Below are 144,179 nucleotides of genomic sequence, written 5' to 3' on the forward strand. Positions count from 1 at the left end.
AAGGGTAATGCTAAGCTGACTGTTTGGACTTTGTTTGAGAACTTAAAAGAATGCTTAATAGTTGTAGTTCAGTGGTTCATTTAGGATAAACTATAGTTGAAGCCCAAAACCCATTTAATATTCAATTTGGAGCATTATGTCATATCTCTATGTTTTTCTTTTGTGAATGCATTGTTTAATGATTGATTTATTTTGTGTAGTGCTAGGTCATGGATTCAATAGAGCCTACACAACCTCATGTTGCGACTGCAAGACCAACTATGAGACCTCCTCGTCCGCCACAGGTGATATCTTTTTCTAATCCTAATAAGAGAAAATCACCATCAACGGTTTGGGACCACTTTGAGAAGTTTATAGATGAGGAAGGTAGACCTAAGGCAAAATGTATATATTGTAGCAAGGAGTACATGGCTGATAACAAAATTTATGGGACATTTAATTTAAAAAACCATACACCCAATTGTCCTGAATATCTTTTTAATGAAATGCATGATGGACAAGATCCATTATCCAAGAATGTAGAGGAGGGAAATCTAGTGCCTAGTACTTTTACAAATGTTGTCGGTAGAAAAGTTCTTGCTAAGATGATCATATTAGATGAGCTTTCATTTAGGTTTGTAGAGAATCAAGGGTTCAGAAGGTTTTGTAATGTCTCCCAACCTAATTTTAATATCCCATCTTGCTTCACAGTAGCTAAAGACGTGAGTCGGATTTATTTTAAAGAGAAGGATAAGTTGAGAAATGCCTTGAGAGGCCGTAGGCTTTGTCTTACCACTGACATATGGACTTCAATACAAAATTTTAATTACATGTGTCTTACTTGTCATTTTATAGATGATGATTGGAAGCTACATAAAAGAATTTTGAATTTTTGTAGGCGTAAATGTACTTTTAGTCCCTACATTTTGATGTTTTTCCATTTTAGTCCCTACATTTTAATTTTACCACTTTTAGTCCCTAAACCAATTAACGTGTGTTATTTTCGTCATTTTCGTCAGTCAACCGACGGAAATAGCTAAGATGGCAGCTGGAGGCATTAAAATAATATTAAATTTGCTACATCAGCATCTATTTTTTTTTTTAAAATTTTTTTCAATTTTAACTAAATAAAAAAAAAAAAATTAAAAACAATAAGAACACAAAAACAAACCTAGAACCAAACACAAACTCAAATTTAAAAACACAAAAAACAAACAAAAATGAAGGAATTCAAAATCCCAAAATGGCATAATACACAAGCACAAATCCAAAAAAATCATATAAAACTAACACCAACTCTCCACAGTTACAAACCAAAAACCAATCACAAACACCCAAAAAAAAAAGCACTGTCAAAAGAAGAAAACAAAACAAACATGGAAGACCCAAGCAGAGCCGAAGCCGAACGCTTACTCGGAATCTCCGACAAGCTCCTTCAAACCCGAGATCTCACCGATTCACGTGACTTCGCGATCTTAGCCCAAGAAACCAAGCCGCTCTTGGACGGCTCAGATCAGATCTTGGCTGTCACCGACGTCCTCTTGGCCGCCGAGAAGCGCATAAACAACCACCACAACTGGTACTCGATTCTCCAACTTGATCGCCGACCGGACGATCAGGAACTCATCAAGAAACAGTACCGCAGGCTCGCGCTGCTCCTCCACCTAGACAAGAACAAGTTCCCTCTCACAGATCAAGCCTTCAAGCTCGTCGCCGACACCTGGGCCGTCCTAAACGACACGGCGAAGAAAGCCCTATAGGACAACGAGCTTACCCTGTTTTCGAAAGTCAATCTCACCTCGGTTTTGTAGGCGAAATTGCCAGTTCGCCGTAACAACGAGTAAATACTTCATTTTTGTTTGTTTTTTGTGTTTTTAAATTTGAGTTTGTGTTTGGTTCTAGGTTTGTTTTTGTGTTCTTTGTGTTCTCTTTGTTTTTAATTCAATTTTTTCTTTTTTTATTTAATTAAAATTAAAAAATTATTTTAAAAAAAATTAGATGCTAATGTGGCATTTTTAATATTATTTTAATGCCTCCGACTGCCACCTCAGCTATTTCCATCAATTAACTGACGGAAAAGACAAAAATAACACGCGTTAATTGGTTTAGGGACTAAAAGTGGTAAACTTAAAATGTAGGGACTAAAATGGAAAAACGTCAAAATGTAGGGACTAGAAGTGTATTTACGCCAATTTTGTATTGTTGATAACCATAAGGGGAAAACCATTGGCAAAATGGTTGAATCTTGTTTAGAAGAGTGGAATATTGAGGGGATTTTCACCTTGACGGTGAATAATGCTTCCTCAAATGACGTAGCCATTAGTTACTTGAAAGAAGTTACTAATATGTGGAAAGGTACTGTTTTTGGGAATGAATTTGTTCACGGGAGGTGTTGTGCTCACATCTTGAATCTTATTGTGACCGATGGCTTAAAACATCATAATAAGTCAATTGATAGGGTGCATCATGCGGTTAAATATGTGAAAGCTTCTCCAAATAGGTTACAAACCTTCAAGAGGTGTGTGGAGAAAGTGAAAATAAAGTCAAAGGCTACTCTATGTTTGGATGTGGCCACTAGATGGAACTTCACCTATAAAATGTTGGAAAATGCTGAAAATTTTGTACATGCATTCAAGCGGATGGAATATGAAAATCTTGATTATATTCTACATTTTTGGGATGGGGACTATGATAGGAGACCTCCAAATGAGGGTGATTGGGAGACTTGTAGAAAATTTGTGAAGTTTTTTAAACTTTTTTATAATGCCACAAAGAGGTTTTCGGGTTCCTTGTATGTGACATCAATGCTTTCTTTGATGAGATATATATGATTAAAAGAAAGATAGATCTATTTTTTAGGAGTGAGGGCCATTTTTTGTACTCAATGGCAAAAACAATGAAAGAGAAGTTTGACAAGTATTGGGGGAGCGAGGAGGATTCATCAAAGTTTGACAAGTTTGACAAGTATTGGCAAAAAATAGTCTTTCACATCTCTCTCTCTTTAAAAATATAAAGGTTTTTTTAATTTTTTTTAGGGACTTAAAAATATAAAGGTTGAATTGGACACATAACAAGTCAACAAAAGTCATCTCATAATAAACAAAGTCATTCCATTCCATTGGTATTCGGAGATGGAGGAGGTGAGCGCAGTGGCAGGGAGGCATTCCATCTCATAATAAACAAAGTCGACATCAACAATAACAGCAACAACACTGTCCTTCTTGTTGGTCCCTTGGAATCTCCCTCTCTTGTTGGCCATTCTCGCCGGTGCTCTCTCCTAGTTCTTCAAGCTCTTCACCACCTGGTTTGTTTGAACAATCTCTCTCTCTCTAGAGTTTGATGGATTCTCTTATAATTTGCAATTGGTACCGGGTTGTGAATCAAATTGCATAAATTTATATTGTAATTTTTTAATAAAAATGTCACATCATTAAAAAAAAATGTCAAATTATTGTTCCGTTAGCCACATAGTTAACACCACTAATGGCAGTTAGTAAAAAAACTGATATAACTCAGTTTTAAAACTTGAGAGACCAATTATGCTCGTTTCAAATTTAAGAGATCAATTGCTTGAGGGACTAACATTATAGTTTCGCCTACAATAGTTACAATAAAACCAGTGTAGATTCATGTAAAAATAATGTTGCACAAATTACTTTATCATTTCAATAAATTATGAAAACAATTGTGTAGTTTTTTTTTATATGGGTCTAACATTGTTCAAGGATAAATGGATAATATTATCTATCCTTGAACAAGTGGTTGATCCAATTAGCAAATCAGCAAAGATTGAGCAAAGATTTGTGTAGAAAGTTAGACTTATCAGTGAAGGCTTTCTCCTTCTCCTGGGCTTTTAGAGAGGCATATCTAACTCGTTGGGCCTTGACTTTTGATTTTGTTGGACCCTCTATCCTTCATTCATGCCTGTGAGTCTGTGACTGTGAGGATAGTCTTCTGTTGTGCCCTTTGTCGTTGTTTCAATAAAGTTTATCATTCATTGATAAAATAAATAAATAAGTTTACCATTCAAGCACAAAAAATAATTTTAAAAAGAAATGATAATATTATCTGTGTCTCCAAAAGATATAAGTGTACGGCCCATTAGCAAAAAAGTGCATTGGTGTACTATGCCCAAGAAAAAGTGTCGAAAAATCTGAAAAAACAAAACAAAAAAAGTAGAGAATGGCCAAGTAGATTTGGAGAGACTTTTTATTCATAAGAAGTTATTGGAAAATTTAATCCCCTATAAGAATAACTTTATTGTGTAAAACAAAACATCATCATTCGGCAAATATTGGAGCTTATGTTAAAACAATCCCTTCAACTATTAGTTTGCCGCTTACCCCAATTTCTAATGAACTAATCATGCTTATGACTCATATGTCATATCTACTAGGAATGGTAATGAGACAAGGAAAGATCAGATTATGGATGTTTTATCTTTGCCTCCATCTCGTAAGGTCATTATTCTATCGGATGACAAACTACGAACTTTCTTAGTGTTACTTTGTTAGATTTCCCCAATCACGCATAATCATTGTATAAGATTAAATAAAATTTTAATCATCTCTATCCTTCTAGATATTATATTCTATCATAGTGATATTTTTATTGAACTCATAAATTGAATTCAAATCTTCATAACTATAACTTTACCATCCTACATGAAACTATAGTTTGTGGTTGCAAGGCTTGGGAAGATAATCTCCATAAAAATTGTCAAACCTTTTAAAATTTCCAATAGACTACTCTAAAAATAGCTAGGTAAAGGTATCATAATTTTTTTTTTACTCCAAAAAATTAGCTAGGTAAAGGGCCAAAAGTCATAGCACTATACAAATTTATAATCCTTAACCATCTATAAACATTGAACCATTGGTACTGCAACCGTAATCATAGCCATCACTTCAAAACACAATTGGCTTTCGAAATAAAATCCGTTGCCACTTACAATCATAATTAACTCAAGGATAAAGATCCTAGCTACCAAAATATGGGTCATTAGTTTAATTTGAATATAATTCAAACCATGGCATTTTACACAATTTATAACATTACAATTTATCTTCTACAGAAAATTTTAAGCCATTAACTTCAAATCATCCCACCAATATTTTCGGGTGGCCTAGTTGGTAAGATACTGGGCCAACAAGTTTCAGGACTTGGGTTCGAGCCTTAAACAACTAGCTGCGTCATGTATGTTAATGCTCTTATATCCCATTTTCATTCGAAATTGTCGACCTAAAAAATAAGTGTGTTTCACACACAGATTAGGAGTATGGGGTCTCTCTCGGGAGCGAGTAGAGTACTTCTATTGTCACGTCTAGATAGGGAAACCACATTGGTCGCCTCTCTCTACCCTTTTTTCTTTTACCAAAAAAAAAAAACTTCAAATCACCTATAAAAAAATCACATTTATAATTCAAAACCTTAAACCCTAGAATGTTAAACATTTTTGAGTCCAAAAAAAGAAAGGAACAAGAACAAGAACTTCTGAATCGCAAAACATATCCCAAAACAGTTATTGCTTCTCTGATAATTAAACCTACGATAATCCCTTTAGATCAAACCTAGAGCCACTTTATTGTCATGCTCCAATCCCACTGTATGAGCTAGATACATGACAATGGCCAGACACCCATAAAAATTCATCATAAGAGTGTAAGGCCACATTAAAATTCAATATTTATTTTCATAAAAGCAAATCAAGTGGCAAATAAAATTCCAGTGACATTTCTTTCTATTTTATTTTGTCTTTTTTATAAATAAAAAAACAGTTCCTGTAGTCGACAGTATATCAACAACCAGTTTCCGATAGTTCAACAGCTAAAAGAAAATTCCTAGAAAATTGCAAAAAGTTAACAAATTTCAAATATTCCAACGTAATTCACACTATGAGACAAAGTCCATTACCTTTTTTAAGGGGAAAATAGCAATGACCTCCTATGCGATTTTTCGTTATTACACTTATCTTCCCTTTAATTTAAAATCAGACTCACCGTACTTGAAATGCAAACTATTTACAATAACATCCCTTAGATTATTAAAAAAAAGGCTTTAAAAAATATAGAATTTCATATTTTATCCTCCACTTAAACTATTGTCCAATTCACTTAAATATATAATTCCATATTTTTTCATACATTTAAGAGAGGCCATTTTTCCTATTTTTAAGTGCAATTTTGTGAAACATTAATTGCATTTGATATATTTACCAAAAAATTTTTTTAAAGAAAAAGATAGTGACCCTATCACTTCCTCACTGGAGGCTTTCCCTGTTTCTCTTTCTCCTTGGGTTTTAGAGAGGCAAAGCCTAATCCCCTTGCCCATGATCTAGCTCGATGGGCCTTGACTTTTCATTTTGATGGCCCGTTTGATGTTAATTTGGACCCTCCATAGCCCATCCTTCATTCGTGCCATGGTCCTTTGCTGTGCCCGTTGTTTCAACAAAGTTTTTTTTTTTTTTTTTTGAGAATAATGTTTCAATAAAGTTTTATTATTCATTAACAAAATAAATAAATAAATAAATTTATCATTCAAGAAAAAAAAAAAAAAGAAAAAAGGATAATATTATCTGTGTCCCCAAAAGATATAAGTGTACGGCCCTTTAGCAAAAAATGAAAAAAAAAAAAAATTCACATTTATAACTCTTCTAAGAAAAAAAGGTTGTGGATTATAAATATGAATTTATCATCAAAGTGTGCAAGGCCATATTAAATTCAATATTTATTTTCATAAAAGCAATTCAAGTGACAAATAAAATTCCATTGACATCTCTTTTTATTTTTTATTTATGTACATATAAAAAATAAATAAAAAAAGTTCCTATTGTGGACAGTTTATCAACAATCAATTTCCAATGGTTGAACAGCTAAACGAAAATTCCTAGAAAATTGCAACTAACAGCAAAGTTAACAAATTTCAAATATTCTAACATTCACTCTATGAGACTAAGAGCACTTACAGCAGTGGTGGTATATTGGTATATTGGTATTTTTTAGCTCATCAAACACCAAAAAGCATGCTCCAGCAGTGGAGCTAAATCTATTTTTTTTTAGCTCTAATGAACAGTGCACATCTATAGATAGATGTGCACTGTTCATGAGAGCTAAACAAAAAAAATATTATTTTATTGTAGTTGGTGTTGTGAATGTTTTTTGAGTTGTGAGATATATTATTTTATTGTGATGCTTATATTATTTTATTGTGTTGAAAGTTAAAATAGATCCACTGCTGCAGCATGTATGTAGATATGTATATGTAAAATAGATAAAGTAACTTTTGGTGGAGCTAAAAAGCTAATTTTTTAGCTCCACTGCTGTGGATGCTCTAAGGCCATTCCTTTTATTTAAAGAGGAAAAATTGCACTAACCTCCAATGCGTTTTTTCGTTATTACACTTATCTCTTATCTAGAAATAAGATACTCTTCTCTCATGAAATGCAAATTATTTACAATAAAGCCCCTTAGATGATTGGAAAAAAGGCTTTAAAAAATATAGAATTTCCTATTTTTGCGTCCACCTAAACTGTTTCCACACCATATCAAATTGGAAATTAAGTTTTTTAAATTTTATTTTGTTTTATTCATTCATTCAAGCATAGTTATTAAATCCGGCCTAGGCATTGACCCGGTCTATGAATCGGAAAACTAAGTCATTTGTTCAACCATTGGGTTATTGGGTTAAATTATAAAAATAAATATATATAATAATAAGTTTGAGAAATCATAACATAAATATACAAATTAAAAACAAATAGGCATATGCCTAAATTAAATTTGCAATTATAATTCAAAATCCAGGTTTCATAATAACAAGGTAATCCTTTGATAGGAAGTGAGTCTTGGAGGTAGGTAGACAAAAAAAGAAGTACATTTTTTTTAATTCTTTAAGTTTTCTCATTTTTAAATTACCATATTATAACACATTAAATAATTAAAAGATCAATAAAGTGGAAATTTAGATGTAATTTTATAAATTTTACAAAGCCAAATAGGTTATATAAACCCATCGGGCTACTTGGGTCGTCACAAACCAACTGAGTTTGATTAGGTCATATGATTAAATGGTCCATTTAAATACTCAGACTGATTTAGGTGCCAAGTTACTGGTTTTTCAGTTCAACTAGCGGAGTCAGTCTAGGTTTAATAACTATGCACTCAAGGAAGGCTGAGTAGTACAAATTTTCCCATATTTTTTAGGTCTTATTTTGTGAAACATTAATTGTAGTTGATGCATTTACCAAAAGGTTTTTTTAAGATAGCCAAAAACCTTGTAAGTTGTAGGTCAATTGACACCTCCAAGTGTTTCCAAACAAAGACATCCACGATTTAAGTCCCCTAAATCCATCAACTATTGAATTATAATGAAAAAAAAAAACCCAAATCCCATGCTAAATGTACAACTCTGCCTAGCTTTTTTTTGATTAATAAATATGATATAATTGGTATTCGTTTTTTATAATTTCTCTCCAATATAGCCACAAATCGAATCTCATATATCTAATTTGACAAAAACAAAAACGTTTACCACTAATTAAGTCAATTAACTGCAACCCCAACTCTACCTCACTAAAAAATGTTTGAAGCTGTTTCTCACCCAAAGAAGGGAAAAAAAATTGAAGCTACACATGAGATTTTTTTCAAAACAACGCCCATTTGCAAACAATTTCGTTAGTTAGCATTGTTTCTAAATTATTTAGAAAACTAACATCTCGAGTGTGTTAGACTCGAGGTCACTGTAGCAACTCGAGTATCAAAGACTCGATTTCTATGAAAATCAATGTGAAAATCGAGTCTCTAAGACTCGAGTTACACAAATTCACCGAAGAAGGCAAATCACAAAGAAGAAGACAGATCACAAAGAAGAAAGTAACAACAAACCCAGATCAATCAAAAACGAACCCACTTCTTTGCTTTCTGAACTTCCGTGGTCAAGCTCCTTGGCTCTTCCTCTGACCAACATCGCCACCATCGGTGGTAGTCCCATCTCCAGCTCATCTCTCTCAATCCGAACCAAAACCATTTTTGTGATTTGTGGATTTGTTCCTAAAGTGGGCGTGGTTTTTGCTATGGGTGGGTGTTTGTGAGTTTGTTTCTGGGTCTATTTCAAGGTTCTTGAGGTTGTTCTAGATTTGGTCTTTGTGGGTTTGTTATTTGGTCTAGAGAAAGGGTCTGGCCTCTGGAGAATGAAGAACGAAAGAAAAAGCAAGGAATTGGATACTTTTCCACTCAATTTACTACAATGAATTCGACTTTTACAAATTCGATGTGTTAGTTTCTTAAATAGTATGCAAACAATGCTAAATAACAAAATTGTAAGAAAAATTATGTTATTTTGAAAAACAAATCCCTACAGATGAAATGATGAAACTAAGGCCAATATTTTAACCCAAAAAATAAAAAACGTAAGGCCAATACAGTGAAAAACAAATTGCTTATAAACGGCTCACTTCATAAGGCCTCCTCCCTCAATCTAAATACCCCGAAAGTAAACACAGAGAGAGCAAAGAGAGAGGGAAATGGCTTACCATCTCTGCTCTTCACCTTCCTCTCTCTTCCACGACCGTCAACCTCTCTGCAACTCTCTTTCCTCTCCACCAAAACTTGGTTCCAAAACCTCCACTTTCACCTACTCTTTCAAGCCCACTCTTCTCCCATCTCAACCAAAAACCTTACTTCAAATAACCCATGTTTCTATACAAGACCCAATCCCACAAGAAACCCAAAACTTAAACCCCACAAAGGGCAATGATTCTCAGTACCCAGATGGGAAATCTGGGTCCTCCTCCAAAAACTATATCTGGATCAATCCCAAAAGCTCCAGAGCTTCACAGCTTCGCAAGAATTCCTATGATGCAAGGTATGCTTCTCTTGTGAAAATGGCCAAGTCTTTGAATTCATGTAGTCCAAATGAGGAAGATTTTGTTGAAGTTCTTAGGGGTTTAGGTGATAGAATTTTAAAACAAGATGCTGTGACTGTTATTAATAATATGGTGAATCCAGAAACTGCATACCTTGCACTTAGGTACTTTCAACAAAGGTTGAAACTAAGTAGGGAGGTGATACTTTATAATGTGACTTTGAAGGTGTTTAGAAAGTGTAGGGATTTTGAAAGAGCGGAGAAGCTGTTTGATGAAATGCTTGAGAGAGGAGTTAAGCCTGTTAACACTACGTTTTCGACTATGATTACTTGTGCTAGGCTATGTTCTTTTCCACATAAGGTTGTCGAGTGGTTTGAGAAGATGCCCAGTTTTAGGTGTGTTCCTGATGGTGTTACGTATTTGGCTATGATAGATGCCTATGGACGAGCTGGGAATGTTATATGGCTTTGAGCTTGTACGACAGAGCTAGAACTCAAAAATGGCGTATTGATCCAGTGACATTCTCAACATTGATTAAAATTTATGGAACGTTGGGAAATTTTGACGGGTGCTTGAATGTTTATGAAGAGATGAAAGCTCTTGGTGTGAAGCCTAACTTGGTTATATATAACACTTTGATTGATGCAATTGGAAGAGCTAGGAGGCCTTGGCAAGCTAAGATCATTTACAGAGAGATGAAAAAAAATGGATTTTTGCTGAATTTCGGGACATATGCATCTCTTTTACGGGCTTATGGTAGAGCTCGATATGGTGAAGATGCGCTTAGTGTGTATAAGGAGATGAAGGAGAAGGGGGTGGAGTTGACTGTAGTTCTCTACAACACACTTTTGCCAATGTGTGCTGATCTTGGCTATGTTGATGAGGCTGTTGAGATTGTTGAAGATATGAAAAAGTTCTGGACCTGCAAGCCTGACAGTTGGTCTTTTTCATCCTTGATTACCGTATATTCCTGAAGTGGTAAAGTCTCAGAGGCTGAGGTGACATTGAATGAAATGTTTGAAGCAGGTTATGAGCCAAACATCTTTGTTCTGACATCACTCACACAATGTTATGGGAAAGCTCAACGTACTGATGATGTTGTGAGGACATTCCATCGACTCTTGGAGTTGGGAATTACTCCAGATGAACTCTTCTGCTGTTGTCTTTTGAATGTCATGGCCTAAACACCAAAGGAAGAACTTAGTAAGCTTACTGATTTTTTAAACCTATATTTCTGCCAAAGCTTGCCCATCAATCCTTCTTGAGCAGAAAGCTTATTTGGAGAAAGTTTTTGAGATTCCTTTTGAAGGGAGGTGTTGGAAGAAGCTTGTTAATTTGGACACTCTTTATGCCTATTGTGGTGGACCTGTCCCTACTGAAGAAACCCGACAATTAGACCGTTTTTCGAGGATTCGTAAGTGACTTTCTTTCATTCATCATGCTCCTTTGCTTTAGCTTGGACCTATGCACTTTCTAACGTACACGTTGGTTTTTGAGATGGAGCTGTCGAAGAACAATCAAGCAGCAAAGAACAAGGAGGAGGAGATCAGGAAGGCCGCAACGGCCATGCGAACCCAAGGTGGGGGATCGTCAACCCAATCCCAAGGTGGGGGCTCGTCGACTCAAGCTACTCACGCCTCCAAGAATAGGAGGTATACTTCTGATGTTCAATCGTCGGGTAAGGGCGCTGGTGGTTCGAATACTCGTCCGGAGGTACGCGAAGGAGCTGCTGGCCCTCCTCATCATGGAGTGGGGAAGGGTCTCATGACCTTTCAAGGACCCATCGTTCCTCCTCCCCTTCCTTTGTTGGTGAAGGACAAGGAGTACGCCATAGATACCGCCCACTCCATCGTTCGAGACGTTGACTTGGACGAGTGCTCTGAGCATGAGACCGACCCTTTGGGTGACTCTGGTCTTCACGACATAATGAGGGTAAGCTCATTTATTCGTCCCTTAGCTATTTAGTCTTCCGTTTGTATTGATCGTCCCTTTTTGTTAAACGTCTCCTTACCTTGATCGTTCCTTCTTACTCAGGGCTTGGTGAGGATGCACGCTTTGCAAGTCCATTGCGCGTCCAGGGAAGCGTTGATCAAACGCCTGAACGAACACATTGGGTACGAAGCAGATGCCAAGTAGTAATTCAAGGAATCTTCTCGCATCCTTTTCCAGGAGGTGGTTGATCTGAAAGCCAAACTGAGTGGGATGACTCACAAGGTTGACGAACTGGCGAAGGAGAACTCTCTTCTGAAGTCTGAGGTGGGTGCGCTTCATGAGCATATGGGAAAGGTGAAGGAGGAGGCCATTAAGGAGTATCAGGGAACTCAACCCTTCTTCAATGATATTTGATTGTTCCAAACTTCAACCCCATTATCTTTTCTTTTCTTTAATCTCTTTTGTTATGTAAGTTCTTCTTAAACCCTCTTCTACACTAGACTTAAGTTCTCCCTACCATATCAAGTGGTATCAAAGCAAGAGATCCTACATTTCGGCCACAAATTTCATATTTTAGTCAAAAGGTTGCAATTTTAAGCAATGATTGGTCATGGGAGAGGTTGTGGGATTAGAGGAAACCAAGGCCAGCAAGCATACATGGCTAAGTGAGATAAGAAGTATGATGAAAGATTTTTCATGAGTTGTATAAGTTCTTTTAACAACAGGAACCAGCGAGAACTTCAGATATCATTGAAGTAGGGTTGGGTTCCCTAATACTCCTTAATGGCCTCCTCCTTCACCTTTCCCATATGCTCATGGAGCGCAACCACCTCAGACTTCAGAAGAGAGTTCTCCTTCACCAGTTCGTCAACCTTGTGAGTTATCCCGCTCGGTTTGGCTTTCAGATCAACCACTTCTTGGAAAAGGATGCGAGAAGATTCCTTGAATTTCTGCTTGGCATTTTCTTCATACCCTATGCGTTTGATCAACGCTTCCCTGGACGCGCAACGGACTTGCAAAGCGCGCATCCTCACCAAGCCCTGAATAAGAAGTAACAATCAAGGTAAGGAGACGATCAACAAAAAGGGATGATCAATACAAACGGACGACTAAATAGCTAATGGACGAATAAATGAGCTTACCCTCATCATGTCGTGAAGACCAGAGTCACCCAAAGGGTCGGTCTCATGCTCAGAGCACTCGTACAAGTCAGCGTCCCGGACGATGGAGCGGGCGATGTCTACGGCGTACTCCTTGTCCTTCACCAACAAGGGAAGGGGAGGAGGAACGATGGGTCCCTGGAAGGTCATGAGACCCTTCCCCACTCCATGACGAGAAGGGTCAGCAGCTCCTTCGCGTACCTCTAGACGAGTATTCGAACCACCAGCGCCCTTACCCGATGATTGAACGTCAAAAGTATACCTCCTCTTCTTGGAGGCGTGAGCGGCTTGAGTCGACGAGCCATCACCTTAGGATTGGGCCGACGATCCCCCACCTTGGGTTTGCATGGCCGCTGTAGCCTTCCTGATCTCCTCCTCTTTGTTCTTCGCTGCTTAATTGTTCTTCGACAACTCCATCTCTAAAACTGACACGTACGTTAGAAAGTGCATGGGTCCAAGCTAAAGCAAAGGAGCATGATGAATGAAAGAAAGTCACTTACGAATCCTCGAAAAACGGTCTAATTGTCGGGTTTCTTCAGTAGGGACAGGTCCACCACAATAGGCATAAAGAGTGTCCAAATTAAGAAAGCTTCTTCCAACACCTCCCTTCAAAAGGAATCTCAAAAACTTTCTCCAAATAAGCTTTCTGCTCAGGAAGGATCGACGGGAAAGCTCCTCGGCTTTTCATTTAAATACTCAGACTGATTTAGGTGCCAGGTTACTGGTTTTTCAGTCCAACTGGCGGAGTTGGTCTGGGTTTAATAACTATGCACTCAAGGGAGGCCGAGTAGTACAAATTTTCCCATATTTTTTAGGTCTTATTTTGTGAAACATTAATTGTAGTTGATGCATTTAAGTTAGCCAAAAATCTTGTAAGTTGTAGGTCAATTGACACCTCCAAGGGCGAAAATGGGCAATTAACCATAATTTCTCAACAATATAGTTAGTAGGTACTGTTTTGAAAGTATATATTTTACTGACATCTCGACTCTTAGAGAGTTAATTTTGGGCTTATAAATCGAGTCTCAAAAATTCGGTTTCCATGATCTGATTTGGTCTGATGTGGCGCTTTTCCATGTGGCGTCCACCTAGAAATCTAGTCTTAGAGACTCGATTTATATATCGACTCTTAAATACTTGATTTGTATGTGACGTGTACAACATGTGGAAGCTAGCTGATATGATCTGTGGAGCCACCTGGAAACTGAGTCTCTGAGACTCGATTTCTAATAGGGTTTTTTTCAAAAATAAACCAAGTCTAACGCCTCTCTCACTCTCGCACAGACCTCTCACGCCTATCTTCACTCTCTGTCACTCTCTGTCACTCTCCCTCTCACGCCTCTCTCCACTCTCTGTCACTCACCCTCTCACTCTCCTTCTCACGCCTCTCTCACACCCTCTCCACCTTCTTACACTCGCGCCTCTCCACCCTCACACACCCTCTCACTCTTGCGCCTCTCTCACTCTCACTCGCCCTCTCCATTCTCACTCACTCAGTCTCCACTCTCAAGCACCCTCTCCACTCTCACTTAGTTCTCTCAGGTATGATTTTCTTAATTGTGTGATTTTTTCATGTGGGTTTATGGTTTTTGTTCCAAAATTATGATTGATTTGATTGTTTCGTGTGGTACTCTGTTTGGTTCCCAAGAAAATGCAAGAATTTTTTTTTTTATTTGTTAATTTAACATGAGGAATTTTCTATTTGTTAATTTTCCATTTGGTACTCTGATTGATTTGATTGTGCTGAGATTGTCGTGTTTGAGAAAATTTAACATGAGGAAACTAAGAGGCCTGAGGAAGGAGGAAACTTTGCCACACATTGAATCCAAATCAGTCTGAGGTATCCAAGTCTGTAATAAGTTAATAACAGTAACAAATAGAAAGAGAAATAAATTTGACTGTTGATTGGTTTAGATCTTACTTTAAAACAGGTTTGAACATGCAAATTGTATCACATTTCAGTGTGAGATTTTAGCAGTCTCTACTCATAGGGCTAGATTTGTAGACAATTATGTGTGCGTTTGATTATTTGGGTTGTGGACCTATCTGATTTAAGTATTTATGAATATTGAATGAAAAACAAATTATATTTGCCTATGCACATGCTTAGTAAGAAATCAGAACACAGAAAGGTTTACACTTTTTTTTTTGAGCTTATTCAAGATCAAATATTTGTTAGAGTAAATTGATGCATTTTAAAATGTGTTAACAAGCACAAAAACTGCATGAAGTTCATTGTGTGTGCGTGTGTGGATTTGCAATGGAAAGAATGAAGCAATTTGAAAATAGGTAGTAATTACAAATGAATTCCACCAAAAACTAATTGCCAGAAAAAAAAAAAGCAATTTCCTAAATAGTCTTAATCACTGAATTCCCTTTCAGCTATTATCCCTCAGTTGCCATTAAGGTCAATGAATCACACAGCTTTAGGAACCTCCAATTACAAAAATCATCAATTTTACGATTAAAAAAAACCAATTCAACTTTTAATTTCAGTTAACCTCCCCAAAGTAGAGACACACAAAAAGACAAATACATAGATAACCAGACAATAGAGATAAAACACAAATTGACTCATTAATGCATATAACAAATAAAATTCAAAAGTAAATTTTTATATTTGTATAAGAATACTAATTAAATTATGTAAAAAAGACAGTTTTAACCCACAACTGTCTTAAGTTCATCTTTTGTAGACAGTGAATGCAAGTGGTTTCACATAGAATAATAAAAGACATGCATAATTGATTCACCAATTCAACAAACCAATGCAATTGAAAGACAATTTGAAAGCAATACCTTCAACAAAAGATATCTTGAACCATTAGATTTATTAAAGCAACATACCAATTCAAACACACACACACACACACACATATATATATATATATATATATATATATGCATTGAGTCAGGCTATACAATTTTATTCAATAAAACAATAAGAAAGCACACCCAAGCTCACATATGTATATGAGTTAACTTGAATAGTTAGACCATTTGATTCATTCTAAAGCAATAAACTCTCACACACACAAAGACAAATATGGTTTCAAAGAAGGGTATTTGGCATGTCATTGAACTGGACCAAATAACAACATAACTGGTTAAAACTGTTTTCACTATGGTAAATTGTAAAAAAAAAAAAAAAATTGAAAATTGGACTCAAATATACGTGAAAATTGTTTTTGTTTTCAATAATGTCTATTACGTGCTAATTGCTTATCATTCTTGTGCAATATGACTGCAGCAAATGCTAGACAAATTGACCATGTGCAGCCTCGCCCTATTGACCAATTGGTGTTGACGTTGCAGGCCAACCATCGGTCAGAAGCTATTTGGAATGGGCAAGTAAAACACAACACTAAAGATTTAACGAATGTACATGCATTTAATTCATACAATGTACACACACTTGCTGTCATATATTAATACATTGTTTTGTTCTATGCAGGATCCAGGGTCCCTTAAATGTCGTGCTCATAGTGAAAAGTTCTCCGATCGAGAGCCAATGGTGGACGACTGAGTCATTGACATCATTAAGACACTTGGTTTGGAGGGACTCCTCAGGACCCCGGGTAGAGAGATTGACCACGGTTTGATAACGGTCTTAGTGGAGCGATGGTGGTAGGAGACTCACACCTTCCACATGCCACATGGTGAGGTCACCAGCACATTGCAAGATGTGGAGGTTCTTCTCGGGCTTCCTATTGATGGCGAGGCTATTACAGGGAGCATGCAGAAAGAATGGGATAATGTATGCGACGAATTCCTTGGCTTCCGACCTGTAAATGATCAGAGAAAGCAACTTCATGGCCAGAGGATTCTCATCCAATGACTTTTGGAAGTTGTTGCCAATCCATTGCCGCCTAATGTCATAGAGGATCAGCTACATAAGTACGCACAATGCTACATCCTAGCGCTACTAGAGGACACAATCTTCGTGGACAAATCCGGCAATAGGGTGCATCTAACGTGGGTGCAGCAGTTGGAAGACCTTCGCAACCCACGAAGTGCTTGCCTTGCATGGTTGTACCGAGAGTTGTGCAGAGCAAGCGATAAGAAAGATAATCAGATTGGTGGGTGCTTGCTGTTGGTCTAGTATTTGGCATGGGTCAGGTTCCCATATTTGTGCCCGACAGTTAAACATGGCCTGCCAGTGGGTGTTTATGGTCCTCTAGTGCGTGGTCCATTGTCCCTAAAGTAAGTCTCTACCTCATACACGTCATGTAACTTCAATTTATTTATTTATTTTAAAAGCTTCTAGGAATTATTTAAGTCAATTTTAAACAGAGGTTCAATATCTACCATTAGGTTAATATAATCTAATTTTGTGTCAAATTTCCTAAATTATATGATTAGGTTAATATATATGCTACTTATTCTTAATTTTTAGTTTTTTATTATTTTATAAGTATATAAAAGCTGCTTAGTTAACCAAGCTTCAGTTTACTAGATTAACTATCTTATTAGAAAACATACTCTAAATGCAACATAACAAAGTATGTTTGTAATGATTACTTGAAAAGCCCTCGGGTGGGCTAAGGTTATAAATACTTGACCATCCATAGAGAGTTTATATGCAAATTGTGAATACAACTTCATTACTTTAACTTGACCATCTATAGATTGATTACATTATAGTTTTAATCATATGATTTTCTCAGTGGGAAAGTTGTACAAAGTTAATGATTCCTTGTTCTGGATTGTAGGTAGTTGTGGGTCCCAAACAAGAAAAACAGACTCGCCCACATCTTCCTGGATAGGTATCGCGAGCAAATAGCTTCAATGTTGCCAGGCTAGGTATGAAAATGCCTTGTTTAACATGTTTAGGAACAAGATATAGGTTTGGTGAACTTTGAAATATAAACATTGTTGTCTAATGTGTTGCGTACTTGTTTTTTGGTTGTTGTAGGTGGTGTGGCAGCCGTTTGAAGTTGAATTCGAGGACCTTTCACCGTGGTGCATTGCAAGGAGGGCCGTGTGGACGGCAACGGTGCCGCTTGTATGTTTCCGCCTAGTAGAGAAACATACACCGGATTGTGTCGTTCGTCAATTCAGGATGATCCAAGAAATTTCTCGTAATGTTGACACCAATACAGTGCTTCATGGCATTGATTTGAGGGGGAAGGTCAGTGTTGATTGGATGCGGAAACATGCTGCGCATATTACGGAGTGGGGTAATCGCCTTCAACAACGTTGTGAAGCAGTGCTTGGTGATATGCCTCCACAACACAAGTACTTCAATTGGTACAAAAGGGTAACTCGGAGGTTCATCAATGTTTTCGGTGCTAGATTGATTCTAATGGTAACTTTTCCATGTGTTCTACATCTTACCGTATTCTTTAGCATGAAACCACTGTTTAGAGAACGTGATATATGTGGTCTAATGTCTTCTCAGCATCAAACGTCCCTTTTAAAGCTATTGTCTGCTTAAGATTCCTTATAGAGAACTTTGTTGATTTAAAAAATTAATTTGAGATGCTCTAAGGTCATCTTTCCTAACCACTATTAGAGTTATGGTATACATTCTTATATCAATTTTTATTATTTTTAAATTTCTGTTCATTTGAATTTTTAATTAGTATTTTTTTCTACTTTATGCGCTAGTTACATCTTTAATAGAAAAGATAATTTAAATTTAGTCAAAGGTAACACTTGGTCTCCCTATAATTTGCAATTATTACTAGCAAAACCAATTCAGAACCAACGTTTATTTTATTATCGATTGGCATTGTTGATTTGGTATTGCATTACTAATATACCTGGTTTTTTCATGTTAGATTGAAGGATACGCCCGTTTGTTAAGGCGTCACCCAATGGGCACGGAGGACCACAAGGACATTATTGATGTGTTGAAGGCAGTGCAGGAGATTGGCTATGTACAACCTCCTATCCCTGAGGCCCCAAATGAGGAGGCAGCTACTTCTACGTTTGCGCCTACTCAGAGCCCAAGCACGAGCAGAGCTTTTGTCGGACGTGGCTCTCGTCCGCCTGTTGCTACCCCGAGAGTTGTCCCTACCCCTGATCCCCACCCATCCACCCCACATCCATCCCCTAGCCCCACCATCCCTTCACCCATCCCACATCCATCCCCTAGCCCCACCACCATCCCTTCACCCACCCCACATCCATGTCCTGGGTCTAACATCCGTCCACCCACCCCCACGGTCATTTCCTGAGCTGTCACCCATTCCATCCTTTGACCTGGGTCTTGATCCAACCCCTCCTGACATGCACATGCAGCCACCCTCCCACAGTACGTCCACTGGCCCTTCTTCACCCACCCCACATCCATTCCCTAGCCCCACAATCCCTTCACCCACCCCACATCCATGTCCTGGGTCTAACATCCGTCCACCCACCCCACGGTCATTTCTTGAGCTGTCACATATTCCATACTTTGACTAGGGTCTTGATCCAACCCCTCCTGACATGCACAGGCAGCCACCCTCCCACAGTACGTCCACTGGCCCTTCTTCGGGCATCGACCCACCCCATGTTCAAGCTGAGCAGGCTGTTGGGTTACCTGCAGAGCCAGCAGGTCGGCCGAAACGCATATCAAAGGCACCTCCTTGTGGGACAGGGGGGCACAGACATGGACACAAAGTTGGGCCCGAGGCATCTGACGAAGGACATACAAGACCTCCTCCTCATTATACGAGACAGCGTAAGGTTCAAAAAAGGTAATTAGACAAAAGAGAGACAAAGATTTCTCTATTAGATAGGCACATATTTCATAAATTTGTCTTATGTTTATTATGGTTTTCTGTTGGAAACTTCATACTCTCATACTGTAACACTCAAATATTTTTTTAAAGCAATTTTTTTTCCAAAGAGAATAATATCTAAATTGGACTTTATTTTTTTATCAGTGTGGTTAATTATTTTGTGGAGGACTTATGAATACTTAAGTGATTTATGAAGCTAGATGAAATATGGGAGGAACCTTAAGGGTGGAGTGGTAATTAAACACAAGATTTTTTTGGGGGGCAAACTTGTAATTAAGCCCCATCCAATAAGTCAGCCCTCCACCCCCTCCTTCCTCATTTTTCACGTTGATCTCTCTCTGCTTCTCTCATTCTTCTTGTGCTGCCGGCCTCTCACTTCCTCTCACCCGTATCTCACTCCCTCTTCATCTCTCATGATTAGCCACCACAAGATCGTCCCTCTAGCCACCATGTACTCCTTTACTTGTGCCATTTCTCAACCAGAATTTAAGGTAAAAATCTCTAAGACCCTTCTTCTAATGTCATGGGTATCTATCTTATTTTGTTTGTATTGATGTTGTGGGTTTTGTTTTGGGGGATGTTTTATTGAGGTGTTGGGACATTTAAGAGTTTACTTGGGGGCTATTAATTTAATGAGATGAATTGGATGTTATGTTTGGCAACCATGTGAGTTGGGTTCTTGGGAAATCATAGGGGATCTTGGTTTATGTTGAGGATTAAATTGATTTTTGAAAGTGAGTTCCTTGCATTTTGGGAAAGATTTTGGCATATGTGAAGGCTGATGGTATTGATTACGAAATTGTTTAAATTGATATGTACTTTATGCTTGTTGCATGCTAAGTGTTTGATATATTGCTTATATGAGTTATGGGGTTGAATTTCTCGCTTGCGTTGTGATGATTTTTATATGAGGTTATGGGTTGCATTCTTAGTTGTTAATGTGTGCTAACACATATATAGCTTTAAGGTTAATCGAGTCTCAAATCTTTTGGAATAGTATTAAGATTATAGTAACTTTCTTTTGAGACTCCAAATCTGTCCCTGACAGATTTGAGTCAGCTGTAATAGGTGATTTTTAATAAATTATAGAAAAATCATTTTGAGCTGAATTTTTGATGGTACGTACGACACATATAAGAGCTTATCCCTATTTAATTTCAAGTTAATCGGATGACTTTCATGGACCAAACGATTTTTACAAAAATGGCTGGCCTGCTTTGTATTAAATCTGATAGTGCGATGAAAACGTTGAGATTTTGTGGAATTTAATTCCAATCTTTGTTGATTGGATTGGCTTGTAAATTCATGCGCTTTCTTCGACATTTGTTCTACTTGGTAAATTTTAATAATGGTTTGGTTTAATCATTTAGTGCTCAAAAGGGGAACTCATGAGATATGCTACCTCTATTTTGAATTGATGTGTTTTATGTTATGTTCATATGTGCACATTGCTTGCAGTGGAGACTTAAATTGCCTTGGTTTTGTGCTATGGCACTATGAGTTTGTATGCCTATTTGGTTTCCGTTTGGGAATGAGTACTTGTCTTGGGACGATCAAGCTAGGCTTTAAGGCTTTAGGTTTGGTTTTTGAGGGAATCCTTTCCGATTTATGGAGACAAAATTTGATAGCGTAATGTTGTAGTAGGCCTTGTTATTAATAGGCTTGATACTTGTGCTTCTAGGTTCCAAGGTACTTGGTGATGGTACTAGTAATTTGATTGGTTGAATGTGGTGCCCGGTTGAGGTAAATTTTGATTGGACTGCTGAGGTAAGTAGTTTTCTTTATCGGATTTTTAAAAGATAACCATGTTGTATAAATGTTGTTTTTGGGTTAGACATGCTTTTGGAAACCACCTATAGAAACTATATTTTCCTAAAAACTATTGTGTCATAACCTTAATATATTTATGATTATATATGAAAATGCATCATATTTGGTATCGCATTTGGGAAAATGCATGAATTGTTGATATGGAAAAATGAGCATCTTTTATTTAATCTTTGATAAGGAAATCATGGATTTTATGGTATATTAGAAAATTAAAGATGCTTATCTTGTCTTGTTATGTGGGAAATTGATAGAAAATCTTTTTGACAAGAATGTAGTTGAAAACCTTACAAACTTTGTAGAAGTTAGATTATTTTAAGGTTTTTCCAAAACTACCTGGATATAAACTGTATTTGAAAGGAAATGTATACTGTGAGTTTTAAGTGGTTTTAACACCATGCCATGTGTGATTTCCCGGTGATCACCCGATTTGGTTTCCGTAGACTTTGTGACAACGAAATCAAATCCAGGTCAGTGCCCTTTCACGATGGACGACGCATTCTTCCTTACTGCCCATGGGGGAAGAGGCTCCTTGATTGTGTGTGGGTGAGGCTGCTGCCCATGGAGCCAAGAGACCACATGCAAGAGGGGTCCTATTTGACGCGCTCTCTCTGCTGCCCATGAGGGGAGAGAAAAACCTTGAGGGTATGGGTGAGGCTGTTGTCAATGGGGCCAAGAGTCTGCATACCAAAGAGGACAATATCATACCAGTTGTGAATGGGTGGATCCTCTGACCGGTCTATGTGCTAATATGGTATACTGATAGGCCAAAAATGTATTGACCCCTTGTGATGAATTAGTTGATTAATTAGCCAAGTTAACATGTAAAGCGCGTGGTAGCACAAAAAAATCACCAATTAAATTAAGTATGCAGCAGAAAATAAATGACACGGTGATTTGTTTACGAATGGGAAAAACCTACACGGCAAAAAACCCCACCGAGTGAATTTAAGGTCACCACTCCCGAAATTCCACTATTATCACAACAAGCGATTACAAGTAAAGGAATCTCAAGTACCTCACCAACCTACAGTTGAACCCTTACCCTAATACCCAATTGGACTTGTTTTGTAGTGACAATTTCTTCTTTCAATGCACGGCTCCCAAGTACGTGACTAACCAATTGTGAGGATCCCAGTACGCGACTTCAATCACCAAGTAGAGAAGATTTGTTGGTTGCAAAGTTCTTCAATTCATCCACACGATGAAGATCAAGAAGATGCTTGGTTACAAAACCCTATGCTGCAAAGACACAACAACTTCTTCACAAGAGAGATGAACTAGGGCAAGAACTTTGTCTCAAGTCACAATTTGCATGAACAAGGATTTCTCAATGCTTGTGCAACTTGCATACTATTGACGGCCCTTAAAGCAATCCTTTTATATGTCTAGGGTTAGGAGAAAAGAAGGTCCAAAGACGCATCCACGAATTGGAATCAAAACAAAACTCAGAATCTGTTTTTCTTAAATCTTGACAGATAGAGGTATTGAGAAGCTGTCGAGCCACAAGGCTAGAACAGCTCTTTAAACCTCGACATATGCTAGTTGTCGAGTTTTAATGACTATGCACTTTTCAGCTTATTTCTTAGATAGACTTGATGACTTCAACACTTGATCTTGAAACACAGTTTCTTGAAGTATAAAACTCATACTAATTCTACCAAATTACAAGTAAAGTGCGTTTTGTCAAAAGATTAGCCAATTACACAAAATTATGACATGTTCTAAACAGATGAAGCACATATGTTCTAACATATACTTGTGATAAAATTATTGTATGTTAGATTTTATGGCTTTGAAAATTATATTATTAGTGCTCACAGATTATAATATATAGTTTCATGGTATTATTTTGAGAAACTGTGTTTCATCATTTAATCATTCTTGTTACATTATTATTGAAAAAGATCTTGCAGTATTCAGTTAGCAATTTCCCAAACTAAAACATGTTTTGCAAACTATTTATAATCATGAAACTTATTTCTCCCTCATCCCCATTAATTATACTACTTTCTGGGCTTTAGCTCATCTCAATCTCCAACAGTTTTTCAAATAAATTAGCTACACATTGGGCATGGAGCTTCATTTATTGGTGGTGATTGGAGTGCCATATTAAATTGGGAGACTTGGGCCATTAATGATTGATGACTCAATCTTGCAAAGTTTAACGAGACCATAATTAATTCTATTAGAGGTTGGATACTTGAGGTTTGTTAGCTTTAGGCATTGCAGGCCTAACTCCAATGTTTATGTTGTGTATTCTAGAAGGGATTGTGGTTTTGTGTTATCCATTTGGAGTTTTGGTATATATTCATGTATTATTTGGAGGCATATGATTTAAGTTATTGTTTGTAAATGTGTTATAGAGTTCTGACTTGTAATATAGAGATTTAAGTATAGTTACTTCTTCTTATCATGGGTTGAGGAGAAGAAGAAGAAAAAAAACTCCTACATTCTCGCTCTTAATGGTTCTTCTCTCACGCTTTGGACCTTTTTGGGTTTGGTGCGTGACACAAACTCTCTTCCAGAATCACTACTAATATTAATTTATTATGTTTGCTTAAATCTGATTTGCTGTTTGTTACAAAGTGTTGTAATGCGTGATATCTACCTGCCTAGCTTATTCATTTATGTTAGTTTAAATTCTTATATGTTGGTTCTGCAACTCTGTTCAGCTGAAAGTAAATCAACCAATGATACAAGCAGAGACCAAGCTGCAGCTCCAATTGTCCCATCCTCAACCACTAGTAATGCAGAAAGTAATTCATCCACTTCCAAGCTTGAAGAAGAGCTTAAAGTTGCTTCTCGTCTGCGAAAATTCTCATTTAATGATCTTAAGTTGGCAACAAGAAATTTTAAACCTGAAAGTCTTCTAGGTGAAGGAGGTTTTGGTTGTGTTCGAGGGGTGGATTGAAGAAAATGGAACTGCTCCGGTGAAACCTGGCACAGGGCTTACTGTTGCTGTAAAAACTCTCAACCATGATGGGCTTCAGGGTCATAAAGAGTGGCTGGTTTTTAACTTTCCTAATTACTTTTCTTTTATGAAATTTCAATAACAATTTTCTCCTCTCTTTCGTTGCCCAAATTTATTGATGTTTTTCTTATTATATTTCATCTATTTTCCTCATCTTGTGTAATAGGCTAAAGTAAATTTTCTTGGTGATCTGGTTCATCCTAATCTGGTCAAGCTTATTGGTTACTGCATTGAAGATGATCAAAGGCTGCTAGTATATGAGTTCATGCCTTGAGGGAGCTTGGAAAACCATCTATTTAGAAGTATGTAATTGCTAGAATATGAGTTCATTTGTTACTATTTTCTTTTTAGACATTATGGGCATATCATATAATTAATGGTGATATTGATTTAGAAACAAATTTATAAGTTTGAAGGCAAGTTCACTACTACAAAAATGACATCAAAGCCTTCTGTCAAGTTGCAACAAATTTTTATTGAACAAAAAAAGAGTACAAGTAGTAGCATTGTTGTAGTAGTAATACTTATAGCCTTCATTTATTCTTTCCAGCAATATTCAAGCAACAGGGTTATGAAGTGAAAGAGCTTCTTGAAAAGGACTGAGAGCCTTTTATAAATTGCAGAGGCACATTAAAAGTAGATTCTCACCAAAAATTGTTCTCTCTCTTGACTTATGGATGTCAGCACAAGCGATCCTATGGTTTTTGTTGATGCAATCTTAATGTTTTAGGTTTGGTGGGTGAATGGTGATGAGCTATCCCTTCTTCTAGCTCCAGAGCAGACAAAATTTTACAGTGGGGATTGCTATGTAGTGCAGTTTACATATCCTGGAAATGAAAGATATGAGAATATATTTTATGCCTGGATTGGTCGCAGTAGTGTAATGGTAAGCATGGTGTATCATCTATGCATAGGTGTTTTTTCTTCAACTGAAGCTTTTCTGTTATGACTGGCGTTTTTGGCTTGTGTAACATATATAACTCTACATTCATTTATTTATACTGAAATGAAAATAATGAGAAGAGCTCCTGTTTCTCTTGCAAACATTTCCTATTTAATTTGCAAGCTATATTTCTTGCTCGGACTTTAAAGACTTAGCACTTTATTTCCTGTCATTTTTCTTGGTAAATCTCTATAACATACTGGTTATTTAGCTTCTTATAACTCCTATATTAACTTTTAAATAATATTTTTTCTTTGTATGCTTGCAGGAAGATAGAAGGGATGACATATCCAATATGAATGCAATTGTTGATTCAACCAAAGGGGATCCAGTTTTGGTTAGTTCTATTTTGCAGCCTTATGTGCATGATCTGTTGAATCGCCTATACAACTATGATACTAGTAGCTTATTAAGTGGATAACCTGATGCTACACCTGAAATAAAAGATCTGCAAGTATTACTAATATCTCCTTGATGATGCTACCTTGTTTATAAGTTTATAACACCATCTCCTTGTCCTGCATAAAATTATTGACTTCTGGACTTTCCAGCATTACTTGGACAAAGATTACTCTAATTTAGCTCACACGTTTTGAGTTCAGGCTCAAGCTGTAGGATATATTTTCTCTATCAATGCTATGGTTGCACCATCACCAAGTTGTATGTTATTCTTACTCCTGAAGTGAATCCAAAACTTGCATCATGAGGAAGAAGTAATGGTTTTGAATCTTCAAGATTTATTTCATGAGGAAGTCAAGCAAAATTTTAATCTTTAATATTAGGGATTGTCACCATTTTTTGTGACAACACATACATCATAGATAAGTGATTGAGCAATGCTACAACTGCTACAAGTCCTGTGCAAACTGATATGGCATATGCATATATTAGCTATTAAAAAACTAAATTGCCAAGTCAGGTGTTTATTCTCTTTAGTTATAAAATCCCCCCCCCCCCCCCCCCCCCAAAAAAAAAAAAAACCTTGAACAGAAAAATCTTCAAAAATCCCCCACAATTTGCACAATCTTATTCCAGAGTTCCTCCTCCAATCTTGCCAGCATCAATACTGAATCTTTGCTCTCCGGCACTTAGATCTAGAAAATTTGATTGTCAATAGAAACAATTAATACTAGATGTTACAACTCCATTCTCATCAACAGCTAATCTAGCATGCAAAACAAAAAAGAAGGTAAGCAACCTGAGAGTGCTCAATACTCCTTAACCCAAACGTGGAAGGTAAAGAGACATACAAGCTGTGTTTTAATTCAATATAGGAAACATCATAAAATGATTTATCAGTTATGGAGGGTTAATAAACAATAGATTTTACTTTGTGTCATTGATAAGTATGTGAAGCTTCCTGGCTTATTGTCAGATATGCACGGCAGAAATTGACAACCTCCCACAATGTGCAAGCTCTAGACAGATTAGTGTAATTAAAAGGGAAAGTTCCTACTCGATGATGCAGGGATCAGAGAAAAGGTTGAAGGTTGGTGCCAGTAGTGAGAACAGATGATATGGACAGTCAAGTTCTCTAAATATAGGTACTGGAGAAAAGAGATTCAAGATTGGTGCCAAAAATGAGAATAGAGGTGGAAATCTGGATCAGATTGTGCAAATTGGGATTATCTAAGATTTGGCTGTTTTGGGATTTTTGAAAAAAATAAAAACAAAAAACTTTGGCTGTTTAAGCTTTTAAAACTAAAATGAATAAAATCTGACATGGCAATTTAGTTTTTTAATAGCTGATGTGGCATGCTACATTAGTTTGTAAAGGACTTGTAGTAAAATTTGTAGTGGCTGTGTATACAAGGCAGGAATCCCTAATCTTGTGCTTGTGGCTAAGTGAGGCCAAGATCTTTTTCTTTTTTTCCTTTTATTTACATAAAGATTTACCTACACAAAATCACCTAAGCTTTATGTCATTAAAGCATAATCTTGTTAGCCATTCCACTATTTCTGGAGTAAAATTTCTCTGTAAAGCATTGATCAATATGTTGTCACTTTTAATGCAACACTTCTTTTGATCTTCTGCTAGTCCTTAGGCTGCAAGGAATACCCAGAGATTCTGTAGTCATGACGAACTTGGAACTGTTTTGAAGATTTAGGACAATTGTACCCTTCATTCTTGTTTACATTGCCAATAACACATGATGAGAGAATTGAAAAGATTGAATTTTAAAACAGGTTGGGATAGGGATGACTGTTGCAAAATTCCTATTTTCCTCCACCTCCCCTCTTAGAAGTTAAATGAAGCATAGGGAATTAATTTACATAAAAATTACTTCTGACAATAAATAATTTCAGATAGCAACAGATTTACATAGACTGGTCTCTACATGTAGCTTAGGCAAGAATATTATGTCTCTTTTTCCCATTGTTCCTTTTTGTATCTTCTTTTCAATAACACATCATAACTATGAGGGCCACATGAACAATGGTTAAAATTCCTTTCCATGTGATCCTTATGGGTGATAAACGACAAAACAACTTGATTCACTCAACTAACCATAGAGAGTGTAATCCTCAGGGCTGCATTTTTTCTGGGCCTTCAGTATGTACTTGCCTATTGGTGTCTTGAGTTTCTTGCTTTGCCTACACACACACACACACACATAAGCTAAAAAAAATTAATTGGCCTTGAATTTATGCTGATGACAGTTTGCTTCTAAAGGGTGTAGAGGATAGTGACCAGGAATTGCGGATACCTTTAATTTGGTGCTTGCTAATTGGTTGAAAGCATAGCTTTCCTTCTCATGCAGTCATAAATTCACTTCTTATATAATTTACCTTTACACATTTTCCAATCCAGTTGGAGCTTTAGCATGGTTAATATCCACTGCAGGTTCTCAATTTTGTCCCGAAACTTGTGGATAATGAAACTGGAGGATGCTCAAGTGCTGAAGCAAAAAACAAGATGGGAGATATTAATGAATGTGCAAGAGAGAATCCCAAGGCTCCTTCAGATGAGGGTGTCTGTAAATTGTGCGGTGTGAATAAGGATGATAAGAAAGTGTTGTTGTGTGATAAGTGTGATTCGGGGTATCATACATATTGCTTAAATCCTCCACTTGCCAAAATTCCTCATGGAAACTGGTATTGTCCTTCTTGTGTTACTGGTAATTGTTTCAGTCAAGGACCTTCACAAAGTACTGAGGTCATTAGCAGGTTCCGGAAAAAGAGATGTCAAAGAGAGTTCAATCACAGATTTCCAAAAGCTCTGGCCCATTTGGTAACCACAATGGCGATGAAGGAGTACTGGGAATACACCGTAGAGGAGGTTTGTCCATTGGTCCCTTTATATATTTTTACTGCCTCAACTTGATTTTTGATAGGCCCTATTGCATTTGTAAGTTACATATTGAATGTATGCCATCTAAGTAGTGCCTATTTGATCATTGCTTTTTCTATTGAAAGCTTCGATTTTTTGAACTCTTAACCCAATACAGGTAACCAGTATAGTTACTGGGTCTTTTTCTGTGTGTATGTTGCATATACATTCTGCCATTTCTCTTTTAGACAAAAGTAGAATGATGATACAGTACGTGGTCCTCAGTAATAATATAAGTTTAAGAGCAAAGAGAGATTGATGGTTTAATATCTGATCTTCAGAAACTATATAGTGATTATTTCTCTATTTTCATTTTGTGGAATTGAGCTTCCAATGTCAGCACATGGTGGATGTTTCTGGTCTAATATATGTTAGATTTAGTCTGAAGGTTTTGTTTACTACAAGCTGCATTATATTTGTAATTGGTTATGTGTGTTAGGTTTATCTAAGTTGTTATTGTTCATATTTATCATGTTAAACTTATTCTGCTCCTATCTTGGTTGCAGAGGATTCTTCTTCTAAAGTTCTTGTGTGATGAGGTGCTGAACTCTGCTAAAATTCGGGAACACCTAGAACAGTGCGCCTCTATGTCTGCTGATTTGCAGCAGAAACTGCATTCACTATCTTCAGAATGGAGAAACCTGAAGTTCAGAGAAGAAGTTGTAGCAGACCAAGTGGGGAAAGTGAACCAAAGCACACTTAATGGTGTTGGAAAATCTGTAACGGAAGAAGTTGCTATAGTGCGTACAAGTTATCATAAATTGATGGGGCAACTACTTAGTGGAAGCAGTTGCATGTCGCCCTTCTCCACTAATATGAATACTTTGGAAGATGGATTATGGTGGCCTGTGCCAAATGATTCCAGTAAACAACCATGTTGGTTATATTCAAAAAGCAGTTCAGAGAAACATTCTACCAGTAGTGGTAGTCAAATTGTCAAGATGCATGATGTTGAATTTCAAAAAAATCAACTATCTTTTGGTAAGAATGGTTTAGGCCGGCTAGAATGGGTGCCTAATCCGTTTGCATTTCCATAGCCTAGCCGCCAAACTTAGATTATTGGTTCTAGACTTCTTCTCAAAAATAAAAAAGTTATAGACTACTTTGGTTCATTTTATTTTTTTTTTAATAAATTCTAATTTAAATCCTATGATTTAAGGTGGTTTGGTTTCAAAATAAATCTTACAATTTAAAATTTTTTAAACTAAACTATTTAATTCCAGAAGTTTCAAATTACACATTGAAAGTTTAAGATAGATAGGTACAACAAGTTCAATTTCATAGTTTTGTTAGTTTCAAATACACTTCTGAAAAAAAAAACCAGTGTAACTCGAGTATTAAACACTCGATTTCCATTATGAAAAAAAGCCAGTGGAACTCGAGTATTAGACACTCGATTTATATTCAAGGTCTGTTTGGATAGAACTTATTGCTGAAAACTGAAAACTAAAAATACTGTAGCAAAATAATTTTTAAATGTGTAAAAAATTACTGTTTACTCTTTTTTTACTGTTCATATGCCTTAGTACACTGTTCATGTCCCATGAACAGTGCACTAAGCGCTGGTCTTTTTAAAAAAAAAAAAAAAAAAACGCGGAAAGCTTTAGACGCAGACGCAGACGTGGTATCCAAACCCTCTCTCAGTACTCAAGTTTACTAGCAGTGAGTACACCAAGCAGAGAGTTCAAAAATATTTTACGGCCAACTACCACTTGATTTGAAGTTTTGTATGAGAGAGAGAGAGAGAGACCTGCTTGATTTTTTGGTGTGGGAAACGGTAGACCTCAGGAAAATAGGTAATGTGGACTAAAGAGCAGCTGCCCTAACCACGTGGATTTAACTGGACCACACCTTGCAAATCGAGTCTCAAAGACTCGATTTTTCTTTTTACAAACCGAGTCTCTAAGACTCGATATCTAGCTAGAGTCCACGTGGATGCAAGTGACAACATAAATGGAGTATTTAATTGTTCACATATAAATCAAGTTTCTAAAACTCAATTTCCAAGTGGCCGCCATGTGGAAAAACATCACATCAGATCTGATCAGATCATGAAAATCAAGTCTCAGATACTCAATTTATAGGTTCAAAATTGACTTTCTAAGAGTCGAGATGTTAGTAAAATATATACTTTCGTAACAGTACCTACTAACTACATGATTTAAGTCCCCTAAATCCATCAACTATTGAATTATAACGAAAAAAGCCCAAATTCCATGCTAAATGGACAACTCTGCCTAGCTTTTTTTTGGTAAATAAATATGATATAATTGGTATTCGTTTTTTATAATTTCTCTTCAATATAGCCACAAATCGAATCTCATATATCTAATTTGACAAAAACAAAAAAGTTTACCAATAATTAAGTCAATTAACTGCAACCCCAACTCTACCTCACTCAAAAATGTTTGAAGCTGTTTCTCACCCAAAGAAGGGGAAAAAAAAAATTGAAGCTACACATGAGATTTTTTTCAAAATAACACCCATTTGCAAACAATTTCGTTAGTTAGCATTGTTTTTAAATTATTTAGAAAACTAACATCTCGAGTGTGTTAGACTCAAGTTCACTGTAGCAACTCGAGTATCAAAGACTTGATTTCTATGAAAATCAATGTGAAAATCGAGTCTCTAAGACTCGAGTTACACAAATTCACCGAAGAAGGCAAATCACAAAGAAGAAGGCAGATCACAAAGAAGAAAGTAACAACAAACCCAAATCAATCAAAAACGAACCCACTCCTCCGCTTTCTGAACTTCCGTGGCCAAGCTCCTTGGCTCTTTCTCTGACCAACATCGCCACCATCGGTGGTAGTCCCATCTCCAGCTCATCTCTCTCAATCCGAACCAAAATCATTTTTGTGATTTGTGGATTTGTTCCTAAAGTGGGCGTGGTTTTTGCTATGGGTGGGTGTTTGTGAGTTTGTTTTTGGGTCTATTTCAAGGTTCTTGAGGTTGTTCTGGATTTGGTCTTTGTGGGTTTGTTATTTGGTTTAGAGAAAGGGTTTGGCCTCTGGAGAATGAAGAACGAAAGAAAAAGCAAGGAACTGGATACTCTTCCACTCAATTTGCCACAATGAATTCGACTCTTACAAATTCGATATGTTAGTTTCTTATATAGTTTGCAAATAATGCTAACTAACAAAATTGTTAGAAAAATTATGTTATTTTGAAAAATAAAATCCCTAAAGATGAAATGAAGAAACTAAGGCCAATATTTTAACCAAAAAAAAAAACATAAGGCCAATACAGTGAAAAACAAATTGCTCATAAACGGCTCACTTGATTAGGCCTCCTCCCTCAATCTAAATACCCCCAAAGTAAACACACAGAGAGAGCAAAGAGAGAGGGAAATGGCTTACCATCTCTGCTCTTCACCTTCCTCTCTCTTCCACGACCGTCAACCTCTCTACAACTCTCTTTCCTCTCCACCAAAACTTGGTTCCAAAACCTCCACTTTCACCTACTCTTTCAAGCCCACTCTTCTCCCATCTCAACCAAAAACCTTACTTCAAATAACCCACGTTTCTATACAAGACCCAATCCCACAAGAAACCCAGAACTTAAACCCCTTAAAGGGCAATGATTCTCAGTACCCAGATGGGAAATCTGGGTCCTCCTCCAAAAACTATATCTGGATCAATCCCAAAAGCTCCAGAGCTTCACAGCTTCGCAAGAATTCCTATGATGCAAGGTATGCTTCTCTTGTGAAAATGGCTGAGTCTTTGGATTCATGTAGTCCAAATGAGGAAGATGTTGTTGAAGTTCTTAGGGGTTTAGGTGATAGAATTTTAGAACAAGATGCTGTGACTATTATTAATAATACGGTGAATCCAGAAACTGCATACCTTGCACTTAGGTACTTTCAACAAAGGTTGAAACTAAGTAGGGAGGTGATACTTTATAATGTGACTTTGAAAGTGTTTAGAAAGTGTAGGGATTTTGAAAGAGCAGAGAAGCTGTTTGATGAAATGCTTGAGAGAGGAGTTAAGCCTGTTAACACTACGTTTTCGACTATGATTACTTGTGCTAGGCTATGTTCTTTTCCACATAAGGCTGTTGAGTGGTTTGAGAAGATGCCCAGTTTTGGGTGTGTTCCTGATGGTGTTACGTATTCGGCTATGATAGATGCCTATGGACGGGCTGGTAATGTTAATATGGCTTTGAGCTTGTATGACAGAGCTAGAACTCAAAAATGGCGTATTGATCCAGTGACATTCTCAACATTGATTAAAATTTATGGAACGTCGGGAAATTTTGACGGGTGCTTGAATGTTTATGAAGAGATGAAAGCTCTTGGTGTGAAGCCTAACTTGGTTATATATAACACTTTGATTGATGCAATGGGAAGAGCTAGGAGGCCTTGGCAAGCTAAGATCATTTACAGAGAGATGAAAAAAAATGGATTTCTGCCAAATTTCGGGACATATGCATCTCTTTTACGGGCTTATGGTAGAGCTCGATATGGTGAAGATGCGCTTAGTGTGTATAAGGAGATGAAGGAGAAGGGGGTGGAGTTGACTGTAGTTCTCTACAACACACTTTTGGCAATGTGTGCTGATCTTGGCTATGTTGATGAGGCTGTTGAGATTGTTGAAGATATGAAAAAGTCCGGGACCTGCAAGCCTGACAGTTGGTCTTTTTCATCCTTGATTACCGTATATTCCTGCAGTGGTAAAGTCTCAGAGGCTGAGGTGACATTGAATGAAATGTTTGAAGCAGGTTATGAGCCAAACATCTTTGTTCTGACATCACTCATACAATGTTATGGGAAAGCTCAGCGTACTGATGATGTTGTGAGGACATTCCATCGACTCTTGGAGTTGGGAATTACTCCAGATGAACTCTTCTGCTGTTGTCTTCTGAATGTCATGACCCAAACACCAAAGGAAGAACTTAGTAAGCTTACTGATTGTCTTGAGAAGGCTGATTCCAAGCTTGGTCATGTGGTACAACTATTGGTGGGGGAGCAAGATAATGATGAAGAATTTAAAAGGGGATTGTCGGAACTCTTTGATTCCATTGGTTCTGATGTAAAGAAGGCATATTGCAATTGCTTAATTGATATCTGTGTCAAACTAGATCTGTCGCAGAGAGCATGTGAGCTACTAGACTTGGGGATTACACTTGAGATATACACAGATATTCAGTCTAGGTCTTCAACCCAATGGTCTCTATATCTAAAGGGTCTCTCTCTTGGCGCAGCCTTGACTGCATTGCATGTATGGATAAATGACTTGACCAAGGCATTGGAATCTGGGGAGGAGCTTCCTCCGTTGCTTGGAATCAATACTGGACATGGGAAGCACAAGTACTCGGATAAGGGGTTAGCAGCTGTTTTTGAGTCACATTTGAAGGAACTCAATGCTCCATTCCATGAGGCTCCAGATAAGGTTGGCTGGTTTTTGACTACAAAGGTCGCGGCCCAATCGTGGTTAGAGTCTAGAAGTTCACTTGGATTAGTTGCTGCTTAGGTGTTTCATGAACTGCTCTTCTCATTGATATGTAATGCTTAGAAGTGGTATGTGCTGCTTCTCAAATGCTTCTTTTATTTGTTTTTGATCTTATCTCTCATAGGAGATGATATTAGACGATGAAATCTATTTATACTTTAATCTCTTGTAGAGTTAATGAAGTTTTAAGAATTGTTGGATAAAATTTCCTATAGTTGTACTCTGATCCCTTAATACATTATACATCAGATCTTATAGGACCATGATTGAATAAATTCAGGAACAGCTACATGGGAACTGGGAAAGTATTGTTTTGTATTTTACTATTTTTCAAGCAAAAAGGAAAAAAGGAAAAAAAGGAAGAAGCTGTTGCTGTGACAATGGAAGATAAAGACGGAGAGGTAATAAGTGATTTGAGACTTGAAGCAACTGGTGCCTTGCCGGTGTTGTTTCCATGGACAGCTGAAAAGATGTGATTTTGAATTCTGTTCTGTTGATGCTGGATGTGTCAAATATCCTTTGACCTACATCATTGTGGACTTCATGAAAGAATATATTGAATAATTGGAAGGAAGTAGTTTACAAGCACAAGGTTATGATCTAGTAGGTAAAGCTATTGGCAAGAAGATAAACAAATTAACAAAACATTGTTGAAGAGCTTAAATGATTTAATCAGCTTAGATATTCAATTTGGCACATTTCTTATGATTAGATTTACATCTCTTGGGGTATGTGATCCTATCTTTTCTCAGGAAAATCTTGATAAAAAAATTCAGATCTTTTATAAGAATTATTACACCCTTGAATAACTCGGCAAATGACATTTTTTTGCGTGACCATGAGGTTCATGCTCCCTTGTCTTGCGAAATGTATTGGGCTGTTCTCTTCCTAAATCCAAAGACGGGTGTGCATGGGTTAGGTTTGTTTTGGAATAGTGTCGGGGTTAGGTTGGTTTTGGAATAGTTTCAATCCCAACACGACCTTAGTACGTTACGAAATTTCTAACCCAATTCGATTCATGGTTACTCTAAAAACAAACCCAATCCAACCTATAGGTATTGAGTTGGGTTGAGACTATTTTACTTGATCAAATAAAATAAAAGGGTTTTAATCCATCTATTTAAGCTTATTCAAGAAATAAGTACGAATTATACAGTTAAGCCTAATATTTCAATTTCATCGTAATAAAGTCTCAAAATAGTGAAAATACCAAATAAATTAAACCAACCAAGCTAAACTAAATCCCAAAATCGAAACAGCTCAAAGTTAAAATTTTTAAATAATTATATTTTTTGAACTATTAATAGTGTGGGTTGGGTCCGGTTACTTGCGTTGAAAATTTGTCAACTTAAATTTGATCCTACCCAATCTTCAAAACAAAATTTTAACCCAACTGAACCCATCAACCCACAAAAAACCTAGTTGTGATGTTGGGTTGGGTTTGATCTTGTTTGTTGGGTTGGTGGATTGAATGCACACCCTTACTCATAACATGGAGATAAGATAATAAATTTGTACAAAAACTGAGTAGGAGGAAACAAATCTGTTAATGCAAAGTCACGAATTCACAATGATTTTATTGCCAAAACTCTAAAGTATAAAGTCTAAAGTCAGTTGGATAATTTTATATTGTAGATAATTGTAGCACCACAGGAGAGGATACTGGCCTTGATGCTTGAACCTAAGCTAAGCACCTTTTCTGATTTGTGACTTAACCAGGGCAATTTCCTTTGTGGCCCTAAATTCGTTGACTTCTATTCTACTAAACGCTTAAAAAAATTGACTCTAAATTCTGCTTAAAAAATAAGTTGGCCTTTGACATCTGAATAAATATTATGTTCTTTGAGAAAGGACTGCAATAAAAAACGTACAGACCTGTGACTTAGTTGACATCAATATTATCAAAATGAAAATAATGGGATCTCTTCATGTGGGCAGGGGGCTTACTTGAAAATCCTTACCCTTCACTTGGGCAACTAAGAAAGGTTATATTAATAAAGTTGAACTGATAATGAGGTAGTGATGATATTGGTTTGCACGTTTAACTGCCTCCAACTTGAGATTTGGCCATGCCAAATTATAAATTGATGATCCTAATTTGTTTGATTTCAAGCACAATGGGAAACTGTATGAATGTACTGTCCTATTCACAAAAGAAGAAGATCAAAGTTCTCATCTTTAATGGAGGAGAGAAAGAGTTCAATGCCTCAACACCAGTTGAGAAGATCACTTCTGGTCCTTACAATGGCTTTGAGCTGGTACACCATGCCCAGCCTTATTCACCATTGCCACCCATCACTAGACTAGAACCTGGGGAGGTTTATTACCTTGTACCACTCCTGACACAGCCTAATTACCCATGGATGTCTTCAAAAACAGCCAACCACAAAACTGGCAAGAGAAGGACAATAAAGATTGTAGTGACTAAGGAACAGTTTCAGTTACTGTTAAGAAGCACAAAGAAGTTCCTATCTGAAGAAATTTCAGTCAGATCTTTGGGGGCTTTCGAGTAGGAGAAGGGTGTCAGAAATGGCAGCCATCCTTAGCCACAATTCCTGAGGTATATTAGCATCCGCTTCATTTGGAATAGATCCATATGACGGTTCAAATTAGATGTTACAAATCTAAAGGCGTATCTAAGGCTTTGTTATTTAAAATTTTAAATGACACGGAACTCTGTACACTGTCAGATTCAGGAAACACAATCTTAACCGCTCTATTTCAAGTGAAATAGAGATGAGTGATAGGACAACTTCTGGTATCTTTCTTCCTTTTTCTAACTAGTTGTGCCATAACCATATCACCATGGAAATTGTATATATAGTATATAACTATATATTTCTATCAGACAATGGTGAAGAGTACAGCAGTTCAGGATTCTCAAACTTTTCAATGTATTTCTTATTTTTGTTCTAGCAATGTAAGGAAAATTTTCAGGGTAGGATGTAGAATATGTTTATGACAGTTGTATTTTCTGTCTACAATTTGCTACAGTTGTTTCAAGCTATGACAGTCATGTAAAATGTGTTTTCCTACCAAGTCAATTACAACAGTTTTATATGACTTGTGGCTTGTGTTAACTAATGACATTTTACAGTCGTTTCTTGCTATGATTGTTGTATGGATTGCTTTCCATCCTATCTAGTTACTAAAGCCATAGGACTTGTCATTATAGAGTAAACAAGTAACAGTACTATATCTCACTAGAATTCTGCAACTTAGTTTCGCAATAGATGTGTATATTACATAGTTCAAAAGAATCTCTTAATCATTTAGTATCTTGGTATTAATTTCACACTTCCATGATTTTGTGGCACCCATGATTTTATGCAGAAGAGTTGCTTTAGCAACTTCAAAGGCCAGCCAAACTCTAGCTTTGTTACCTAAATTCATGGAATGAATATTTTCTGACTCAGGGTAAGTTTAATGCCATAGTTACCATAACAGAAGACATGTTTGTTGTGGAGTATGCGGGTATGTAGCAAATGCCTTATAAAAAATTTCAGGAAAACTAAAATCCAGTGAGAGTATTTAGTTTCATAAAAGGTTATAAAATGTATGCTTTCAAGTACTTTGTTATAAGAAATGTTATAAGGATTGGGTTTCCCAATGTGTTTTGTTGATACATATAATATCTTCATGTTAGAAACTTCAGCATCTTGTCGAGACTTTCCATTTAGGCTCACATAACTTTCTTGAAAGTCTGATTTTTATTTATGTCAAATGATTTCTCATTTCCCAAATTTATCATAAAGTCGCAGTTTTCAATTATGTTTCAAATTTAACATGATTTTGCCATTGAGTCCTGGCTTAAATGGCAGTTCCTCTTTCCACAAGAGCGTATGAAAGGTGAGGTCATGAGTTCAAAAATTCATTATGTGTGTAAGTCATTAATAATTAAAAAAAAAATCAGCAACATTTCGGTCCATAAAAAAAAAGGCAGTTGGAAGTTCATTTCCTTCTTACTATTCACAAGTATGGATGCAAAACCATATTGGATACAATTTACACAATATCAAACAGAAGACAAGACAAATCAAACACATCACAAAGCCAATTCACCCCATTCCAATCAGACCTTTATTTCTTCTAACTATCTTGGTTAAACTTCGTTTGTGTATCTACATTTGAAATCACACAAAGTGGCTGATGAATCAAATGATTTCAGATTTCCTGATAATTTCAACTTTTTCCAATGTAGGGAATATTCACAATGCTTTTGTTACCCTACAGCAATTGGAAACCACAAGAAGTTTAATATTTGACAGCCAAAGTTAATGCAAAAGTCATCTATAATTCATCTAGGACTTTCAATGCATTAGGCTAAATTAGTAATATATGTACCAAGAATGCTGAGTAAACAGAGGAAAAAACCTTGTAGATGAGTTTGCATGTCTATTCTTCCTATTATCATCCACCTTTATTGATGCAGCTTCCTTTTCTCTAGCTGCTGCTTCTCTCTTTATTTTCTTGGACTCTACTTCGATCGCTGTTGTCAATGCATCAACCTTCTTTATGAGCACCTACGTGGAATTTTACCACATGCAATCAATACTTTGAGAGAGAGAGAGAGAGAGAGCATAGTTTCTTATACATTACCTTTATTTCTTCATCTTTAGTATTCAAAGTACTTTCCTTCACATCACAAAGCTTCCTTAAGTTGATGACTTCCTTTTGAAGTCTATCATACAGCAATCCTGAGACCACATCTTCATTACTTCCTTTGTTTTGTGGATCTTCATCGCCTCCACTTTTGAATTTTCTTTTCTAGTGAGGCTATTGTTTCATCATTATCTGTGCTCTCCTTTTCATTGCTATCAACAACTTTACTTCTAGATGCCCATATACTTTTTTTCAACATATTTTCTCCAGAAGCATGTTTCTTTTTCAAGTTATTTGCTTGTTTGAGCTCTAGAGTAACATTGGCTGTTTCATTTTCTACAATGGGGTTTTGCAATGGAGAGCTTCTACTAACGGTAGAAGCCCTTGGCTGGGATGTAGATCTCTTTCTTAGTCCACCATTGCTTGTTAAAAACCCAAATATGTTGCTGGACTTTTCTGTTTTTGGGGACTTGCAGAATCTGTTAGGGTTGACTGAGAAACTCGAGGAATCCTTCAAACCTTCTTCAATTATTTTAAGTCTCAGCTTTAATTTATCCTGAATTAAATTCACATTAGTACATATATTTTACTGGTTTAAGAGATCAAAAGAAAAATCAAGAGAGGAAGTTATATGTTCACCTTAAGTTGTGCTTCTGCCTTAGCTGTTCTCTCTGATATGGCTAGTTTGTCTCTCAGTCACTGCATCTCTGCCTACATTTGCAAGGTATGATTAATCAAACAGAAAATATATGTAACTATTGCCTTCATCTGTATATTTACTTGAGTTCTAACATTAACATTGCTTTTCTTGTTTATACTTCAATAATCTTTTTTGTTCTTGTTTTTAAATATCTTTGATCTTGTATGGATTTAGCTAGCTATTTAAAACTGCAGAATCAGTCCCACATTCACAATAAGGGTATGTTAAAAAGTGGAAAATGTTTAAAAAATTGGGCTTCCTATAATTTTATGGGAAGGAAAATACCTGCAGAATTCTTCTCTCTTCCAACCATTGCTTGACAGGCATTACTTTTTCATTTTCATCTTTCCACTCATTAGCCACCACAGTTGCAACTCTGTTTGCTGAAACTTTGACTCTTGCTAGTTCCCTTTCCAGTGTCCTCTTTTCCTCCTGAGAAGTTGGACAAATCCATGGTTAGAAATTTGAACAAAATCCAAAAAATCGAAATCATCAGAAGACTTAGTAAATAAATTTCCAGTGGAACACTTGAAATCACCACATATCTATGAAACATACATGCAATTCTTCTATCTGCCGCTGGTAGTCACGTATAGCATTAGCAGCAGCCCCACCTGCTAGAATAGCCTCCTCAAGTTCTTGAATGGTTTGGCTCAGCTTTTCAACCTCTAAAACCTTTTGGCGATTGGTTTTCTCAAGAATTCTGTTCTCCTCCTGCATGTGTTATGTATAAACTGGGTTAATTACTCAAACTTCATTATCTTGATTAGAATAAAAACATCTGATGCAAAATCATGCCTGGCAAATCTCTATCTGTCTCTTCAATTCGTAGTTTTGATTTTGAACCTCCTCTACTATTAAAGCCCTTTCTAGAGCACTTCTCAAAATTCTCTTTGCTTCAAGCAGGGCAGATTCTTTTGACTTAGTGAGACGTTCCAGAGCCTTTTTATCCTCCTGCATTGCTGCAATCTGAAACGGCAAGAGTGAAAGAAAAATGCATGCACTGTGAGCTATCAACAAAGTTGGTATATTGCATTGGTTTCTAAAAGCAGTTTCCTTTTAAATTTCATCACCTACCTCATTCTTGTACATCTTGATTTCAGCCTCAAGAGGAGCAATGACTGATTCTATAGGAAGAGAATCATCCTCTTTTTGGTTTGCATACACCCTTCTTAGTGTTGCTTCAGCAGCATACTGTGCTGCCAATGCATCTTTCTTCTCACTTGTTAGTTTCTTGACTTCAAGATTCTGCATTTCATCAGATTTTGACACAATGAAGTATCTCACATTTAAACACACCATAATTCCAAAAAATAGTTAGTGCCTGCTAAACCTACCTTATGGTCAAGAATATTTTCAGTAACTAGGAGTTTCTCTTCCATTTTATCAACTTCATTTCTGAGGTGGAAAAAATTAATGAAATTCAAACAGAATTTTAGTAGTGAAATTTTTTTAAAAAAATAGTTTCTTCCTACAAAACCAGAAACTTCCAATGTACTTAGTACTACAAAATTTTGGTCCTGAAACGTGAAATAATAGCACAGATTAACATATTACTCGCATTTCTGTCCTGTTAATGTGCACAAATGTGTGGAAATTGAGTGCCAATGTTTGCATATTTATTGATTACCTCTTCTACAGCCTTATCCTTCAAAGCTTCAGTGGCTCTCAATGCCTTGATTTCACCTTGAGCAGCCCCCAACTCCCTATCTTTCTCTGAACATTCAAATCATGAAATGCCTAAGCTCTTTTTTTTTTAAGAAAAAAAAGGAAATCATGCTTTGAGGTGGTTATATACTCCATAAGCTAAATAAATTGGAAATAAGCTTTGAAAGCGAGCCCTTAGAATAGGATAAAATAGTGAAAAAAAAAAAAAAAACTAAGAGAGATACAAAGAGAATAGCAAGAATCTATTAGTAATGGCAAGTTCAACTCTAAAAACTCATGGGGAAAGGAAGAAACTTGTACATGTAGTACAGGCAGCATCACACGAACCACAACACTGGTCCCTAATACGTATGAACTCTAGGATAACATAGAACTAAATCAGAAAGCAGAACTAAGATAGACCCAAAAACCTTAACATCCAATTCAATGATCCTATTGAACTCACTGTAGCAATGGACGCATTAACAAGTTTAATGTCATGCTAGGCAGTGTGTGTGTGTGTGTGTTTGTTTTGAAAAAAAGAGAGAAACCTTTGAGTAGGTTCTGGAGGCGATTGAGCTCTAACACAAGAGGGTCTGGGTGAGAAAGAGAGAGCTCATCACATGCAACTTGTTCATCATAGCTCACCATTTTTGGTTTTGGTTTCTTTTTTTCTTTTTTTGGTGCTTGGAAGTTCAAGGAATACAAAAAATCAAGTCCAAGAATAAGAACAAATAAGTGGGTTTTAAAGGGTTTTAAAGGGTGATGGAATGACAAGACTTTATCTGAGGAAGAGTCATTTATTTCAAGGAAATTGACCGCAAAGAGAGGGATGGCTTTCCCTTGCTGTGAAGCAAAAGATTGAAAGGCACATATCATGACTTATAAGCCGGCCTAGTCGGCTGTTTTGGCTCCTCTCTTCCCTCCTCTTTACAGTAACGGTTACTTCTTCCTTATCATCATTTTTATTTTGAACCTCACTATCTTAAACTAATCCATAACCTTTAGATATTCTTTCTTACAAATATGTATATGTATATATATACACATATTAGTATTTTGTTATTTAGAAAAAAATATACATATAAGTTGAGTGTAAAAAATTCATACCTTTTCAATGGTTCTAAGTGATGATGACTCTATTCTAGTGCAAGCTGCATATAAATGTTTTAAATTACAATTTTATATAGGAACAAACAAATGTGAAATGCTTAATTATCTAATCTATGTGGTGATAGTGTATTTCATGGTTAGGAATTTATATCTTTTTACATCTAACTGTAAATATGATGTCATATCATTTCAAATTTTAAATGGTGTGACATAAATGCCTTTTAAAATTTGTAATATCTAATTTGAATAATGAAATTGATTCATTTGAACTTTTGAAGTAGGAAATGATTTTTTTATTTAACTTTTATATTATATAAAAAGTAAAAGACTATTATATTTGATTATTTAAGAATGGGTATACCCATTTACATTGTCATAGAGAAGGATCAAAGGGATAGGGATGAGTTTTTTTTTTTTTTAAAAACAAACACACACACACACACACACACACACACACACACACACACACATATATATATATATATATATATAGGGGAAGGGATGAGATAAGGGATAGGGATGAGTTGGTCACATGTGTTGCAACTTGAGTTGCAAACTAATACTATGTGATTAGATAAATAAAACCCCAAATATAATTCAAACAAGAAAGATAGAATAAAAACCATTAGAATATCTAATCTTCCCATTAAAAATATAGTTTAAAATTACTACCAACTTTACTACAAAAAACTTACAAATTGATACATTAATAATATAATAGTAAAAAACATTTTAAAATAATTTTTTGGTGGTGATTCTCTTGTGATTTCATTAGCACTAACTGGAAAATATCTCCCTCCATCATCAATAGCCTTGGTTGTCTATGGAATCATCTACCTCTCGCATGACTTTCTTCAGTTTGAGGTCTCACATACCCGAAGGAAAGGAAACCAATTAGCCCATTATGTTACTTGAATTGAGGAGCTCTTGCTTTTTAGAACACACTCTCTCAAATGATGTAATCCCTTTTCATTCAAATTAATGAAATTTCATTATTTCCTATAATAACAAATATTATTAATGAAATTTCATTATTTCCTATAATAACAAATATATAATAGTAAATAAAATTTTTAGATAATTGTTTGTCTTACTTACTTTTAAAGTTGACACATTATTTTTTATTTTTTATTTTTTTTGAGCCTTAAAATTGGTAAGATTCCTATCATCAACAAAAAAAATAACAAAGAAAAAAGAATAAAATCCGTGAGATAAACATGCATTTTGTTTTTGTCCTTATCTTGATGAAAGTTGTTGATGATAGGTCTAGTTCTATTATTATTATTATCTATGTGTTAAAGACTTTAATTACATAATGTATATCCAATATCATAGAAAAATCCATTTCCTCCGCTAGAGTCCTTTGCAAATGATAAGAAGGAACTGTGTTGGGTCTGGTCATTATCTGAATTTATCGATGGAAAGCTCTTGTTTTGGAGTAACTCAATTGCTTCAGCGCTAAATCAGTATTTAAAAGGCTATGATTTTCTACTTAGTGGAAGTCACTCAAACAAATTTTTGAATAAAAACTAAGAAAATGAGGTATTTGATAACCTCTTGATTGAAAGGGACCAACTAAAAGTGGCTTGAAAGAACAACATATTCACTAGTGTAGGTGGAGCCATTCATCTTTGCTTAAAAGCATTATTGTATATACTAAAATTATATGAAGCTTCAGCAGCATTTGGGCACTTAGCCATTTGGCAAATTCTGTTTTAGGGTATATGTTGGTGTGGCTGTTTGATTGGACGACAAAGGGAAGACTTCACCACCCCTCACCAACACCAAGTAACCCTTTAAAATAGTGAAAAATAAAAAACCAAAACCAAACCCCAAATACCACCAAAATAGTCAAAAGGGTTCTTGATTATTTTAAGCTTGGGGGGTTTTATATGTTAATTATTTCTTGATTTAATTTCTGACAGTAGCTGTGAAAGTGATGTGAAAGTGGGATCAAGCTAAGCCTTGAGTTGTTCTGTTTATTTTGTGTTCCTTATTTGTTTGAGTAGGTAGATTAAAATATCTCTTTTAAGAGTATTTTTAATGATGTCATACATAGAATGTGTTAAAGAGTCCTCAAAAGTGAGTCTCCCCCAGGTGTACATTTTGTGGAATGGTTGAGATGGAGGGACCATTGATCATTTAAAAGGTTCATAGAAGGATTATAATTTAAAAAAGAAAGGCATCAGAGTATTTTTCTCTATTAGGTTTTCATAGACTCAAACTTTTGCCAACTTATTTGGCAATTGCGGCTGGTTATAGATCCCTGAACACGTTCCTTCTTCTCAAAACCTAGGACCTTCCATGTCTTGTATGGTAGATTCAAATGAATAATTTGGGAGTCAAAGTACCACAAGCAAGGGCGGAGCTACTTGTATGAGTGGGGCCATGAATTTTAAAAATATTTTAATACTATATATAAATATTGTACATTTTAATTATTAGCCTACAAAAATGGGACTCAGCACCTCCAAATAGTTGAGCTAGTTTAATAATGATTTAAAAAAAATTGTCCAACTGATCTAAAAGTTATAGAGAATGGTTTTTTTTTTCACACATTCATTTTTTATTGCAAAATTTGTTTATGTGTCTGTTAAAGTTTTGGATCATTTATGTCTTTGAATGTTTCATTAGTTCAATTGAAATTTTTTTACTCATTTTGATAGACAATTTGGTAACTTATATTAAAAATAAAAACTTTAAAAGATTCACAATGTAGGATACTAAGTTATATATGTATAGATGTATGTGTTTGTGCATGTTTATGAAAGTTTGTAATGCTAATAAATTAGTATCATAAGTTTGCGGCCAAACAAAAATTTCTGGCTACGCCGTTGACCAGAAGTCATCAAAATCGTATTTATGTTAAACTTGTTATTGAACTCTAATTTGGCCACCAAAAAACAAAAAACATTTGGAAATTATTTGCTTGTGTTTAAACCAATTATTCGCATAAGCAATTTAACAAAAGCAATTTATTCACTAAGTGTTTAAACCTATATTTGTTCATTAAACCGGTGAACTAATTTAAGAAGCTTCTTTGCAGCCATGCCTAGGTCAAATTAGTTCATAGGTCTTTTTCATTTTACATAAAACAGCAGCAACAACAACAACAACAACAGTAAAGCAACAACTATAATGTGGAAAAAGACACTCTTGAAGTAAACAACTCTTCGAATCTTAAGACGGCAAAGAATCCCAGTTAAAAGGGGGTAAACCAAACTTTACCCTTTGTAGCAATTCAATGAACAAAGAACAATGATGCAAGTAAATTTAAGTCTTAGAATCCTTTGGATCGGCCCAAAAAAATTCTCTGTCTCTGGCCAATGGGTTTCTCCAGGTCTCAGTCTCCCAAAACATTTAGAGTTGGGCTGGTGGATTTTATATCTGTCCAACTTGTGGAGGGGCTAACTTAAGCCCATGCTATATTCACTACCCAATTGGCCTGGGCTTGTTTATTCCAATTGAGTTATAAGAATAGGTAGTTGATTGTATTTAGGTCCTATGCTCCTTCCATAGTTCCATTGAAAAGCCATTGTGGGCTTTTATTGTCCACTGTCCAATCAAGCCCAATTAGAGATCCCTGCAGCTTCCTATGTGCCTAAAAAAGTTCTAGCAAGTAGCAAGTAGTAACTAGTAACTATTCAGAAAAAAGAAGAAAAAATGTAGTAACGCGTAACTATAGTACTATACTTATGATTTTCCTTATCTTATTGACTGCAATGGATTGAGATCATCATTCCAAATATAAGATTAATTTCATAGGACAAAAGAATCTATTTGGCTGCACATCTGAAGAGACTTTTGGCTATTATCTTAACCGACCAGAGTTACACTTTCTCGTTTGTAACAAAAATTCTATAATGTCATTTTTATTCCATTGGCAAACATATCCTACAAGGCTTTAATTATATTATCCCTTGACTCGAATCTGCCAATGGCATGGGACAGAGAAACTGTTTGCTTTCCAGAAACCCTTGAAGAAGTTATCCTTTTTGGCTTTTCATTAAACAAAGTGCAAAAGAAGAATCAATTTAGCCAAGATAACTCTCCATGTATTCTTCTTTGATCAACTAATTCTTTTCCTGGATTCCATAAATACAAAGGAGAAAAAAAAAGTTATTCGTTTCCTAAATTCTAATCTTCAATTAAATTGAAAAAGGACCACTTGAAAATGGACAAGGCAACCAAGCAATCAAGTAAATAAAGAATCTTTACCAAAACATTCCATTAGATCCATTGCAATGACTAATCTGCCCTTCCAAATTTCTGAATTGCAGTTGTCCCTGGGCAACCAATGTTGACAAATTAACTGGAGTAAAAACTAGGCACAAAAAGGTTTTTATTTTTATATGTTTATGAGTGAGTTTTTTGGCTAAGGAAAGGGGGATGGAGAGATTTAAACAAGTAACTTCTGTTACATGAGGCATGATCCTTGAGGACTCGAACCAAGTGTACTGCCTTTTGTCTCTCCCTTGTGTGTGTAGGTTTTGCTGCCCCCTTACAAATTGGTCTAACTTATAATAACATTAGTTTGACAATCTTTTATGGTATTACTAGTTTAACCATGTGATCCCTTTGCCATGAGCAGTATTACATGCACAATATTTTTCACAATAAATTTCACAACTGCTGAGTTGTTTAGTTGTTATTATTATCATCTTATTTACAACTTGCCACCTTAATGGTTGTGAAAAATTTCGGAGGGGGAGGTGGAATTTGTGACTCTAGACTAGAGTCTAGAGACTTAATGGTTTGGCATATCAATTTGTAAATCAAAGAATAAATTAGTTAAATTAAGGGAGGACACTTTGGGAAACCAAGTGTTCTATGAAAATAAGTAGAGGCCAAGCAAACTATAAAATTATTGAAACCATCATTTCCAGCATGGAGCCTTAGGAAGAGATATATATAGATAACCATATTCCCCAACAGAGAGCCTCAAGAAAGGATATATAATCACAATCTCTCTCTCTCTCTGCGGGATTATAGTTATAATCCAAGAAGCCATGGACATCCCAGATAAGCTTCTGCAGTACAGATATCATTTAACCATAGCAGCCATTGTTCCAGTAGTTCTTTCCTTACTATTGTATGCAGCTCCTCGGCTTCTCACCATCCTGGCCTACTTTTGGCCTCTCTTTGCATCTACAGCTTTTTTGTTGATGGCATTAATATCCTTTGGTGGTCTATCCCAGTTTTCGAATGAAGCTCATGGTGAAAAAGCAGGCGCAGGAATTCTAGATTATGTTGGAGGACAGCCAGAACATAGTTAAGAGCCTCAAAATCATGTGTAAACTTATGAGGTTCAGACATAGATTTAGTATCCATTGATGAATGACCTCATTTTCTCTGTAACAATGTCTGCAAGAAAAGAAATTTCAAATTCTCACCTTGTTTTCCCCCCCTAAATCTTAAAGTGACTTGGATGACAGTGAGTCAGTGACAATGTAAATTCTGGTATTAATACATGAAAGACAGTTTGGTTCTCTATGTACATAATACCAACTTTTATGGCCTGAGAAATTTACTTTGTGACACCATTTCTTTTATCATTTTTGTTGTATACTTTTAATGGATTGATTGGGTTGTTGTGATGGGCTCCTTGTTTTGAGAAGAATTTAATATAGGAATTAAATCATAGGAAGGATGCTGGTGGGCAAGAAGTTGGTGTTTCAAGTTTCAATCATTGATCTCAAAAAATTGTCATTTGCGACTGCAAATCAATGTTTCCTTATACGTCAAGTTCTTATGAGTTGTTTCGTGATGAAATGAGTTTACTGATTGCCTAAAGATGTCTTAAGTTTCTGTTATGCATACCCTATGCATATAATATGCTTCAAGAGAGCTTGCATTCCTGCTGGTTTGGTTACCTTGTCTATTACTCTGGAAGTTCCCCTTCTCAAACAATGATCCTTGGGCAAAAGCATGAAAGTGCTTTATCCTATGCCTGTCTTTAAGCAAACCACTTCTGTAATACAAAAGTCGCAAATGCCAAAGAAGAGACTTGAGCACTAACCTAACACCTAAGATGCACAGATACGTAATACAATATTTCTTGAAAAACCTAAGGTATGATACGTCATTACTTATTAAGCATATATATTGTTAAGCATTTACTTTTCATATATTGTTTTTTTTTTTTTTTTGAGAAAGTACTTTTCATATATTGTTAAGCATATATTAATTTAAGAGTAATAATTGATAACAAAGTGAGTTTATGGTCATTAAATGATGGTTTATATTACAACCAAGATCTAAAAGAGTAAATAAAAGATAACTTCTATCTTTTCTCTCAAAAATAATAAAAGATAACTAAATAATTGTTCTAAATTGAAACCAATATATAAAAAATATAAATAACAATTCTTACAAATTTGTGCTATCACTCATTATTGGGGTTGGGTATCACAGGTATATCCTAGACATATTGGCACTTTTGTATATAGATAACGTTAGTAAAAATAGAGTATCCATGCATCCTAACTAACACCTCCCTATTGGATATATATAACTTAAGAGAGTGTACTACGACATATATAAAGTGAGAACCCATGCAATACCTACAGAGTTCCATGGGATGCGAAACTCATGGATGATCGAAATAAAAGTTTAGAGACTTAATTTTATAAGGTTTTCTCAACTATCTTATCATAGAAATAACTAGATAGTATTAAGTGAGTTACAAGGTTCTTGGTTATAAATGCATGACTTAATGAGTTGAGTATTGAATGATTAATGATATAATATCAATATGAATTTGAGGTATGCCTAATAAGTATGCATGGAATGAAATCAAGGTGGGATTGATGATATATTAGTGTAATACAATAAGAATGATAAATTTAGATACAATATCTTAGGTGTAGTATAATGTAGATTAGGTTTCTCAATTGAATTCAAATACTTGGGAATTAGCGCATATTCAGCAAGTTTTTAGTGATGCATTCATGCAAGATTATTAATCTTTTGGGCTCAGCCCAACGCAAATGATGCCCATATAAAAATGAAAATTTTGATTGGTATGCTTGTTATTGTCTTGAGTTTCCACAATAATGGATCTGTAAATTCTGTCGATTCACTGAGTTTTTTTTAATAGATTTTGATTTTTTTTTTCCTTCCTTTCTTTACCGAATTGCAATAGTACCAGTCGACCATCTCACAGTTCTTTAGCGTTTAGTGTTTTGATTGTTGTTGAGTTTCCATATGAAGTAGTCTAATCTCCACCAGATTCATCATCTCACGGTTCTGTAAAAAATATGTACTAGTCTTGTCACCAATTCAATGGATTCAGAGTCATTCCTTCTCTAGCAAAGGTACATTTGCACTTAGTTTTCAAATATTGCTACAAAATAAAAGATCTCAACATCTTCAATAGTTGTTATACCTCATACAAAGGGGTTAACAGTATGGTGTTAGTCAATCTGAACTTAGGATGACTGAGATGACATAAGATCAGATGCTGTCAAAGCTCCGGATTGATCAACATCAAGTCTCTTAAATGTCTCTATCACAACTGAAACATCCTCATGGCTAATCTTCCCCATTTCCTCAAGCTTATATATGACAAATTCTGCAACACTGATAAGAGAAACCAACAAGAAACACATAAGAATCATAGGAAAAACTAAGCCAATTAATGAAAACATCATTTACAAGATCATAAAATTTTATAAAGAAGGGAATAGGCATGTGTGGTGAAAGAAAGAACCTAAAGTTACTGCTAGTTATTTTCTCTTCCATTAGGTTTAATGTGTCCAGCACTACACAAATGACTCTTACCTAACAGCCTTATCATGATCAAGATCTGCTGCCTCAAGATCTGAGGGTGTCAAATTTCGTTTAAGAACCCATTTCACGAATGAGCTTTGCCTTCTTTCAGTGTATAGTTCAGCAAGGTAGAGAAAGAACTGAGCTAAGCAAATGGTACTGCTTAGTATCCAGGAAATAGCAAAAATACGACCCCGTTTAGTTGAGAAGCTCTCATCCCCATAACCCAGAGTGGTGATGGTTGAACAAACACAATAGAATGCATCCATAAAATCGAATTCTTCAACTACAAGTAAGAAGACAGTTCCAACTATTATAAGCACAAAAAGAATTACCCCTGTCGTGATAAATTTATATTTAACTTTGTGAGTTTGAACCTCCTTAAGAATCTCAGCTGCACCCTTTTTGCGCATGTAAATGGTTCTAACTAGAAGGTTTTCCTGTTTTTCTACTATGTAATCTGCAGCCTGACTAAGAATCAGCCCCACAAGAACCATGCCTGTGAAGACATAAACAGTTGCAAGTAGTTTTGCTAACGTGCTATTTGGCACAAGGTCCCCATATCCAACAGTAGTCATTGTAACAACACAAAAGTAAATGGCATCAAGAATTCCATTTGTTTTTTGACCCTTGATCTGATTACTGATGAGGAAGAAACAAATGGTGCCTCCACCTAGGTAAGCAGCCAACCAGATGAACACTTGCTTGAAATTAAATTGTTGTTTCACAGGTATGGATTCAGGATGTAAAGGAGATTCAACTCCATTTTCTTCAGGGCGATTGGTCTCAGCTAAAGAAGAAGCACTACCACGTTGTTGTCTTCTTCTTTGGAGGTCATTCTTCTCATTAGGATGAGAATGATCTCTAAACTCTGAAAGCAATGATTCATTAGCATCATTATTAGCCATCAGAAAACTAAACTAAGGTTCATCTGAATGGGAAACCTGCAGAACACAATTGTAAAAGGAGCTGAAATTAGCCATGTGACATAATGTGTCTGAACTCTAACCTTACATAAAATCATTGAACATCAGTCATTTTACATTAATTTCTAGTGGCCAGTAGTTAATAACTATAATCATCATTGCTTGCCAAAAATCAATGGATTTAATGTACAAAACTTTTCACTTCCCTAGTAGCTCATAAACAGTGACACTAATTTCTTCAATATGCACTGATGAGAATGAATTATTTTGTTTCTGTTCAATTTGCCTTGCCATATTCATTGCTGAGTACTTAACTGAAATTCAGTCATTAAAAAATCAATCATGCTTCTGCCCATTCAATAGCAGTTTGGCAAATTTTTTCCTTGTAAGTGACTCCGTGCGATTTTAGCATATAAAATGCACTTGCAGTTGACAGTTGGACTTGGTGCCATCTCCGAGAGATTACTGTGCATGGGATGGAGGAATTACACATACCAAGAGGAATAGTCAAATACTCAAGAGCTCAGGACACCTTTGTTAGGACTTAGGAGAAAAAAAAAAAAAAAAACTAATAACGATTACAATTTAATTGAAAGCAATTTGGTAAAAATGGTTTGAATGGTTAGCCAACTTGTTCCAAAGGAAACAAGGAAAACAAACATTATTTATTCTAGTTTTATCATTAATTATCTACTTGAAACACAAAGGTCCTGTCTTTTAACTGAATATCCATTAATCAAACAACATGCAATTCTTACCATCATATTGGATCCTAACATGTATAACTAATCAACTTTCTCTCGTTAGATATGCAATCAAATAAAATGGCTTCTCAAAAACTATAAATTTGTTTCGAAAAATTGGAAGAAAAAAGAAGAAGTTAACAGAAGAAAGAATGAATATGAATGAATATATATGTTTTTAGAATATTATATCTCTTAAACTCGTAAAAATAAAATGTCATATGTGAAGGTTAGGCAAACTTAAGCACCATACCAATATGAACATTCACACAAACAAAAGAGAAAAAGGAAAAAACAAGAAGATGAATTAATGTTTATGGAAAGATAGAAACAGAACCCAGAGGGTATTGAAAATTGGAGATTTTGTCTTACACGAGAAAGCCGTTATTGCAAATCAATTGCTCAACTTGAAAGTGATTTGCTTGTACTTTTGCATGACCCACAGAGAACTCAGAAACATAGGACCCGAAAGAACTGCATAATCCAGGAAAGTAGTATCAAAGTGATAAAAAAAAGGAACCAAGATTCACTCTGATGCTTCCAACTGGCCAGTTTCTCACCACTAACAACAACCAAACATGGACTTTGACCTCCAATTATTAAGACCCATATGGCCAATGTCACATACCAGAAAGAATGCTCAATCTTCTTCTGTTTTTATCATTTAATAATATAAAAATAGTATGCAATAATCTAGAATGCCATAAAAGCTAACAATTGACAATTCCTTAAGACCCATATGGCTAATGTCACATACCAGAAAGCATGCTCTAATCTTCTTCTGTTCTTATCTTTTAATAATATAAAAATAGTATGCTATAATCTAGAATGCCATAAAAGCTAACAACTAACAATTACTTGTTCTATCACTTCTGTCAAAAAAAACAATTACTTGAAACTGTTTTTAAAAAAAACTTGTGTGGTGCCAAGCCCAAAATACGGGATGAATTTTTGAGTTTGGCTCCTAATTTACTTGTTCTGAGAGGTGTGGAATTTCCTACAGTAGGAAAAAGAGGAGAAGGTGTTTCAAGCCCAATCGATATTCTTTTACCCTGAATGTGTGTTTCCCAAGATGACTCAAGCTTAGTAGTGTTGAGTTTTCCTCTTTTTAATGGCTCCTCTCTTTTCTCTCATGTATCTCTTTTCCCTCACACTATCGGCCTTTATTTATAGACTTTCCTTAGTGGGGTCATCATAATGAGAGGGTGACTTTTCATGTTGGTGGGTCCCTCTAAGATATATTCTTGACTAAATGGGATTTACTCCTCGTGACTGATGCAACTCTCTTAAAATTTGTACCCATCGCCAAATAGTGCTTGACATGTGATTTCCCCCTAAGGCACTACCGTTCCCATCTGATATAGACCCTGACTTGGTACTGGACCTCGAGGTCCTCAGAATTAATATGGGCCCCAACTTGGCATTGGGCCCTATACTCTTAAAGCATATGGAGGCTAATGAATTGGGCCTATATCTAATACTTGTACAACTTGAAACTAGGGAGCTAATTTAGTTATTAATTTTTTTAAAGTGGTATCCCAACTTTGTTAAATTAATCTACTTATTGTCCCTGAGATAGTTTGAAAATAGCACGAAGATAGTTTGAAAATCCCATGTTTTAGTAGTATGGTGGATAGAAATTGGAATTTTCTAGTTTACTGTATATCTTTTCAAGTCTATTATACATTTAAACCCACTACTCACTATTCCAAAATGAACACTGATATTAAATTCTTAGTTCAACTCAAAATTGACATGTCACATGTCTCTAAAGTTGAATGATCACTTTTCAGTTGAAATTAGTTAAATACACATGAACACGCAAAATATGATTTGTATTTTGTCAGGTTGACATGGATAATTCTAAACAAAATGTGAAATCTATGACCCTTATTTCGTCTTTTCAGGTTTGGTCAGGTTAAAGAAGGAGTAAATTTTGTATTTTAACCACCAAAACCATTGCAAAAATGACTTACACCATGCCACTCAAGCCATAGGATGATAATCTTAGTGGTAGGTAGACCGATAGCAAAGAACTTTTTTAAAAAAATTCTTTAGGTTTTTGTTATCTCAAAAAAAATTCTTTGGGTTTTTTCCTCTTTAAATTACCATATTATAACATATTAAGTAGTAAAACAAGTCAATGAAGTGGGCTTATATATATGTAATTTTACAAATTTCACAAACCTAATCGGGTGATAAAAGCTCATTCAAATTACACGGGCCACTTCAAACCCAAGGTCGGCCTTAAACACTTTCAGGCCTTAGGCAAGAACTAAAATGGAGCTTTTTAAAACAAAATTTATGTATTAATTAATTAGAATTTATTTAATATTTTAAAATCTATTTTTCATGCCTTTTGAGATGCAAATTGATTAATTAAAATCTTGAATTCAAGTTCTCTAACATCTCATTTTCAATCGATAGTATAGTTAATCCACTTAATATTTCTTGAGAAATTGTTGATTCTAGAAATGATTCTATCAATTTTAATTTTGAAAAACTTCTTTCAATGTAATAGGAATTATTAAAATTCTATAAGCAATGCATGTATTTGAAAATGAATCTAACATTTTCATATAATTCAATATGTCAATTGGAGTATATTCTTTTATTTGAAAATTTTATTTTAAAACTTTTAACTCCAAAAATAAATCTAAACCATCAATATCATAATAAACATCATGTTTGAGAAAAAAAATTCAAGTTTAAGACAGTATTTTTGCAAACTATCATCATCTAGCCGAGAGAGAGAGAGGCGGAGAGCATGAGCTAAATTTTAAAGATTTGAGATTTTTGATCTGTTTTGATTTGAGATTGTTTTGTGGGTAACTTTTTGTAAGTGCACAATTTGTACCCGAATTCAAACGAGTGATGGGCTCAGGCCCAAAGAGCCTTAAACAATGAAATTTGTAGAGTATGAGTTTGAAACCTAGGTTAGGGATATTGGGAAACTGATAAACAGGCTAGAAGGCTGCAATCCACGCAAATAAAAGATGAATATGATAAAAAACTCTACTCGGGCGTAAGCCGAGGACTACTTGTATAACCTTTCTTTTTCTAAGCGAAAGATTACAATATTTTAGTTTCCAAAAGAGATCCCCCCTTCTTTCCTCTCTCGTCCTCTTATATCTGCCTTCTTCTTCCCTGTTTCATCCACGTGTAACACAGATTTTCCTCCTAGATACTTGTCTCATCCACCTCCTTCTTAAAGTCTTCAAATAATAGCTGGAAGACTGAATATTACTATTCAGATGTCATTTCTCCATTAATGCGGCCAGGGAGGTAGATGCAGGGACTTTAATGCGGTGGTAGCAGCTTTTTCCTCAGATATTTCTCACACATTCTGTTTCTAACGGGTGCTTGGATCACGTCTTTACCCAACAGATCTTCCAGAATTCTGTCTCTAAACCCTTTAGCAAGTCCCATGGCCTTTACTGGGCCCGTCCGAGGAGATACTCCTCCTCGGACAACTCCTCTACCCCTTGTAGTGCGGATTGACCTGTGGGCTTTAAAGAATCTGATTGAACAGACTTATACCAACTAACCAGGCCCAAGGTCTAAACGTGCATTTAAACATTTTTACCCCCCACACTTTTTAGACCGGATTTGTATTTTATCCGGTTTATATTCTATTTTTTTAAAGGTTAATGATGATTTTTTTGGGATAATTAATTTTGTTTAACCAAAGAATTTTTTGGGGTACTAATGTTTACAAGGATGTTTCAGTTTTTTTGTTCTTTGGTCGCAATGATGTCTAAAGCTTTTTTAGAGTTTTATCTAAAACTAAATTTTTTATTTTATTTTCTACTGCCCCTTCTTTTTCAAAATTTTGGAGGCCCTTTCCAATTAGGAACCTTAGGTAATGACCTAATTAACCTAGTGGAAGGGCCGGCCTGTTCAAGCCCACCGGATTTGACTGGGTTTAACGAAGTCTTGTGCATAAATGATCCATTTAAATACCCAGATCGGTCTAGGTGCCGGGTTGCTGGATTTTTGGTCCTACCAGCTGGGTAGCTCCATGTTTAATAACTATGACCCAGGCTGATATATAGTCCCAGGTCAGCCATATCGGCACTACTCCAAACCAAGCCCAATCTGTGGTCGTAATGACTTATTTCTCTTTACAGGCCCAATAAAAAGAAAAGGGTCCGGCTCTACATAATTCACACTAGTTCACTACACACTTTGAGAGTTGGAGTTGGACTTGAATTCAGTTTTAGTTTTATTTTTTATTTCTGTCAGAGACTCTTGAGTAGAGGGAAAAACCAGAAGTAGAACTGTAGAAGCACTCGACCTGGGGAAGAAAGAAGAAGAAAAACAAGGGTTCAAGCACTTCCCCTCCCTCTCTCACTGGTACACCACTTTCCAAGTTTTCTTACACTAACTCATGCTTCAATTACACATTTACTTTGTTTGCTTTTTTCTCTGTATATTTTCAAACCCTTTGCAGCTTAAAACCCATATTTCTCGTACCATTTGTAGTTCATAAATCTTAGCATTTCTGGGTATTAGCTCTTTACTTTGTTCTAGCAAAAAGAACCCATTTTGGTTTTACCTTTTAATTTTCTGTTTCTTATACCATTTGTTGAATTGGTGCTACTAGCTAGCTTTTGGGGCTTTGAGTAGCTTTAATTGAAGTTTATGCTTTAATAGTATTAATTTTTTAGTCTATTGTATATCCTGTGCTAGCAAGAATAGACCATTTTTGTTTTATCTTTTGGTTTTCTGTTTCTAATGCCATTTTTGAATTTGTACTGCCAGCATGCTTTTGGGGCTTTGGGTAACTATAATTGAACTGTATACTTTAGTCCAAGTGTAAGTAATGACATCATTACCTTCGAAAAATATATGGATACGGCGGCAACAGTGCCCATGCGGGGATTGGAAGTGTTATGTTTCATATGAGGGTGATGCTGAAGAAACATCCATAGCATCTCAATTGGTAAAGAATGATATGGTGCCATCGGAATCTATGGTTGCTCCTTATGTTGGAATGGTGTTTAAGAGTGATGATGATGCGTTTGAGTATTATGGCAATTTTGCTAGAAAGAATGGATTTTCAATTAGGAAAGAGAGATCAAGACTTAGCCCGCAGTTGGGTATTTATAAACGCGACTTTGTTTGTTATCGTTCTGGATTTGCACCTGCAAAGAAAAAGCCTATCGGGGAGCACCATAGGGATAGGAAATCGGTGAGATGTGGATGTGATGCAAAAATGTATTTATCGAAAGAGATAGTTGAAGGGGTTTCTCAGTGGTTTGTTGTACAGTTCAGTAATGTTCATAACCATGAACTTTTGGAAGATGACCAAGTACGCCTCCTTCCAGCATATCGTAAAATTCACGAGGCAGATCAAGAGCGCATACTGTTACTTTCTAAAGCTGGGTTTCCTATTCATCGTATAGTGAAGGTGCTGGAGTTGGAAAAGGGGATTCAAGGTGGGCATTTACCATTTTTGGAGAGGGATGTCAGAAATTTTGTTCAGAACCGTAAGAAGGTTGTTCAAGAAAATGATGCTTTGCTCACTGAAAAAAGGGAAAATGATACACTGGAACTGCTGGAGGCATGCAAGGCCACAAAAGAAACAGATGAAGACTTTGTTTATGATTTTTCTGTGGATGAGAATGATAAGGTTGAAAATATTGCTTGGTCCTATGGTGACTCAGTTCATGCATTCACCATGTTTGGTGATGTGGTTTATTTTGACACTTCTTATCGATCGATCACATATGGAATGCTTTTTGGAGCATGGCTTGGCATTGACAACCATGGTAGAACCATATTCTTTGGTTGTGTCCTGTTACAGGATGAAACATCCCGTTCCTTCTCATGGGCTTTACAGGTTTACTGCTAGTATCCTTTATAATGGTTTTAGTTATGTATTCATATATCTTCCCTTGCAATAATTATTTCCCACCTTGAATACAGACTTTTGTCCGTTTCATGAGAGGAAGATGTCCACAAACAATTCTAACTGATTTGGACCCTGGGCTTATAGATGCCATAAGAAGTGAGCTACCAAACACTAAACATGTCACTTCTATATGGAATATTATCTCCAAACTACCAAGTTGGTTCTCTCTTCTGCTTGGATCTCGCTATGCAGAATTTAAATCTGAGTTTGATGTGTTATATCATGTGGATACCGTGGATGAATTTGATCTACGATGGAACCAAATGCTTTCCATGTTTGGACTTGGTTCAGACAAACACATTGCTTTACTCTTTTCTTTCCGGGCATCTTGGGCACTATCCTATATGAGAGGTTACTTTCTTGCTCGAATGGCGACGACAGCTTATTCAAAGTCTGTAGATTCATTCTTGAAAGGGGTTTTTAGTGCACAAACATGTTTGCGTAGCTTTTTTGAGCAGGTATACTAGTTAAAAGTAATTTTCCCTATTCTCCTTGCATTTATGTTTTCCCTGTAGTCCATGCACTGATATTGCTTCTCTTGCTTAAACTCTTTCAGGTTGGTATTTCTGCTAACTTTCAAAATCATGCACATCTAGCAATGCAGTATATGCGTATAAAAACATGCATACCCATTGAAGATCATGCACGAAGCATTCTTACGCCTTTTGCCTTCAATGCTTTACAAAATGAGTTGGTGATGACCATGCAGTATGCAACATCTGAGATGGCTAATGGATCATATATTGTACGCCACTTCAAGAAGATGGATGGAGAGTATCTTGTCATATGGATACCAGAAGATGAACAGATCCATTGTTCCTGTAAGGAATTTGAGTCTTCAGGAATTTTGTGCAGACATGCTCTTAAGATACTTATAGTAAAAAACTACTTTCATCTTCCTGATAAATATTTTCTGAGTAGATGGCGCCGAGAAAGTTCTCCAGTTATTTATGAAGATAATTGTACTCAAAATGGTGAGGATGAATGGTTTCAAGAATATCATTGCCTTACTGAAACTCTATTCTCAGAATCATCTATTACAAAGGAGCGCTCTGATTATGTTCGTATTGAACTCACTAAAGAGCTCACAAGGCTCCTTAATGAGGTCAGAAACCTCCCAGAGATTGATGGAGTTGCTATGGATTTGACACTTTCCCCGACTTGTTAATTTGAAGTGAAGGGTTCCATGCATGCTAGCAAATGCAGCTTTATTTTCATCTAATGGAGAGCAAAGACAAGTGAAAGAAAGTATGAGCAAAAGTTGAAGAAGGTGAAAAAGGGGGGACAAAATGTTAATGGATTCTCATTGACCACTTTCAATCAGAAGAGGTAACATTTTGAGAAGGATTAACCAAGTGTATATTGCAATATTTATTGTTGTTCAATAGCCAGCTGTGACTGTGGCTTCCTGGATGAATAATTAGGCTGAAAAGAATGCAGATGGGGTCAATAGATATACCTAGGAAGGTGTACTTTGTAACATGTCACAATGTTCTTTTAGTAATGAAGCAGAAGCATAGTTTCTATCTTATACTGTTCTTAACTTGAAACAGGTGCATTTCAATAAGTGTTTGCTTGATTTATTAAGGTGTAAGAATGATTTTTCGTTAATACTGCAGCCATGCTGTCTTTTGCATAAGACACTTTTGACATAAAATACCTTTTCATCAATTTATCCCTTTTGACAAATAAATTGGTCGTGATGGCACAACCTACTCCAAAGCATCTATATATATATAAATACCTTGACTCATGTCTTGCCATCCAAGCCTTGTATTGTATTTCTTACACATCATGTATTGGGCATACCAATGAGGTTTTATCCAGAAGCTTATTTAACCATCTATTTTAGTTTCAAACATCTAATACTTTTTTTTATGCTATAAAAAGTAGCTGCGTGTAAATGTTTTGAGTCCGTTTTCCTCTAAATTGGTGATGTCATTAATTATTTGATGATCATGCTGTTTAAACCTATGTTGATGGACTGTGTATTAAATGAATGTGAGAACACTTTGATCTAAATTCTCTTTTACTTATATATATATATATATATATATATATATATATATATATATATATATAACAGCATATGTGCCTAAGTTTCTCTGTAAATTGGATTCATTACTAAAATTATCACCACAATAGAATTTAGAAACTATCTCATCTTTACACCTGTCCTTGTAACACGACAACAACATCGCCTTAGACCCAAAATGTTGGTATTTGCTATATATCCTTGACAGATTAATTCGAATCAACCACATGTATTCTTTCTTCCGTTCTATCCTATCCAAAACATACTCTATGTACCTTAATTAACATGTCCCTTTTTATTACTTCTGCTAATATTATTTTAGGTCTTTCTCTACCTCTTTTTGTTCCCTCAACTTAAATCCACTTTTTTCTCATTGGTGCATCTATTGCTCTCCTTTGCAATATCATACAGTTTCTCAACACCTTTAAAACATAACATAATGGATTCAACTTGGACATATAAGAATACATGAAGGGTTCAATTCCGAAGTCTCTTGTATCCTTGGATATTGCCAATAACTAATTAGATTTTACAGCAACTGAGGTACTTAGCAGCAAAAAAAAAGGGGTATCTTGTTTCCTTGGATACACTAGTCCTTGATGCTTACCTTAACTTTTTTTTTTCTACTATTGACTAACTATAGATTCATCTGGTGCTCTTGTATTCTTTGCAATGGTTTGCAATGGTTATATAATCTTCAAGATGCAGGTTACCCAGTAATAAAATAATTACGTTCTGTTGTCTATGAATGGAGTGATAGTCCTTTGTTTGAGGATACTGTGAGTGAATTACATCCAACAGACTTTTTATCATTGAATGTACTTGCCCTCATCTGTTGAACATCCAGAACAGTAGTACATTGAACAATTTCTGATCTCTAGTGGACCTCTCAATAGGATTCAAACCCAGATGAAGTTCTGACCATTTGTCAGAGAAAAAAGAACGAATGGGTCTTGTAGGATTCCCAAGAAATTCTTCGATTTCTTTTGGCCATGCATAAAAGAATCTTAAAATGATTGGTTTGTAGATTCGTGTTGGAAATTTACAGTCCAAGTCCATGCACAACTGCTAATGGTTTGAATGATAAAGTTTCTCATGTCTGAATGATGTATTTGTTAAAGATATTGGGTTTATGCTGATGTAAGTATGTAATGGCCCAAGAGGCCCAGTTATGTTGTAAGCCCATCTAGAGCTAACCCTAGCTTCTAGTCTCTGAACCTTGTTAAGAGTTCACTGTAATCGTTGACTTGAGTATACACTAAAGATGTAGCCACTAAGGCTTTGTCCTGATTCTTGTGGAAATAGGCTGTTGGTCAAACCATGTAATCCCTCGTTTTCTTCTCTCTGTTTTGCTTCTGCTTCTTTATATTATTTTATTCTCATCTTTAACAATTATTTTTTCTGGAGCAGTTGGACCAGGCAGTAAATTTCCTTGTTTGAGGTACTACCTGCAATGTTAGGGTGATGCATCTTAATTGATCCTTCCAAGTTGGTTTCAATTTAAGAGATAATGGGGGTAGATGTAAAATCAGGTGAGGTGTTTGAAAGAGAGTTTCCATTATTTATTGATAATTTTTCACAGTTGAACCCAGGAGTGCATGATTGAGGTTCCCCTTCTATTCCTTGAGGGAGAAATTATCTCATACATTGGATATATGTATCCTCCCTCTCACAATGCGTAGGTCCCACATGATCATAGGGTCCACATTGTAAGAGGGAGGATGCATGAGATAATTATTGTCCTTAAGGAGTGCTTTAATTAGTTTTCTGCTGTCTCAGTCTTTTTAATAGTAAATATGTCTCTGCAAGGATCACAAATTGATAGGGTAGGTTAGTATGCACAATATGTGTTTTTTTGATAGGTAGTATGCACAATATATGTGAAGTTACCAATGCCATTAATTTGATCTAATTTGTCCAATGGTTGACTTTTCTACTTACCTGAAATGATTTTGAGGCTCTAATTAATTTAAATGACTTCAGGTTGGATGATCTGGATCCACATTCACTACCCTCATTTGGATAAGGACAGTAACATTGTACTGATCTTCATACTATCCAAACCCCTTGTTTCTTACATAAAAATTTTGTGTTCTCTTAAAATGGTTGTTGAGCTGCACCATACTAGAGTCATTGACAATTATTTAGCACCAACATTCTTGTCCCTACTTGCAGGCAGATATCCATGTTGCAGTGTTGCTCATCAATCTGGGCTCCTTCCAGATCTCTCTTTCCATAAATGAAAGGCAGTGGCAGGTAACAATTTATTGATTCACTCAACTTGAATCTGAACTCAATAGAGGGTCCCTTTTGGGAGAAGCCCTGTCCATGATATTTGTTATTAAATATAAATTTTAAAAGAATGAAAATGATAGTTGCAAACTTCTAGCCACATGAGTGTGGACACATGAATGGTCGGTTTCCTGTACTGTACAATACAGGACATGACAAAAATGACAAATATCAATTTGCCAAGAAAGATAGTTGTCAAGTAAATATCAACCCTCAATTATAAGTGTTCCTATGTGAAATTTTGTCCTGTAACCTTTTCATGAAATAGTTAAATGATATTTACTTTTTGGAACCATCTTAATCACCTAGGCGGACCTACAGCTTTTTTTGTGGAGGGATGGGCTTGACCTGGGGTTCATGTCTGGTTGCACCTCTACGAATCCTAAAAGTTATGAATGTGTGTCTGTATTAGTGGTCTCATTTGGATGTATTTGGCTGCAAGTAAATGGAGGCTTGTGGAAAGTTTAGTCACAAAGAAATGCAAGGATGTGGTTTCTTTTATTTGTCTAATGGGGGTGCATTAAACGAGAGACTATATGCTTAAAAGTTAAAAGCTGATTAAAGGTATTCTTTTCTTTTTCTTTTCTTCTTTATCCTTCAAGAAAGTTATGTAGGAGTTAAAATCTGAGTATTCTTTTATTGGTTTCAATAGAATAATTTCTATGGAATGTCCTTTACTCTTCACTTTGGAGAGAGAGAATAAAAATTTTATGTTAACCCATTAACCCACATATTCACCTTGGGGAAAAGAGGTGGATTTATCTCTTTGATAAATTAATACTTGTTTCAAAAGCTGTTACAAAATATCGATCTTAATTATTTTACTACTATTCTAATGCTAACAAGTTTCCAAAATGCTTAAAAAACAGCACTGTAATAAAATAAAAAATACAAATTTATAAAGTAGTCAATTAATAATAAAAAAATGACAATTACTTTTGCACACCTTGAATTTGGTATTAAGATTCTCTCAATTTGTTTTTGAAATGGAGTAATTTGAAACAGAGAAGGATCATTTCATGGAAACATTTTTTGCATTAAGAATACTCTCTGGTTTTTTATGGGGTGCAATCACATAAACTTTCTTTGAAAGATAGTAAAGTAGTTCTACTGTCAATCTTTTCTCCAAACTCTAATTTAATAATTAGAGGAAATGGGATTTAAATCTTAAATATTTTAGTTCGAGATGCTAAGAGGTACTAGTTGAGCTACAAAGATCTTGGCATTCCTCTAATTCGTTGTGCATAGTAGTGCATTAATAGGCACTAAGAACTCAAATGGCATAAGAATGAGATAGAGGTGAGATAATGGGTCAATGAAGATTACCAATAAATAAAAAATAATTCACTACCATGACCTCATTGATAACTTAAATGACATAAGAGTGAGATGGAGATGAAATAATGGGTCAATGAAGATTAATAATAATAAAAAAATAATAATTCACTAGCATGACCTGTAGAGGTTGGGCCTTAAGCAAGTGTCTTCCACCAAAAGCGACTTCTCACCAAAAGCGACGAGTTGCGGGCTCAAATTTGGTACCTAATCTCTCCAATAAAAATTGGGGGTAGGTTACCTAATCAACTCTCCCAGATGTCACCAAAGTGGGAGTTTTGTGCATGAGTACAACTAACGTTATTTCATAAATAATTATCTATGTTATGAAAAAAAAAAAAAAAGTAAAAGAGACTCCATAAACAATTATCCTTGCTAGTGCTGTAGTATATACTTGATTTATATTTGATTGTTTCTGCTATAATAAGTTTAGAGACATGAAATTATTAATAATATGTTAAAAATTTTCCCAATATTATTCATAACTTTTGACGCATAATAAAAGTAGTGTTAATAAATAAATCCATGTGTAATTGATTGTACTCTAATTATGAGGAAATTGTGAAATAAGTTGTCCCAAGGAGTGCTCCCTGTAACAATTGCTATCTCTGACACATGCAATACACAAATTTTCACTGCTATTAAGGCTACATCTTATTGCTACGTATTAAACCACTGTCAACGGTGGATTTATGTGAAAGTTGTAATGTTCCATTATATACTTTTAAAAGGGTTAGTCTTGTAGTGTACATCCTTGATGTCTTTTTCGATTCTTTTTTTAATAAATTTTTTACTTATCACAAAAAAAGAGGTGATATATTATCATAACTTGTCGCCTTAACAAGATGTGATGCGAAAAATATGATAAAAAAAAAAGTTGTTCAATTAACATTTTTCTATGATTTAATGTATTAATATATTCTTCAGTAACTAAAAATGTTCTGCGTGCTCTTGTCGTTTCTAGTATTTTCCACAAAACTCCGGCCAGTAGTAGTCCACCAAAATATTTTGTTGTCTTTAAGGGTAGGCTCAAGGCTGGACTGGGAATATCTTCCACTTCAAACTCTTTTTTTTTTATTAATTTATTATTATTTTCCTGATCCTTCAAATTCATCTTCGAGTCATACTATTAATTTGTTGTCTTGTATAATGAATCTCGTAACCAACAAACTAGTGGTTTTTCAGTTTTTTAATTTTCATGAAATTAAAATTATTTTGCAGCTTTGTCTAATTTGGTGAAGTAAAAGAACAAGAAGAAAGTAGCATAATTTATTCAGACTCATGGCATTTGCAAGCCTAAATTACATTACAACAAAGGAGAACTTAACAAGAAGCAAAGCTCTGTATGCATACATAATATGAAAAAGGGCTTGAAGAAAAACCATTAGAGCTTATAGGAATCTTAAAAGAAACCAAAGCTATATGCCAATGACATTGAAAAAGGACTTTAGATATATAGAGAAGAGAACTCAGTGATTTTGAAAGTGACCAAATCATTTTGGCAGTATGATATATCTCTAAAAATATATATCAGACTGCAATTAGATGTTGTTGAGCTTCAATCCTGATTTCTTCCTTCATTTTCCTTATGAATTCTTCAAATTTTTTGTTTAATTCATCTGTACTAGGAAATTCCTCATTTACTGCAGCTGCTGCAAGTTCTTCTTCACCATCTGTTCTCAACACAACCCCATTCTCTTCTTCCTCTATCCCTTCATCTTCTGCAGTAAAAGCTTCACTCTCTCTTTCTTCTTTCTCTGTATTTGAAGACCCATCTTCTTGTTCTTCCACTCTTTCAGCTTCAGCTACTTTTTCTCTCTCAGCTACAGGGGCAACATTCTCCAGAGATCCAATATCATTCTCAGTACATGAAGAGCTGCAAGAAACTGCGCTTTTGGCTAGAATAGCAAGTATTCCATTACAAAGGAGAAACATGTACTTCGTTTCAAGGGTGTGGGTGAATAGGGAGAAAAAGAATGTGGAGAAGTAGACATTGTAGAAATAAGGAAAGAAGCAGAAGCCTGAGGTATAGCAAATAAACAAAGTAATTAGAGAAACTGAGAAAACAAACAGCAAAGTCCTTTTCAAGAACCGGAACTTGTTGAATTTGCAAACAGTTTGGAATTTCTGGTCCTCAATTTGCTCCATCTATGCTTGTTCTTTTTTCTGTAAAGCAAAAGTTAAAGCTCTAGGTAGAGAAGAATCTTATAAGGATGGAATTGAAAGAGGTGTCTTTGTTTGTCTTTTGGGTTCTTGAAATTTGTATGTTGGTTGGGCATTCATGCCCCTCTCTATTTATAGGAGTCCTAAAAACTTCTACAGATTCATGGGCTATTGAATTTACATAAGAATGAGAGTGGGAATAAAACTTTTTACAAATTTTCATTTGCTAAAATAGTAAGATGTGATTGGAACAGTATGAAACTTTAACATAGCTTCTATTTTCTTATTAATACACATGATCATGTTAACGGATACTTTAGGACATCTGTTAATTGATTATTTTAGAAAAATTTTAATAGCAATTACATGAAAAATATAAAAAGTTGTGGAAAAAATTAGTATTTTTTTTTTTCATTTTTCATAAAAAATTTTAAAAATATATTTTAAACCAATGCTCTTGAAATATCGGTTAACATTTCCCGTACACTAATTACAACTACTAATATGATGGTGGTAAAAAAAAGTTACAAAAACTTCTATTTCACTAGATTTATTGTTAACAGAAATACCTGCTTTTTTTTTTTTTTTTGATAACATACATGCTTGATTGTGGGAAATGAATTGGAACTTTCTAAGCAATCATGACCATGAGACCCAAGTCAGTAACTTTCCGCTTATATGACTCTTTTGAAAGAATCAAAGCTTAAAGAAATGGAAAGATGCCGTTGTAATCTTATAGAGGATTTTCTTTGAAGGTTCTAGCGTTCACAAAACTACACAAAACGATATACAACGTATATAACACGGCTTGAAGTCAAGAGTCAACTTCATATGTTTTTTTATTGAATATAACAAAAAAAAAAAAAACTTCATATGTTTTTCCCATGAAGCTCAATATCTGCGTACATTGTGGAAATATATGGACCCAATATTTCATTATTCAAGGTCATGGTCCACCTTCTGAATTAGTAATCACTACAGGGAAGCAAATTTTTATTTTTATTTTTATTTTTTATTTTTCTAATTACTCCATATAATTAGCTATATTAAAAACTACTTATTAACTCGTGCAATATACAAGAATAGCTACTGAATGAGTTTCAAGAAAAAAAAGAAAAAAGAAAAAAAAAAGACATTATTTTTTAGTTGGAGTAGTTAGCAAAAGTGCATGAAATTAAAAAAAAAAAAAAAAAAAAAAATATATATATATATATATATATATATATATATATATATATATTGAAAGAAATAGCACAAAGTTTTATTAGTTAAGTAGAAGAAAGCATTGTTGTTTTATTTATTAATTTTTTGTGGGAAGAAATAAGAGACAGAATGTTGTATCTCTAGTTTAACTTGTGTTGTATATATAGGTATATATGAGATATGTTGTAAAATATATGCAACAAAATGCCTATTGGTTGAAAAGTGTTTACGAAAAGGTGTCTATTGAAATGTCTTAACTCTTCAAATTGAATATACTAAAAAGTGCCAATTAACCAAAAATGTAGCTATTGAATAAAAATGTAGCTATTGACCAAAAATGTATCTTTTGTGAAGTCAAGAGTAAACTTAATTTGTATTTCCCATGATGGTCAATATCTGCGTACATTGTGGAAAAATATGGACCCAATAGTACACTATTCAAGGTCATGGTCCACCTTCTGAATTAGTGACCACTAAGCAATTTAAAAAAAAAATAAAAAAAATTATTACTAATTACTCCATATAGTTTAACCATATTAAAAACTAGTTATTAACCCATGCGATACACAAAAATAGCTTTTGAATGAGTTTCAAGGAAAATAAAAGACATTATTTTTTAGTTGTAGTAGTAAGCAAAAATGCACGAAATTTAAAAAAAAAATGATATTGAAGGAAATAGCACAAAATTTTATTAGTTAGACGAAAGCACCATTTTGGTCCCTACATTTTGGAGTCACATTCAATTTAATCCCTACATTTTTGTAACAATCAATTCGGTCCCTGTTGTTTTCAATTTGGTCCATGTCGTTAACTCACTAACAAAAATACCTACATGGCAAATGGAGTGAACAGTTGACATACTTGACGCTGATGTGGCATTAAAATAATAATAATAAAAAATGCTCCATCAACATTTAATTTATCAATTTTAATGAAATAAAAAAAGAAATAAAATTAAAAACCAAAAACTAAAAACATGAACCCAAATGATTTTGAACGTGAACCTAGATTTAGAACCTATTCAAATCTCAATAGTCCACAAAAGCCCTCTGAAATTCAGCGAAAACAGTTCAAATACATAGAACATTTGAGATTTTCTCATGAAACACTTGGAAAAACAAAATCCAACAAAAATTTTCCAAAGGATTTTTTCTCAATGTGTAAATGATTCCAAGGACAAAGTTAGGAACATGAAAAGAAAAGTGCTAGAAAATATTGAAGGGATTTTTTTTTTGCGTTCTTTGATTTATGAAATTTTCGTTAATGAACTGAAGTTAATGAACAGTTTTGCAGTAGCGTTGAGAAAGTAAGTGGAGATGTTGTGACTTGTGAGTTTGGGTTTTCGGCTTTATGGCTATGGTTTTGGGCTTCGTGGAATGGAACGAAAGTTGTGAGGTAATGAATAGAGATATTGTGAGTTTGGTTTTTTGTTGTGGTTAAGATCTGGGTTTAGTTTATGTAGATGTGTGCTTCTAGATCTAGGTTCACATTCAAAATCATCTGGGTTCATATTTTTAGTTTTTGGTTTTTAATTTTTTTTTCTTTTTTTATTTCATTAAAATTGATAAATTAATTTTTGTTTATGCAAATGCTGATAGGGCATTTTTTATTACTATTTTAATGCCACGTCAGCGTCAAGTTTGCCAACTGTTCACACCATTTGTCACATAGGTATTTTCTGTTGGTGAGTTAACAACAAGGACTAAATTTATTACAAGTTGAAAATAATAGGGGTCAAATTAATTGTACAAAAATGTAGGGACCAAATTGACTATAACCCCAAAATGTAGGGATCGAGATGGTGTTTTCGCTTATTAGTTAAGCAGAAAAAAGCAATGTTGTTTTATTTATTAATTTTTTGTGGGAAGGACTAAGAGATAGAATGTTGCGTCTTTAGTTTAGTTTGTGTTTTATATATATGTATATTCGAGATAGGTTATAATATATATACAAAAAAATTGCTTATTGGCTGAAAATGTACCTATTGATCAAATATGTCTATTGAATGAAAAAAATTACCAAAAAGTGTTTATTGAAAGTTCACAACCCTTCATATTGGATATACTAAAAAGTGTCTATTGGCCGAAAATGTGCATAAATGATTTGAGATCTACTACATCCACGATTTATCATAATATTTTCACAACAAATTATATGTGGTTAGTTGTTATTAGTTCAAATTTGAATCTAACACTAAAATTACATTTTTGCTCTAACAATAACAACCAGTAACAATTTACCATTTAAAATTCATTGTAAAAATATTGTAGATATGCCATTTATATGTCTAGTGACCGAAAATGTGCCTGTTATGAAGTCAAGAATAAATTTCATGCCTTTCCCATGAAAGTCAATGTCTGCGTACATTGTGGAAAAATACGGACCCAATAATACATTATTCAAGGTCATGGTCCACCTTCTGAATTAGTGACCACTACAGGGAAGCAGTTTTTTAAAAAAAACTTTTTTCTATACTACTATTTAAGCAGCTGCACCTATTTGGAGTGAATTTTTTTTGTTCCAAAATACCCCTACACCCCTAGGTTTAAGTAAACACAGAACTAAATGATAGTTTGTTAAAGAATTTTTATTTTGTCTAAAATACCCCTACAGCCTATGTTTAAGTAGGAGCAAAACTTGGTAAAAATGGTTCTTTAACTTCCACGTAAAACACTATCTACAAAATAGGAGCACACTTCCAGTACACCTACGTTAGTTTTCAAACTCAAATTACTTCTTCTTCAGTTATGCAATTCTCACAATTCTGTGTTTTCAAACTCCTTTCACCTACCTCTTTGCTTCAGATGACAACAACAACAACTACATAGATTTGAGGTAAGCTTTTTCTTATCTTTTTTTATTTTTCTTTTCTTTTATTATATCATTATCTTACCTTCTCTTCTCTTTTTTTTTTTTTTGCTTGAAGTTGCAAACAAAAAAAATTAAACCAACGTTGATGGTTTTTTTCTTTTTTGCTTGAAGTTACAAAAAAAAAAAAAAAAAATAGGAAACCAACTTTGATGGTTTTTTTTTTTTTTTTTGGCTTGAAGTTGCAAAGAAAAAGGAAACCAACATTGATGGTTATCTTATCTTTTCTTATATTTTTTTTACTTTTCTTTTCTTTTATTATATCATTATCTTATCTTATCTTCTCTTTTTTTTTTTGCTTGAAGTTGCAAACAAAAAAAATTAAACCAACGTTGATGGTTTTTTTTTTGCTTGAAGTTGCAAAAAAAAAGAAAAGGAAACCAACATTGATGGTTTCTTTTTTGCTTGAAGTTGCAAAAAAATAGGAAACCAACGTTGATGGATTTTATAGGAAATCAAGGTTGATGGATTTTATTTTTCTTTTCTCTTATTTGGACAGTTTGATCGGTGTTTAAGTATTTTCTCTAATTAATGACTATTTTTTAAACAATAGGAATGATATATATTGATTATTTTTTTTTCTTTGTGGTTATCAGGTTTGGCTCATTATTTTAGTGTATGTATTCTAAATGGTGCCCTCTCTTCCTCTTATTATTTTTGTTTGTTGTTTTTTCTTACATTTAAACCTTACTCTCTCTTTTTTTTTGTATTTTTTTTAGGGTGACATATCAACAATTTGGTTAGATTGCGTAGCAGACACATTGGATGAATTCGGGTGAATGAAATGGTAGTCACTCTATGAAATAGTTGTTAAAAAACATTTTTTGTAATATAAATATCCTACCTTATGAAATTTAATATTGTTCTTTTTTGTGCCTTCATTGCACATTTGATGACTTTGTAAGCAATTGTCATATATGCAAATTTGCTAAAGCAAGAATGATACTGGATAACTAATCTATAAAGATAAAAATTTAAAAATTGTGGTGAAAATTGCCAATATCAATTTGCATCAACGTTTTTTATTTTTGAGGGTGGTCAGTCCTTTAACATTGCTTTCCTTTTTTTTTTTGCAACTTCAAACAAAAAAAAAAAATCCATCACCATTGGTTTCCTATTTTTTTGCAACTTCAAGCAAAAAAAAAAAAAAAACCATCAACGTTGATTTCCTTTTTTTTTTTTTTTTTTTTTCAACTTCAAGCAAAAAAAAAAAAAAGAAAAAAAGAAAAAGACCGTCACCGTTGGTTTCCTATTTTTTTGCAACTTCAAGCAAAAAAAAAAAAAAACCATCAACGTTGGTTTCCTTTTTTTTTTTTTTTTTGCAACTTTAAGCCAAAAAAAAAAAATCCTTATTTTTTAGGTATTTTAATAATATGCCAGCACTGTTTACATTAAAATTTTCTTTTAAAATGTTTTAAGTATTTTTATTCCTAAAATTTTGCCTATTATCTAGATACTAAAGTAAGAATAATACTGGAGAACTTATTTTTATAGATAAAATTTTAAAATTGTGCTGAATATTGCTTCTAAATAATCGACTAACTTTTAATAAATTTGCATCAACGTTTTTTTTTTTTTTTTGAGGGTGGTGAGTCCTTCAACGTTGGTTTCCTATTTTACTACAACTTCAAGAAAATGAAAAAAAAAAAAAACCCTATATTTTAGGTATATCCATCAACATTGGTTTCCTATTTTTTTGCAACTTCAAGCAAAAAAAAAATCAATGTTGATTTCCTTTTTTTTTTTGCAACTTCAAGCACACAAAAAAAAAAAAATCCCTATTTTTTAGGTATTTTAATAATATGCCAGCACTGTTTTACATTAAAATTTTTTTTTTAAAAATGTTTTAAGTATTTTTTTTCCTAAAATTTTGCCTATTATTTACATACTAAAGCAAGAATGATGCTGGAGAACTTATCTTTAAAGATAAAATTTTAAAATTGTGTTGAATATTGCTTCTAAATAATAGACTAACTTTTAATAAATTTGCATCAACGTTTTGTTTTGTTTTTTTTTTTTTTGAGGGTGGTGAGTCCTTCAACGTTGGTTTCCTATTTTACTACAACTTCAAGCAAAAAAAAAAAAAATCCCTATATTTTAGGTATTTTAATAATATGCCAGCAATGTTTTACATTAAAAATTTTTTATTAAAAATGTTCAAGTATTTTTATTCCTAAAATTATGCCTATTATTTAGAAGTAATTTTTTCCATGATTTTTTACTTTTGTATTCAAAGAAAAGAGGAAGAAATCCATAAAAGCCCACGTTTTATAGATTTTCAACCAATTCATAACATGAAGCCTTTTCTATACAAAAATAATAATAATAATAATAATAATAATAAAAATAATATCCTTCAATAGCTGGAGGAGGGAAATTTCAACCAATTCAGCTTTTTTTTTTTTTTTTTTTAAACATTATATTATGGCTAAAATATTGTGTTTACATATTTTAGTGTCGGACCATTGCAACTCAAAAATAAGGGTGCAATATTAACATAGCACATGCTTCCACTTTTACTAAATTTTATTAGAATTGCACATATTACTACAATTCTTACATGTCATTGGCCAAGTGCCTTGCATTTATAATTTACTCCAATAGGTGAAATAAAGGTTCCTTAAACAAACACTGCAAGTTGAGGAAGTCCAGTAAGATTGCAAAGGAACAGATGAATGGTTGGAGAAAGTTGGATTGTGAGGTTGAGATCCTTCTCTATTGAGACAATGTTTGTTTCAGAAGTACTTCATTCACTCATGTAGCGGAAGAGATTCTAGAGAATGCATCAATTTTCTTCTTTTTTTTAATAATCTTAGTCTCTACATCCAGTCAAACCAAAAGGTCCAAAACACATGATTTATATAATAAATAAATAAATAAATAACGCTAAAAGTAGTATTTTTAATTGACAAGTTTTTTTTTTGTTCTTCCGGTCATCCACCGAATCTAATTGAACATTTTAAAACCGGAATTGCTTATACATTCTTCACAATTGTTTTAAAAACTGGTTTACATTGAATTGGTGAATGAAAAATGAAATGGTCAAATCTAAGAGAATGTTTAAATATTTATGGAGCAAATGTATAGTTTGTTTATTGGTTGTTAGTTTGTTTAAAAAATAAAACAAATATGTTATTGTGATTTGTGAGCATCTTAACAATTTCTTTGTGTTCAAAACAGTTGGTAACTTTTTTTTTCTCTTTATTTCAAGTTTACTTATTCACAATTTTGTTGGATTGCATAAAAGTTGAATTGGTTGAGTACACGACTTCAAGAAAGATTTGAAGTAATTATCTAAAAATTAACAATGTAAAACAAAGACCCTACTTATGTCCGTATCTATCGATGAATGTCAAATATTCCTATTCTATTTAAGAAATAATTTCTACATAATATGTTCCTTATTAATTGTTTTGTTAAATTAGTATTCCGAGTGATTTTTTTTTTCCAGAAAAATATCTGCAGGGACATTGGGCCCAGTAATTTATAAAGGGTGGTCCAAGAATATCTTTTGGGCTAAAAGTCCAATCCGAGGACATCAAGTGATCTACGGGTATGTGAATGTTACCTCATAAAGAAAATACTAAGTAAAAAAGCGATAGTGTCTGAATAAATATGTCCGAGGAAGATTGTGTCCTCGGATAATGAAGCCGAGGTAATAGAAGGGAAGGTTTAATATTCCCAGGCTATGTTATAGAAATTCCTATGGTTTAGGGAAGACACGGTACACGTGGAGGATAATAGAAAGGGCGGTGGAATATCTAAGATAAAGCTGCTACCACCGCCCCCGCATTAAAGACTCTGCAACTGATATGCTGGCTACATTAATGGAGAAATAGGACCTGAGCATGAGGTTTGAAACTTGGCCCCTGTCTCCAGAAGACTTCAAGGAAAATGGATGGGACAAGTATTTAAACCAACGTTATAACCATGAGGTGGAAGATGAGAAGGGAAGAAGGAGGAAGTATAAATGAGAGAAGGGACCTTCGAAAAAAGGGGAGGCTTTCTTTGGAGAGAAAAGAAAGAATAGTACATGATAAATCTGACTGTCCACAATTGTAATCTATCTTGAGAAGCAGTATTATAAACTATCCTCGGATTGTGTCCGAGGAGGAATTTTTATTCATATTCATATAAAAAACTCCCTATTTGTGCCATTGGGCCCAAAGCCCATTTTTCTTTGTTGTTTAAACCACTTTTAGAATCTAGATTTTAAGCCCACTCTCTACAAATTTATTGTAAAAAGGCATTTCAAGCCCTTTCCCTTCTGATTGTGGGTCAGAAGCTCGAATTGTGTCCTTACGATTGGCGCCGTCTGTGGGAAGTCTAGTTTTTGAAGAGGTTTAACATCATGGTGGGCTCAAGACCACAACACCGTGCGGAGTCTGTGGGGTCCCAGGATGAGGATCACTCCTTGCATCTTGAGCACGAAGAGAACCAGGAGGGTAGTGTACATACTACGCACACTACCAGAAGTAGGAGTCATTCACGAGGGGGAAGCAGAGTTTCTCACGAGGAAAATACCAAAGCCATGCAGAAAGAAATTGGCAGCCTAAAAAGGAAGTTGCGTCACAAAAGGCGAAGGCGAACTCCTTCTATCTCCGATCCCTCTTCAGAGGGTTTCGGGGATGACAATTACAGGCAGAGATCCAGAAGTTACCCAGATGAATCTTTCTCTTACAAGGAAGACAACCTGCATGGGCAGCACGGTAAAAACTATTCCTCTAGGGACTTGGGAAATGATGCTATGGGTATGGCATTGCATCAAATCTCCAGGTCACTCTTCACACGCAAGTTGGAAGAAGGGAGGCTACCTCGGTGCTTCACACAACCGGCCTTCACTATTTATAATGGCCGAATGGATCCTGTGGAGCATGTAAGCCATTTCAGCCAAAGGATGGCAGTACATTCCAAGAATGAGACTTTGATATGCAAGATTTTTCCCTCTAGCCTGGGACCCGTGGCCATGAGGTGGTTTGATGGCTTACGGGCAGGCTCTATCAATTCTTTCAAGGAACTTACTAGGGCATTTGGCTCTTGTTTCATCACATGCAGTAGAGTTCTTCGGCCTTTGGATTCATTATTATCCATGGCCATGAGGGAAGGGAAAACCCTGAGAACGTATTCAAACAGGTATTAGGAGATGTTTAATGAGATTGACGGAGACTTCGATGATGTGGCGATAAGGACCTTCAAGGTCGGCCTACCAACAGAGCATGACTTGAGGAAATCTTTGACGAAAAAGCCTGTCAGGAGCGTGCGTCGGCTCATGGATCGCATCGATGAGTACAAAAGGGTTGAGGAAGATCAGCAGCAAGGAAAGGGTAAGGCAAAGGTTATCCCTCAGGAGATGAGGGATTTCAGGTCGGACAAATACAACAACAGGCCTGGGAGAGATTTTTTCAGACAAACTGGTCCTACCGTCCCACAGGTGGTCAATACCATTTTCAAGGAACTAGTGCAACAGCTATTGGAGAAAATTAGGCATGAGTCATACTTCAAATGGCCCAATAAGATGGTAGGGGACCCTTTGAGACACAACCAAAACCTCCATTGCCAATATCACCAGGAGAGAGGTCATACCACTGAGGATTGTCGGACTTTGTGGAACCATTTGGAGCAATTGGTTAAAGAGGGAAAGTTGAAACAATTCTTGTATTAGCCTAATGGGCAGGGGAACCACTTAGGAGCAGCGAACCATAGTGGCACTTCATCAAGGCCTCCTCTGGGTATAATCAATGTTATTTTCGCTGCACCGGGAAGGACTGGCTCAACTCCTTCTAGAGTGATGTCTGTGGCTCGGACCCTGGCCGAGGAATCAAGGGATCAGCCGAAGAGGTTTAAGGCGAATGCCCTACCAGTTTTGGGTTTCTCGGAAGAAGACAAAATCGGGACTATCCAACCACATGATGATGCCTTGGTTGTTACCTTAAGGATAGGGAATTACGATGTGAGGAGAGTGATGGTCGATCAAGGTAGTGGTGCAGATATCATGTACCCTGACCTGTTTAAAGGGTTAAATTTAAAGCTTGAAGATTTTACAGCTCATGACTCACCCTTGATAAGCTTTGAGGGAAAGACTGTCATATCAAAGGGGCAAATTAGGCTGCCTATACAATCAGGCCCAGAAGTGGTAAATGTAAATTTCATCATGGTAGACGCCTATTCTCCCTATACAGCTATTGTGGCAAGACCTTGGTTGCATGCTTTGGGTGCCGTTTCCTCAACCTTGCATGTCAAGGTTAAATTTCATTTTGGAGATCAGGTGGTGGAGCTGCTTGGGAGTCAGTCTGTGGCTCAACAGTGTATCACAGCTGCAATTCTGCGTCAGCCTGAATCGGAGTCCTCGGCCTCGGCTAACGGAAAGTCATAGCAATCAAAGTCTCTGGCCACAACCGAGATACCCTCGGTAGAAGAACTTGCATGTGAAGAACTGGAAAAAGTTCTTATAGACGATGACCCTGAGAAATTCTTTCAGGTGGGGGTTCAATTGCCACAGGAGGAGAAGACAGAGCTGATTTTGTTTTTAAAGAGAAATATGAATGTATTTTAAACCAATACTCTTAAAATATCGGTTAACATTTCCCATACACTAATTACAACTACTTATATGATGGTTGTAAAAAAAAGTTACAAAAACTTCTATTTCACTAGATTTATTGTTTACAGAAATACCTGTTTTTTTTTTTTTTTTGATAACATACATGCTTGATTGTAGGAAATGAATTGGAACTTTCTAAGCAATGACCATGAGACCCAAGTCAGTAACCAGGGACGGAGCCAGGACTTGGAGTTAGGGGGGGCGACTTTGCTGCTAGCTGTGTGCAGTGGCTCCGACTCTTGAGTCTATTTTTTTACTACTAAGGATTTTTGTTAAAATTTTTTTAAATGGCCAAGTAGTTTGTTCTGGGTAAAATATATTGATTGGACTTAATTTTTTTAGTTTTATTATATTGGTAATTTTTATTGTTGAGCTAATTTTTTTGAGTTTTTATATTTTGTTTTAGATTTAATCTATTAATTTTTTATGTCCTTTAAAAGGTGAAAAATGCTAAAACTACAAAATTTTTACAAATTGCTAATGTGATTAGTGGTTATTGATATATAAAAAGTTATGCAAGTGTACGAACTAATAAGAATTTGCTACCTTAATAGTTTGTATAAACATTGTAAAAACGTTTTTGGCTATAAGATTACTCTCAAAAGAATTAATGGCATTATTAAGGGGGGCAAAGTGTAATTTTATTGAACAAAATTGTTAAACTTAATACCTATTAATATAATAATATTTTTACAAAAAAAATTAGGGGGGAGGCCATTGCCCCCCAAGTCCAATAACAGCTCCGCCCATGTCAGTAACTTTCCGCTTATATGACACTTTTGAAAGAATCAAAGGTTAAAGAAATGGAAAGATACCGTTGTAACTTGTAATCTTACAGAGGATTTTCTTTGAAGGTTCTAGCGTTCACAAAACTACACAAAACGATATAGTACGTATGTAACACGGTATGAAGTCACGAGTCAACTTCGTACGTTTTCCCCATGAAGGTGAATATCTGCGTACATTGTGGAAAAATATGGACCCAATAATACATTATTCAAGGTCATGGTCCACCTTCTGAATTAGTAAGCACTACAGGGAAGCAATTTTTAATTTTTACTTTTTTTTATTACTAATTACTCCATATAATTTAGCCATATTAAAAACTACTTACTAACATGTGCGATATAGAAGAATAGCTACTGAATGGGTTTCAAGAAAAAAACAAATACATTATTTTTTAGTTGGAGTAGTTAGCAAAAGTGCATGAAATTAGAAAACAAAAAAAATGATATTGAAAGAAATAGCACAAAGTTTTCTTAGTTAAGTAGAAGAAAGTAATGTTATTTTATTTATTAATTTTTTGTGGGAAGGAATAAGAGACAAAATGTTGAATCTCTAGTTTAGCTTGTGTTGTATATATAAGTATATATGAGATAGGTTGTAATATATATGCAACAAAATGCCTATTGACCGAAAATGTATTTATTGCGTGTCTATTAAATGAAAAAGTATTTACAAAAAGGTGTCTATTGAAATGCTATAACTCTTCGTATTGAATATACCAAAAAGTGTCAATTAACCAAAAATGTACCTATTCAATAAAAATATTTCTAATGACCGAAAATGTGTCTTTTGTGAAGTCAAGAGTAAACTTAATTTGTATTTCTCATGAAGTTCAATATCTGCGTACATTGTGGAAAAATATGGACCCAATAATACACTATTCAAGGTCATGGTCCACCTTCTGAATTAGTGACCACTAAGCAATTTTTTTTTTTTTTAAATTACTTTTTTTATTACTAATTACTCCATATAGTTTAGTCATATTAAAAACTAATTATTAACCTGTGCGATACACAAGAATAGCTTGTGAACGAGTTTCAAGGGAAAAAAAAAGGACATTATTTTTTAGTTGTAGTAGTAAGCAAAAATGCTTGAAATTAAAAAAAAAAATGATATTAAAGGAAATAGCACAAAGTCTTATTAGTTAGGCGAAAATACTATTTTGGAATCACAATCAATTTAGTCCTTGCATTTTTGTAACAATCAATTTGGTCCATGTTATTTTCAATTTGTAATTAATTTGATCATTGCTGTTAACTCATTAATGAAAAATATGTACATGGCAAATTGAGTGAGCATTTAGTATACTTGACACTAATGTGGCATTAAAATAATAATAAAAAATGCTCCATCAACATTTAAATAAACAAAAATTAATTTATCAATTTTAATGAAATAAAAAAAGAAATAAAATTAAAAACCAAAAACTAAAAACATGAACCCAAATGTTTGAACGTGAACCTAGATATAGAACCTATTCAAATCTCAATCATCCACAAAACCCCTCTGAAATTCAGCGAAAACAGTTCAAAAACATAGAACATTTGAGATTTTCTCATGAAACACTTGGAAAAACAAAATCCAACAAAAATTTTTCAAAAGGATTTTTTTCTCAATGTGTAAATGATTCTAAGGACAAAGTTAGGAACATGAAAAGGAAAGTGATAGAAAATATTGAAGGGATTTTTTTTTTTTTGCGTTCTTTTATTTATGAAATTTTCGTTAATGAACTGAAGTTAATGAACAGTTTTGCAGTAGCGTTGAGAAAGTGAGTGGAGATGTTGTGACTTGTGAATTTGGGTTTTCGGCTTTATGGCTATGGTTTTGGGCTTCGTGGAATGGAACGATAGTTGTGAGGTAATGAATAGAGATATTGTGAGTTTGGTCTTTTGTTGTGGTTAAGATCTTGGTTTAGTTTATGTAGATGTTTGTTTCTAGATCTAGGTTCACATTCAAAATCATCTGGGTTCATATTTTTAGTTTTTGGTTTTTAATTTTTTTTCTCTTTTTATTTCATTAAAATTGATAAATTAATTTTTGTTTATTTAAATGTTGATGGAGCATTTTTTATTATTATTTTAATGCCACATTAGTGTCAAGTATACTAAATGCTCACTCAATTTGCCATGTAGGTATTTTTCATTAGTGAGTTAACAGCAATTATTTTTTTTTTCTCTTTTTATTTTTAGTTTTTGTTTATTCAAATGCTGATACGACATTTTTTATTACTATTTTAATGCCACATCAGCGTCAAGTTTTTCAACTGTTCACACCATTTGTCACATAGGTATTTTCTATTGGCGAGTTAACGGCAAGGACTTAATTTATTACAAGTTGAAAATAATAGGGGCCAAATTAATTGTACAAAAATGTAGGGACCAAATTGACTATAACCCCAAAATGAAGGGATCAAGATGGTGTTTTCGCTTATTAGTTAAGCAGAAGAAAAGAATGTTGTTTTATTTATTAATTTTTTATGGGAAGAACTAAGAGATAGAATGTTGCGTCTTTAGTTTAGTTTGTGTTTTATATATATGTATATTCGAGATAGGTTATAATATATATACAAAAAAATTGCTTATTGGCTGAAAATGTACCTATTGATCAAATATGTGTCTATTGAATGAAAAAAATTACCAAAAAGTGTTTATTGAAAGTTCACAACCCTTCATATTGGATATACCAAAAAGTGTCTATTGGCCGAAAATGTGCATAAATGAAAATGAGATGTACTATATCCACGATATTTTCATAATATTTTCACAACAAATTATATGTGGCTAATTGTTATTAGTTTAAATTTGAATCTAACACTAAAATTACATTTTTGCCCCAAAAATAACAACCAGTAACAATCTATCATTTAAAATTTGTTATAAAAATATTGTAGATATGTCAGGTCTAGTGACCGAAAATGTGCGTGTTATGAAGTCAAGAATAAATTTCATGTCTTTCCCATGAAAGTCAATGTCTGCGTACATTGTGGAAAATTACGGTCCCAATAATACATTATTCAAGGTCATGGTCCACCTTCTGAATTAGTGACCACTACAGGGAAGCAGTTTTTTTAAAAAAAACTTTTTTTATTACTAATTACTTCGTCTATACTACTATTTAAGGAGCTTCTTTTATTTAGATCAATTTTTTTTTATTCCAAAATATCCCTACACTCCTAGGTTTATGTAGAGACAAAACTAAAGGATAGTTTGGAAAAAATACATGTCTAACTTATACTAAAATATTGCCTATAAAATAGGAACACTCTTCCACTAACTCACTTCTTCAAAGCAACTATACGTTTATTGTTTTTTTTTTTAAATAAAAAAATAAGTTAAACACCCCACGTTTATCCCAAAAACATCTAAATATATATATTAAAAAAAAACTAAAGGACAATCCATATTTTTTTTGTTCTAAAATACCTTTACATTTCTATGTTTAAGTAGAGACAAAACTAAAGGACAATTCGATAAAAATACAACCCTAACTTCCACTAAAACATTTCCTAAAAAATATGACCACTTTCCTATTAATTTTCAAATTTATTTATCCACTTATAAATTATATTCTCAAAATAAAAATTATATATATAATAAAAAACATTAACTTTTTTTTTGCTACTACCACTAAAAAAAAAAAAAAATCTCATCTCACGCGCGAAGCGCGTGTGATAAGGCTAGTATAATTTAGCCATATTAAAAACTAGTTGCTAACTTGTGCTATGCACAAGAATAGTTACTGAATGAGTTTAGGGGGGAAAAAAAGGCATTATTTTTTAGTTGGAGTAGTAAGCCAAAATGCATGATTTTTTTTTTTAAATGATAGTGAAAGAAATAGCATAAAATTTTATTAATTAGGCAAAAGAAAACAATGTTTTTTTTATTAATTTTTTGTGGGAAGGAATAAGAGACAAAATGTTGCCTCTCTAGCTTAGTTTGTATTGTATATATAGGTAAATTTGAGGGATTCATATCTTATAGAGTTCTTAGGGTACTCTACCAAGTAGAGTTTTTTAAATCTCCACCATTCTTTTAAAAATAAATGGCTAAAATTTTGCCACATCATTAATCCATTAATAAATCCCTAAATTTATCTTTCAAAAAGAAAAAAAAAAAAATTGACCCCTATTAACGTTAAACTACCAAGCTGCAAAAACTCAAAATTCATCAGCACTTAAGCACTCTTATTTGAATCCAGATTCATCAAAGTTTATCTCTTCAGAATTAAATCTTATGTGGATAGTTGTTAAGCAGTTGTTGCTTTGATCAACGTGGCTCTCAAGAATCTACCTTTAAATAAATAAATATATATATGTATGTATGTATGTATGTATGTATGTATGTATGTATGGTTACAGTTCCAACTCTTGATTTCAAGAGAAGGGAAAATGAATCAAAAGCCCCCACATATGGGTTTCTTTGCTCTTTTGTCAAACAGCCATGGATGATTTGATTTTACTTATATGGTTTGTTTGCTCTTCCAATAAACATACGTGGATGATTCGATTTTGCCCTTGATTCAGGTAGGCCTGTAGGAGAGCTTTTGTGATTGATGGTTTAAATAAAATAAAATTAAAAAAGAAAAAAGAAGAAGGAGATTTGATTAGAGTTGTTTAGTAATCCTACATTGATAGGAGTACCTTTCTTCTTCTTCTTTTTTTTTTTTTTTTTTGAAAGAAAAATTTAAAAATGTATTAATGGATTGATGATGTGGTATAATCTCAACCACTTATTTTTAAAAGAATTTTGGAGATTTAAAAAACTCTACTTGAGAGTATCCTAAAAACTCTAGAAGATCTGATTTCATCTTTGAGATAGGTTGTAATATATGTGCCCAAAAATGCCTATTGACCGAAAATGTACCTATTGAATGAAAATGCGTCTATAGGGCAAAAATGTGTCTATTGAATAAAAAAGTACTTACCAAAATGTGTCTATTGAAAAGTCATAAACCCTTCATATTGGATCTGCCAAAAGATGTCTATTGACCGAAAATGTGTCTATTGGCCAAAAAGGTATCTATTGAATGAAAATGTGCCTATTTAATGAAAAATGTGTCTATTGATTGAAAAACTGTCTATTGAATGAAAATATGCTTATTGACCAAAAAAGTGTCAATTGAAAAATGAAAAGTCACAATTGTTTAGTGTTCTAAATGCATACATGGTGTTAATTTATGTAGTCATATGGCGCAATAAAGAGTGGTTAATAAAAAATCAAATGTTTTAGTTTTATATTATACTAATCTTTAACTCGTGCGATGCATAGAAAAAGCTACCAGATGCATCTCTAGTTTAGTTTAGTTTTTTTTTTTTTTTTTTTTAATTTTTGAAATTTTAGTAACAAAACTCTCTAGTTTAGTTTGTGTTGTAGTTATAGGAATATATAGTTAAAAATATAGTATGGAATGAATAAGAAATTAACTCCTAATATGTCCACTTGAAAATGTTATTAAAAGTAGTAAAAATTCTTAAGTCCACATAGGAAAGTAAATAAAAAATATGAGTTTAAACACTCATGGGCTGGATATTGAGTTGAGTTTTAGCAAATGTGGACTAGGCCCTCTTGTCCAAATAATTATATTTTATTGTTTTATTTTTTGAATCAAGTAGTCTGTGCATAGCAGTTATTTTTAAACAGTGTGTTTGATCAGTTATTTTTGAACCATGTGTCTTTACTAACGTATATATATTCACAGTTCATCATTCATAAAAACTGCCTTTTTAAGAAAAACTCTCTTATAGAAACTAGCCTTTGAGCAAGCGCTTACGTGTGTGCTTAGAGACTCTTTCCCATACTGTAGATCATTTTATCCTTAAAGGTAGATGTTCGTTTCAAAACATCACAAATTATGTGAAGGTTGAAATCTTAAAGCAGAATTTGGTTTTTCTTAATTTATTTTTGTGATATATGTGAAAGGGGTTTAGCGTTGGTTCCGCTATTGAGAAATTTGATTTTGTGTATTCGTGTTTCTTCGAATCTGGCAAATACTATAATTTTGCAATGGTTAGTAAACGTAGACACGTAGTATCAGTTTTCCTTCTATATTGGCTTTACTGTGACGTAAGGTAATTTACTTTGTTATTAAATTACAAACATTGTTACAGTGTCGTATTAGATTGGTTCATTGAATGTGTTTATAAAGTCATATAAACAAATATGTGGTATAGAATCTAGTTTTGTTTATGTGATTCGTTTAAAACAAATTGGTTGCCAATTTGATCCGGGTAAAAAGTTAATGGTTTTGTTAATCTGTTTTTAACTCTTTTGCAAGAGGAAGCAATTTCATTAAATCTTGGGTAGAGTGACTTTTATAATTTGATGATATCTTGTTAAACACAAGACATGATCGGTATCATTCATCCTCCACACATTTGGTCTATAAGTTCTTAATTATCTTATAAATTTCTTCTTATATATATATACAATATTTATTTATTATTATTGCCTATTACATCTTTTTGTGTTATTGCTTATAATTTGATTTGTATGTTGTTATCAAAAAAATAAATTGTTAAAATATATACAACATATACAAGATAAGTTGTAATATATATACCAAAAGGTGCCTATTGAAACTTGAAAGGTCATAATCCTTCAAATTAGATATACCAAAAGGTGTTTATATATTGAAAGGTCATAACCATTTATATTGAATATACCAAAAGATATCTATTGAAAGGTTATAACCCTTCATATTGGATATTGATTAAAGGTGCCTATTTTTATTTATTTATTTATTTTTTAGAGTTTCAACTTATGACGTCCACTCCTGATGATAGCTCTTTATCATCAGACCAATACACCAATCAATTTTTGGTGTAGGCGGGGATTAAACCCTAGATCTCTTATACAACCATCAGAGATTTTACCAATTGAGCAAACTGGAACCCACGATTAAAGGTGCCTATTGAACGAAAAAGGAGCCTATAAATGAAAATGCACAGCTATTTGGTATTTTTAAATATATACGTGGCATAAATTTATGTAGCCACGTGACATAATGAGGAGTGGTCGACCAAAAATTCAAAAATTTTATTTTTATATTATATATAGATATAGACTAGTCGCTCACTCATGCGATGCACGGGAATAACTGCTAAATGAGTTTCAGGGGAAAAAAACCATTATTTTTTAGTTTGAGTAGTAAGCAAAAATGCATAAAGTTAAAAAAAAAATGATATTGAAATAAATAGTTCAAATTTTTATCTATTAGGCAGGAGAAAGCAATGTTGTTTTATTTATTAGTTTTTGTGGGGAAAAATAAGAGATAGAATATTGCATCTCTAGTTTAGTTTGTGTTGTATATATAGGTATATACAAGATAAGTTGTAAGATATATACCAAAAGAAGCCTATTAAAATATCATAATCTTTCAAATTAGATATATTAAAAATGTGCCTATTGAAATGTCACAACCCTTCATATTAGATATACCAATAGATGCTTATTGACATGTCATAATCTTCATATTGGATATACCAAAAAATACCTATTGAAAGGTCATAACCCTTCATATGACATATATATTAAAGGTACTTATTGAATGAAAAGATGCCTATTGATCGAAAATGTGTCTATTAACTAAAAATATGCCTATTGCATGAAAATGTTCGTATTGACTGAAAATGTACTTATTGAATGAAAAAAAAAAAAAAAAAAGACTATTGGCCAAAAAATTGCATATTGAAATGAAAATATGTTTATTGAAGGGTCATAATTCTTTGGGGATAAATAGTAGTTCATATTCATTTGGTAATTTCTTCTCAACTTCTTCTATTTCATCTTTCTTAAAAATAAAAAAAGCTTATGAGTTTTATTTCTTTAAAATTCCTATTTTTAGAACGTAATAAACTTTGTTGTGTGTTTCTACAAATAAGGAGTGGTCTCCAATATAACCAAGATAATCTATATTGATTCATTCATAAACACAACAGGTATATAATAGCCATTTGTATTACATGAGTATCCAAGCACTTGAATACAATATAAAATAAAATATAACCATGACCAAGAAACTCATCTATCCTTAACATGTTAAAACAAATATAATATACAATAATCAAAAGACAATCTGCCTTTTTTTTTTAATCGACAATCTGCCTGTATATTCGTAACAATCACACAAAAAAAAGTGTTAAAAGTTGTTATTTGTTAATGGTTAACAACCAAGGAAATCTCCGAAGCGGTGCAAATTTCCAAAGCAGATCATCGTCGCAACAGATATCATACACAACAGTCAAACCGAAATCATAATACCATGCAAAATTCACAAATCCTCTCACAAAATCAGACGCAAGCACCAGCAATTAATTCAAATGATTTAAAACACTCGCAAAAAATTTTCCAATTGTCACAAAATTAAATTATGAAAAGGTGAAACGGTGAATAGATACTGAAACTCAGTTGGCACAATAAAAAAGCATAACTGTTCAATATTTTTAAATGTAAACGTGGCATTAATTTATTTAGCCACGTGACACAATAAGAAATGATCAACAAAAAGTCAAACGTTTCACTTTTATATTATATATAGATATAGATTTAGTTCACAAATTTTCAATTATTGCGTTTCATCTTTCAAGGTTTGGACTAAAATGAAATTTTTAGGATTTCTATCTAAAATACTTTTAATGATTTTATTTTAATCCAAATTTTAAGGAGTGAAAATATGACAATTAATAAAGTTTGTGTGATCCTGGGAGGTACTGATTGTACACACAGATTTTGTAGGAGATAAATTATATGGTCATGAAATAATGTAACAAATAATAAATTTATATTGATTTATATGAAAGCAAGTAAAATTCTCTATATGACTCTTTACAATGAAAGAAAATACAATAAACTCCTTTGATTGATCTCCACAGTGCTTTACAATCCAAAGGGCTATGAAACTTGATCTTGAATCGTACCTTGATGTCTCTAAGTTAGATGTGTGATTGGATGTATTTGATTTGAACTTAGTATGACTCCAAAATAGAGATGACTCTCTATTTTGGCATAATGTTAGTGTGGGGAGTCCAAGGGTGGTACCCCTGTGGGCTAAAGAGCTGATTGGCCTAACTTGCCCACTAACCAAGCCAAGCCCAACCAAAGTGCCCAATATCCTTGAGGAGCATACTATGCCCAAGGAGGTGCCAGAGGGGGTGCCTTAGGAGAGACAAGGGAGAAACCATCTGAATAGAAGACCAAAGAGCCGAAGAAGGCCATAGTGGTTGATACATGCAATATGGAAGCGAAGCTTTCCAATAAAGTAACCATCAGCTCCGCATTAAATACGCTGCAACCACCCAACTTGTTGCATTTATGGTAGAATGACACTTGAATAGTACTCACAACAACATGTATCTCACTAAAATACCACCAGCAAGGCAAAGAAGAGACAAGTATCTGAAGGAGAAACAACTACCCTCCAAGTGTAGGGCTAGGATTGAAGCAAGATGGCTACAAAAGGGGAAAGATCCCAAATGAACAAGAATTGGAAAAAAAGTAAAAATCAGAATCAATAGGAAATGATGATGTTTGAAAATTAGTAGGCCGTATGCTCTGAAATTTAATGGTGGATGGATGACCTGAAAAAGAAAGAAAGACTATCAAAGGTGACTAAGGTGAACCGACCAAGGACCCTTCGATGATTAAGTTAGTTTCTCTCTAGGACTTAAGTATGATTAGTGGATGAATAGTAATGCGTACCTTGATTTGGTGAAGTTTGGTATCTTTTATAGAGAGTTTGGAGTGAGTCTACTTGTTAGGTGCCTTAACATCGTGGGGGATGTGTGGACTTGGTGAGGAGAGTGGAGCAAATTTCAAGGAATTCACCTCATGTCTCGAAATAATGGATCGTGGTGCAACTATTCTTGGTTTGTAGAGAACACCTTAGAATTTACTAAGTATTCAATTGTCGTTTACAATCTCTCATCATCTAGACGATCTATCTTTCTTAGACGACCTTTCTCAAACAGCTCTCAGAATTGTATCTTTGATCCTTGAACAACCCGAGGGAACAAAAGATATAAGAAAAATCAATCTTTTCCACCTTCTTGTTGTTAGTTGTAGATGCTCATTTTTTGCGAGCCCAGCAGGGAGGAAGGCCTAAAGTCATGGGCAAAAGAAAGTATTGTGAAAATGCCATTAAGCAAGTGGCAGGAATGACGGATAGTGGGTCTAAAAAGCAAATAAATGGATCCTGAGGAAGTAAGTGGGCCTAAAAAGGCCCGGAAGAAAGTAACAACAAACCCATGGGCTGTGTGGATGTAGAAAAGTGAGAATGGGTCACGGCTACTACAGCAGGCCCAAAGTAGTGCAAGTAAAGAAAGTAAGGGACTGTGGAAAACCCATGAGCCCCAAGGGAAAAGTGAGAAATACTTGGGTCAGGGAAGCCCAAGAAGTTAGTAAAAGCCCATGGGAAGTATAAAATCGAAAAAGGGTCAAGGATGCCTAAAAGAGCAAGTGTGCTAAAGACGCTCAAATGAAAGTAGGTGGGACAATGGGAGCCCGCAAGTAGCAAAGGGCCCAGTAAGATCATTGGGCCTTTGATGAAAGAATAAACAGAAAATGTCCAAAGTGGCCCAACAGGTGTGGGTCAAGTAAACCTCACGGCAGACATAACAGAATTGTGTGGTAGGAAGCAAGTAACAAGGGCTGGGAAAAAAGGCTTGGAACGGCCCACAATCAGGCAAGGCCCAGCCCTTAGAAGATGAAAGCCATAAATGAGGAGTCAGGCGAAACAACCCACGCCAAAAGAAGCCAAAAAAATGAGCAGCAGACTGGGCAGTTTGACAATTAAACCGCGGCAGACAAATGAGCAGCAGGCAAGATTTGAATAAGCATGGAGGCAAGGCACGCGCAAGGCCCAGGCACCACCAGCCTGTACCCAGCTAATACAAGAAATGATGAGGTCATGGGTCAGAGGTAAAGGGGTATGGTCTGGCGGTGGGGAGGGGGAAAAACTCATTTTTGTGTTTCCTACTCAAGCCCTTTTGGTAGCAATGTCCTGCTGGGAAGGCATACGACCCAAAAGAGGCAAAGCTGAGTGGGAACCACTAGGTACATGCCGTGAGAGATAGAGGGAGGGAGAGTCTTCACACCGTGGCAGGTAAGAATGCCACAATGAGCAAATAAAACTGAAAAAACAGAGGTGGAGTGACATTGGCTGGGTGACTGACCAGTCAGTGATGGTCGGCAAAGAAACCCATGCCAGACAAAAACGGTTAAGGGCTAAAATGGTAAAGAGCTAAAATGGTAAAGAGCCAAAATGGTAAAGAGCCAAGCACGGCTAGACCTATATAAGAAGCTCTACAGTGCACGGCTAAGGGGGATGGCAACTTCTGTGAGAAAGTGGCTAGAATCACAAAAATAGGGGAACCAGAAAACAAAGAAAGAAAAGGATTAAAAGAAACAGAGGGAGAAAAGTAAGAAACGAAGCGAATAGAGTGATTGGCATGCACCAAATGAGTTAATCTTCCTCTCCCCTTCCAACCCATGCTCTCTGGTAACAAAAGGGAGAAACTTCATTCAACCCAAGTCACTTAGGCCCGTTCCTTCAAAGCAGCTAATTTCCTCCTCAAAGAAATTAGTCGTGTTGAAGGAGTGGTTCCCCTTCCTGACGCAAACTCCGTGGAATAGCTTGTTACGGCATGCTGACATTTGTTTCTTTAATACGCTTCTTACTCTCCATCTAACACTCATTATTTTGATACCATAGTGTAAAATGGCCACCCTTCATTAATGCCCACTGACTATTTTGCTTAAATTTCTATTATTCTTATTATATCTGCTTGCTGTAGTTAACGTGATAGTTCTACCTGCCGTAAAGACTTGATTACCAAAGAGTATTGTTTACGCACAAGCTAGACCAGGAAGATTTGCTCTCGGACCGGTCCCAACTCCTCAATCCAGAAGAAAACTTTGGGCCTAGTGTAGCAGCAGGTGGCCTAGCCCAACACTTGCAAAAAAGGCCCACACATTAGTTAAATTCAAATTTGCTTTATCTTTTTCACTACCCAAATTGTTAAGTCAAGAAGCCCAAGTGCTAGTTCACAATCCCCTCTCTAAAAAATAAATTTTCTTAGGCCTAAATCAAAAGCCCAGAGTTTCTTGATTTTTGTCGCAAACAGTTAGTATGATTTTTCTCTTTGAATGTCAATAGCCTTTGATTTGAAATTCAAAATTTGAATTTAATTTGATCTTCTTTTTAATAAGAACCTTCCATGTGAGTCATTTCTTTTGATGCTGCCACATTGCTTTCTTCATTTGTTGTTGTCATATGGCTTTATGTGACTTGTGACACATGTTAGTTTTATGTGAGTTGTGATAACTCAAAGACTTAACATGTGGCTTGATTTCATTTGTTGATTATTCATTGTTGACAAATCATCAATTACAAATTAACTTGATAAAAAATATTTGATCATGATCAATTGGACGGTTGCAAATACATTATAAAATTTTGATGTCTACACTCGTGTTGCACCCTTTTCTTTTCTTCTAAAAAAATAAAAAATTTGTGTGACTAAGGTGTGACGGACCCAAACCATAAAGAGAAATTATTGGTGAACAGAATCTCATTTTTTTTATTTTTTTTAGGGTTTCAACTTATGCCGTTTACTCCTGATAATAATTTTTTATTATTATACTAAGACACCAATCGATTTTTGGTATAGACAAAAATCGAATCTCAAATCTCTTATTTAACTATTAGAGACTTGAAAGAGTTATTTATAACCATTGAAAGTTGAGAATAAATTATGATTTACCTTATTGTGTCCGTCAATTTTTTTCTGGCACCTTTGGCTCGGCTCATTAGTTTTGTGTTGCGTAATATTTTATACGGAAAGACACTTTTTTGAATAATATTCATTTGCATCAAATCATGACTACGAGATCAAATATTTTTTAGAAAAATTCTTTAATTACTTATAACAAACTATAGATCTCAGGTTAATATATAATTACGAATTATAAAACCTAAAATTTTCTTCTCTTCTTAATAAAAAATATATATATTGAAAACTAATGCCAATATAATTATATTTTAACTGCAAAACTACAAAACAATTAATTTAACGATTAAGCGTGAACGATACATGATTCTCAAAAAAAGTCTGAACAAAGCATGGGCGTACAACTTATGACTACGAGTGTATATATATATATATATATATATATATATATATATTGCGTGAAACATAGGTCAATGGATTTCACCAATAACATCATACTTCATTAAATAATCCTTCTAATGTTGACGATCTCGATGACGATCTCCAAGCAATTATAATGAGGTGAAATGCTAGATGACAACATGTTCACAGCAATTTCTTTTGAAAAAAATAAGTTGTTATAGGGTGGTGTAAAAAAGTAGATTTAGCCTCCGTATGAATTGCACTGAAAAGAAAAAAAATTTGCGTCTTGCGTTTTTTGTATGAGTACTGTGCACTGTTTATGAGACCCACAAATACGGATTTCAGCAAATTTTTCTTTAAAATTAGGTCTCATGGCACTAGTCACACATTTAAAAATTATTTTACTACAGTGTTTTCAGTTTTAAGCAATAAGTGGTATCTAAACAGACACTTAGTAGTAGTTTTAAATTAGAACTAATAACAACTAACCATCTATGATTTATTGTAAAAATTATGAAAATGTTGTGGACGTAACACTTCTCTTATAATAATGAAACTTCCAAAATATAATAATTGTACTAATAAACATGTAGAAAGTAGGCACCAATTACATATGAATCTTCATTTTATATATATATAAAGTTGGGTTCAGGTAATACCTGGTGTAACTCTAAGTAATGTTACATTACCCAATAACTTATTATAGAATTCATATTTTAAAAATCTCACCATTGAATTATATGTTCTATATGTTCTTAACATTCATGCCATTTTTCATGTCAATTGGATGTTATTTATCATTTTATTCATAAACTCATCTTTTATGCATTATTTTAAATTACAAAAACTTGAATTTAAACAATTGATTAATGACATGACTATTAATTTTTTATCACCTTGAAATTTGGCAAGCACAAAGAATATATGAAGGTAATGTAATCTAGCGGCGGATTTATTAAAATTCGCTTTCAATTAAAAAATATTAAATGGTGTAACATTACTTAGAGTTACATCTAGTGTAACTTTAAGCAATGTTACACCACTCAATAAATTATTATTAAATTCATATTTTCAAAATCTAAATGATGAATTACATGTTTTATATGTTCTTAATATACATACCAAATTTCTGGCCATTTAGATATAATTTACTATTTGATCCATAAACTAATCTTTTATACATTATTTCAAACTACAAAAACTTGACTTTAAACAATTGATTGATGATATGGCTATTTATTTTTGATTACCTTGAAATTTCTTATGCATGGAGAATATATGAAAATAGTGTAATCTAACAATGAATTTGTCAAAATCTGCATCCAATTAAAAACTATTGATTAATGTAACTTTGCTATATATATATGAGTTGGGTTCAATTTACATCTAATGTAACACTATAAACGTTACACTTTTTTTAAACCATTGATTCCTATTAGATTCAATGGTTAAAAAATCACTAGTGTCACGTCATATCAAATATCATTAAAGTCATTAAATTACCTTTTTTTAAAAGCAACTATTAAATTATTTCCACCATTAACCGTTGTCTTCTTCTTCTTCTTCTTCTTCTCTCTCTCTCTCTTTCTCTCTCTCATATCTGCTGGACCTCCATGAACCCCTCCATTTTAAAAACTCTCTCTATCTCTCTCTGTGTGTTTTGCTTCAATCTTCATGCATCTAACTCTATTTTTACAATTTAAACACACACAAAAAATTAATATTTGAATTAACAAAATACTGAGTGAAAGAAATCAATCCCATTTTTTTTTTAAAAACTTTTCCTTAGTGTCATATGAGGCCATTTAGTTGTCTTTTCCATCATCCACCGTACAAAATGACCCAAAAAAAATCACAAAAACCCAAAATAAAAAGAAGAAAGAAAAGAAACCTGTAGATCCTAAAAGGCTAAAACCTAGAGAAGAAGAAAAATGAAAGAGAAAAATGTGAAAATAGCTTATTAACCTTTGCCCTTTCGTAGAATGGATTGATAGTTTGATACAATTCCCAATTTGTAAACTTTCTTAATTTTCATATCACACGTTTTTTAATCCTTATTTATGTTAGTTTTGAGTTATTTTTATTGTTTCGAATGTGTAATGGCCTAGAGGTCTACCTTGCCTACCTTTTTAGATTGTGGTTTTTTAATATTTTTTCTTCTCTCTCTCTCTCTCTCTCTCTCTCTCTCTCTCTCTCTCTCTCTCTCTCTCGGATAGGCTTCCAAACGTTATGTTTTGGGTTATTGTGGTATTTTTCATATATGATTTCCCTTATTATGTTTTTCTTCCCTATCAATATTTTTTGTCTCTGCATATATGGGAATCCATCCCTTAATAATTCATGCCTGAGTTTTAAAAATTGGAAGGTGATTTATAAAGCCATCTGGAGGAGAAGATTACCGAAACAATGTGAGCTTGGAGAGAGAGAGAGAGAGAGAGGCTTAATAATCATTTAATGCTCTTAACTCATTAATTTCTAAAAAATAATGACATGGAACAAATGTCTTTTTAACCATTTGATTTAGGGTCCGTTTGGATAAAACTTATTGTTGAAAATTGAAAACTGAAAAATGAAAACACTGTAGCAAAATAATTTTTAAATGTGTGAATAGTGATGCGGGACCCATTTTTAATAAAAAATTGATGAAAAAGTACATGAACAGTGTGCGCACAGTGTGCGCATTGTGCACATGTCCCCCTCTGCGGCAGAAACAAAAAAAAAAAAAAAAAAAAAAAAAAAAAAAAAAAAAAAAGCAAAACGTGAACGCGGAAATAATCTGAATCCAAACGCCCTCTTAATGGAAATCAATGGTTTAAAAAATGTATAACTTTATTCAAGTTACACCAGATGTAACTTGAACACATCATATATATATATATATATATATATATAATTTTAAAATACAAAAACTTAAATCATTTTAAAATTTTGTAAGTATAGAAGAAAATAAAAAAAAAATTGTAGTCATGAAAGATATGAGAAGAAAATATAATGAAATGGAAAGTTATTAAAATTTGCATCTAATAAAAAAATGTTAAATGGTATCAGTGGCAGGTCTAGGATTTTTTTTCTAGGGTAGTCAGCACTAGTAGAGCTAAAAATTTGTGTGGGGATGAGTAAAAAATAATATGATTAAATTTTTTTTTTCTATATATACAACTTCCATATTATATACAATAATCTGAAATAGTATTCTAAATAAAATTTAGTCTACAATACTACTATATTTTACAATAATTTTAACGAATTATTAAAAGTTTAAAGATTTGTAAGATATCATACAACAATAGAATGCATAAACTAATAGAATTAAATAACTAATCATACCCTTTTGTCAATTTAATAATAACTAATTTTATTTGTGTAATATCAATTCAATAAAAAGATATGATAAAGAAATGGGTAATTTCACTAACATACCTTGAGGTTTTGGCTAATGCTAATCAAGTCCAAGACTTTTCAAAACTAGCTAATTAATTTGGTCCTTAAAGCGGTAAAGCCAACTTAGTCCCTAAACAATTAGTTATTTTTTCTCAACTGTTTTAGGGACGAAATTAGCTTCAGGGGATCAAATTGACTAGTTTTGAAAAGTCTTGAACCTAGTTGGCATTAGTTCAAACCTTAGGGGATGTAAATGGAATTTACTCTAATGCTCCATTTGTTTCAATGGAAAACCTTGTGTAAAGATAGTTTTCCTTATTTTCCAATGTTTGGTAGCATAAAAAATATGAGTCAAAGGAAAACTATCTTGGGTCAATATAAAAAGTATGGCTTATTTTTAGAGATTATTTTCCATTAAATTTTTTTGAAAAACAACTCTATCTCATAGCAAGCTAAATAAGGGAAGTTAACAGGTTGTTTTTCAACTTATTTAAAGTTGCTACCAAATATTGGAAAATGAGATAGTTTTATAGAAAATGCTTTTTAGAAAATGACTCATTTTCTAGAAAACATCATTATTGAAACAAACAGAGCGTAAATGAAAACACTAAAACACCTAGGAATATTATTGGGAGTAAATATGAAATTAAGAAAAACACTAATTATTCACGTGGTCACTCTCTTGGAATTGGAGCAAGCACTAAAAGATTTCTTGAACTTGAACATCTATAGAGCACTTATTAAACTAATTGATCGAACAAAGAGAAAAACTAGAGCATAGAGAAAAACTAAGAAAACATGAAAGGGAGAAAGAGAAATAGAGAGAATAGGGAAAGAGTCAGAGATGTAGATACTGATCTGCTAGTTGTATCGATGGCGTAATTTGTTGCTAATGAAGAAGAAAAGTGTAGTGAAAATCAACTTCATTCCATTGTCAATGTCGAAGTCTTGAAGAGAAGGTTTTTTTTTTTTAATGAATGAGCAGAAGATAGATTTTTTCTTTCTTTCTTATAAAATTGAATATTTTAAGAGTACTGTTACTTTTAGAAAAATTTCACAACAAAATTTAGGTTGCAATTTATTAAAGGTAAATAAAAAAGTGATGTTAGTTGTGAGTTTAGATAAAAACTAGTTATAACTTATTACTTAACTTTTATTGTGAAAGTAGCACTAAAATGATCATATTCAAGTTTATTTCAATCGGGTTTAAAAAAAATCGGATTAGAGTGTTCAAAATTTTATTTTAAGAGGTCAAAAAAAATTAAAATTTTATATATAATATTCTTTTTTGAGACCAAGTCAGGGGTTTCATTTGAACCCCCTCACTTGTATGTAATGCCGGTCCTAATAGGTATAAATTTATTTAAAGTTACTCTAGGTGTGCTTTGCACTCACTCATATATAAAAATTTGTATTTTAAAGTCTGTTTGGAACACTGAAAACATTGTAGCAAAATAAATTTTAAATGTGTGAATAGTACCATGTGACCCAATTTTAAAATTAGATTTGCTAAATTTCGTACTTGTGGGTCCCGTAAACAATGCACGAGACCTATTGAATAAAAACGCAAACGCAAACGCAAACGCAAACGTATGGGTTTTCAGTAGAATCAAAACACTCACGTAGGACAATGATGGGTTTGTCCAAATTTCCATCAAATAAAAAAGTACATTGAGTGGAGTAACTTTGAGGAGGGTATTAAAAAAAAATATAGTATAATAGTGGATTTGTTTAAACTTCTATCAAATTAAAAAATTATTAAGTGGAGTAAGCATATATATATATTTATATATATATATATATATATGCTTACTCCACTTAATAATTTTTTAATTTGACAGAAGTTTAAACAAATCCACTATTATATTCCTACTGATCCAAAATTGTACGGGGGATGATTTGTTGTTCCACCATCTCTGCCACAAGATTAATAGATCATATTATGCTGGGACTGTAATTTCCAGAAATTGGAAACCTTATTTTTCACACTACCGTAGGTAAATTTTTTTTTTTTAATAAGAACCATATTTCATTAATTATTTGGACAAGAGTCTCAAGACCACCTGTAAAACACTTTAAACCAGGAAATTGGCTCTGGGATCTGGTTGGTTTTACCAATATATATAGTTTAGATCTGTCATTTGAATGTTTGTTCCAGTAATATTGCTTAAAAAAAAAAAAAGGAATATTGACTTTCATGTTGTTGCTTGCCTAAAGGAGTACATATATTCATTTTAAGAGGGGAGGAGTACCTTTAAATTTACTGAAGTTACTTTGAATTCAACACGCAAAAAAAACCTGGGATTGAGGCAGTGTGTAAAACTGGTAATTTGGACCTGCCACAAGATTATTTACGAAACAAGTCGAAGTCTTTCCCACTAAAACATTATGAGCAAGAAAATATGCTCACTTTATCATTTATTCCATGCATATAACTATCTTAAGCTAGCATCAGTTTAAGGCAGAAAATTACTACATAACATAGACTACAAATCATACTGACCATAAGGCCAAAACACATATAGAGAGAGTGGACATGAACATGATTATGGCCTGTCTTAAGCTGCTAGCATCAGTTTTAGGCAGAAAATTACTACATAACATAAACTACAAATCATACTGACCATAAGGCCAAAATCCACATAGAGAGAATGGACATGAACATGATTATGGCATATATATATATATATATATATATATAAAACTTCCTTTACTAATATTGATCAGGCCACAAGAATGCCCCCATTGCATATGCCCTCTTTTCATCAAGAGTGCCTTTGAAGCTCAACCCATATTGGTTGAGAAGAAGGTCCAGTTTCCATTCCTCCATTTTCTCATAGTCAGCTTTCTTGTAGCGAGGATAATGAAGAGGCATTTGGAACCCTGAAGCTGAAGGTTTCATTTCCTTGCAAGCTGGTTGCATCATCTCAGGCACCCCATTAGGGGTCTTCAAGCTGCTATTGACATGCATATTAGTGATTTTTGGTGACCCTAGAACATGACATGCAGAATGAAGAAGCCAAGTCAAAGCCATGTCTCTCTATCTCTCTCTCTCTCTCTCTCTCTCTACCTCTCAGACCTTATGAGAGAGAGACACAAAGTTGCTTGAGTTTTAAAACAAGATTTGCTCGACTACACTTAAATTTATATAGGCAGCAATTAGCAATAAGACCCGTGAACGACAAAACTGGGTAACTTATGCATTAATACAAGGAAAGCTTGGAATTTATACCATTTTTCAATTTAATATCTTTTCGTGTAGAACATTAATAATAATAATAATAATAATAATAATGATTGAGTTGCGTATTGAGGTACTATGACCCTATTATGAAACCTTGACGTCATTTTCAATAATGTTGAGTGGCTTGCTAATTAAGCTTTCGACAGACCTTAATAATGGCTTTGTTTTGTCATAAACCTATGCAATAATTAATGCATGGAACCTGCATTGAATGCGGCCAACGCATGGAACCTGCAATTGACGGCAGCTTGATGCATTTGGGAGGTTTAGAGTCTGTTTGGCTGGGAGTAAAAAAGTGAGAGGATGAAAAAGTAGAATGATAGAAAAGATTTTAATTTTTTTCATTTTTGTTTGATTAGGAGTGGAAAAATGGAAGGATAAAAAAAGTGAGTTTGGATAAATTTACTCATATACTCTTGTTAAAAAATGGTGTCTAATTAAAACCAAAAAAGTGAGAAATAACTAAAAAAAATAAGCAATCACCGGAATTTATTAAAAAATAAAAATCATGTTTAGAAAAAAAAATCATATCTAACAAAAACAAAAAAGAAAAAAAGAAAAAAAAAAGAATATGAGAATTTTACACTGGATTCCTACCCAGTAAATCAAAAGAAAAAAAAAAGAAAAAAAAAGAGGTAATGTCCAGGGAAAAAAAAAAGAAAAAAAGAATAAGAAGAAGAGGCAACGTCCAAGAGGAAGGGAAAAACAAAGTAAAAAAAGTGAAGAAGAGCAACGTACGAATGAAGCTCATGTGCAAGTGCACATGGACATTTTTCGTCCATTAAGCAGTTCCATTTTCTCTTTTCAATTTTCTCTTCATTGTGGAGAGAAAACTTTTTGGTGGGTTTGGGGAGAAAATATTTCGGCCTCACCATTTATTTTCCTTCATTTTCACTTAACCAAACACACTCCAAAAAAGTTTTCATTCTCATTTTATCTCTAAAGTTTTCCATCCACCTTATTTTACCTCCAAACATATACACCTTAGGACAAAAACTAAATTGAAGCATTTTATATATTTAAAATGGCATAGCCAAGAACTTTTTTCTGGGGAGGCCAAGCTAATTATTTATTGGATAGTTGGGCTTATGTCAACTCAAAATGCAAAATTTTCAAGCTAATTTGCCTAAATCATGATCCAAAATAAAATTTTCAATAAATCTTTATTTATACTTAATTCAAACTTTTTCTTTTTAACATCTTATAGCTTTTTTAAGGGGTTCAACACTATTTTCAAATATAAATAGATCATTTGATACTATAAACCATACTATTATATATTATTATTACTGTCATCTATACAGAACTATTATATATATATATATATATATATATATATATAAGTTAGGATCAAGTTACACCTAATGTAATTCTAAGCAATGTTACACCACCCAATAACTTGTTATTAAATTCATATTTTAAAAATCCTATTATTGAATTACATGTTCTATATGTGCTTAATATGCATGTCAATTTTCATGCCAATTGAATATTATTTACCATGTAATCCATAAACTCATCTCTTATGAATTATTTTAAAATATAAAAACTTGAATTCAAACAGTTGATTGATAATATTATTATTAATTTTTTTATCACTGTGAAATTTTGCAAGCATGGAGACTATATGAATATAATGTAATCCAACGGTAAATTTGTTAAAATTCACATCTAATAATAAGTTATTAAGTGGTATAATATTACTTAGAGTTACACCAAGTATAGCTTGAACCCAACTATATATATATATATATATATATATATATATATATATATAAACAATAAAATAAAGCAAGACTATTTATATGTAAAATGCTGTACAGCTGTAGAGAACTTCATTGCTAGTCTAGAAATTTACTTTAGTTGGCCAAAAGTTAACAGCACAGCATTGCTAGACGACTAGATGAGAGAGAGAGAGAGAGAGAGAGAGAGAGAGGTTTACTTGTTTTTTTAGATGCAAAATGATACTCATTAAAATTTTGCATTTTTGTTCTAGCAACATTTATTTTTTAATTGGTAATATAACAGGACTTCTTCAAGTAATTCGCCCGTTTCTTCCTTTGTCACAAGTTCTACGAAAATTATCAGTAACTTGGTTATGAAATTCTTCCCCTGGTTTGTAGACTTTTTTTTGGTTGATCAAAATACATAGCTTTATTGTTCATCTTGAGAGCTTCCCCATTACTCTATCTATAGGGAGAGTGGTGCTGTGTGACTTGGATATGCCGAGTCATCCAGCACATGAATTGCCTAATAGGACAGGCTTTCAATGCCTGGGATGTCCTTTCACTCAGGTGGCATAAAATCCTGAGAGTTGACACGAAATCCATATACTCACTAGGTGAGTCTGAATTCCTTTGCTCTTTCTTTGGTCCACTTATTTAAAAAGAAAAAGAAAAAGAAGCCACCATCCACAAAACAAACTATAATATATTTATAATATTCTTCTTTTGTTTCTAGAATCTTAATCTTTCCTTTATGGACTTGTTACCCAAATTTTCTTTAATAGAATGAAATGTATTTCACATTAAAAAAAAAATTACGTTTACATTGTACTTGCAATGTGTTGTTCTAAGAACAATAATTGGTAAATAAATTGAATTTCATTACATTCAACATATCATATAAATGATTAAAATTCTCATAATTGAAATTTACCATAAAATTAGAAAATAGTAGAGAGATTTTATCTTGATGATAATTTAAATTGATCTCATAACAAGAAGCAATTTACTATCAATTCATATACATTTTTAGATGGCAGGGTTAAGGATTGGACTACATCACTGTCTGGAGACGATACACATGTCTCGGGATACAACAACCCAACTACCTTTGCTAATTATCCTTCCAAGCCTACATCACTTGGAGGATTCTCAAATAGTACATTTTTTTCCCAGATAATATAATATATGAGATAATATATTTTTTAAAAAGTAGGAAAAAGAAGTAGAGAAGATAAAGCATTAGCTTTCTTTCTAAACTTTTTGTTCAACTCTCCCTTCATTGGCTGAGCATGAAGGCCACTAAATAGGCTAAGCAATCAGCCATTTTTAAAATTCATTTTTTATGATCATAATTGTAAGCGCACAATTAGTGCCCAGACCCAAACGCGTGATGGGTTCAGGCCCAAATGGCCTTATACAATCAAATTTGTAGAGTGTGGGCTTGAAACCTTGGTTTTACGGATATTGGAGTACAGATGGAGGGCTAGATTGCCAATTCACACCCAATCAAAGGATGAAAACAAAGAGAAATCCTCCTCGGACGTAAGCCGAGGAAGTCTTATACTGCTACTCTTTCTCTAAGTAATAATCTAAAATTGAAGGTGAAGTTTACAATAATCTCTTTCTCTCTCTCCCTCTTCTTTCTTCCCCCCCCCCCCTCCTCTTACCATGCTCTTTTCTTTTCTTTTATATCATTCTTCTTCTTCCCTTCATCTTCCACGTGTAGCACAAATCATCCTTTTAGATACTTGTCCCATCCTCCACCCTCTGAAAATCTTCCAACAATAGCTGGAAGGCTGATCACCACTGTTCAGATGTCATTTTCCCATTAATGCGGCTAGAGAGGTAGATGCAGAGTCTTTAATGCGGTGGTAGCAGCTTTTTCCCTTGATATTTTTCATATGTTCTTCCTCTCTATGACTGTGTGGAACATGCTCTTACCCCATAGACTTTCCAGAACTCTCCTTCCAATTAAGATGACGTGCCCTGTAATCTTTACTGGATTGTGCCGAGGAGATGCCTCTCCTCGGACAACACCGCCATCCTTCCCAGCAAGAGCCAGCTTGTGGGCCTCTAAGGATACTCTCGGATGGGCTCATACCACCCATATCAGGCCCAAGGCCCAGATACATGTTTTAATCATTCTACCCCTACAATAGCCCCTCAAAACTTCATTTTTGTCCCCATCCGAGGAGAGAAGTGGATTTTTGAACCGATACCGCAGCGTCCACATGCTTAGAAAATTGTACTATGTGAAAGGGTCACTTCGCCACTTTCAAACCGCTTCTGACGCCTCGAAACCTATAACGCCTACATTAATGGCTGTAAGTTACATCTTGTTCCCCACATTCGCCGGTGAGATTCGCATCCAACGGTCCGAATTCTTTCTCGATTTTGGGTGGGATAATCCCCATTCAATGCCGCCTCTCACATGCCAAAATACCTAGGAAACCGAAAATCGACTTTTCATTTCAGAAATCAATCAAGTCTCACAACTTCCTATTCTCTTTCCTTTCAAGAAGCTCACGAAGAAGTATCTGCCTCCCTTCCATAAGTTTTCAACTCTTAACTCATTTCACCTCGGCTATTGTCCTCGACCATTAATTATATCCTTTCCCTCACTTAATTTTTACTCTCACCATCACCAAATGGGTAGATTCAAGTGTCTGGTAGATACTGATGCTGGTATGGAGGGTTTTAGAGCCAAATACCATATTCCCCAAAATGTAGGCTTAAGATATTGTCCCCCCGAAGCCATAACCAACGATAGGAAAGAAGGAAAGGTTGTCATCCCCATCATCGCCTTTTTGGAGGGTGGGATGACACTTCCCATGAAAAACGTGACCAGTGAATACCTTCGTAACCATAGGCTATGCCTAGATCAATTCACGCCCAATGTGTTTAGAGTTTTAGGCTGTGTCAATGCTCTAAATGAGCAGATGGGTCTGAATCTCACATGGCACGACGTCTGCATGTGTGTTTCCACTTCTAGAAACATGCGTCAGGATAAAAGAATCAAACATGGATTGTAAATATTTGACATTGGTCAGATATTCTTGCATTCTCAGATCCTTAGCCTCTATTGTTCCCATCACTTGGCCCACGACTAACTGAGAATCTGAGGACATGTGAACTGACTTTCCCCCCATTTTCTGGACCATATCCATGCCAACTAAGACAGCCTCATACTCAGCCTCATTATTAGTGGTCGAGAACGCCAATCTCAACGATTTCTCAAAGGTAATTCCTTCAAGGGATACCAAAACAAGTCCGATACCTGACCCTCTCTGGTTCGCCGCTCCGTCAACATATACTTTCCAGACCAGAAGCCCCTTGCATGTGATCATGCCAACTGATTTTCATTCTTGTGAAACTCCTTTGCAGTTTCTTCTAATGAGGGTTCGACGAATTCTGCCACCAAATCAGCAAGGACCTGGTCCTTCACAGAGGTGCGAGGCATATATTTGATATCGAAAGCTCCCAGAATAGTTCCCCACTTGGCTATCCTCCCTGAATAATCAACATTTCGCAATATCGACTTGAAAGGAAGTTGAGTCAAAACCACAACAGTGTGGGATTGGAAGTAATGAGGAAGCTTACATGTAGCATAAACTACGGCCAAAACCGCTTTCTCCAATGGTAAATAACGCACCTCGGCTTCATTCAAAGATTTGCTTACGTAGTAAACCGGTCTCTGTACACCACTGTCGTCCCTTATTAAAACCAAACTGACAGCATGAATGGCCACAGCTATATATGCAAACAAGACTGCATCGACCTCTGGCCGAGACATGATGGGTGGTCGGGAAAGATACACTTTAAGTTGTTGAAAAGCTAAAGCACACTCCTCGGTCCATTCGAATCCTTTCCACTTATTCAGCAACCGAAAGAAAGGTCTGCACCTATCAGCGGACCGAGAGATAAACCTGCTGAGAGCAGCAGTCATCCCAGTTAACTTTTGAACTTCCTTTGGATTTCGAGGTAGTTGCAAGCCATGGATGGCCTTGACCTACGCCGGATTTACCTCTATTCCTCTATGAGTCACCATGTAGCCTAGGAACTTACCAAAGCCCACCCCAAAAGAGCACTTAGAGGCATTAAGGCACAACTTGTACTTCCTAAGCGTTTGAAAGGTGTCATCCAAATCTTTCACATGCATAGGTATTGTCTTGCTTTTCACCACCATATCATCCACATATACCTCGATAGTCTTTCCGAGCTACGACTCAAACATCCTGGTCATCGTCCTTTGGTAGGTAGTCCCTGCATTTTTCAAACCGAATGACATTACTTTATAGTGATAATTTCCCGTAGGAGTAATGAAGGCGATCTTCTCCTGGTCATCCAATGCCAAAGGTATTTGGTGATAGCCTTGGAAAGTATCTAAAAAACTCATCCGAGGATGCCCAACCATAGCATCCACCAGCTGATCGATGCAAGGCATTGGAAATGAGTCTTTGGGACAGGCTTTGTGCTTCTTTTTTACTACAACCGTGTGTGCCAACCATTCTAGGTAGAAAACTTCTTTAATAGCCCCAGCCCTTTTGAGCTTAAGCACTTCCTCTTTGACGGCCTCGGCATGTTCTTTGGAAGAACGCCGAGGTGGTTGCCTCCTGGGAATAACGGCAGGATTGACGTTCAAGTGATGGCAAATGAAACTTGGATCAACCCCCGGGGCCTCATAGGGATCCCAAGCGAATACATCAATATTTTTTTTCAAAAACATCACCAATTCCATCTTCTCTCGATGTGATAGTCGTACCCCAACCTGAAAGAACTTTTCAGGGTCATCATTTATAAGAAATCTTTCTAACTCTTCACACGTTGCCTCATCTGTTATCACCGCATCGGGCGCATCCAGAGTCGTTAATTGCTATAAGTCTTCCGCAGCCGAGGCCGAGGATCTTGGTCTAGCCTGACACAATACTGCAACCGATATGCATTGCCTTGCTACCGATTGGCTCCCAAGAATCTCTTCAATTTGTCCTCCTGACGGGAACTTTACTTTGACATGTAGAGTCAAGAAAACAGCTCCCAGAGCATGCAACCAAGGCCTGGCAATGATGGCCGTATATGGGGAATAAGCGTCAACCACTATGAAATCCACATCAACTGTTTCCAGACCTGACTGCACCGGCAAACAAATTTATCCCTTTGGTATGACGGCCTTCCCTCCAAAACTTATTAGTGGTGAATCGTAAGCCGTAAGATCTTCGAGCTTCAAATTAAGCCCCTTAAACAAATCAGGGTACATAATATCCGCACCACTGCCCTAATCGACCATCACCCTCTTCACATCATAGTTCCCTATCCTCAGAGTAACCACCAGGGCGTCATCATGCGGTTGGATGGTCCCAACTTTATCTTCGTCCGAGAAGCCCAAGATAGGTGGAGAAGCACCTTTGATTCTTTTCGTCCTAGAGCCAGATTCCTCTGCAAGAATATGTGATACGGACATCACCCTAGTAGGACAGGAACCGGTCTTGCCTGGAGCTGCAAGGATGACATTAACCGTTCCCAAGGGAGGCCGAAAAGAATTATTCCTCTGGTTGTTCGAACCCGAATTGCTTCCTTGCCCATTAGGCTGATATAAATGTTGCTTCAATTTTCCTTCATTGACCAGCTGTTCTAAATGGTTCCAAAGTGTTCGGCAGTTCTCGGTAGTATGGCCTACATCCTGATGACATTGGCAAACAAGGTTTTGATTCCGCTTCGTAGGGTCCCCAGCCATCTTACTAGGCCATTTGAAATAGGGTTCCTTGCGAATTTTCTCCAGCAATTGGTGCACTGGTTCTCGGAATATGGTGTTAACTACTTGAGGAGTGGATGAACCAGATTGCCCAGAGAAATGTCTCCTCAGCCTATTGTTATTGTACCTATCCGACCTGAAATCCCTCATCTCCTGAAGGATAACCTTCGCCTTACCCTTACCTTATTGTTGATCTTCCTCAACCCTTTTGTACTCGTCAATACGATCAATGAGCCGACGTACACTACGTACGGGCTTTTTGGTCAGAGATTTCCTTAAGTCGTGGTCGGTTGGGAGGCCTACCTTGAAAGTGCTAATCACCACCTCATCAAAATCACCGTCGATTTCATTAAACATTTCCCAGTATCTGTCAGAGTATGTTTTCAAGGTCTCACCCTCCCTCATGGCCATAGACAACAATAAGTCCAAAGGTCGAGGAACTCTGCTGCATGTGATGAATCGAGACGCAAATGCCCTAATGAGTTCTATGAAAGAATCAACAGAACCCGCCTTCAGTCTGTTAAACCATCTCATAGCCACAGGTCCCAAGCTAGAGGGGAAGACTTTGCACATTAAGGTCTCGTTCTGAGAATGTACCGTCGTCCTCTGATTGAAATGGCTCACGTGCTCAACTGGGTCTGTCCTGCCATTATAGATGGTGAAAGTGGGCTGGGTAAACCGTCGTGGAAGCTTTCCTTTCTCGATCTTGCGTGAGAAAGAGGACTTGGAGATCTGGTGCAACGCCCAGCTCATAGCGTCATTTCCCAAGCCCCTGGAAGGAAACTTTTTATGCCTACAACCCGAAAGCTCGTCCTTCTCGTACGAGAAGGTTTCGCTAGGAGGAGTCCTGGACCTTGGACTGTAACTGCTTCCCTAGGAGCCCTCAGAAGAAGGATCAGAAAGAGATGACGTCCGCCTCCGTCTGGCACGGCATAACTCTTTCTTAAGATGATTAGTCTCCTTCTACATGGCCTTAGCATCATCCTCATGGGTGGCTCTGCTTCCACCACGCGAATGGCTTCCACCGGGGTGCACCGTATGCACACTTCCCTCTCGATCCCTCTGACGCTCAAGACGTTCGAAGTGATCTTCACGCTGGGACCCCTGAGACTCTGCATGATGCGAATCTAAGCCTGCCATAATGTTCCAATTCCTTAAGCACTAGGTTTCCCACAAACGACGCCAATTCTAAGCGTACAATTAGTGCCCAGACCCAAACGCGTGATGGGTTCAGGCCCAAATGGCCTTATACAATCAAATTTGTAGAGTGTGGGCTTGAAACCTTGGTTTTACGGATATTGGAGTACAGATGGAGGGCTAGATTGCCAATTCACACCCAATCAAAGGATGAAAACAAAGAGAAATCCTCCTCAGACGTAAGCCGAGGAAGTCTTATACTGCTACTCTTTCTCTGAGTAATAATCTAAAATTGAAGGGGAAGTTTACAATAATCTCTTTCTCTCTCTCCCTCTTCTTTCTTTCCCCCCCCCCCTCCTCTTACCATGCTCTTTTCTTTTCTTTTATATCATTCTTCTTCTTCCCTTTATCTTCCACGTGTAGCACAAATCATCCTTTTAGATACTTGTCCCATCCTCCACCCTCTGAAAATCTTCCAACAATAGCTGGACGGCTGATCACCACTGTTCAGAGGTCATTTCCCCATTAATGCGACTAGAGAGGTAGATGCAGAGTCTTTAATGCGGTGGTAGCAGCTTTTTCTCTTGATATTTTTCATATGTTCTTCCTCTCTATGACTGTGTGGAACATGCTCTTACCCCATAGACTTGCCAGAACTCTCCTTCCAATTAAGATGTCATGCCCTGTAATCTTTACTGGATTGTGCCGAGGAGATGCCTCTCCTCGGACAACACCGCCATCCTTCCCAGCAAGAGCCAGCTTGTGGGCCTCTAAGGATACTCTCGGATGGGCTCATACCACCCATTTCAGGCCCAAGGCCTAGATACATGTTTTAATCATTCTACCCCCACAATAATGCTATTAAATCAATAGTCAATAAATAGTCCATAACGTGGCTGATAATAATAATATACTAATATCATAAATTTGATGTTTTGACTTCCCATTAATTTTTATTTTTATTTTTATACAAGATAGAATTTCTACTCTAGCCTAATCTAAGTGTATATGTGTGTGAAGCTCCCTCTTAGTTAGTATTTCCATATACATTGAGCCACTAAAATTCATTTAGTCAATATCATTAAGGAAAAAAATTGATGTATTTGAAATTAATATCAAACTTGAATTTCAATAATAACAAAGAAACTGATATAGCCACTAAAGGATAAATTTAATTTAATCAATTCACTTGAAAAAATAAATTTTAATATTTTTATCAAAATAATCCAACAATCCCCCACTTATTTTTATAAAAATATAGATACACAATTTCTAGGTTAAGTTAGAATGTTATGCATAATAAGGGTGCCAATGGCTTGAACCCTTATTAGCATTTCAACAATGTAGTTCCAAAGTCAATAGTGAGTTAAGTCTTGAATTATGAATTTTTATGTGAAAGCAAGGCATTACATCACACACATAATATCTCAGTACTCTATCATGAGCTTCTAAGCCAACACATTCACGGCCTTGTGCTTCGTCCCAACCTTCATGAGCAATTTAGAGAATTAGCTCTATTCTCAAAGGAAGCAGCCCCACTTCGATGTACATCTAGACTTTTGACTCTAAATAGATATTTTATCATTTCATTTATATAAAACTCAAAAGTCTAGGGAAACAACACTTTATTTTGTATAACAATATTATAATAAAATTGTGCTAATATAAGACAGATTCATCTTTTTTCAACAACATAAATGTAAGTTATTTGCTTCTTCACTGGCTTAAGCTTAATTAAATTTTTGGTAGAATCATCATTTACATGGCTAGTGGTAATCACATTTATTTATTTATTTTTTCATCACTATCTATTCAATATAGTAGCATACTTTAAAGTATTTTTTTCAAGTATAATAGAAACCACTTTATACATCATATATCTTTTTTTTTTTTTTTTTAAATTTACTCTAGCTCTTGGTGGTTACAACTTACAAGCACAAATTTTATCTCACTAAAAATTGTTTTTCTACCATTTCACAACTCATAAGTGGGTTCCAGTTAGCTCAACTGGTAAAGTCTCTGATGGTTGTATAAGAGATCTGGGGTTCAATCCCCATTTACACTAAAAACTGATTGGTGTCTTGGTTTGATGATAAAAAACTATCATCAGAAGTGGACGCCATAGGTTGAAGCTCTCTCAAAAAAAAAAAAAAAAAACTCATAAAAATATAGCAAGAGATGTAGATTTATTAGCATCTACATAGGGTTAGTAGTCTCTAACTACTAGGAACCACATTTAGGAAACAAAATATTCATAATTCACAAGTATAATGGACTTTTTTTAGCATCTACATAGGGTTAGTAGTCTCTAACTACTAGGAACCACATTTAGGAAACAAAAAATTCATAATTCACAAGTATAATGGACTTTTTTTTTGGGGGGGGGGGGTAAAACGTGGCATTATTATACCAATAGTAGTGCCTATTCATTCTCATTTTATTTTTAACGCCAATACAAGTGTCTACTTTATACAAGTGCATTGTATCTTTTTTATACAATAGGAATACCAACATGATATGGCACCATTGTTTTCATTTAACAATAGGAATGCCCTTTTTACCAAAGTCTATATTTTTTCACACTTGGGCCAAAAATAATTTTTTATTTTAATTCTCAAAAGTATTCACATAATTGAATTTATCATCAACTATTTTATAAGTCCCAAATAGTATTTCTCAAAACACTTTTTTTTATCTCTTATTCCTCAATTTCAATACCCCACTATCTGAGAAAATTTCAAAAATGTGCAACATAAAATTCTCAATTATTTAAAGGCACGTAAACTCTTCTCAAAATAAGGTTCTTTAAAAAACAAAACATCATAGTTTGTGGAATACAAATCCCCTATGCAATTTTTTGTGTCTACTTTACATTCCACTAATCAAATCTTGTCATGTATTTGTTTAATTTTTCTTATAAAATAGTGAAAGTTTAAAATGGAAAAATAATAATTAAAATATGACAAGTAGTGATTGATGGAACATAAAATAAAACACAAAATGTAGTACAAAATATTTGTATTCTTGTTTGTGGGGTTCATAAAAATTCATGAGATTTAACAATTTCACATAAACACTTAAAAAAAAATACAATAGTGTTTATAAATAGTCACTAAGGAGTACAGAGAAATATGACTTAAGCCATTCATTCTCTAAAAATGTTGAACAGGTCATATATATATATATAGGCGTTAGATGGAGCCTTATCATTAAATATTCACATTTAAATTATCCCTAGACCATCTAAAATATGTTGTAGAGTAAAAGTAGTGTTTAAATGCTATTAAGGAATTTATGGCATTCAACAGCAATTACTCTGACACACGCACACGCGCGCGCACACACACACATATATATTCAAATAATGTTTAACAAATAAAGGCTTAATGCCGTTTAGACAAAAAAGTTCTCTCTAGGCTGTCTACGGAACCCTAGAGGTAAAAAGAAAGGCTTGCCGCCAGGCAAACACATCTCTCCATTTTTTTACAGTAGAAAACCGGTACGTTCTGGTCTATTCTCTTCACTAAAACAATGGATGACATTGCCGACAAGTGTGCTAGACTACAACTATCAGACAGGGAAGAATGTGAGGTGGATCTGACGCCGCCACTAATAGAAACAGGGCTAGTGTTGGCTGGGAAGTTTTGTACGAAAAGAAGGGTGTGTAGAGAGGGAAAATTCCCGACCTATCACAAGCTGACACATCATACTACCAAGTCCACAAAATACAACCAATTACAAAGCGCCACGTACTGCTGCTAGGTTTTGCCATCACTATTTAGAAACCAATAGAAATTTGCCAAGTGTCATTGAAATAAAGGCATGAAACTGCATCAGCATGCGTAAGCGATCGTGTAAGCGATGACACAAGCAATCCAGCACGTGTAAGCGATGACATAAGCGGACCAATCAGGCTGTGACATGTGTCACCAATCAGACTCCACCAGGTGTCGCTCACCCACCCCTAAACTCCTATAAATAGAAGCCTTCCTAAGACACACAGGACAGACAGAGAGACGGAGAAAGATATCTTGAGTTCAGAAATCCAGAAGCTTTGCCGAAATCAAACCCCGAAGCCTCTAAGAATTTCAAGAACTTCAACCTCGAATACAGACAACATTCAAAGCAAAGTCATCCAAACTACTTGTCTAGATCTGAAAGTTCACTGGAATCAAGCTCAAAAGCCTCCAGGAACCTCAACACACCTTAAATCAACGAAGCTCTACGGAATCAAGCCTCTAAAACACCGAAGAACTTCCACCACAAACCTTCAAACACGAAGAACACACGAAGAACACAAAAAACAAAGAATTTCTAACAAGCTCATAGCTAGAAATTCGTTATAATTCCGTTTCAAAGATCTTCAATCTATTCCTCAGCCAAATTGAAGGATATCTTGTGTTCAAATCAAAATCACATTACCACAATTCCAATCAACAAATCTTTCAAGGAGATCGAATCAGAGGATCACTCTTTTTTAATTACAGAGAATTGTACCACATATTCATCAATACAAATTCGCATTTGTGAAACTATTTTACTTGTTTAATTTATTTCGAACTAAGAATTTAGTCGTCTACAGGGTGAATCTAGAGTCGGTGGCGAGGGTGTTAAAGTCAGTCTGGCGAACCGAAAAGAATTTTGAGGTCTGCGATATAGGAAAGAACAAGGTTCTATTCCGATTTGAGGAGGAGAAAGATCTCGACAAGGTTCTCTTACTCAGCCCCTGGTCGTTCGACAAATATCTGGTAGTCCTCCATAAGCTGGGTGCGGGGGAAGCGGTCAACAAGCTGAAGTTTCATAGGACCTCTTCCTGGGTGTAGATTCATGGACTCCCCACCATGTATCAAACGAAAGAGGCTGGGTTACGGATTGGAGGAATACTGGGGGAAGTGGAGAAGGTTGATGTGGGTAAGAAAAGCTTTTGTTTGGGTGGATGTCTCAAAATACGAGTATCAATGGACAATACTCAGCCATTGTGCAGAGATCGACGGGACCGAATAGGGGAGGCAGAGGCGACGTGGGTTGATTTCAAATATGAGAAACTACCCATATTTTGCTACTGGTGTGGAAAGGTAAATCACGACGAACGGGATTGTCTCCAGTGGATGAGCAGCAAGGAAATGCTCCGGACAGAGGACAAGCCATTTGGTCCGTGGCTTCGCACAACTCCGGATCGTCTCCAACGACCGCAGCTGGTTGTGGTGGGCGAATAGGAACAACGAAAGCTCTTGGAGAATGGGCGACGCCAGAGAAGGGGAGGATCTGTCGGAGCGAGAGTCGGTAAGGATGGTGACAGACCAAAGGCGGGACCACATGATTGATGTCGTGGAGCCCACCAAACCTAACACTGCAAGCCCAGTACAACGGCGGTCACGTGGGGATGCGCAAATCTCCCCAAATTTGACCCCAGCAAATTTCAAGGAGCAATTACATGAGATTGACGCCGCTATCACAGGTGTTGTTCCTAATATGGCAGCTCCACCATCAAAAGATCAAATCCTGGATTTTGAGGATGAAATGACGAAGAAGATGGAACCATTAAATTCAAACAATTTCTTTAAAGAGAGGGACATGCAAGCGAGCCCCATGGTTAGGCTCAAACCCGAAATGGGCTTAAAGGAGATGGGCTTGGCCTTAGAATCACCCTTTCCTCATATAAATAATGAGGGCCAGGAATTAAACCCAGCCCATAGTCTCTTTTCTCTAGGGTCATACACTACGAGGCCATCAGGTGGGACCAGGGCCAGAGAGATATCAGACATGGGTCAGAAAAAGAAAAAACATGCACGTAAGGTGGTGGGTAAGGAAAATTTCATGCAAAAGTGACCAGGGTGAAGATTATAGGGAGGATGGAGCTCAGGACATAGTGGAGATAACAAATAATAAAGAAGTATGGCCAAAGAGAAAGCTAGGTTCGCCTCTGAAAGAAATTGTAATGGAAGTGGATGTGGGCAAGAAACAGAAGTTAGAAGGGGAGGTCTTGATGCTTAGTAAACTCATGGCACAACAACTGGGATCGGTGGCGGCTATAGGACAGCCCCGCCGGGAGCAATGAGTGTCGTATGCTGGAACTGTCAGGGGCTTGGGAACCCCTACACAGTTAAAGCTCTCCAGAAGGTGGTGCTGGAGGAAGATCCCATCTTAGTCTTTCTTATTGAGACCAAGCTTGTAGTATCGGAGATGGCAGGAATTAAGAGCAAACTGCATCGGCAACAGGGTCTAGTAGTAGCTAGTGTATGGAGGGGAGGGGGTCTGGCACTTCTGTGGAGAAGCTCTACGAAGGTGGATGTCCAAACATTTTCTCCTCACCATATCGACGCTATAGTTACTGACGACCATGGTAATAGAAAGTGGAGATTTACTGGTTTCTATGGTCACCCAAAAACTAGTAAAAGGGAAGACTCATGGAAATTGTTGGAGGAATTGGAAAGAAGATATGCCCTACCATGGATCTGTATGGGGGACTTTAATGAAATCCTACACCTTGGGGAGAAGGTGGGGATAGTTTGAAGCCGGAAAGACAGATGAAGGATTTTAGGGAATCAATAAACCGCTGCAAACTCCGAGACATGGGTTATATTGGAGCGGATTACACTTGGAGTAGGAGAATGGGGGCACGAGGTTGGGTCAAGGAATGCCTGGATAGGGCTTTGGTATCACTGGACTGGTTGACTCTGATCCCGAATGTTAGATTATATCATGTGGCAACCTCGACATTGGACCATAGCATGCTGGTTCTTAAAACTCCCCGAACTGGACAGAGAGTGCCTCGAAAAGAAAAGCTGTTTAGATTCGAAGCTATGTGGCTAAGAGATGAACGTTGTAATGACGTGGTAATTGACGCATGGGAAAGAGGAACGAGTATGGGCACCCAACACCAGTTCACGCAGTGTTTGGACGAGTGTAGGAGTGCACTCTCAACTTGGAACAAAACTACGTTTAGTCATATGGGTCAGATGATCTCAGCACTACAGAAAAAACTCCAATGGCTGGAGGAGATTTTTGCAATGAAGACGAAGCTGAATAGGATGATGGTGGTTGAAGAATATATGTGGCATCAGAGGTCAAGAAATAGTTGGTTGAGGTCTAGCGATCGTAATACTTCCTTTTTTCACGCCAAGGCCTCTAACAGACACCAATAAAATACTATCCACCGAGTCAAGGATTCTAATGACATCTAGCAGGAAGATGAAGGGTTGATTAGTAGGATTTTTGTGGAGTATTTTGAAAAACTTTTTACATCCTCTCAACCGAATGTCAGTGCTGAATTCATTGATGCCATTCATACCAAAGTGACGGATAGGATGAACTCCAAGCTCTTGCAAGAATTCCAAGGCGCTGAGGCGGAGGAAGCATTGAAGCAAATGCACCTTATGAAGGCACCGGGACTAGACGGTATGCCCCCCTTATTTTACCAGCATTTTTGGCATTCCGTAAAATCTATTGTTATACAAACTGTTCTGGATTTTCTTAACCATGGTGCAGCCCCTCCAAAGTTTCATGAAACTCACATTGTTCTCATTCCCAAAATCAAAAATCCGGAGAGGGTGACAGACTATCGTCCAATTAGTTTGTGTAATGTGGCCTACAAGCTAGCTTCCAAAGTAGTGGCGAACAGGTTTAAAATGGTTTTGCATGATATAATCAGTGAGAATCAGAGCGCCTTTGTTTCAGGAAGGCTTATCACTGATAACATTTTAGTGGTGCATGAATTAATGCATCACATTAACAAGAAGAAAAAAGGCAAATGTGGAGAGATGGCTTTGAAACTAGATATGAGCAAGGCCTACGATCGGGTGGAATGGGGATGTTTACAGCAGATAATGGCCAGGATGGGTTTTCAAGAGCATTGGATTCGTCTAGTCATGAATGCATATCATCTGTTACATATGTTGTGCGCATCAATGGTAAGCCTTGTGGTCAGATTACTCCAACATGAGGATTACATCAAGGGGACCCGCTGTCTCCTTACCTATTCCTTATTTGTGCTGAAGGTTTATCTGTTCTACTGTACAAGTCAGTTCGAAAGAAGGAATTACGGGGTGTAGCGGCATCGACGAAAGGGCCCAGAATCTCACACTTATTTTTTGCCGATGACAGCCTAATTTTTGGGAGGGCCACAGTCAAGGAATGTAAGGAAATCTAGTGGGTACTACAAATATATGAAGCCTCCTCGGGCCAGCAATTGAACAGGAACAAGACTTCATTATTTTTTAGCCATAATACAGCTAACGGAATTAGAGAGATGATTAAGACGATGTTTGGCTCGCAGGTCATAAAACCACATGAATCTTACCTAGGACTCCCCTCTTTGGTAGGTAGATCGAAGAGGAACACGTTTGCCTAGTTAAAGCAAAGAGTGGCGAATACATTATCGGGATGGAAAGAAAAATTACTTTCAAAGGCGGGAAAAGAGATTTTGATAAAGGCAGTTGCCCAAGCAGTACCAGCATATACAATGAGTTGTTTTAAGTTACCTAATACACTATGTGACGAGCTAACCGGGATGGTGAGACAATTCTGGTGGGGCCAAGTGAAGGAAGAGAAGAAGCTTGCATGGATGAGTTGGGAGAAGATGTGTTAGCCAAAAGGAAAGGGTGGAATGGGATTTAGGGACCTGAAGCAATTCAACTTGATGCTATTGGCGAAGCAGGGGTGGCGACTGCAAACAAACTCAACCTCACTGTTTTATAGGGTATACAAGGCCAAGTATTTCCCGAGGAGTGATTTTCTAGAGGCCACTTTAGGAAGCCAACCATCTTTTGCTTGGAGAAGTATACTGGCAGCTTAGCCAGTGGTCAAAAGAGGTGTAAGATGGCAGGTAGGTGATGGTGAACATGTTCAGATATGGAGGGACAAGTGGCTCCACAATCCGAGCAGATATAGGGTGGTGACACCTGAAAGTCCAGACCTCCAGTTGACACGGGTTAGTGAACTAATTAGGGACCGAATGGAATGGCAGGAGCAATTAATACGCCAAATCTTCCTTCCCCAGGATGTGGATGCAATTCTAAGTATACCCTTAAGCACGCACAAAATCAGAGATCGTCGAATATGGGCAGAAAGTAAGAACGAGAAGTTTACTATAAGGAGTGCATATAAGCTGGTCCAAGAAATGTCCACGGAAGGGAACTCGCCTGAGAGTTCAGACCCGGCTGCCCTAAAACAAGTTTGGAGGGACCTTTGGAATATACGAGTGCCGAACAAGGTTAAGCATTTTGCATGGAGGGCATGCAAAGACATCCTGGCCACGAAAGAGAACTTATGGAAGAGAAGAATCACCAAGGATGATCTATGTGAAACTTGTGGGAAAGTTCCAGAATCTGTATGTCGCATTTTTTGGTTTTGTGATAGCACCAAGGAGGTGTGGTCATCAAGTAAGCTGGTTCTGCCTTTCGAAGTCAACCCATCTTGGAAATTTATAGATGTGATGTGGAAGCTACAACAGTGGTCAGACTCGTGCCCTGACTTGGTGGAGCGTACTATTATGTTGTGCTGGGGTATTTGGAAGTACCACAATGAGAGAAGACACGGTGGAGTGCACAGAAATGGATTAGCTATAGTAAGAAGCTCATTGAGGATTTTCGATGACTATCAGGCAGCGAATGAGAAACCACAGCCTATGAGAATGGTGACTTCAAAGGAAACTAAATTGTGGCCTCCACAACCGGGTAGCTACAAGGTTAATGTCGATGGTGCAGTTTTCACCAAACGGAAACAGGTGGGTATTGGGGTGGTGATACATGACTCGATGGGAGATGTGATTGCTGCTCTTAGTCAAAAGCTTGATCGCCCATTAGGTGTGGTGGAAACAGAGGCCAAAGCAATGGAGGTCGGGATCCAGTTTGCGTTGGACATGGGGGTCAAAGATGTCATCCTTTAGAGCGACTCACTCAGCGTCTACAATGCACTTAAAGGTGGGAGTGAGATGTCTTCATTTGTGCAAAATATTGTAACTGGAATGTCCCATCTTGTGCAAAACTTTAGGACCTATACTTTCTCTCATACCAAGAGGCAAGGAAATATCCCTGCACACTTAATGGCCCAACATGCAAGTGGGGTAGAAGGCTACATTGCATGGCTAGAGGAGTGTCCTCTCTTTATTAAGCATGCATGTGCTTTAGATAATGTATCTGACTCCCATTTATGAATAAAAGTTTTTGTCTTCTTATCAAAAAATAAAATAAAAATAAAGGCTTAATAACACATTACAGTCAATTATAGAGTGAAAACGGTTTAAGTCACAAATGAAAATTAAATTAATTTCAAAATTTTCAATTAAGTGACCATTAACCATTTAATTAAATATTAAAGGGTAAATTGCAAATTACACCCCTAAAGTTTAGGGTTAGCTGGATTTTACACCCCAATGATTCACAAACTTGATTTTACACCCTAAAGTTTGATTCCGTTAGCAATTCAACCCTCACAATTAGTTTTTCCCATTAACTAACACATCACCATGCTAACATGTTTTATTTTTGTCAAATCAACCCCAAAATTACGCAATTTTAATGATAACCAAGTTAAAAGTTGGTGTAGACACTCGATTTTGCACCCATGATTTTATCAAAGAGAATGATTAGAGTGACCATCCATGTACAAAAAAAAAATCATTCTTGCATTAAATGCATCATTTTGTTCTTGCATTACATGCACCAATTTGTCTTTGCATTACATGCATTAATTCATTCATTGCATATCATAAGAATGATCTTGAGATCCTAATGGTCACAACGGTGTTTCCGGTTTTCAAATCAAATCATTAAATCGAAAGATATCACATGATTAAGTTTGCACAGTCCACATGCATTGTGTCTAGGAAGAGTCGACCACACATGATTAATTTAAATTAATTCTTATTGGTCAAGCAATTAAAATTAAGAAAATAATTTTGTGATTGGTTGATATAATGGGTCAAGACAATTGTTCTTAAAAAGCCTGAATTATCCAAAAAAGAGATTAAAAAAAAATCATAGACGGAGGATGAAAATGGGTCTAGGTATAAGGATCGACCAAAAAACCCTAGAAATAGAGTCTAATTGGCACCCGAACATGAAAGTGCGTTCAGCATCCAAGGGCCAATTCGGCACTTTTGGAGTGCCGAATTGCACTTGGATGGGCTTTGGCCCAACGACCTTCGGGTGATGATAATGCACACCCTTTTTGACCTTTTCGCAAAAGGATGCGTCTGGATTCAAACCCTAGTTGTCCATACCCATTTTTTAGGGATCTCTGACCTCTATAAATAGAAACTAAACCTGATAATTCAACACTTTTTTGCGACGCTCTGAGAGGCATACGTTTTTGGCTCTCAAATCACTCATATTTCCTGATCCCTTCTCTAAGTGTTGCTGCCTAAATTAGGGTTTTTAAGTTTCAAAGAGAATTGAACAAATTTCTTTAAACCCTAAAACATCCTTTAAAGAGCAAAGTGTGCTCATGCAAGAGTGATGTCAATGGCAGCAACCATTTTCTTTATCCAGTCAACAACCAAGGTGGAATGGAAGTCATTGAGTAAGTGGATAGGGCCAAGAGTGGACCATATGGGGCTGACTATAAGGCAGTCATGCAATATGTGAAGAATTGATTCAAGTGAGTTCCTACATAAGGGGCAAGTGGAATCGGTGAGGATTTTTCTTTGTAGGAGTAGAGTTTTTGTGGGGAGGCTACCATGGCAAGCTAACCAAAGGAAGGTTGTGATGCAAGGGAGGGTGGGAGGTTTCCAAAGCCATTTCTAGGAAGGATTGGAGGGTGGAAGTGGGGGGTCGAGGGCGAGGAGGTAAGCAGAATTTGAGGTGAAAGGCCATTGGAAGAAGAAAGCCAAAAGGGTGTATCAAGCTGGTGGGAGTGGTAGGACTTGGGGATAGCAATGATAGAATCAATGATGTGAGGGGGAAAGGTAATGGATAGGGAACCAAGGTTCCAATTTCCATTGGCATCCCACACATCCCGTATTATGAGAGAATCCTCGTCTCAAAGGAGAAGGCCTTGAATCAATTGGCGAAGAGGCCCTAAACCAAGCCAGTTGTTCGACCAAAACTTAATGGTGGAGCCATCTCTAATTGACTAGCCAGTACCCTTGTCATAAATGTGGTTAACCTTGGTCAGGCTATTCCAAGTTAAGGAAAGTTTCTTGGTGGGGGGGAGGTGGGAAGGGTATTTGCCCTTTAAGGTAATGACCCAAGGATCAGAGGTGGTTGATCGAAGGGTCCATGCTCTTTTTGCAAGAAGAGCTTTATTTCGAGGAAGGCTTCTTTTAATGCCAAGGCCACCAATAGCTTTTGGAAGAGTGACAGTGTACCAATTTTTCAAATGCATTTTCTTAGTTGATGATGTGTCACCCCAGAGAAAATTTCAGTGGAGTTTATCGATTTCTTTGCAAACTTTGGAAGGAAGGAGAGTGCATTGCATGATGTGAGTGGGAAGAGCAGAGGTGATGGAGTTAATGAGGGTGAGGCAGCCAGCAAAGGAAAGAGTGTTTGCTTTCCAACTCGCAAGTCTAGCACGGAGCTTGTCAATGATGAGATTATACACCCTTTTATTGTGCCGGTTAGTGAGGATGGGGGTACCAAGATATTTTCCAAAGTCTCTTATGGAGGAAAAACCAAGCTCATTCTCAACCATCTCAATGTTGTGGGGGGCAGTGCAGGAAGAGAAGAAAATTTTTGATTTTGAGTGGTTAATTTTTTTACCAGAGGCAAGGCAAAAGGTGTCTAGGACTCTCTTAATGGTATGGCAGTTTTTTGAAGAGACAGTTGCCAAGAAGATGAGATCTTCAACAAAGAAGAGGTGGGTGAAGGTAAGACCATTTCTAGAGGCTTTAATGCCTTTCCAATTACCAATTGAAACTTCTTCTTGAATGGGCCAGGCAAGGTATTCCATACAGAGGATGAAGATGTAGGGGGAGAGGGGATCCCCTTGCCTGATGCCACGGGAAGGTTGGAAAGGTTCCAGTCGGTCACCATTGAGAAGGATTGAGAGGTTAGAAGAGGAGATGCACGACATGATGAAAGAGATCCAATTAGGTAGGAATTTAAAGAAGATAAGGGTTTTCCTGATAAAACCCCATTCCAACCTATCAAAAGCCTTCTCTAGGTCAATTTTTATGGCCATGGTACCCTTTTTGCTTTTGGAGATGGTCATCGAATGAATGATTTCTTGAGTGAGGATGATATTGTCACTGGCTTTCCAATTCGAAATGAAACTAGCTTGGAAAGGGTGTATAAGGTCGTTAAGATGGGGCTTGAGGCGACGAACAAGAATTTTTATGATGGCTTTATAGAGGGTGTTACATAAGCTGATGGGCCGGAGTTGGTGGACTGTTTCTAGTTTAGAGGTTTTAAGGATGAGACAGAGGAGTGTGGCATTCAGGTCCTCCGAAATCTTATGGGTTCTGAAAATTTGTTTTAAGAAGGAGGTGACGGATCTGCCTACAATGTTCCAATATTTTTGGAAGAACACTGGATGGAAGCCATTGAGGCCAGGAGCCTTTAGGGGCTTGAAGGAGAAAATAGCCTCTTTAATTTCAATGTCAGAGAGATCATGAAGGGGAAGAAAGCTTTCAAGTAAGGAGGGGAAATGGGGCGGGGGGGTGTGAATCCAGTGGGCACACAATGCCTCTATAGTGTAAGGGGAGGTGAAGTGCGAGAGAATCTGATCATGGATATCGGTTGGGGAGTGTGTCCAATTTTTAGCAGAGTCCTTCAGGCACCAAATTTTATTGTGGTGTCGTCTGCGAACAGTGGAGAGGTGAAAGAATTTGGTGTTGCGGGTCTCCGAGCAAGGTCCATTCGGTTCTGGATTTGATAGCCTAGAATTCTTCTTCCAATTTTAGGATGTGTTGGAATTCCAGGTTGAGATTTTTTTCCAAATTAGTGAGGAAGGGAGAGTGCTTGGAGTAAAGCGCTGTATGGATGCCGTTGAGCCGAGTAAGAAGCTTTTTCCTTTTTTGGAAAATATTTCCAAAGACGCCCTTATTCCAAATTTTGATTTTATTGGTGAAATCCTTAAGGGCAAGAGTGACATTCTCTGGGTGAGAGTCCCAAGAGTCTTTGATGATTTTAGGGAACGAAGGATCATTGAACCAGATGGTTTCTAGTCTAAAGGGTCGGTTTGAACGTGGGAGGTTTGAAGGGGAGGTATTGATAAGGATAGGGTGGTAGTCAGAAGAGGTTTTTGGGAGGTGAGGCACAGTGGTTTCTTCGAAGAGGAGATGCCAGCCAGGGTTGCACAGGACTCTATCCAAGCATTTCATGACCACTCAATTATCTCTTTTATTAGTCCAGGTGAAACGGAGACCATTAAAGCCTAAGTCCAGCAAGTTGCATTTGTTGAGAAGATTATTGAAGTGAGCAAAGCGATTGCAATTAGGGGGAGAGCAACTAAAGTTTTCATTATCATTGAGAATGTCATTAAACTCACCTGCTAAGAGCCAAGGGACAGAGTGGGAGGAAGCAAAGGAAGCTAAATCTTCCCAAAGGTGGAGGCGAGTGCTAAGGTTGGGGTTAGCGTAAATTGCAGAAAATAACCAAGCAGAATTAAGGTTAGAGGCACACACCTGAACGAAAGCGTGGATGGCCTGATCAGTCATAGAGAGGATGTCCAAGGTTGTTTGATCAGAGTTACAAAGAATCCAAATGCCACCACTGAAACCATTTGCATCGGAGCGATAGACACTGTCAAAGCTAAGGTTAGAGCTTATATCTTCAGCTCTGGCACCTGAAATTCGGGTCTTCATGATGACCGCAATGGAAGGTCGGTGAAGACGATTAAGGTTTGAGAAATTTCTTCTAAAATTTGAATTCCCCGCACCTCGGCAGTTCCAAACAAAAATCTTCATTAGGGACATGTTAAAAGGGTTGGTCTGGTGAGCCAAACTCGCTCTCCATACCTATGGGGTTTGGGTTAGGAATTCTCGAGGTTATGGGTTTAACACCAAGCGATAGGAATGACTCCTTGGTAGGGAGTTCTAGGTAAGGTCCAAGGACAGACAGAATGCAAGTATCTGGTAATGGACATCTATGATCATCAATGACCATGTACTCCTTAGGAAAAAGAGACGGATGATGGAAGTCTCTAGTGACATTAGAGTCGTCGATACCTCATGGGCTTCTGCAACGCTCAGCTCTGAAGGTCTCCTCAGAATGGTCAATGAAGCGTGTTAGGGAGAGGTAAGCATGGGGGGTACGTGTGCAATGGTGGTGGTGGTGGGGTTGGTTATCGCTGGCGAGACGATTGCGAGATCGGGGGATAGAGTGATCACGACTCTTCCCAAGGGCGTGTTCGGAGGAAGAGATAGAGCTTGGGTTCTAAAGGTCATCTCCACTTCTTCCTCCATGTGTGACCAGAATGAGCTCGGGCAGTTTCTTATCCAGTTGAGGAGGTTGTTGCCGATGGGCCTTAGGTGACCCTGTGAGAACAGAGCCCAGTTGTCTTGGGTTTGAGGGTTGAACAACAATGAGTGAGGGATCATCAGGGGGCTTGAGATGGGACTCTGTGTTGGTGGTGAGGACGACATCATGGGCAAGAGCTTGCTTGGGAGTTCCTTGGTTCAGGGTGTTTTGAGGGTCAAGTTGGCTAGGGGGTTGGACCAACGGACAAAGGTGGTTACTTTCCATAGGGTTAGTTTCAAGGGAAGAGTGGTCTGTGACCATAGGGTCCAGTGAAGGGGAGGCGGAAGAGGAAATAGTAGTGGCGCCAGTGATGTGGGGGGTGAGACGGACTTGTTCGATGAAGGATTTTGGAAATTTAGCTTGGGAAGGGGTTCAATAGGAATGATGGAGGGAGGCATGCTTGAGGTTGACAAGGCCAAGGTTTCGTTGGAATATGGGAAGGCTGAAGAGTGTGCAGAGGCATCAAAGATTCTTTCAGAGGAGTTTGAATTTTACTTTGTATGATCTGAGCTGTCAACCACTAAGGGAACAGATGGGCTTGCGGATTGGGCCTTAAGAGGCGAAGTAGGCCGAGTTTGAGCACCTAAGGGCTTAATAACATAGGTAGAGGGTGGGATGGGGTTAAAGCGTGACCTGTTAGGGTGATCTAGCTGCTGTCGTGGAAGCAAGGAAGGTCCACGTGGCTACGAAATGCTATTTGACATGTTTGGAGTATGATTCTGTGTGTCGGCGCTAGGGTTTTTTGGTTCTATTGGTTTCTTGCATTGGACCAACATCCATCTTCCAAACTCCTCGAAGTTATTTGGTTGCAGAGGGTTGTTAACAACTGAGGGGGAGGATTGAGGTTCAAGGGCTATATTGTTTGGTGAGGGGTGATTTGGGTGAATGACGGAGGGGCAGTGGGAGGCTCTGTGACCAACAAAGCCACATTCGAAGCATATGGAAGATATGCCCTTGTATTGGACAGGCTGGAGAAGGTTTCTGATACGGATTTTGGGAACAAGGGGAGCTTCGAGGTCTATTTGGACGTAGACACGAGCGTAGCGACCTCGCACATTGTCCATAGGTCTGGCATCAATCTTGAGCAACTGACCCAGCTGGTTGTCGATCCTTCTAAGAATGGTGTTGTGGTAGAGCTCTATTGGAAGCTCAGGAAGACGAGCCCAGACTGCCATGGTGGTGATTTTAGCCTCTGAGGGGCGAAAACCGGGGGACCAGTTGTGGATGGATAGGAACTGTTGGCCAATAAACCAAGGCCCTTCATTAAAGACTCTCCAATAGTATTCTTGAAGCTTGAAGCAGACAAAGAAGTAGTCGAGACCGAAGTCAATGACTTGCATGTCACCTTCTGGTTTCTAAAGAGCACGAACCTTAGAATTTAAATATTTGTATCCTAAGGATTTGCCAAAGGCTTTGACAATGAAGGTGGAGTGCCAAGGAGCTTTAGTTTGCTTTTTTTCTTCGCTAGAGAGGAGGATGATGGGGGTAAGGATCATCGTTGTCTTGGTCAATGTCAGAGTTAGCATCATCATCGTCCAGGCATGAGAAGGTTTGGAGGGGTTCCCAGTCAGTGTTGGAGAGGATAATTGTATCTTTATACAATCTAAGGGGTCGTTGAGAAGTGAAAGCATGAGAAGATGCCTTCTGCTTCTTTATACTATGGACGAGGTGGTTGGTCTCTTCTGAAGAGAGGTCTGTGGCATCGGCATTAAGAGCATGGGCTTGGGAAGTGACATTCATGGCTTTAGAGAGAGCTTTTATGACTATATTTTTCCTTGAAAGATTATTTTTCGACCATTAACCATTTAATCAAATATTAAAGGGTAAATTGCAAATTACACCCCTAAAGTTTGGAGTTAGCTGGATTTTACACCCCAATGTTTCAGAAACTTGATTTTACATCCTAAAGTTTGGTTCTGTTAGAAATTCAACCCCCACAATTAGTTTTTTTCATTAACTGACACACCACCATGCTGACATGTTTTATTTTTATCAAATCAACCCCAAAATTACGCAATTTTAGTGATAACCAAGTTAAAAGCTAGTGTAGACACTCGATTTTGCACCCATGATTTAATTAAGGAGAATGACTGGAGTGACCATCCATGTACACAAAAAAAAACATTCTTGCATTACATGCATTATTTTGTTCTTGCATTACATGCACCAATTTGTCTTTGCATTACATGCATTAATTCATTCATTGCATATCATAAAAATGATCTTGAGATTCTAACGGGCACAACGGTGTTTCCGGTTTTCAAATCAAATCATCGGATCGAAAGATATCACATGATCAAGTTTGTACAATCCACATGCATTGTGTCTAGGAAGAGTCGACCACACACGATTAATTTAAATTAATTCTGATTGGTCAAGCAATTAAAATTAATAAAATAATTTTGTGATTGGTTGATGTAATGGGTCAAGATAATTTTTCTTAAAAAGCCTAAATTATCCAAAAAAAGAGATTAAAAAAATCATAGACGGAGGATGAAAACGCGTTTAGGTACAAGGATCGGCCAAAAAACCCTAGAAAGAGAGTCCAATTGGCTCCCGAACATGAAAGTGCGTTCAACATCCAAGGGCCAAGTCGGCACTTTTGGAGTGCCAAATTGCACTTGGATGGGCTTTGACCCAACGGCCTTCGGGTGATGATAATGCACACCCTTTCCACCCTTTCGCAAAAGGATGCGTCCGAATTCAAACCCTAGTTGTCCATACCCATTTTTTAGGGATTTCTGACCTCTATAAATAGAAATTGAACCTCATAATTCAACACTTTTTTGCTACGCTCTGAGAGGCATACATTTTTGGCTCTCAAATCACTCATATTTCCTTATCCCTCCTCTGAGTGTTGTTGCCTAAATTAGGGTTTTTAGGTTTCAAAGAGAATTGAACAGATTTCTTTAAACCCTAAAACATCCTTTAAAGAACAAAGTGTGCTCATGCAAGAGGTTGTACTCTAACCCTTTTTGTTCTTATATTTCTTTAATTGTGATGATGCATGCTCTTTTATTTTTAAACATTCATATGCTGACTTATTAATGTATATTGTGAAAATATGATCTTTTTTTTATTTTTTATAATCTGTTTCTTTGTTTTAAAGATTTACATGCAATTAAAATTTTTTTCTCTTCAAAACAAAATAGATCTACATCTTTCTTGGATGTAATCTGAATTTTCTTCAAAACAAAACGGATCTACATTTTTCTTAGATGTAGATCTAAGTTTTTCTTAAAATGAAAACGGATTTTGTATCTTCTTTGGAGACAGATTTGACTTTTTAATGCATGCAGATCTTTGAAATAAAGAAGAAGATCATATATTTTTGTTTGTTTTGCTTGACTCATAAAGCATGAAATTATTTTGTGAATGAGATCCTCTTCACATAAAAAATCTTTATAAAATAAAAAATAAAAACAGCTCTAAATTTTTTAAAACCAATCAAAATACTTTTTTTTTTATTAAGCAAAAACAGATCTGAATTTTCTCTTCAAAAATCTTTTCCACAAACAAATATAGATCTGGTTTTTTTTTTTAAATCAAAATCAATTTTTTACCAATCAAAACAAATCTAAATTTTTAAACAAAGAGGATACATTCATAAATAGACTTATGTAATTATGTTTTTCACATGTTCAACATATCATGCACGACATGCATAAAATGGTACATTGGTCACAAGAGTCGAGAAGACCAGACTCTGTCTGGGTGGAATGGGTGTCTAACACCTTTCCATTCTGTAACCTAGCCTCCGGATTTAAATCTTTGGCTAAGTAGATTTAGTCTTGTCTTTATTTATTTCGGGTAGATTATAACTAGGACAAAAAGTCATGTATATTTGGTAGTTTGTAACTAGGACCTAAAGTCATGTAATTTTATATTTTTTTTAATTATGTATTTTATTATTCAATCAATGAGAAGAACAATTCAATTATGTATTTGGTATTTATTTTTTTCTTATTTTTTTGTACAAAAAAAATAAGTGACGACTCCACACCACTTACCCAAAAAGAGAGATGCCTAAATCTCTTTTTTGAGGGACACGGTCTCTCACAACGACGACTCCGTTGAGGATGTCAAGGGCTAAGCTTCATATTAGACTTGAGTGACCAAATATGTACCATTAATTTGCATGGTCTTGCATGATATAGTTGTTGTTTGTTTATTTATGTTTGATGGGATGTTGTATGATATTCTGTTGTATGTATTGTTTGTTAAAATCTTTCTCTAACTGTCATTATGTGTGCCATCCAAACAATATGTATGCACCCCTTTTCAACAATTTTGTGGTGGTAGTAACCATGGATCACCGATCTTCATTAGATTCGGGTACCCAGTGGCGAACTCACCAACTCACAACCCAAGTCACTAGATCATTTCCTGTTGACTATAATGAACAAACCATGCCATTCGGACCAAAGTAATGTTCATTACATTACAAGTTGGGAGGTGTAACGTCCTAGCTATGGGAAATAATAAAACAACAAACTCACCCTACAACGTAATGACTTAGAACCTATCCCTAGGTTGGTCCCGATTAAAAATGCATTGCATGTTCTGTGTGTTTTCTTTTGGTTGAATGATGAATGTAGATGGGGTCTTAGCTTTGATTAACCCAACCAATCCTGTCATTAGGGGAGAATTTGGTCAAGATCTGAAGGAAGGCTACAAAAAGAACACAAGTCCGACACTCAAGCTAGTAGCTCCAATTTCAAGCCCATCACTCCCATCACCATACTGAAGCCGTCAAGCAGAGAAGAGACTCCACTGCTGCAACATCACAACCCCATCTTCGACCTCCAAGGTAGTTCAAGCCACAAGAAGAGTGAAACTCCCCACACCATGGCTGAGGAAGGAGAACACCTAAACATAGAGGAACCCATGAACACTCAAAAGCTACTCAACACTATGGTAGCTAGTCAGATTCAGCTGAGGGAAGACGTGAACCGTATGATGCAATAGTTCCAGAATTTAAAGAGTAGTCAACAGGACGACAAGACTGATCATGATCCACCAACCGTAGAAAGTGAGGAGAAGATCAATGAGAGAATGAATAAGATGGAGGAGATGATTAGAAAAGCCCATAAGATGGAGGACCTTATGGACTACAATTCTCTCTCACTGATCCCCAATGCAAGATTGCCACCCAAGTTCAAGATGCCAACACTTGACAAGTTTGATGGGACTGGTTGTCCAAAATCGCATCTGAAGATGTACATGAGGGCTATGCAGCCCTTAGGTGCGACCAAGGAAGTGCTTCCTCAAATGTTCCAAAGCACCTTGACCGGAGCCGCTCTTAGACGGTTCCTCAATCTAAATGACATAAGAGCAAGAAGTTGGGAGGACATCTGCCGAGTATTCCACAAGCAATACAAGTACAATACGGAAGTTGACATCACAAGAAAAGACCTCAAGACTACCAAGTAAGAGCCAAAGGCATCCTTCTCCACTTTCATCACTAAGTGGAGAGCTAAGGCCGCACAGATGATGAATAGGCCTAGTGAGGAAGAACAATTAGCCATGGTTGTAAAGAATTTGTTACCTGTGTATCATAAGTATTTGTTTGCACAATACTTTCCTAATTTTAAAGCTTTAATTGCTACTGGAACCCAAATTGAGGATGCTTTAAATATTGGAACCATAAAAATTGATGACCCACAAAGGTTTAGAAAGAATATAGGATCAAATTCCAAGGCTGCAAAAATTTCTAATATTTATAAAAATGATCCCTATCAATTGTTTGCAACAAGGGCCTAGGCCTAAAAGAGAACTTCATGAGTTGTACATGCCTATAAGCCAAGTGTTTGACAAGCTAAAAGCAAAAGGGTTACTAAAGCCCTTAGACCCAAGACCGATTCCAAATCCTTTGCCTTCAAGGTTTGATGTTAAGAAAAGATGTGCTTACCACCAAGTCCCTGGTCATGGCACTGACCGTTGTTTCACCATTCGTCATGCAATTCAAGACTTAATAGACAACAAAGTGATTGTGCCGCCTACAAGGCCTAGCATCACTAACAATCCCTTGCCCAATCACCACTTTGGGAAAGGACCAAGAATTAATGGATAGGGCATGGGAAGGACCAAAAAATGATGATTGAAAAGGAGAATAAGAAGGATCCATCCGACCTGATTTGTGACCTACCTGCATGCTTCATGATGACATGGGAAGAGTTAATGGATAGGGCATCTATCACCGTCGTAAGATACGACATATGGAATAAAGAATCAGAACCCGAAGATTTCCATACATCCACAAGTGGGGGGAGACACTTTAAACCCCAAAACACTGACCTCAATGATCCGACAAAAATCGCCCACATCATAAGGGGGGGAGACACTTCAAACCCCCACATTTGGAGACCGACAACCCTGTGGAAGCCTTAAATAGATCTACCCAACAAACGTCTGCCAAGGAAGATGAAGTCCTCAAGCAACTACAAAAGACACAAGCCAACATATCCTTATGGGGTTTACTCATGACCTCATACAAACACTGCCAAAACCTAGTACATCTTCTCAACCAAATCCAAGTTCCTACAACCATAACCTCCCAGGATTTGAATGCTCTGATTGGGTCCATAAATAGGGAACTCACCATCTCTTATTCTGACAAGGATCTGACCAAGAAGGGGAAGCACCACAATGACCCTTTGCACATCACTATAGATTTTATGGGGAAGAGGATCCCGATGGTTTTAATAGATGATGGAAGCACTTTGAATGTGTGTCCTTTAAAGACTGCAAGTTGCCTGGGCCTCAGCATTGAAGACTTTGTGCCTACTGATCAACATGTGAGGGCAGATGACAACAATAGAAAAGAGGTCTTAGGGACCATAACATTAGAGCTTACCATATGACCAATGGTCAAAAAAGTGGATTTTTAGGTCCTTAATATAGCCTCATGCTTCAACATGCTCCTTGGGCGACCCTGGATTCATGACACAGACGCCATACCTTCTTCTCGACATTAAAAGGTTCGGTTTCTACATGAAGGAGCTATTGTGACCATCTATGGGGATACTCTGACCATGCCTAAACCTATTTATGGTATTGATTCTAAGAAAGAGTCATTGACCTTGGATGGTTTTGTGATTGAAAGGCCTATTTTTGAAAAAAGAAAGGGAGAAGTTGAGAAGATTCCAATGGACTTTGCTCCTTATGGTAACAACAATGTGGTAGCAATGATGAGAAGAATGAACTACCTTCTGGGGATGAATTTGGGGAGAACTGTAAAGAAGCCAACTATTCAGGACTCGATGATCCCTACTGCCACACCACCTTTTAGGCTAGGCTACAAGTCCACTAATGATGATTTGCTAGATATGGAAGTGAGAAAGATGGCCCGAGCCAAAGCTAAAGCAAAAGGACTCCCTTGTCCTCCCGAAGCTCTAAAGCCCTACACTCCTATGTTGAATGGGAAGTTTGTAAAAGCTGTAGAGAGTCAACGTTATTGGGGATTCTCTGAACCAAGATTTGATCCTATGACAAAGACAATGGTACCTGGATTTGAGATACTACTTGACTGCCACAACAAGGTTCTAGAATTGAAGAAAGAAGACATAACATGGGTTCCTACTGATTGGGCCAATTACATGAATCCTGATGCCATGACCACGCTTCTTGGAGATCCTATTTGTAACATAGAAGATGAGGAGTATTGGGAAGCTAGTTAGCATGCATTGAAGAGCTCGTATGAACTAAGAGCCCATAACGAAGATGAGGAAGGGGAAGTAGGCCCTAGTGATGATGAATATGAAGATGAAAGCGATGATAAAAGTAACAGTAGTAGTGACAGCAACAGCAATGATAGTGGATATGATGATAATGACAGTAGCACTGATAGTGAAGACAGCAGCAACAGAAGTTATGATAACCCGTATAGTGGTGATGATTAGGGTGAACCCTCTAGTGACAGAGAAGATGAAGATGCAGACCTATTTTATGAAGAATATGATAGTGATGTGGATTATTATGATTAAGACATTGAAGACGATGCCGAGGCTAACAGGTGGAGCGATACTGACAATGATCAATATAGACTGGTGAATGTGTTAGAGAATGCAAGAGAAGAGAATGCACAAGCCAATCGAATGTACCATGAAGAATATCTCTATAAGCACCTTTCAAATTGGAGTGATATCACTCATGTTAGCTCAAGGTTTGGTCCAAGGTATGACAAGCATGGAAGAGAAGTTCCAGAATTGGAGTCGTATTATGATTCAAAATCAAGTTCACCCATTACTGAAGAAGAGGATGATATAGATGCCAAGGTGGCCACACTAGAGCATAAGCTGATGGTCCATAGTCTTAGAATCTTGACACTTGAGAATGCTGAACATAGTAGTGAGAGAGAAGAAGAAGGCAAGGCAGAACATTTCTCTTAACCCGCTGACTTAGGCAACAGAGGCAAGCACAACCTATTTGATGAATGGATGGATAGTATAGAGCGCCTAGATGCTTTTGTGACCAACAAGCCTATAGACATGAAGATTGAAGAAGAAGCTACAAATTATATGGATGTAGATCCCGCAGTACTGATGCTGAGGAAAGAAGGAGCTCACTAAGAGCCACCTGCAATTGTGGAAGCCAAGACTGAGTTGAAGAACTAGGCATGGGAGGGAGCCGCCCACCCCATGGAGGACTCCATGAGAAAGATCAAGACCGTCAAGTTAGTCACCTTTACCAAGAAGATCAAGACCGCTGAGCCAGTCGCCCCTGCCAAAAATATCATTTTTTTTTTCCTATTAAGTCTATTTTTTATAGTATTTCTATTCCTTAAGTCTGTTTGTGATAGTTTTCCAGTTGAGTCTGCTTTAGTTGAGTCTATTAAGTCTCTTGAGTCTGTTAAGAACTCTTTTCCTTTTAATATGATTTCTGATTCTGATTATTTGTTGGCTTTAAATATTTTTATTTCTGAAATTGGTAAAGAAACTCTTAATAATAAGGAATTAAAACATGGACACCTAGAACCTATAAAAAAAAAAAAAATAAAAAAAAAGAAACCCAACCCATTAACCTAGGAACTGAGGATGAGCCCAAAATAATCCAAGTGGGCAATACCCTAACCACTTCAGAGAAAGATGCATTAGTGGCACTACTGACAGAGTTCAAGGAGGTCTTTGCCTGGTTATATAAAGACATGCCTGGGATTGATACAGATATAGTACAACACTACATTCCCACAAATCCAACCACGAAGCCGGTCAAGCAGAAATTGAGAAGAATGAAGCCAGAATGGACTCTCAAGATCAAGGAAGAAGTGGAGAAACAGTACAATGCTGGATTCCTAAGAGTGGTCAACTGTCCGGAATGGTTAGCTAATGTGGCTTTGGTACCAAAGAAAGATGAGAAGGTCAGAATGTGTGTAGATTTTCGAGTTCTAAACAAGGCCAGCCCGAAAGATGATTTCCCTTTGCCTCATATTGACATCTTGGTTGACAACATCACGGGTCATGCTCTGCTATTGTTTATGGATGGATTTTTAGGGTACAACCAGATCAAGATGGCTCCAGAAGATATGGAGAAAACCTCCTTCATTACACCATAAGGGACATACTGCTACAAGGTCATGCCATTTGGTCTTAAAAACACTAGTGCTACTTACCAACGTGCAGCCACCACTTTGTTGCATGATTTGATCCACAAGGAAGTAGAAGTTTATGTTGATGACATGAAAGTGAAGTCCAAAGACCATGAAGGGCACGTACTAGTTTTAGGGAAGTTCTTTGAAAGGATTCGATTCTACAAGTTTCGATTGAATCCCAAGAAATGCACTTTCGGAGTTACATCTGGAAAATTGTTAGGGTTTATGGTAAGCCAAAGAGGAATAGAATTTGATCCGGACAAAATCAAGGCAATAGTGGAGATGAAGCCTCCAAGAATTGAAAAGGAAATCCGATGATTTCTTGGGAGAATACAGTACATCAGTAGGTTCATAGCCCAGCTCACCATGACATGTGAACCAATCTTCAGACTACTTAAAAAGGAGGTCTCTACAGTATGGAATGAACAAGGTCAAGAAATCTTTAAGAAGATCAAGAGTTATCTGATGAAACCACTAATACTTGTCCCATCGACACTTTAAAAGCCATTGTTGTTGTATCTCACCTCTACAGATATGGAAATGGGGGCTCTACTTGCTCAATACCTCGAAGAGAGTAGGAAGGAGAATGTGATTTACTACATCAGGAAGAAGATGCTGCCTAGTGAAGAAAAGTACTCACCCTTAGAGAAGACATGTGTAGCACTTGTTTGGACAACCCGTAAACTTAGACATTACATGCTTGCTTACAAAATCCTGTTAATTGCAATAATGGATCCTTTGAAATACTTAATGGAAAAACCCATGCAAGATAAGAAAACTACTAAATGGGTCTTGATTTTGTCAGAATTTGATATTAAGTATGTGACTCAAAAATTTGTAAGTGAAATCCCCGAAGTAGATTGGTTGCAAAGCAGATATGATCAGTTATGCATGCTGGATGAGAAGAGACTCAAAGCTCTATATCACATTCAGGCATATCAAAGGAGACTTAGTAAAGCTTTCGATAAGAGAGTAAGAACCAGAGATTTGAAGTTGGGAGATTTAGTGTTGAAAAAAAATTCGAGCCCCGGTTCAAGATGCAAACAGGAAGTTCAAGCAAAATTGGGCAAGCCCATACATTATCAAGCAAATATACTTTGGAGGAGCTGTAAGGTTAATGAACTTAGATGCAAACCCTTTCACTGAGCCAACCAACATGGATCAATTGAAGAAATACCATGCCTGAAGTGGTAGTTACAAGCCATTAAAATAAAATTAAAAAAAAATAAAAAAAAAAAAGGCTCGCTAGGCTGAAAACCTGAAAGAGCGGTCTAGGCAAAAATTAGAGCAACAAAAAAAAAGAAGAGAAAAAGGTAGGTGGAAAGCCCAAAAGGGCGACCTACGCAAAAGGAGAGCAAAAAAGAGAGAGTGAAAAAGCCTGCTAGGTTGAAAACCCAAAAAGGCGGCCTAGGCAAAAATTAAGGCAAATAAAAAAAAAATCAATGAACTACGTGATGACCTGATCCTTTTATCCAAGGGGCTATGTAGGCAACCATGCATTGGTTCGATCACAATTTCCCAAAACCCACCATTTACCCATTAACTAAAATTTTTCAAAAGTTCAACCATTCCATTAAACCATGTCATTACACAAAAACCTAAATCCTAAGCCAAACCATAATAAAACCAAACCCCAAAAGCCTGCACCATAAACAAAATCCCTAACCTACAAACCCTAAGTAATTCCTAAAAAATAAGAGTTTTTACATCAACTTCTAAATAAACATGCTCAAAGCCAAGAAATAAGAAAGTCACTTTGTCTTCAGTCTCTTCTTTTTCTTTTGATCATTAATTTCTTTGGTGTTAGGTACTTCGTCATCCCTGTCTCTTATTTTGATTTCATAGTTGTTTGCATCGAGTCTTTCCAGGTTGTCTCTGAGAAATTGTTCTCTCACAGCAACCCTCTCAGCTTCCTTGTCAACAATCTTGTCTATCAGCCAGTTACAATATTTTGTAGTCATCCTATGAAAGTGAACCTTGACAAAAGGCTGGTCCACCTGGTTAGCCTTCTCTAAACCCAATAGCATGTTCTTTATAGTAGTAGGATTTGTGTCCACAGGAGAGAAAGGTGTTCTTCTTTTGCTACCGAGCATTCCTTGTTCGTATTTGAATTGCCTTAAGAGTCTATCTGCCTTGTAGAAAGTTGCCCTCCACAACCCAACAAGGAAGATGTGATTTAATCCTGAAGACCGTAGTAAAGGGGGTGGGCACTTCCAGCAATAACAATCCCATTGAATTGAAGTACTAGATTTCTTGTCCCGAAACTTCATCCAATCACTCTCAGTTCGACATCCAGTTTTGATTACAGCCCTGCTAAGAAAACTGTTGGGTCCATAATACTAATGGTAGGCTTGGCAATCATGTCCAGTAGCTCCATCAGCCATATTTGCAAAATCAAAGGACTCCCTAAGAAGTTTTGAGTTTCTCCACCGTGAAATACAGCATCCAATCCAAGAAGGGTTTCTGCTTAGATCAAAGAAACAGGATTGTCACCATCCTTAAGTTGGCTCGCAACACTTATGGCTCGGGCATCCACAAAACCATGTCTCCCAAAGCAAAGTAAAAATTCTTCCATGAAGCATAAGGCCAAACCAAAGTTTTTCTGCATATTGTCGGCCACTCCATAAGTGTGTTTGTCAATCAGCCAAGAGATAATTGCACGAAGATTCACCATATGGCCTTCAATCATACTATCAGTAATGGAAGTAGGAAGACCGATAGCATCAGACAAAGATTCCTTATGCCTGGGATCACAAGAGACTGCAACAGGTTTTCTGCTTGGATTATTACCCAGAATAGCAGAAAACTCTTCAATTATCAAACAGAGTTCAATAGTGTTAAACTAAAACACATGATCTTCCAAATCCCAGAATTTCACAGCAGTACGAAGGAAGTCCCACTTGATCTTGACATTCCTCAAAGCCTGAATTCCCTCTAGTTTGAAGGTTGTAAAATTGGTTTTAGTGCTGAAATCAAAGCTATGAACCCATCTGTTGATATCATGAATTGTTGGATGAGAAAAATTTTGATTGCTAGCCATGCATGACTTTTGCTTGTGATTATTGTGTGTTGCTAACCTTTATGCAGAGAATTGTCGGAGGAGGATTTATTTATATGAGCCACATCGATTTCCCAATCAGGTTCAAAATAAGTTTCATAGAGTTTGTAGCTGACTAGGAGAGTGTTTCATAATCACAAACGAAGTAAACATTTTCAAAAAACGCAAAAACGCGAAATATGCATTGAAAAATCATAAGGAATCGACCCACCATGGCGCGAACACCATAACATGGCCCAGTGCCATTTGGCACTCTAGAAGTGTCGAATGGCACTTTTAAAGTGCTGAACGGCACTCCACAAGTGCCGAATGGAACTTTTAAAGTGCCGAACGACACTCCAAAAGTGTCGAATGGCACTCCTCATTCGCCAAGTGGCGCGCAGCCCCCCGGTCCTACACTCATGCAATTCCATGCAATTTTACGTTCTCGGGTAATTTTTAAAGACCATGTGACACTCAAAAAGATTTTTTTAATCAAACTGGGACATTCTGACATATCTAACATATTTGTTTTCAAAATTTTATCACTTGCATCATTGTTTTCAAAAAATTGATCAAATCAAGTTTTTTCAAAGATTCATGAATTTATGTTCCAAACTAGGGGCATTCACCCATGCCTCATGCAATTTTCAAAAAAAAAAAAAAGATCATCATCATCTTTTCAAAAATTTATCATTGAGATTTCCAAAATTCAAGCATTATTTTTAAAACTAGGGGCATTCACCCATGCCTCATTTTATTTTCAAAAAAAAAAGGTGGAGGAGCGCCACCATCATTTTTCTAAAAGATTTTCATAACTAAGATTTCAAAAAACAATCATGCATTCACTTTTAAACTAGGGGCATTTGGCTCCACCTCATTTAAGCAAGTGCAGATTCCAGCAAAGCCAAGCAAGATAAGATTAAATTGGTACTACAAGACCTCATCAAGAAAAATAAAAACACAAGTCATACATCATTGGGACTCTGAGTCCGCCTGCGTGAGGATCTTCTTGATCCACCTCTAGAGGAGCCACCTTCGATATTACCTTCTTGACTCGAGAAAAAGCGAGGATCGTATTGACGATTATCAAGTTCGAGGCTCCTGATTCTTTCCTCCAAAGTCCTCCTGGTATTATTAGCAACCTCCATTCTAAGTGCTTGGAAAGTCAGCAAAATTAAGTGTTAATTCTACCATCAAGCATAATTCAAGCAAGAGAAACTCAAAGAACAACAAGGCATACCCAACTCGCATCATTGAGCACATATTGGGAAGATTAAGTACGAGCTAATAACTACAAGCCTCCAATCATCCACATGCTTTCTTCTACAAGATCCACATCAACTTGAAGCACAAATCTGCTAGGTCATGAACCATTCAATAAGTCAAGAAGAAGTAAAGACAAGGCACTGAAAATTTAAGAACGCACAGTATCGAGCCAAGGAATATTCGGCACGTGCTCTGGCCTATTCAAAGGCATGGAACTATACGTTCCATCAGGATTAATGACATCATATTGCCATGATGGAAAATGAGGATAAATCTCTGCAAAGGAACTAGAAGAACTACCAACATGGTGAGGAGAAGGAATTTCTTCCTCTTCATCCCCCTCTTCCTCTCTTTTAGAAGGTGGAGGCTGAAAATCCAACATGCAAATTTTTTCACCAAGCAGAAATATGGAAAAAATTTGCAAAATGAAGATTTGGCTTTAGAAAAGAAAAGAAGTACCCCTTGATTAGCCAAGCAACCTTGCAGGCGAGTTTTAATAAATTCGAAATAAGATCCTTCTGTTCTTGAAAAAACAAAGCCTACACGGGCCTAAGCAATCTCTTCATCAATTAGAAATCCAGCTAACCAGATGGAGGGATAAGGAGGAACTGGAAATGTTGTAAGAGGATATACATGTTCAACTTGGGGCAACACCCGTTCACCAAGATACCAATACTTTCCATGCCCACATTCAAACAACACATGGCGGCTATTCAATTCTAGAGCCCACTCACACTCAGCATACCCCTCACATCCAACCCAAGGATTTAAGTTCATCTGAAAAATCACAAAAAGAAGCTCAGAAAGAGAAGAAACTGAATCATAACCAAGTGCTGAGATTTAAAAGGAGAAGGAAGAAGAACTCACATCCTCAATGGTCAGATTGTCAATCACCAAGCGCCAAATCTCCAAAGAACGCTTGGAGAGTATAAACAAATGATACTGGGGCAACCAATGGAGAAATCTAGGAAAAATGTCAACAACTTCCTCCTATGTTTCATGGCCCACTCCAAAATACTCATACATCCAAACTTAGAATCGCCACAACACCATTACCACAAAACCAAAATAATTTCCCAAAACTTACACATAGCAAAACAAATTTTTCAAACCTTACTTGCCATACAAATGGAGCCCCACCCAAGCCTGAAAGACTCTGCCTAGAGAGTTAGGTTATGAAGTGCATCAAAGTAGCATAGGCCATGCCGCCTCAGTCATAATTCTGGATTTGTCCAACTCTTTTCAAACTTTCTAGGTAGCGCAAATTCATGGTACTGCCTAAATCTGGACACAAGAAAGTTCCAATAAAATGAAGCATGAACATGCGAGCACCTTTTACCGCAGTCTCACAATAAGGAATACTTTCACATAACCAAGACAAGGGGATATTGTTACTCCTCATTCTAGAAGGCACTACACCTAGAAGGTTTTTGAGTTCGGCTAAAGTAAAGGAATCATTGATAAGAATTCTCTCACCACCCAACCTCAAACCAGTGATAACAGAAAAGTCATAAGGTGTCAACATTACCTCCCCAATACATGGAAAGTGGAAGGTGCAAGAAGTGTCCCAAAAACGCTCTGCCAAAGCAAAAAGTAACTGAAGATCTTTGTACTCATGAGTTTTATGATTCAACAAGGCTTCAAAGAAAGTACTAAAGCCTGCTACATTGATAATGCTTTTGATGCTAGGAGATAATGCTGCCCATGCACCTCTCAACAATTGGAGACTACCTCGACTCTTGAGGCTCTACAATACACAAATTCAGTTCATTAACTCCCATGATCAACATCACATGCCTAAAAAAATTTCCCATGACCAAAATCACGTCCAAAAATTCTCATGCGCCCAAGAAAGTCAATGCCTTACCACCACAAAAGAAAATCAATGCCCCACCAAAATTTCACCACAATCAAAAGTTCTTCACATATCCATACACAACTACCGAATTTTTCCATAGCCATGCAAAAAAAAAAAAAAAAAAACCCTACGTGACCCAAAAAAAATCCCTCATGCTCATAAACAAATAATTTCTCACATAGCCAAGATCATAACCACAAAACTTTTGAAAGTGACAAATTGCACTTGGATGGGCTTTGGCCTAACGGCCTTCGGGTGACGATAATGCACACCCTTTTTGACCTTTTCGCAAAAGGATGCATCCAGATTCAAACCCTAGTTGTCCATACCTATTTTTTAGGGATTTCTAACCTCTAAAAATAGAGACTGAACCTCATAATTCATCACTTTTTTGCTACGCTCTAAGAGGCATATGTTTTTGGCTCTCAAATCACTCATATTTCCTGATCCCTTCTTTGAGTGTTGCTGCCTAAATTAGGGTTTTTAGGTTTCAAAGAGAATTGAACAAATTTCTTTGAACCCTAAAACATCCTATAAAGAACAAAGTGTGCTCATACAAGATGTTGTACTCTAACCCTTTTTGTTCTTATATTTCTTTAATTGTGATGATGCATGCTCTTTTATTTTTAAACATTCATATGCTAACTTATTAATGTAGATTGTGAAAATATGATCTTATTTTTTTTGTTACCATAATCTGTTTCTTAGTTTTAATGATTTGCATGCAATTAACTTTTTTTTTTCTTCAAAACAAAACAGATCTACATCTTTCTTAGATGTAATCTGATTTTTCTTCAAAACAAAACGGATCTACATCTTTCTTAGATGTAGATCTTAGTTTTTCTTAAAATGAAAACGGATTTTGTATCTTCTTTAGATACAGATCTGACTTTTTAATGAATGCAGGTTTTTGAAATAAAGGAGATCATATATTGTTGTTTGTTTTGTTTGACTCATGAAACATGAAATTATTTTGTTAATGAGATCCTCTTCACATAAAAAATCTTTTTGTAAAAAAAATAAAAACAAATCTGGATTTTTTAAAACCAATAACAAATCTGAATTTTCTCTTCAAAAATCTTTTCCACAAACAAAAATAGATCTGATTTTTTTTAAATCAAAATCAATTTTTTACCAATCAAAACAGATCTGAATTTTTAAACAAAAGAGGATACATTCATAAATAGACTTATGTAATTATGTTTTTCACATGTTCAACATATCATTCATGACATACATAAAATGGTATATTATTCACAAGAGTCTAGAAGACCAAACTCTGTCTAGGCGGAATGGGTGCTTGATACCTTCCCATTCCTTAACCTAGCCTCCAGATTTAGATCTTTGGCTCAGTAGATCTAGTCTTGTCTTTATTTATTTTGGGTAGATTGTAACTAGGACAAAAGGCCATGTATATTTGGCAGTTTGTAACTAGGACCTAAAGCCATGTAATTATGTATTTTATTATTCAATCAATGAGAAGAACAATTCAGTCATGTATTTGGTATTTATTTTTTTCTTATTTTTTTGTATAAAAAAATAAGTGGTGACGCCACACCACTTACCCAAAAAGAGAGATGCCCTAAAAGGTACCCAAATCTCTTTTTTTGAGGGACATGGTCTCTCACTGCTAGCACAATCAAAACTACATAGTTTTATGCCTAGACTAAAAATGCAAAAGAAAAAACATAGTTTAGGCTAGAGGTTTGTGTCTTAAATTTTAATCACTCTTTCACCACCAGACAATCCATCACTAGGCAAAACCATCACTGCTTTCACTATCTCCACCAACACTACTAGTACTATTCCTCAAACCCAAACCCAAACTCAACAACAACAACCACAACCCCAACCCCATCACAACAACAATGATCCACAAGACCCTCTTCCACTCCAACAACCAGAATCAATATCAAATCCACGGGTTCACCTTCCACCCAAAGTTAGCAAAACCTTCATTTTCAACCCAATAAAGCTATTGGCTTTTTTGGGTATCTCTCTATTGTTTCTTATCCTTTATGGCTTAGTATCTTCTCCAATCGTCCAAGATTTGCGTGACTTAGAGGATGATGATGATGATGATAAACGTGGATCATTTCTCTTTCCTTTGTACAGAAAATGTTGGACTCCACAAAAGGGTGTGGAACTTAAACTAGGGAGTTTTGTGGATATGGATAAAGGGAATTTGGTTTCTCTAATTGAGCATGAGGCAGGAGACCCTAAGACCAACAATTTGCTTGCTTCTAACAAAAAAGTTGATTCCTCTTCCATTTTACTTGTTAGGGGCTATGTGTATTTAGATGGGTATGTATGGATTTTTTTTCGTTTTTCCTTCGGTTAAATTCTGACTCTAAATTATATATATATAGGCATGAAACTACATAGTTTTGGGGTTGATTTGGCAAAAATAAAACATGTCAACATGGTGATGTGTCAGTTAATGACAAAAACTAACCGTGGGGAGTGAATTGCTAATGGAACCAAACTTTAGGGTATAAAATCAAAATTTTGAAATATTGGGGTGTAAAATTCAATCAACCCCAAACCTCAAGGGTGTAATTTGCAATTTACCCAATATTAAAATATTATAACTGTGGGCAGCAGGGACCTGGTGCAACTACAAGTACCTGGGCCCTCAACTTATTTGCTAGTGGGCTAAATCTCAATCCTACTTTCAGGGCTCTAACCTAGGCTTGATTACCTTCCCTCCTACTCTTAAGTCTTAACTCTCCCCTGAACTTCCTACCTTTCCCTCTATTTTCCCCTTGCTCTCCTATGACCTTTTTCACCAATTTTTTCCAACCACCTGAACTATGGCCTAGACCTCCTTTTATACCCCTCCTTGAGTGGGGTGGCCATAATTTGTATTCCCACTCTCTCACGCTTTCCCATACCTTCAGAATCCCAAGGGATCCTCACGAATTCAGAGGATTTCCTTGGAACTTGTTCCAGACACTAGTTAAGGTTTGATAGTGGGTTCCTCTTTGAATCATTGGTTCTCGGTTGCCGACCTCTTTCGGACCGTGTATTGGATTCCTTCATGACTGTCTCAGATTCCCATTCCAAAAGGATCCCTCGAGTAGAGCCATGCTAAACTCTCTGTGCTCAGCTGGTGATCAAGTTAAACATGAGGAAGCCCGGGGCAGTCTTTCCGTGGTACCCCGGGCACACTACATTCAATGGGCCCTGGGCTAAGTATCGGGCTTTGCTGTATGGTCGGCCCGGTCCATCAGTTCACTCACAATAACTAAATAAAGAGACTAATTTCACTCTTGCACATTTAGTTCAACATAAACTCCCTAAGTTACGTATTATATAAGATAGTTGTAGGAGGGATGAGGCCAAGAACGGAATGGAAATTGTAGGCCTAGCTTGAGGAGGGAAAAAGGCCCACTTGCATATCAACCTTGGCCCAGCCCACGTATTAGAGCCCAAGGAGGGAAGATGAAGAGACTGACTTCCCGAGGAGCAAGCATTCCTCGAGAATTATTGAGCAAGCTGATAGTACTAGAAGATAAGAAACTGAGGAAGATGGAAGAGACATGTAAGTCAAGAAGAAATGAAATATCTAGATAGGGTAGCCATCACCTCCACATTTAATGCACTATGCCAACTGAGATGCCTACATTAATGAAAAAATGACCCCTAAACAGTAACCTCATAGCTTGCAACACATATTACCACCTCCAGCACAACCCTAATGGTTCAAGCATCTAAAGGCAGGCCCCTGGCTATACAAGTGGAGGGCTAGGATGCAATCCAAAGGACTATATAGTGAAAGGAAACCCCTCCAAATGAGGGGATGGAGAATCAAGAAAAGAACATAGAAACTATGGAGCATCATCTTGTATTAAGGACTTGAAAGTTTTGTAAGAACATTGGCTTCTCGGCCAGATCCGAGGTAGTGTTATCTACAAACTTAATTTGTACTTATTTTTACAAGTCACTCAGCCCTATCTCCGCTAAACTAACAGTTGGACCATAAGAGAGCATTAAAACTGACCTCACAAGCCCATACTTTAATAAATTAATCGCATTGGGCCTGTAAAATCTAATTCCAATATTCTAAGCGGTCTTAGCCTTTTTTGGGCCCTTACCATAGCAATAAAGCAGAGCATATTTCATTCATACAACCCTTTTTGACTAAAACAATAGATCATCCATACGGTTTTAACAATCCCAATAAAATTCATTGTGATACATACAAATATGTATCAAAAGAAATTATATGTCATGCATACAAATTTGACATATGACCTCAATTATATTATTATATATATACACATATTTAGGCTATAGCAAAATGTTTTAGATGTTTGCTTAAATTTTTTTATTCTTATATGGTATTAATATATCAAATAAAATAAGAAATACTTTACCGCAAACTCATAATTTCTTGCCTCTTTGATTGCCTTTCATTTGAAGTTGAGATTTCCGCCGTTCAACTCCAAGGCTTTGAATTGAATCTCCACGAAATTGTTATTCCATTGCCACCATTCCATTTGCCACCATAAACAATATATTAATACATATATAAACAATGAATTCAAAGAAAATCTAGAAAGATTTTATTCTCGGACAAGAAATATATATGTATTAAGTTCTGCAATTTATCAAATTTATATATAATCACATCATATTTCCTGTACACATTGAATCGTCTCAAAATTGTTGTTCCTAAGAACAATAATTGATAAATAAATTGACTTTATTACATTCAACATATCATATAAATGATTAAAATTCTCATAATTGAAATTTACCATAAAATTAGAGAATAGTGAAGAGATGTTACCTTGATGATACTTTAAATTGATATCATAACAAGAAATAATTTACCGCCAATTCATATACATCTTTAGATGGCTGGGTTGAGACGTGGATCATGTCACTGTCTTGAGACGATACACATGTCTATGGGGTTTCCAGTGTAGTAGACTAAACATTTGCTTGCCCCCTCCGGGGTGCAACCATCTAGTCATCTTTGTTGATTATCCTTACAAGCTTACACCACTTGTAGAATTTGAAGCTCTCAAATAGTACTTTCTTTTACCCAGAAAATATAATATATGAATATAATATATTTTTTTTTAAAGTAGGAAGAAGTAGAGAAGATAAAAGAGGATGTTTGGTTTTGTGTTTTCCATCACCCATAACTCTGTTTCCATCACTCATAACTCAAAATAAGTGGGACCCATGAAAAAAATGTTTGTTTGGATTTGTTTCCTGTTTTTGTTTCCATCACTCAATTTTCTAATTTTTGAGTGTTGAGTTATGGAAACTGAAAACACATTTTGGGTATTTTCAGTTTTCAAAACTCTATTTCCAATGGCATTATTGTAATTAAACAGTCTCTGAGGGATCCACTGTCAGACGACTTTTATGGTTTCAGGTGCTGTGTCTTCTCCACTTTTCTTTCTTTTTTTCTCTCCTTTCTCTGGTCTTCATTGCCTTCAATTCTTTTCTCTCCTTTCTTTTTTTTCTTCTTAATCACATAACCCATTTGGTCAAAACTCAGTTCTTTTTTTCTTTTTCTTTTTTTTTTTTTTTTTTGTTCTTTATCATAGAACCCATTTGGTCTTCGTCGCCGGTGATGCCATCGCTGGGTTTGTGCAGGTCCGATCGTGGCTGGGTTTGTGCAGGTCCGATCGTCGCTACAAGTCCGATCGTCATTGTGGGTATTAGGGGTTGAAGGAAAAAAAAAAAAAGGAATGCCCGGTGCCGCCGCTGGTGACGATAGAGATAGGCTCATCTGCTCTGTATCGGCTCATCGTCGTCGTCATCACCATCGGCGCCGGCTGAAGTGGAGGTGGAATTAGCCATCGGCATCGGCATCGTCATCGCCATTGTTGTCGTTTCTGTTGTTGTTGTTGTTGTTGTTGTTGTTGCAATTGTTGTGGTTGAAGCTAGGTTTGGGTTTCGGGAGAGCAATAAGGGTGAAGGGAAAATGAAAAAAAGAGAAAAAGATAAAGATGGGCGGGTAGCTCTGACCAAGTTGCAGTAGTGGGGCTCATGAACAGTTGAAAATTTTGAGTGATGACCAATTGAGTGATGGTGCCAAACGAGTGTGTTTGGAAAAATTAGGGTATTTTAAGTAATGCGTGATGAGTGATGAGTGATGAATGACGAAAATTGAGTGAGAAGTGATGAGTGATGCCAAACAGCTCCTAAGGCTTTGTATGGATTTTGGTAAACTGAGTTAACATATCTCAGTTTTGTTAACTCATAACTCAAAATCGATAGGCCCCATGGGTAGAAAGCTTGTTTGGATGATTTATCAAGCACTTAACTCAAATAAAATATCTCAATTTTTTGGAATATGAGTGAACAAATTAGAAAACAAGAAAAACTTGTTTTCAAGTTATGAAATATGAGTTTTGTTGCAAAATTGTAATTTCATTCACTAAATGGGACCCACTGCTCAGTGTCTTGTGTAATCACCCGCTCTCTTTCTTTTCTTTTCTTTTTGGTTCTTTTTCTTTCTTTCTTTCTTCTTCTCTTCACGTCTGCTTCTCTGTTTCTTCTTTTCTTTCTTTTTTTCTTTCTTTCTTCTTCTCTTCAAGCCTGATTAGCTTTTTCTTTCTTTCTTCTTCTCTTCACGCCAACTGCTCTCTTTCTTCTTTTCTTTCTTTCTTCGCTCTTTCTTCCTCTCCTAACTTCCTCTAACCCGTCCTCTCTCCTCATCCTCTCTAGATCAAAACCTCAAGGTTGAAGCCTTCAAGTTCCTCTCTCCACTATCTCTATTTCTTTTCTTTTTTTCTTGTTTTTTCTTTACCTATGGCCGAAAATCCATCTCCCTATTGTTGGTTGTTTGTGGGTTTGGGGATTTGGTTGATTTAGATTTGAGGATTTATAAAATTAAATTTTGATTTGGGTATTTGCGGGTTTATGTATGTATGTTTATGAGATTTGTATCCGTGGGTTCTGATTTGGCTATTTGTGGGTTCATGTATGTATGTATGTATGTTTATGAGATTTGTGTCCGTGGGTTCTGATTTGGGCATTTGTGGGTTTATGTTTGTATGTTTTTATCCTTCATTTGTGTTTGGGGTAGGATTGTTTTTGTTGCCTAAAATCTCTATGTTTGAGCTGGGTTCATGGATTTGGTTTAACTTCTTTCTTCTGATGCATGGGGTAGAGAGAAATGAAAGAAGAAGATAATTTCAGAGAAAAATGAAAGAAGAGTTCCAAGAGAAAATTTTACGGGTTGCACTGTTATCGTTATGGGCTCCACAATTTGAGTTAAAATTGGGTTTTAAGCTGAAAACGAAAACCAAATATTTGAGCCAAACACATTATTGAATGAGTTAAGAAAAAAAAAAAGTAGAGAATAAAATATGAGATATGAGAATGTGTTTTGAGTAATGAAAATTGAGATATGAAAAGTAAGATATGAGTGATGTGAGAACCAAACAAAGCCTAAAGCATAGCTTTCTTTCTAAACTTTTTGTTCAACTCTCCCTTCATTGGCCGAACATGAAGGCCTCTAAATAGGCTAAGCAATCAGCCATTTTTTAAATTCATTTTTTATGGTCTTAATAATGCTATTAAATCAATAGTCAATAAATAGTCCATAACGTGGCCGATAATAATAATATACCAATATTATAAATTTGATGTTTTGATTTCCCATTATTTGAAATAACAAACATTTATATACCAATATAAATTCCGTATAAAAAACGTTAGAATATATAAAAAGAAACATTTGTAAGGAAATGTATTTGGCAAGGAAATATTGCCATATACATTGACCCACTAAAATTCGTTTAGT

The 144,179-nt window shown here is 36.0% G+C and overlaps 8 protein-coding genes and 2 pseudogenes across 14 annotated transcripts; 6 read left to right on the plus strand and 4 right to left on the minus strand.

The window, feature by feature from the left end:
- Nucleotides 1-1,355: 1,355 nt before the first annotated feature.
- Nucleotides 1,356-1,739, plus strand: LOC142635603 (protein HLJ1-like). Its single transcript, XM_075809740.1, has one exon. The coding sequence runs from the start codon at nucleotides 1,356-1,358 to the stop codon at nucleotides 1,737-1,739; it is 384 nt and encodes a 127-aa protein (XP_075665855.1).
- Nucleotides 1,740-9,395: 7,656 nt separating this feature from the next.
- On the plus strand, nucleotides 9,396-11,331 carry LOC142636143 (pentatricopeptide repeat-containing protein At4g16390, chloroplastic-like; annotated as a pseudogene).
- A 7,758-nt stretch (nucleotides 11,332-19,089) lies between these two features.
- On the plus strand, nucleotides 19,090-29,851 carry LOC142636144 (methyl-CpG-binding domain-containing protein 9-like). Of its 6 annotated transcripts, none has more exons than XM_075810242.1 (7): nucleotides 19,090-19,619; nucleotides 24,167-24,502; nucleotides 24,632-24,767; nucleotides 25,196-25,351; nucleotides 25,677-25,745; nucleotides 28,254-28,688; nucleotides 29,246-29,851. In XM_075810242.1, the coding sequence occupies exons 3-7, from the start codon at nucleotides 24,723-24,725 to the stop codon at nucleotides 29,774-29,776; spliced, it is 1,236 nt and encodes a 411-aa protein (XP_075666357.1). In that variant the 5' UTR covers nucleotides 19,090-19,619; nucleotides 24,167-24,502; nucleotides 24,632-24,722; the 3' UTR covers nucleotides 29,777-29,851. The 6 variants fall into 6 exon arrangements, with proteins under 6 accessions (XP_075666357.1, XP_075666356.1, XP_075666361.1 ...); XM_075810246.1 differs by adding an exon at nucleotides 25,016-25,101 and having other exon boundaries at nucleotides 19,093-19,619; nucleotides 24,167-24,767; XM_075810241.1 differs by having other exon boundaries at nucleotides 24,167-24,767.
- A 2,132-nt stretch (nucleotides 29,852-31,983) lies between these two features.
- LOC142636600 (pentatricopeptide repeat-containing protein At4g16390, chloroplastic) lies at nucleotides 31,984-34,772 on the plus strand. Of its 2 annotated transcripts, none has more exons than XM_075810868.1 (2): nucleotides 31,984-34,257; nucleotides 34,439-34,772. In XM_075810868.1, exon 1 carries the CDS (start codon nucleotides 32,090-32,092, stop codon nucleotides 34,208-34,210), a length of 2,121 nt encoding a protein of 706 aa, XP_075666983.1. In that variant the 5' UTR covers nucleotides 31,984-32,089; the 3' UTR covers nucleotides 34,211-34,257; nucleotides 34,439-34,772. The 2 variants fall into 2 exon arrangements, with proteins under 2 accessions (XP_075666983.1, XP_075666984.1); XM_075810869.1 differs by having other exon boundaries at nucleotides 34,470-34,772.
- A 3,360-nt stretch (nucleotides 34,773-38,132) lies between these two features.
- Nucleotides 38,133-42,055, minus strand: LOC142636687 (microtubule-associated protein 70-5-like; annotated as a pseudogene).
- Nucleotides 42,056-49,661: 7,606 nt separating this feature from the next.
- Nucleotides 49,662-50,929, minus strand: LOC142633779 (two-pore potassium channel 1-like). Its single transcript, XM_075808030.1, has 2 exons — nucleotides 50,034-50,929; nucleotides 49,662-49,832 (listed from the first exon to the last, which is right to left on the minus strand). The coding sequence occupies exons 1-2, from the start codon at nucleotides 50,927-50,929 to the stop codon at nucleotides 49,682-49,684; spliced, it is 1,047 nt and encodes a 348-aa protein (XP_075664145.1). The 3' UTR covers nucleotides 49,662-49,681.
- Nucleotides 50,930-55,907: 4,978 nt separating this feature from the next.
- On the plus strand, nucleotides 55,908-59,138 carry LOC142633698 (putative protein FAR1-RELATED SEQUENCE 10). The gene is made up of 4 exons (XM_075807939.1): nucleotides 55,908-56,046; nucleotides 56,455-57,535; nucleotides 57,622-58,065; nucleotides 58,164-59,138. The coding sequence occupies exons 2-4, from the start codon at nucleotides 56,516-56,518 to the stop codon at nucleotides 58,773-58,775; spliced, it is 2,076 nt and encodes a 691-aa protein (XP_075664054.1). The 5' UTR covers nucleotides 55,908-56,046; nucleotides 56,455-56,515; the 3' UTR covers nucleotides 58,776-59,138.
- A 1,812-nt stretch (nucleotides 59,139-60,950) lies between these two features.
- On the plus strand, nucleotides 60,951-62,648 carry LOC142633665 (uncharacterized). Its single transcript, XM_075807905.1, has 4 exons — nucleotides 60,951-61,174; nucleotides 61,626-61,681; nucleotides 61,818-61,898; nucleotides 62,244-62,648. Exons 1-4 carry the CDS (start codon nucleotides 61,153-61,155, stop codon nucleotides 62,400-62,402), a joined length of 318 nt encoding a protein of 105 aa, XP_075664020.1. The 5' UTR covers nucleotides 60,951-61,152; the 3' UTR covers nucleotides 62,403-62,648.
- Nucleotides 62,649-64,520: 1,872 nt separating this feature from the next.
- Nucleotides 64,521-65,561, minus strand: LOC142636725 (uncharacterized). The gene has a single exon (XM_075811011.1). It carries the CDS (start codon nucleotides 65,415-65,417, stop codon nucleotides 64,800-64,802), a length of 618 nt encoding a protein of 205 aa, XP_075667126.1. The 5' UTR covers nucleotides 65,418-65,561; the 3' UTR covers nucleotides 64,521-64,799.
- Nucleotides 65,562-95,771: 30,210 nt separating this feature from the next.
- Nucleotides 95,772-96,575, minus strand: LOC142636899 (uncharacterized). Its single transcript, XM_075811184.1, has one exon. It carries the CDS (start codon nucleotides 96,429-96,431, stop codon nucleotides 96,111-96,113), a length of 321 nt encoding a protein of 106 aa, XP_075667299.1. The 5' UTR covers nucleotides 96,432-96,575; the 3' UTR covers nucleotides 95,772-96,110.
- Between the last annotated feature and the right edge of the window lie 47,604 nt (nucleotides 96,576-144,179).

This window comes from Castanea sativa, chromosome 5 (genome assembly GCF_040712315.1).
Source record: "Castanea sativa cultivar Marrone di Chiusa Pesio chromosome 5, ASM4071231v1".
In the NCBI taxonomy this organism is placed as follows: Eukaryota; Viridiplantae; Streptophyta; class Magnoliopsida; order Fagales; family Fagaceae; genus Castanea; species Castanea sativa.

Excerpts from the sequence above, each read along its gene's own strand:
- LOC142633779 (XM_075808030.1), bottom strand. The coding sequence starts at position 50,929 with ATGGCTAATAATGATGCTAATGAATCATTGCTTTCAGAGTTTAGAGAT. Across the intron at positions 49,833-50,033 it reads GATCATGATAAGGCTGTTAG|TGTTGCAGAATTTGTCATAT; the intron begins GTAAGAGTCATT and ends TTCTCTTATCAG.
- LOC142635603 (XM_075809740.1), top strand. The coding sequence starts at position 1,356 with ATGGAAGACCCAAGCAGAGCCGAAGCCGAACGCTTACTCGGAATCTCC.
- LOC142636600 (XM_075810868.1), top strand. The coding sequence starts at position 32,090 with ATGGCTTACCATCTCTGCTCTTCACCTTCCTCTCTCTTCCACGACCGT.
- LOC142636144 (XM_075810241.1), top strand. The coding sequence starts at position 24,723 with ATGAGTTCATGCCTTGAGGGAGCTTGGAAAACCATCTATTTAGAA. Across the intron at positions 24,768-25,195 it reads GGAAAACCATCTATTTAGAA|GTTTGGTGGGTGAATGGTGA; the intron begins GTATGTAATTGC and ends TTAATGTTTTAG. Across the intron at positions 25,352-25,676 it reads TTGGTCGCAGTAGTGTAATG|GAAGATAGAAGGGATGACAT; the intron begins GTAAGCATGGTG and ends GTATGCTTGCAG.
- LOC142633698 (XM_075807939.1), top strand. The coding sequence starts at position 56,516 with ATGACATCATTACCTTCGAAAAATATATGGATACGGCGGCAACAGTGC. Across the intron at positions 57,536-57,621 it reads CCTTCTCATGGGCTTTACAG|ACTTTTGTCCGTTTCATGAG; the intron begins GTTTACTGCTAG and ends CCTTGAATACAG. Across the intron at positions 58,066-58,163 it reads TGCGTAGCTTTTTTGAGCAG|GTTGGTATTTCTGCTAACTT; the intron begins GTATACTAGTTA and ends AAACTCTTTCAG.
- LOC142633665 (XM_075807905.1), top strand. The coding sequence starts at position 61,153 with ATGGGGGTAGATGTAAAATCAG. Across the intron at positions 61,682-61,817 it reads TGGATAAGGACAGTAACATT|GCAGATATCCATGTTGCAGT; the intron begins GTACTGATCTTC and ends CCCTACTTGCAG. Across the intron at positions 61,899-62,243 it reads TAAATGAAAGGCAGTGGCAG|GCGGACCTACAGCTTTTTTT; the intron begins GTAACAATTTAT and ends TTAATCACCTAG.
- LOC142636899 (XM_075811184.1), bottom strand. The coding sequence starts at position 96,431 with ATGGCTTTGACTTGGCTTCTTCATTCTGCATGTCATGTTCTAGGGTCA.
- LOC142636725 (XM_075811011.1), bottom strand. The coding sequence starts at position 65,417 with ATGGAGCAAATTGAGGACCAGAAATTCCAAACTGTTTGCAAATTCAAC.